Source organism: Mauremys reevesii, linkage group 1, assembly GCF_016161935.1.
Source record: "Mauremys reevesii isolate NIE-2019 linkage group 1, ASM1616193v1, whole genome shotgun sequence".
In the NCBI taxonomy this organism is placed as follows: domain Eukaryota; kingdom Metazoa; phylum Chordata; order Testudines; family Geoemydidae; genus Mauremys; species Mauremys reevesii.
Window position 1 is genome coordinate 35,422,278 of NC_052623.1, and position 144,179 is coordinate 35,566,456.

The window sequence follows — 144,179 nt, forward strand, 5'->3', positions numbered from 1 at the left end:
TATGGAGCGTGGGGAGCTGGCTGGTGCATGACCTCAGTCTTCTTGATGTTAATGGTGAGACCGAAGTTGTTGCATGCAGATGAAAACTTGTCCATACTGGCTTGCATTTCTGGCTCTGTACTAGCATTCAGAGCACAATCATCGGCAAAGAGAAAGTCTCGAAATACAGTTTCTTTCACCTTGGTGATGGCACGCAGTCGCCTCAGATTGAATAGTTTCCCGTCAGTTCTGTACTTCAAGGCCTACTCCTTCAATGCAGTGTTGAAAGGCATCAGTCAGAGTGGCAGAGAACATCATGCTGAACAAAGTGGGTGCTAAAACACACCCTTGCTTGATGCCGTTGGTGACTGGGAAGGCCTCCGATGTTTCACCGTCGTCCAGGACACGAGCCATCATACCTGATGAAATTGACGTACCATTCGTATGAATCTGTCTGGACAGCCGAATTTCAACATGATCCTCCACAGGCCCTGGCGACTGACAGAGTTGAACGCTTTCATGAGGTCCACAAAAGTTGTGTAGAATTCATGATTCTGTTCTTGACATTTCTCCTGTAGCTGACGCGCAGCGAAGATCATGTCAATAGTCCCACGTCCCTTGCGGAAGCCGCACTGTGATTCTGGCAGTAAGCCCTGTTCCAGGTGAGTGATCAATCGGTTCAACAGAACCCGTGAAAGAATTTTCCCTGCTGTAGAGAGCAGCGAGATTCCACGGTGATTGTCGCATACCTGGTGATTGCCCTTCCTCTTAGGCCTGGTCTACACTGGGGGGGGGGGTCGAACTAAGGTACACAACTTCAGCTACGCGAATAGCGTAGCTGAAGTCCAACTACCTTAGTTCGAACTACTTACCCGTCCTCACGGCGCGGGATCGACGTCCGCGGCTCCCCCGTCGACTCCGCCACCGCCGTTTGCGGTGGTGGAGTTCCGGAGTCGACGGGAGCGCGTTCGGAGTTCGATATATCGCGTCTAGATGAGACGCGATATATCGAACTTCGAGAAGTCGATTGCTACCCGCCGATCCTGGCGGGTAGTATGGACGTACCCTTATAGAGGTGCACAATGGATGCATCTCTAAATTCCTGTGGAATGGATCCCTGCTTCCAGAAAGACTGAAACAGTTCAGTGAGTTTCCGTAGCAGCATGGGTCCACCGATTTTGTACACCTCTGCTGGTATGGCATCTGACCCTGGGGCTTTGCCACCTGACAGCTGGTTGATGGCTTTCTTCACTTTGTCCTCTTCTGGTGAAGCATCCATGGAGTCATTGACTGCAACCTGGGGCATCTTGTCAATGGCCTCATCATTGATGACTGAGGGGCAGTTGAGAACTGCTTCAAAATGTTCAGCCCATCTCTGGAGAATCTGCGTCTTCTCTGTAAGGAGCACAGTGCCATCAGAGTTCAGGAGGGGAAAGCTCCCAGAAGACTGTGGACCATAGAGTGTGTTGAGGGCTTCATAGAACTGCTTATAGTCGTTCCTGTCCGCATATGCCTGTATTTTATCTGCTTTGGCACTCAGCCACAAGTCCCGCATTTTGTGCAGTCGGTTCTGTACTGTTCTGCGAGCGTTGATAAAGGCGGTCTTCTTTGCCGCTGAGGATGGGTCGTTCTGATATGCACGATGCAGGTGGTGCTTCTCAGCAAGTAGGGCCTGGATTTCTGCATCATTTTCGACAAACCAGTCTTGCTGCCTGCGTGTGGAGGGCCCCAATACCTTCGATGCAGCTGTATGGACAGTGTTGCGGAATCGCTCCCAGTCTTTCTCAGCGTCATCCTCAATACGAAGATCAGCAAGCTCATTTTCTAGGTCTTCCGCTAGATTTTCAGTGATGCGGCTATTCTTCAGCTTCGACGCGTTGATCCTTTTGAGAGCCTTACAGCCTTGTGGTCATCTCTTCAGCATGATACGGAGCTTCATTTTGGATACTCTGAGCCTGTGATCCGTCCAACAGTCAGCGCCGCACATAGCTTTTGTAACCCTGACATCTTGTCTGTCCCTTCTCCTGATGATGACATAGTCGATCAGATGCCAGTGCTTGGAACGGGGATGCATCCACGAAGTCCTGTTACGGGTAGGGAGGCAGAAGACCGTATTGGTGATCAGAAGGTCATGTGCTGCACAAGTTTTCAGCAGTAACAGGCTATTGCTGTTACACTTTCTCACTCCATTTTTCCCGATGACTCCTTCCCAGGCTGCGGCATCGCATCCGACTCTTGCATTAAAATCGCCAAGCAGGATCAGCTTGTCTGTGCGGTGCACTGATGATAGTAGAGCATCAAGTTCTTCGTAGAATTTATCCTTCACATCCTCAGGGTTGGTCATTGTGGGAGCGTATGCGCTGATCAAAGTAGCTTGTTTTCCTTTTTGAAGCGGAAGCTGCATTGTCATGAGTCGGTCATTCACACCCTTGGGGGAACTGGCAAGTTTCCGAACAAGATGATTCTTGATGGCGAAGCCAACTCCAGATTCGCGATACTCATCACTGCTGCGGCCACTCCAGAAGAATGTATAGCCTCCGCCTGACTCGGACAGCTGTCCTTCATTAGCAAGGCGAGTTTCACTAAGGGCTGCAATGTCAATGTTGTAGCGTGCGAGCTCTCTGGCGACAAGTGCTGTTCTTCTCTCCGGTCTGTCTGCCGTGATGTTGTCCAGTAGCGTGCGCACATTCCATGTGCCAATGGTGATCGGTGTCACTCTAAGGTATGCTGGCCAGGGTAAGGTGAAGCAGGCAATGTTTAGGGCACCTTTTCTAGCCCCCTCCTCATGCTATGGAGGTGAGCAGTGCAATCCTGAATAGGGCTGCTCAGTCGCTCAAGAAGACGCCGAGCGCCACTGCTGCTTTGGTCAGTGAGGAACGACCATTATACCTGAGCCGCCTGTGTGCAGGTCTGCGGCTACAGCTCCCAGTGTATCCACACCTGCTGCTTTGTCGCTCGCCCATCGCCACAGGACTTGATATGATATGATATGATGTCGAGACTTGCGCGTGAATTGGATTAAAGTGAGGGAGAGTTGCGTGACGTCAACCTCACTCTCTCTTCCCAGTTCCTATCTGTATCCAGTGGCAGGACAAGAGTCGAGATGGCTGGAGATAGGGCAGGGCGCAGTGGATGACCAGGATGCCTACGTGTCTTGTCGTGCTCTTGAGCGTTCCACAACGCTAGCTGTCACCGCCTTCCTGACCGTTGAACCAGGTTTCCTCAGTCAGCCGGATCCAGCCTTCGCATGCAATGGGTAGACAGGCCCTAACTCACCGAGGGTCTCAGACTCATCGGCTACCCTCACCTGGTTTAGCCCGCCAGTCGAGACGGTTTCCGGGGTGTGGCCGCTGTCGCATGCTGACAGCTACTTGGAGCCACAGGTGAGAGCTGAGTGTCAAGTGGGGACCAAAGTGGATGAGCTACTCCTAGGAGTACGACTGCTCCCCTATCAGAGGTACTACCCCCTCTTGACAACCCCATCCACCCCATAAAAGCGGTTGTGTTCTGATATGACTTGCATGAAGGATAGTTTTGTTAATTGTTGCTATTGTATCACTCTTCCCCCATCTTCCAGCCTTCTCTTATTTCTTTTCCCTGCCCTACTAATATACACACTCTGTCTCAGTTTCCATATTCCTTCATCAGACATCCATTGTTCCTCCACCCCAAAATGCCCCCCAAACAAACAAACAAACAAACACCCCCCCCAAAACCATCATTTGCATTTTAAATTTCACCCTGTCTCTTCATATCATTGTAAATTTTGCAGACAGCTGCCAATTTTATAAAAATCTAATCTATGAAGCTGGTTGAAATTTGGCATGCAAGATTTTGTTTCTTAATAAGACTTCAGTTTTGCCACACACACAAAAATGTAAACTAAGCAAAAAGCAGCAAGTTGTGGTATAAACTCTAGTGATTAGTGGTAAGAATGGATTTGAAATATCTTGCTTTTCTTATTGTTCGTCATCTTGTTCTCAGCAGACGCAAAAGCAACAAAAAAAGCATCTTTGTTAAATTGGTTCTAAGTGTGGAAACTAGTTACTAAGAACTTTAGGGAATACTCTTTAAGAAGACAGCAGAGAGAGAGAGAGAGAGAGACATACACAACACCAACAAATGCTAAAACCCCAAGAAATTCAAAATTAAGCTTACTCTTAAACATTTGATATTATGGAAAGGTAGTTTCTGCATGGCAGTATCAAAAGACTGCACAGTAATCTGTGAGAAAGCTTCATATTTAAGCCATGATATATTGTACTTTCTTTGCATTGTATATTGATTTTAATTTTCGCATCCCTAATACAAAAATTAATCCTCCTGGTGTCTATCCAACAGCGAGGTATCTAGGCATATACAGGGAGACCTGAACTTTTTTTTTTCCAGTGAATGGTAAATTTGCTGAAAAATGCATTGGCCCAGCGAGAGAGAGGGAATGATTTTACAGCCTAGTGGGAGGTGGGAAACCTGCATTCATTTCCCTGCTCCAATGACTATGTAATTATTTATACACACTAGAACATCTCCAGCAAAGGAGTCCTAACTCAGAGTATCCCATAGCCCAGTGGCTCAGGTAGCTTCTTGCAATGTGGGAGACCCATATTCAGCCCTCTTTGTTACAACAGGCAAAGGGAAGAATTGAACTCCTGTCTCGATCATCCCAGGTGAGTGCTTTACCCACTGGGCTAAAAGTTATGTAGGAGTGTCCTTCTCCTCAAGCTGTTTTGTGAAGCTGGCCTTTTAACAATGGCCAGAAACAAATGTTTCGTGTGGAACCAAACATTTAGTTCAACTCAAAACAAGCTTTTGGTATTTCCCAAAAGTTATTGAATTTTCAAATTTGGTTTGCCCCAAACCAATTTTTTTTCTTTTTTTTTAAACATATTTTTAACTGTCAGTGAACCAGAAAATCAATTATTTGTCCCGTTTCGTCTATAAGCCATATCAACGTGGCTAACAGAGAATACTTTGCTTTTCCCCATATCTGGTCATTGTCGATATCAAAGTAATCTACAGAGGTGATGTTTGGCAATTGAAGCTCCATCAGGCTTGAAATTTACTGTTTTCCCATTTTTGCACTGCACCTTTGAAATCTTGTTTCATGTCTGAACAGTGAATCTCCTCCTGCTCAGGAGCATGGCTTGACTGGAGGATTTATAAATCCCCAGAGAAGTTCGTCTGCTTTATCAAGCAATCCTACCTGTTTTCTTCAGAATCCAACTTACAGTGATACAATTCCTATGTTTCATCTTCCTGCCCCACCAATGGGTAAACTCATTTCCTACATAATGAAAAGATTTGTGACAGCTTAAATGTGACGCTGGGCTAATGAATTGAACTGGGCTCATTTCAAATCTCATTCCCGCAAGAAAGATGGTTGTGACCTAGGAATTGTTTTCATAGCTGCCAGCCATTTTCAAATGAGTATTTGGCTTAGTTCAAAAAAAGGCACAATCTTTGTAGTGCCTCATCGGTGTCTTAAGTACAAACATTAGGATTACTTTATATTCCTTTCTTTTAACACTTGGAAAATATTGCATTCTGCAGCATTCCAGCTGGCTGAAATTCAGAAGCTCACAGTGTTCACATTTGGAATCTGTACTGATGGATTTTTGGGGAATAACAGGTTGGAGATTTTTTTCCCATGTGTCTATGCAACTGATGACACACTTCACAAGATCATTCAGATTTGTCATTGCATATTGCCACTTCTTGAAAGTGTCAGTCCTAGTGTTATGCATGAATGTAAGCAAAGATGAGCAGTGTGAGCAGGTTTGATATTGTGAATACATGTACTGGGGAATTATATGCATGGAAAGAAATATTTACTAAGAGGAAAATTATGTTCACTTTTATCAAGGTGTGAGTTACTCTGCTGAATCATTGGCACAATCAAAGGCTGGATGCGGGATGATTAAACTATGAAAAATACAAAACAAAATTAGATTTAATTAATCTTTTCTATGTGCTAAAACATAGTGGTGTGTCTCTTCCCTGCATTACTATGTAGTGATGGCATAGCCTTAAAAAATTAAAGTCCCAGCATGTAATAGACAGATGAAGCAAAATGTGAAGGCGGCAGGAGTCCTGACAACTTCAGAGCTTTGTTTAATACTTGGTGTGTCCCTCCCTAAAGTCAATGCATTTTAAAAAAAAATGCAACAAAAGTTTGCAACTAAGTTCTGTAAAATTTTGCTAAATTTCCAGTTCTACCATGGGCATTTTGTACAACACAATCAGCAGGGAAAACATAGCCCAGCTCTATTTTATATCCGCCATGTGATGTTAGCAAAATCATCAACTCAACTACATGTGTATAATGCTGTAAAACCTCTTTCCCACATTATATAATTATTTATGTATAATTCTGACCTCACTTAGGCTATAATCCAGGAAAGCACTTAATGCATACTTCATTTTGAGGAGGCAAGTCGGTCCCTTTGAAGGTGAAATCCTGATTTCATTGAAGTCTATGGCAAAATTTCCATGGATTTCAATGGAGTGAGGAATGATTTTCAAACTTAAATCTAAGCACATGCTTAAGGGGTGGGTGGGGAGCATGTTTGCTTTGTTTCATTTTGTTGCTGGATTGGGGCCTTACCATTCATCTAACTGGCTGCTATATGTCTTGACTTCGACTACCTCAGACCAATGCAAATTAATGTAGATTGTGGCCCTGATTCTTGAAATACATTTTTGTTGTCATTCTAACTGCCTTGCTGTTGTTGGGCATCCCTTAGCTCTATATCACCATGACAACTGACTCCTGTAAAGCACATTCACCAAGCCTGATCCAGAGCTCATTAAAGCCAATGGGAATCTTTCAAAGTGATACACAGGAATTTAGGGGCATCCTTAGCAATATGACAGTGCTACTGAGTGCATTTCAGACATCTGAGAAGAATGATTAGATACAAATACAACAGAAGGATCACAATTTCTGAAAGACCTTTTCTAAAAGGTCACACACAGAACCCATAGTTGACTTTTAATGGAATAAAAGTTCATTATCTGTGAATAAGCATAGGATTACTGAACACAACATTAATTTAAAGATACTGTGCAAAGGAGGACAGTTAGTATTGGCCAAATTCTTCCCATTCTGTGCCCGAAGAGATCTCTAAACATGCTCAAAATGAGAATCTACCATTATTTATTCCCGGGAGAATTTTGTGCCACTGCAATGCAGAATTTGCATAGAATTAATGTTCTGCACACATTTTCATATTTCCCTGCAGAATTGGTGCAGCAGAGCTACTGGCCACCGCTAGGAGCCATTTGACCCATCAGAGCCTGGCTCTCCAGCTCGTAAATACAGGACACTATCAGGGGAAAGAGAAGGGAGTGGGGGAGCTGGAGGGTTCCAGGCAGGTATGGTTCCCCACATATCCTGAAGGAAGGAGGCGGTGTGCCCAGGATCCAGCATCAGGCTGTTTCTCTTTCTGGGTTCTGGGGGGTAGGAAATGAAGGTATCTGGGCTGGGAGGATGCCCTACAGCTGTGCTTTGGGAGGGAGGGGGTATGGGTGTATGATTATGGAGGGGCAGATTTTTCCATCACGATGTGGCCAGCTGTCATGTTTGACATACCCAGACTGAGGTGCCCAACAAAAGCATAACATAGAAAGAGGACCTGGGTTGTCATAGGAGTTTCTTTAACTCTCTACTCCTGGGGAAATCTTTTTTATTGTCTGTATTGTTACAAACATACTCGCTGACAGGTATTTTGAAATAAATTACCAGAATAATTGAAACTGGTGTGATTATATTGTGTTATTTTGACAAATACATATGCAAACATTTTCAGAATTTTAAAATATGGTGTGTGGAATTTTTAATTTTTTGATGCAGAATTCCTACAGGAGTAATTATTGTGTCATGCTATTGAAAAACAAATGTGGCTTGTGAGATCTGTACTCCAGATTTTATCAGCAGAGCCCAGTATTGTATGTGATTTAATCCAATGTAGGTGGATTTTCATTTAAAATACACCTCCCATGAAGTTTTCACCATTTCCTCAATGCAGCTCTTGTTCAAAATACAAGCTGAAAACCCATTTCTGTGGATGTTAGGTTTTTTGTCCTTAGTGTTGTAAAGCATTTTTATTGATCCTTTATTCAATCCTGCTATTGTAAAGGGCCATGCTACTTGGGAATTGTACTTTATAAATAAATAATAATATTGAAAAAGGCAGCTCTTCTGCAAAGGAGTTCCCAGAGGGGAGCAGACTGACATTTTAACCAATATGGCCTTTATGAAATATGTGAGAGCTATCCAAGAGAAAACCAACTTACTGTGTGTATCACAGGGTCTGTGATCCTCACAGAAACCAGGAAACTGAGGTCTAGTACATATCAGTATTACTTTTGTTCAGTCCTGCATTGTTTATAATGGTAGTTTCTATTCAGGTCCAACCAGTCATGGTCTAAATTTATTGTATCAGTGTGAAGTTATTGTCCTATATGCTCCCTTCTTTTAGGAATCGCAGCGGGGATTGACCATTCTAATTCTAAGGAAACGGAAGCTGGATGGCCACACAAAAGGGTAACATGTTATGCAGGATATTTTGCTTCCCACACAGAGCAACTACTGTCCCTGTTGCACAAATTTAGTGTGGCCACAGGCTTCATGGAAAAGGGAGGAGAGATGATCAGGGGCGGCTCTAGGAATTGCGCCGCCCCAAGCAGGGCGGCACGCCGCGGGGGGCACTCTGGCGGTCGCTGGTCCCACGGCTCCGGTGGACCTCCCGCAGGCATGCCTGCGGATGCTCCACTGAAGCCATGGGACCAGCGGACCCTCCGCAGGCATGTCTGCAGGAGGTCCACCGGAGCCACGGGACCAGCGGGCCCTCCGCAGGCATGCCTGCGGGAGGTCCACCGGAGCCGCCTGCCGCCCTCCCACGGCACGCTGCCCCAAGCACGCGCTTGGTGCGCTGGGGTCTGGAGCCGGCCCTGGGGATGATGGAGTGGGAATAGAAATCAGGAAGCAACCACTCTAAGCAACATGTTCTCCTCCCTCTGCAGAATAATATCACTACACAAGAATAGTATTAGTTAATGTGGCTTCCATTAGCAGTAACTTCTCAGCTATATGCTGTAACCCCATGAAAGGGATAATAGGCACCTTGTCCCCATTAGCAGTGGCACCTAGGATACATGTAGCTACACAGCACAGTGAAAAGCAGGCTGTATTCACACTGTGGTGTATAGCTACACATGGCAGTGAAAGGCTCTGTCAGGGAGGACGCAATGGAGAAAGTCTCTTGCAGCAGGGAGTTGCAGGAGCTTTCCCTGCTGCCTCTTCCCTGTAGGAGCTTTTCACTGTGGCATAGAGAGGCTCCGGCAGCTCCCCATTGCTGGAGCTTTGTCCTGCGATGGAGAAAGTCTCCCTCAGTGGGGAGGCAACAGGATGCTATGGGTATGTCTGCACTGCAGTTAGACACCTGTGATTGGGACCCTGCAAGGTGGGAGGGTCCCAGAACTCAGGCCACAGTCTCAGGCCTGTATTCCCAGTGCACCAGTGACCGCTCTGGACTGGCTGATTGGCCAGAGCACTAGCAACAAATGGTACAAAGGACTGGTAGTCAGTGGTGCCATTTCATATTGGGGGGGGGACTTTAACCGTGATTCCAGTGGCTACTTAGACACATGAAAATGCTAGGGTTTTTGTTTGTTTTTTGTTTGTTTGTTTTTTTCCCAGATAATAACTTAGAAATTAGCTGATGGGGCACTGTACCTAATTCCTATTTATAAAAAAATAATTAAATAAATATTAGACCCACTCAGCTCTAATACTAACATGTTCTGACATCTTGTGTCAAGTCACTTAAGGGACACTGCTTAGGTTTAAAATTGTAATGTTTATTCTTACTTTGTTACTAACTCTTGATTATAACAATTGAAGCAATTGTAGAAAAATCTAGATTGCTCTCTCTCACTTTTTTGCAGTTCACCAAGCTTGGAATAGGTCATTTAACTTTGGAAACATCCTACTAGGGCAAGGCCCCATGAGTTTTCATTGCATTTGCCTGGAGCTCTAGATGTGTTACCCAGAGGTGAAAGTAAACCGGTATGGTATGGTACGGTGTACCGGTAAGAAAGTGCCGACTGTACCGGCTGGGCCGCTGATGTGGAGGGAGGGCAAAAGGGGCAGCTTTAAATTGCTGCTGGAGCCCCGGGGTTCCTGGCCAACACCACTGCTACCACAGGGCTCCGGTGGGGATTTAAAGGGCCTGCAGCTCAGACCGCTGTTGCCGTAGCAGCGGCGGCAGTGGCTGGGAGCCCCAGGGCTCCTCCAGTAATTATGTCTTATTTATCTCTTTTCCCTCGTCACCAGGGTGCAGTTAACTAACTAACTCATGCTAACTAACATTCATTAAGATCTCTTCAAAACCTTGTTAATTATTTACTGGCTTCCACAGCTCCAACGGCAATTTAAAGGGCCTGGGGCTCCCGGCCACTGCTGCTGCCCCAGGTGGCATGGGCCGGGCAGTGCTGAAGGGCTGGCTGGGGGATTTTGGCCTCAGCCCCACCCCTTCTGCCTGAGGGCCCACCCCTTCTGTGTGAGGCTCCGCCCCTCCTTGGGGCCCAAAATCGCCACCCCTTGCCCAGGACCCCGGCCTCCCTGCCTATCGGTAAGTCATTTAAGTTACTTTCACCCCTGGTGTTACCTCATTACAAATAATAGACTAGAAACTGTCATAAAACTGACACTTTCAAATCAATTTCAGAGTATTGCTCATCCCAAATGTTCAAAAATCATGAATCAGGCTCACCAAAAATCATGAGATTGGCATTAAAATCATGAGATTATGTAAAAATAATAGATTTGGTGTTCTTTTTATTTGCCTTCTGCTTTTTGAGCCTTTAGGGGTTCGCTGGGGTCACATTTTGAAGCTTTCTCCATAGCCACAAGGGCTAGAAACTTCATTTTTCTTTAAGAATGAAGGCTGAAATCATCACATATCACTACAGTGATTGAGTTGCAGTTCCTATATGAGAATATTTAAAACCAAACACCAAGAACATTTCAGATTTTAAAGCTGAGGGAAAAAATGAGACTTCTTAGGTATATCAAGGCCACTGCAGGCCCAATAGGAAAATAAACGGGCATAGGAGCTCTGGGGAGGGCTTCCTCTTGAAAGAAAGTTTGAGGGTCAAATCTTCTCATACTTAATCAGGTAAAAAATTGTATTGCCATCAACACTTCTACTCATAGATAATAACGTGCTCAATAACTGTACACGTCATACTTAAATGTCTGAACCATCTTATCCAGGGCTGCATATTTTATACATGTTGGCTCAGGGACTACATTTTCTGGCATATTCTGAACAGTGCTGAGCTCACAGATGGTGCCCAGTGGAATAATACAAATCATGACAATAATCGTCAACTTTATGCACTCTGTGGATGCAATTTCTATTCTTGTGGAATTGGCCTGGATACAGCTGAAACGCAAATAATTTGAGGCATAAACACATCTGATACTTATATAACACTTCCTCATTCCTTCCTTTTCACAAACTCAGAACAAAAAATGACAAAGCGAAATGGTTTTCAGTTAAAATGCAAAATTGCACAATAGCCATTGCTCTATAACACAGCATGGGGCAGAACCTACCACCTCTTGGGAGTTAAGTGATCTTCTCTCCGCTGACTCTCATTTTCTCTTTCTTCATCCTTCCTGACCTATGTGCAGTTTTTCATGCTGTCTACTATGAGATCCTTCCCAACCACCTGGGACTGTTTGCTGGAGTCTCAGAGAACTGTCCACCTTGCTTTTGCTCCCATCTATCAGAGTCCTCTTTTTTTGCAGCATGCAGAAAGACTGGTCTGCTGGATAGGGAGCCAGCCCTGAAAGACCTGGGCTCCTCCCATGGACTTCCTCTATGGCGTCATGCCTGTGCCTTAAGGACAGAGTTTCAAAAGCTTTTAGGCACCCAAAGATGCAGCTAGGCATCTAGTGGGGTTTACAAATCACCTAACCTTCTAGGTGCTTTTGAAAATCCCACTAGGTGCCTAAATACCTTTGAAAATCTGGCCTTTAGTGTATGTGTGCCTCAGTGCCCCATCTGTACAATGGGGATAACAGCACGGCTCTACCTCCCTGAGGGGCTGTGAGGAGAAATAGGTTAGACATTGTGAGGGGCCACATAAGTACCACAGATAGAGTGGGAACTTCTCCATACCACTGCTATCCCTGCCCTAGGTTTTGGCCCCTTCTTATCACCTATTTCCCCAAATCTCCACCTTTTCTGAACGTAACCTTGGTTCAGAGGGCTTGGCTGTATTTCTTCTGAATCACTGTGTTTTCTCTATAACAACAACCCCCCACCCCACCCACACACAGAGGGATTCCTGTTTTATGGGCTCCAGTTCCAGATTCTTAATATAATTACTAGCTCTTTCTTACCTTAATCACCCTGCCTCTGTTTGTAAACAAAATACTGACTCCTTGCCCCAAGGGCACAAGCTGGGAGCCTCATCTCTCCTCTGCAGAATTTATATTTCACACTAATACTGTGCTTTTGATGCTCTGTACCTTTGGGGAACACCCTACACCCCCATGTTCAGCCTTATAATATGATTGTGTCATATCCAATGCAAAGTTTGTCATGTCGGGTGTCTTCAGAAGGCTCATGATGCATTGAGCATTGTTGTTATAGTAATATTATGTTATAGGTTATAATTTCATGTATATAATTATGAGGCTGAAAATGTGTCCTCATGGCATAAAACAAGCCCAGGCAAAACTCTCCAGGAATAGAGGGGCAGTTCACACCTCATCAGGGCATGTATGGGACAAACCCAGCCCAGCCTCACAGGAACAAAGGACACTGGCCTAGGCAGCAACAAAGGATCTGTTGGACTCTCCAGTGAGTCATCCCCCTTCCCTTGGTCAGTTTGGGACTACGATAAGGTAATGCCCACCTGACCCTGAACGGGGAGGGGCAAAGCCAAGAGGGAAAAAAAAGAACATGATAAAAGGGGGAGATGTTTGCCATGCTCTTCCTTTCTCTTCCAACTCCATCTACAGACACCACCACCAAGCAACTGAAGAGCTGATTAAAGGAGAGAGCCTGGCTGAAGGGCAACCAGCCAGCCTGTGGTGAGAAGCATCTAAGTTTGTAAGGGCACTGAAAGTGTTAAAATCAGCTTGGAATCTGTTTTGCTTTTATTTCATTAGACCAAATCTGACTTCTTGTGTTTTGGCTTATAATAATTTTAAATCTATCTTTTGTAGTTAATAAATTTGTTTGATTCTTCTGTCTGAAGCAGTGTGTTTGGTTTGAAGCATGTAGAGACTCCCCTTGAGATAACAAGCCTGATACATATCAATTTCTTTCTTAAATTGATGAGCTCATATAAGCTTGCAGCGTCCAGCGGGCATAACTGGACACTGCAAGATGGAGATTCCTAGGGTTGTGTCTGGGACTGGAGATATTGGCTAGTGTCATTTGGTTGCACAATCCAAGCAGCGGCTGGCCAAAAGTGCTGACACACGTAGCTGGGAGCAGCTTACATGCCAGAGGCTGTGCGTGAACAGCCCTGGAGTGGTGGTTCTCACAGCAGATCAGGGTAAGGCTGGCTCCCAGAGTCGAAGATTGGAGTGACCTAGCATATCATCGGTCCGATAATAACAGAGGAACGTTACAGCAGGCATCTGACCCTCCTAGAGTGGAAAGAGTTTCTCATATCTGGGCATGCACATGGGAGGGGAGATTGTGTTCCTGACAGGTGACCCTGCCCCTATTCTTCCCCTAGTTCTCTTGCCCCTCATCCCCATGTCTCCCTTCCCAGTGTCTCACCCCCCAATTCCCCTTAACCTCCACACCTCCTTCACCTAAGACCTCGGTATCTCTCTCATCTCCTATCACCCTTCCCCATTTATACCTGTCTCCATACCCCCCATGGCAGTCCCAAATCCCTCTCCCTCAATCGCCCACTCATCTGCCCCCTAATACCTCTCCCCTCCAAGGAAGCATTCATATGTCTATTTATCTCCCAGAGACTTTGATTTCATTCTCCGCAAAATAATGTTGCCACCCATGTCTCACAAATTGCATCAATTTCCAGCCAACTCAATTCAAAATTCCTTTTGTCTTAGGTGAGGGCTTGTGATTTTTTTTATTCTTAGTTATAGTAACTGAAGAGTGAGTTTACAGCCATCAGTATCAACAAGGTCTGTGGTCCATCTGGTGATTAGTACCTCTCAATTTAAGAGTACAAGGCAGAAAAAGGAAACCTTTTTTGGGGTGGGGGTTGTAACTCAGGAACCCCTGGAACAAATGACCCCAAATTTGGATCACTGATGCAATTCTGCATCCCCATGAGGCACATCAAATATCAAACTAATCTGAGAAACCATTCAGATTTTAGAGCACTTACAAGAGTTGGGCTTTAAAGCATATACAATGGTGGAGATGGAAACCCTCTAGCCATTTTTCTATATTGATACCTTCACACTGCAAAGATGAACATTACCTTAAATACCATTGTCAGGTTGGGTCCTCCAAAGATTTAGTGAGTGCCATACATTACCTTCAGTAAAACTCTAAAGGTTGAGACGATTTTGCCCCACATCATAACAATAGTTTAATCTCTAGCTCTGTGCTAAATTAATACACTTAGAAACTTTTTGGGAAAAAAAAGACTATTTTTTTTGGCTGGGGGGGAATGACACATCTCCAGAAGCTCTGTCATATGACCCCAAATTTGGGTCACACCCTGCACCCTTTTGAGGCACACTTCAAAAGAATCCTACCAAACTTGTTGATTTTAGACTTTAAAAGGTCATCTTTTAAACAAAAGTTGTAATGTAATAATTGGAGATATACCAATCTCCTAGAACTGGAAGGGACCTTGAAAGGTCATCAAGTCCAGCCCCCTGCCTTCACTAGCAGGACCAAGTACTGATTTTTACTGCAGATCCCTAAGTGGCCCCCTCAAAGATTGAACTCACAACCCTGGGTTTAGTAGGCCTATGCTCAAACCACTGAGCTATCCCTCCTCCTCCCATAAAGTTGTGATGCACTATTATAATCAAATACAGTTTGATTCTCCATTAATTACACTGAATAAGAAATCCAGAAGTATTTTGTCTTGTTGAATTAAGCTTATACTTTCTGAAAGAGTTGAGCTACCATACTAGTCAAGAGGTCAGACTAGATGATCATGCCACTGCCTTCTGTCCTTAAAATATGTACAGTCATTGCCTCACAGATATTAGAAAAAAATAAAATCAAAATTTTAGAGAGTAATTTTCCAACTGTAAACTCTGCCAAAATCTGTTGTTAAAAAAAATCAAAATAAAAATTCACATATTTTTAATCTATGCCAGCTCCCCAGTCAGGTAAAGCAGTTTTTAGTGAATACTTGAATAGCTAAGGACAGCCCAAAATTTACTTTTTTTCTTTTAAAAAGATGGTAAGCCACACAGCCTAGCTATCAATAGAAACATTTCAATTTTCATAAATAAATAGGTCAATGGTTCAATATAATATAGTATCGTGTCTCTTGTGGTAGCCTATACTAAAACATCTGGGTTGTGACTCTGTCCCAGAGAGTTTTCTGTGTGTGGGTAGTCCAAAATGTTCAATGCTGTGGGCCGGATGATAGTTTTGGGACACCATTGTGGGCCACATACCGTAATAGAATTCTAGATCTTTTTGTTTGTTTGTTTGTTTGTTTGTTTAGGATTTACCCATTAAAGTGTTAATAGGATTATGAAGTAATGTGATTAAATAAAATAAGAGAATAGCTCATCTCGTATTTAAACTTCAGCAACATATCCAGGCAGTCCCAGAAACCTTTCAAATGTACGCATGCCTTCCCCTTTATGACTGAGGAAGGAGACTCTGGCAGCAGTCTCACTGCCATCAGTGCACATGCTCAGACCCTTTGGTTTGTGCAGTGGTAAAGAGTCCCTCCCTGCTTCTTGGGGCAATGGGTGCCAGCTGCACTGACCACCATAAAGAAGGCAGGGACAGGGGGCCACAAGTCTCTGAGGCTACAGAACAGCTGCTGCCTCCCCTCCTGGCCAGGCCTGACACAGCAATGGAGGCAGTCCTGCCATCAGGGGCCTGTCACCCACACAGCAGGTAATGGGTTGGGGTGCCCGCATCCCCCTTGATCCCTCAAGGGGGCCATTTAGGGATCTTGGGCAAAAATCTGTCTGGGGATTGGTCCTGCTTTGAGCAGGGGGTGGGACTAGATGCCCTCCTGCAGCCCCTTCCAACCCTGAGATTCAATGTGTCTATGACCCACAAGGCTGCATAGTACCATCTCTTCACTCTCCAGGCATCTGTGGGCCAGTTAGTCTCATCCTGCAGGTCAGATCCATCCCTCAGGCTGTCAGTTGGAGGCTGAATAGACTCATCCCATAGGACCTATCTGGCCCTCAGGCTATCAGTTGTACCACCCTTAGAGATAAAATTCCCTGGAGAAGATTGAAACCTGGAAATAGAGCAATACCTTTGAATAAAAAAATGATGCCATGAGTGCAGGGAACTAGACAAGATAACCTCTCAAGGTCCCTTCAAGTCCTAAGATTCTATAATTGCTATAATAGTAAGCACTGAGGCCATCCAGGTGTAACTATGAATACAATAAAATAGGGTTACACAATCTAAGGTCCTTGTCTGCTCATTTTTCTCTCTCTCAAGGAGGAAATAATCCCAGCCAGAAATCCAAATTCTTTTTTCTGTCTATGAAAGTTATTTGAAAATGACTGCCAAAATTAAACAAACCATTAGTAGATGATCCTTTTCCTATTCATCCTGGTGAATGAGGCTAGATTCTAACAAGATGGGTCTAATGCAGCAAATAATTTATGGTCTGCATATTCTATAAACCCTCCATTTCCTCTGATGTTCTATCAAGAGATACACAGGCTATTTATTAGTTAATTTTTTATGACATAATGAAACCTTAAGATCTGGATTTTGTAAACTCCAATTAATTTAGCAGATGGGATGTCATTTTCTTGTTTGTTCCGTGTGGTTTATTTTTCATTTTGTGGCAGGATATTCAATTGTGCTGTATTAACTACACTATAGCTCCCCCAGCTATCAGTAGAGATAGTATTTGGCCTGAATTCATTTGGTCAAGATGATACCCAAGATGCTTTAATTTCCTATTTTGACACAAGTAACGGTGGCTAATACAAGCATTATCTTCTCCTGTAGATGATAAATATTATTTATTAATTGCTGATAGTGCGCTCTACACAATACGTAAGTACAAACATGGTCTCTGTCCCACAGGAGACAGAAGCCATAAGTGTAATTTTCTACTTTGTGCACCGTGTGCAAGGAACTGGGATAATATATAGTCCCTATGCTCTCTTGGAGGCCAATAAGATCCCAAAGGGGGCAGCTAAAGATGGGAAGATAGGCAACGGCTTAGGAGACCAAGTTGCAGCTTTTTAAGGGACTGTGCAATATGCATATTCTTCTTGTCCGTGGGGGATTAGGGAGAGGGATTTTGCCTCCAAACTGTGCTGGCAGGCAATTAAAGGGTTAATCTGGAAGGTTTTATTCCACCTAAAAGACATTCTGACCATCTATAGCTCTTCTGCGATGTCTGTATCAAAGTTCCTACCTAGGTGAAACTACAGGTGTCTGAGTGTGCTCCTTGCTCCTGTCTGCATCTCAACACAACACCAGGCTCCTGCTGTACTAGACGAATTCTGCACTACTCCCTACTGAGGGTTTTGGCAAAATGTCATGATTGCAGATGTTGACTTTCTGGTAAAAAAACAGGTACCTTGACCCATATACTATTTCAGTGTCCTTTACATATGGTTTTTGGACTGAACTGACTGATAACATTAATATGCCATCTTGGGTGAAAATCATGCCTCAGAAACATACAATGAAGCCCATGGGAATTGTGAGTACATGAGACAGGGCAGAAATCATTCTTCTGTTTGGTAAAAGTAAATTTAAAAGGGGCCTGCCTATTCAATCCACTCCTTGTAGGATTCTTTTCTTGTCTCATATCACATCCCTGTCTCCAATATGCTACCTTAATTAAGGCCATATCAGTGGGCCATTTTTAGGGTTAAGAACATAAGAACGGCAATACTGGGTCAGACCAAAGGTCTATCAAGGCCATTATCCTGTCCTCTGACAGTGGCCAATGCCAGGTGCCCCAGAGGGAATGAACAGACAGGTTACCATCAAGTGATCCATGCCCTATCACCCAATCCCAGCTTCTGGCAAACAGAGGCTAGGGACACCATTCCTGCCCATCCTGGCTAATAGCCATTGATGGACCAATCTTCCATGAATCTATTTAGCTCCCCTTTGAACCCTGTTATAGTATTGGCCTTCACAACACCCTCTGGCAAGGAGTTCCAGAGGTTGACAATGCGTTGCATGAAAAAATACTTTACTATTAATTTCATTTGGTGGCCCCTTGTTCTTGCATTATAGGAAGGAGTAAATAACACTTCCTTATTTACTTTATCTATACCACTCATGATTTTGTAGACCTCTATCATATCCCCCCTTAGTCGCCTCTTTTCCAAACTGAAAAGTCCAGGTTTTATTAATCTCTCCTCATACGGAAGCTGTTCCATAACCCTCATCATTTTTGTTGCTCTTTTCTGAACCTTTTCCAAATCCAATATATCTTTTTTGAGATGAGATGACCACATCTGTACCCAGTATTCAAGGTGTGAGCGTACAATGGATTTATATAAAGGCAATATGATATTTTCTGTCTTATTATCTATCCCCTTCTTGATGATTCCCAATATTCTGTTCGCTTTTTTGATTGCCACTGCACATTGAGTGGATGATTTCAGAGAACTATTCACAATGACTCCAGATCTCTTTCTTGAGTGGTAACAGCAAATTTAGACCCCATCATTGTATATGTATTCTAGTAGATTAGTGAGGCATGATTTCCCTTTACAAAAACCATGTTGATTATTTCCTAACAATTATGTTCATCTATGTGTCTGACAATTTTGCTCTTTATGATAGTTTCAACCAATTTGCCCGATACTGAAGTGAGGCTTACTGGCCTGTAGTTGCCAGGGTCACCTCTGGATCCCTTTTTTAAAAATTGGCTTCACATTAGCTATCCTCCAGTCATTTGGTACAGAAGCTGATTTAAATGTTAGGTTATAGATGACATTTAGTAGTCCTGCAATTTCACATATGAGTTCCTTCAGAACTCTTGGGTGAATACTATCAGGTCCAGGTGACTTATTACTGTTTACTTTATCAATTTGTTCCAAAATTTTCTCTAACGACACCTCAATTTGGGACAGTTCCTCAGATCTGTCACCCAAAAAAGAATGGCTCAGATTTGGGAATCTCCTTCACATCCTCAACAGTGAAGACCAATGCAAAGAATTCATTTAGTTTCTCCACAGTGGCCTTATCATTTTTGAGTGCTCCTTTAGCATCTAGATTGTCCAGTGGTCCCACTAGTTGTTTAGCAGGCTTTCTGCTTCTGATGTATTTAACATTTTGTTTGCAATTACTTTTGGAGTCTTTGGCTAGCTGTTCTTCAAATTCTTTTTTGGTCTTTCTAATTATATTTGTAAACTTCATTTGCCAGAGTTTATGCCCTTTTCTATTTCCCTCATTAGGATTTATCTTCCACTTTTTAAAGGATGCCTTTTTGCCACTCACTGCTTCTTTTACTTTGTTGTTTAACTCTTTTTTGGTTCTCTTACTATGTTTTTTAAATTGGGGTATACATTTCAGTTGAGCCTCTATTATGATGTCTTTAAAAAGTTTCCATGCAGCTTGCAGGGTTTTTACTTTTGGTGCTGTACTTTTAAACTTTGGTTTCACTAACCTCCTCATTTTTCTGTAGTTTCCCTTTCTGAAATTAAATGCTACAAATGGTTGATATCATCTTGTGTCCTGAGATTTACCCTGTTGGATTTAAATCTTTTTAAACTTGAAGGTTGTATTAAAGGAAAGAGGTGGCACAGAGCACCTATGTTGGGTCTTTTTAGTAAATATACACTGTATTTCTTTATTTTTTTTATCTGTCTATCTCCCTTGTGTCAATGTGTCCATGTGAATGGGCTGATAAAGAGAGAAATGCATACATACAAAAAACAAAACAAAACAAAACCACCTATTATAATCCACTTGTCCTTAGGATTTCCTTGTCATTATAACTTCTGAAATCTCATATCAGGGAATACTAGGCATCCAATATATATTTTTTTAATTTTCTGTAATATTGGCTGAACAAAGCTTAATAATTACGTATGCAGAGAAGAAACGAAATAGGAGCATGTGAACCAAACAAGCATTGATGATCACTGTATACAGGAGTCTAATTATTTGCAGGGTCTATAGGAAAGGGTCACTTCAGCCACAGGTACTTTGGAACTCGACCATTTTCTATTGCAAAAATAGCTTCAAATAATGAATAGCTTCCATAACTAAACAGAACAATCAGACAATCATTTCTCTGCTGTAGGTAAACTAATGGCTGGTTGGACAGCACTTTCAGTTCCTTTCCAGGAAAATAAAATGAACCGAAGCAAAGGGAAAGCTCAAACATCATAGAAATGGATATGGGGAGGGGCTGGAGAATTCTTCCAGAAACCTAATTAGGTGTATTTGTCAAACAATAATAAATGTGTCAATAATGTTATGTGTCAGTTGTCCTTGATGGTCCCATGCTTCCATATCGTTCTAAAGGGTTTTCTTATAATCCAAGCTCCTAGAGACTTTTTTTAGCAGCTCGTATGAGTGATGATGGAGATTCTTGTTGTCAGTTAGAACTAGATAAGAAATTGTTTTTTAATCATAGGTTAGTCATTCCAGAATGGGAAGCTGCATACAAATATTCTTTGAAAACTTCATTTGCTTGACCAGATTTCCAGTTCCCACCAATGTTCTTTTAAGGGTTGAATTAGCAGTACAGTATTGTGTGAGCATGATAATACACTTACCCTAGCCGCACCAAGGGCTAGGTTATCCTTTTAGTCACAGCCCTAATAAAGGGTTGTGCGTGAGTGGCATCATCTTAGAGACAATGGCCCAGAGCCTCAAAGGTATTTAAATGATATTGATTTAAATGGAAGTTAGGAGTCTAAATATCTTTCAGGATGTGAGTCATTGTGCTTCAAAGACACCTGTTTGAAACACAGTTCCTTCTTTGTTTTCCTTTCACTCCAAGGCCTGGTCTACACTACGCGTTTAAACCGAATTTAGCAGTGTTAAACCGAATTAACCCTGCACCCATCCACACAACGAAGCCCTTTATATCAATATAAAGCAATCTGAACTCGGATGCACTGGCCAGGTAGACAGGAAAAGCCTTTCATTTCCTGTGCTCTGATCAGCATGGGTGGCGATGCAGTCCCAAATCCAAAAAGCTCCAGCATGGACCGTGGGAGATACTGGATCTGATCGCTGTTAAAGCATTTGAAAAATCTCTGATACAGAGTCCACAGCAGGGACTCAGGTATCCCACAGTCCCTGCAGTCTCCGAAAAGCATTTGCATTCTTGGCTGAGCCTGAAGGGACAAATTTCATTGTCACCATATGTCTACTGCATGCTGGTAGACGGGTGGTGCGGCGCTGATGCAAATTGAAAATCCTCATCATAGCAACTGGGGCTGAGCTCCATCTAATGAAGATTCCCTCATTTTATCTCACAAAGTTTCTTATTCCTGCATTCTTTATTACTTCATCACACAAATGGGGACACTGCCACAGCCCAGGAACAGGTGGGGTTGTTGCACCATCATCATTTCGGGCTCTGACCCTCTGGTTCTCTAGTACACTTGCCCCATATTCTAGGCAGGACTGACTCTATTTTTAGACAAAACCCAGACAGCAAACCATCATCACCAATTGCAAATGACTGATAAATGTCATTACCAATTTCCAATTGCAGATGGTGCTATAGCTGGTCTTTAAACTTAAATGAATGCTGCTGTTCAGTCAGCAGCATTCAGTACACATGTTGACAGTGACAAACCAGGGAGGAAGGACTGTGACACTGTTTTGCATTGGGAAATGGGTGGGGACTAGGGATAGCTACGGATCCACAGTGCAACGCTCGAAATCAAATAATGTGTTTAGTGTGGCCACGTGCACTCGACATTATATAATCTGTTTTAAAAAACCAGTTTATGTAAAATCAGAATAATCCCGTAGTGTAGACATACCCCAAGAGTATGCTGGATTGGAGGAGGCGGGGAGTATAGTATTTTGCTGGCCTATATTAGCAGCAAATTAGGAATCACTATCCACCCACCACTCTAATTCAGCTGCTCTGATGGAGCAGTGGAGCGTGGGGTGCAGTCAAGGCTTCTCCTATTCCCTATCCCTTGCCATTTACCTATTGCCTGTGGGGAAGCAGTCAGTAGCACTTTGTGCCCACACTCAAGGGTTCTTACTCCTCTGCATGGGTATATATTCCAATGGGGTAGTCCAACAAGCTAGTCCCGATATGAGTTTTCAGGATACAAACGGGGCATGCTATTTAGAATCTTTCACTCTCAATGGATTGTTATTTTCACCATTGTCACCATAAAATAGTATTAAATCGTGGTAAATTTAAGACTTTTTTTTTTAGAAAGTCTTCCACAGTCTCTGATTTTGAGCAAATTTGCTATTCAGTGTACTACTGCTAATTATAGTGAATTCCTTTGGTATTCATTGTAATAGCACTAATTATAATGAAATTGTTTGGTATTCATTATAGCAGCGCCAATCATAAAGGATTCATTTGACATTTATGAGGACATCACATGTATTTCCTCAGCACACAATTGTAATTTAGCATCTGTAAAGCGTTACTTAATAGAAACATAAAGTCAAACACACTCATATTTTTAAAAAGAAAAAGTATGTTCTTACTATCACTGCAGGGATAAAGAATTTAACCAAATTGTTTGGGAGGAAATTAGTTGGTTAGACTGTCTAAGTAAGAAGCCAGGGATTATTTTGGCTTGTGCTTCTTTTACTATCACCAGATGGTAAACAGACAGATTTTCAATATTCGTTGTACTCAGTATTTGAGTTTTATATAGATATAGATATATAGATATAGATATAGATTAGATATAGTAGCAACATTTCTGACTTGCTACGATATACATATGTATATCCATTTATACATGTTTAGCAGTAATTTAGAGGTTTGTTGACTGCACACTGTTCATTGGCAAACATCTGCTATGTGTGTCCACAGTCAGACACCAGAGAGAAGTTTATTGGATTTTCCTAGTTAAAAAGCTAATTTCATAGGGAATTCTTTCTCTCTTTCTCTTTAACTAAAAATGTAAGATATGAAATAGGGGTCAATCATCAGTTGAGGTACCTCTGTGTAGTTCAGTTGCTTCTCTGTGTAGCTTCTCTTAGCTAAGGATCTGGCCAGGATAACAATTGATTAATTACTTGTTTTACATAATTGTCGAGCATCAGCAGAGAACATGGCAGCACATGATCATGGTTATGATCTCAAGGTTCTTTTAGATACTCACTGAAAACACCTCCCTTTCAGCCCATGATGTTAGGTTCCATCTAGGGTGACCAGATAGCAAGTGTGAAAAATCAGGACACATTTTTTTTTTCAGGCCGGGGGTTTTAGTTGTATAAATAAGACCAAGCCCCTAATATCGAGATGGTCCCGATAATATCGGGACAGCTTGTCACCCTAGTTCTAGTGTCCATTTGTTAAATCTTCAGACAAGCATCTTCGTGCTTTCTCCCATGCTGCCCCTCACACTTGGGAGAATTTTCCCACACATCTGCAAAACTAACTGATTATCCTCCTTCAAAACTCTCCTTAAAATTCTACTTTGCTCTGAGGCCTAAATAGAACTTGACAATGGCTAGACTGCTGGTGGGCTGAGCCCACATGCTAATCAGTATAGCCTTCTTGTTTCTTGTACTCCCCCATCTGTCAGCATCCATCTGTTGTCTCTTATCTTATACTTAGATTGTAAAATCGTTGAAGTAGGGATTGTCTATTTGTTCTGTATATGAACAGCACCTAACACAATGGGGTCTTGGTCCATGATTGGAGCTTTTCCCTGCTACAATCACACAAACAATGCATAATAAAAGCTGGCAATATTTGCAATATTCCATAGCTATTAAAAACTCCTCCCCAGCCCTAACCTCATACAGAGAACTATACTCTTTTCCCCACCAAAAGAAATAATAAATCAAGATCTCAATCCAATATTCTTTTTTCCTGCCCCCCAACCAACACTGCAGAAAAAAATAGTTTGCATTTTTCCCTTCCAAAAGTATCCATCCATTAGTTAAATTATTCTCTTGGAGATATCTCAAAGTTAACTGACTCATTGTATATAGAATGTGTATGTTTTTAATTGGGTGAGGGTACTTTAGGCTCCAGAGAGATTCTTGCTGTAAAAATAGAGTCTATCTGCTTATTCCTGTTAATTGTTTTACTTTAGGCAATATTTCCAAGGTTGTCTTGGCAAGGAAAACAGCTATAGGCCTGGGAACTATTGTAGCCTGGGGATTCAGGATCCTTATTGTAGGTGTGTCCCGAAACATGTATTTGGGAAGGGGAGTTTTGCTTGGTCCCGAGGGGCCACCTTGGGTAAGTTAATATAGAAGCAATGGTTGAGATCAGACCTGGTGTGTTGCATTCCTTACGTACCCTGAGTGGCTGTAACAAGAAGTGAGATTCTCCTTTTCAGGGCTCAAAGATTGGGTGTCTTAGCAAAGAGCTCATGTGAGCACCCTCCAGGTTGGTGCATAGCGAATAACTGCTAACTGTAAAGGTTGATTCTTAATGGAGCTTGCCATAGTGTCCTGAGTTCAAGTAAACAAGGTAATGAATCAGTATTGATTATCTTTATTATACAGGTAGTACAGGAGGTTCACATTTCTGGCTTGTTACCAAAAAGCTCTGTGGCATAAATTAACCTGAGTGACAAGAATTGGATGTGAATCCAACTTTCTCTGTAGGCTGAGGGTGGGCTCTGGTAAGTCTAATTGGATCTCATTAAAATAGATTCAAATTGCAAAGATGACTTCCAGAACTAGATTCTCTTCTGAACTTCTTCAAAGCCTGGTGATAAGAAGCTGAATCTGGTGTTCCTCTTTGAGCCTGTGATGGGTGGTACAGGTCATTTGGAGCTCCCAAAAGGGCTTTTACAACCTGATGCACCCTTGGCTCAATTTTCTTAAGAAGGGAAGAGTTTGAGGGGTGGCTATATTAGCTGAATTATTAGGGAAAAAAGGGATCTTCAAGGGAATTGAGCTCAAGGAAGTTGAGTGAACACCTGTGTAGAGCCTGATTGACTAAAGGCAGCTGTGCTGAATTGCTAATAGAGAGGCTTATGGGTGGGCCTTTGAAAGGCAGGGAAGACGGCCAAGAGAAAACTTGTTCTGTTTCACCAGGAAACTTGGGATGATCTGAGAACCAAGCCCTACACCTTTACTGGTAAGTTGCAGTGTTTTATCAGTTTGTGTGTACTCTCAACGGAGGCTGCAGGCGAGAGACGGTGTGCAGGGGCATTGGAGCTTTATATCCTTTGTTTTGGTCATATCTAAATGCAAAGAGGCCTTCCTGAAAAGGAGGATTTCTTCTTTTGTTTGACACAAAGGAGCCTCTAGTAGTGTCTGGTGAGGACCTGGAACTGGGGCCAAGCTAAAGGGCTTTTCTCTGAATATATTGTTTAAAGCAGTTTTGTATCCCTCAGCAATTGTTTAAAGGTGACTGGATACTGTTTGTGATGCATTAAATAGAGCTCATTCCTGCCAGTGTTCCAAATGCAACCACTTTAAATTCTTCCAAATGTGTCTGTCACCAGCATGAACTCAGACATGTGCTCCTCATGTTATGGGTGCTCAACTTGAGACACTGTGGCTGATACCTTACAGTTGCAACTGAAGTCGGTGGGAGCTCTGCTTTGAACATATAAAGTGCTGTATAATGCTAGTACTCTGAAAAATCAGCCCCTAGAATCTCTGATTGGGTACCCAAAACAAGAAGATACTTTTGACCTTAATCTCTGTGCCTACATTCTCCATCTGTAAGATGGGGATAATACCCACTCATCCTTCAGAGGCTGTGTGAAAATCAATTCATTAATGCTTGTGAAGCACTCAGATACTCATGTGATGACTGCCATAGAAAATCTCATGAGGAAACTAGTAATTCTGTTTTCAGAGCAGGGTTTGAATAACGTGGAGTAAATGAGGCATGGGGCCACACTTCAAATGAAGAGGATAAAAAGAAATATTTAACAGATGACTTCTTCCCTGAACACCATCCATCTTGCACACTGGATAAGGCAGTAGAAAATATTGTATGTGATCATATAATTAAAGACTATATCACAACACACATGCATCAGGGGCTAAATTAAGGTGTGACAGTCATCCTTAATTCTGGCACTTCCTAACTTTTGAGTGCTTGACTTTGCAACTTTCATGTTCTGGGTAATTTTGTTTATAGAGGGCTTAACACAATGGGGATTTCTCCTTGACTGGGGCTTCTAGGAATTAGGTGCTTCAGAACACTACTTACTATTTCTAACTGATCTGCCACTATTTTTTTATCTACAATCTAAACAGTGGACATAAACAGGCTATCTTAGGTTGGCAGAACTGGCTTAATACACTGGAAAACTTTTATTCTCTTATACCCCTTTTTTGTTGCTGTTAAAGCTCCTGATTTCACATCCTCCAGTGTTAGCACTTATTAGGTAAGAGAGTGGGAGAGAATAATTAAATACAGTCCTATACACAAGCAATACAGTTGGCTATATAAGGTTAAAGGGGCATAGGAAAAATTGGACATAATTAAAAATCAGGATATTTACTTAAGTGCCTTAGTAGAGAAGCAGATGTCCATTAAAAGATAAGGAGAGGGTTTTTTAAACCTCTCAAAGTATCTCCACTTTTGCACTGACTCCTTTTAATATTCTTGTTATCTTTGATTGTCATGGATTTTATCATGACTAGGTCATCAAGTCTGACCTCCTGCATAGTAGTGGCCTTAGAAAATCATCTAATAATTTTTATATCCATTCCATAACTTCTGTTTGAGTGATACATTTTTTTTAGAAACATATCCAGTCTTGATTTAAAGGCTTCAAATGATGGAAAATCCATCCTGTCCCTGTGTAAATTGTTCCAATAATTAATTGCCATCATTGCTGAATTTCTTATTTCTAGTATGAATTTGTCTAGCTTCAGCTCTCAGCCATTGGATCTTATTATGCCTTTTTCTGCTAGATTAAAAAGCCCTCGGTCAGAATCTCATTAGTCTATAAGTATCAATATGGGGATCAAGTCATCTCTCAGCCTTCTTTTGAATAAATGAAATACACTGATAGTCTTAAGACTCAGTAGAAGGCATGTCTTCCAGAATTCTAATCATTCCTGTAGCACTTTCCTTAAACCCTTTCCAATTTTTCAATGTCCCTTTTAAAATGTGGACACCAGAACTGGACACAGTATTCCAGAATGGTGTCACTAATGCTGTATGTACAGATAATGCCACCTCCTTTCTCTTACTAGGCATTTCCTTGCTTATACATTGAAAGATCATGTTTGCCCCCTTAGCTACAGCATTACACTGGGAGCTCATGTTCAGTTTGTCTATGATTACCCCTAACTCATGTGCAGGGTGTCATGCTGTCTAGCAGATTGTCAGCTGAGGCCAGAGCAATCGGGCAATTCACTTGTGCGTGAATGCCAAAGGAATGCTAAAAGGTCATAGTAAATTCAAGCCAATTCACTTGTTAGAATAGATCAAAAGGAGATGTTGATGGTATTGTTTTCACCCTATCAGTATTCTGTTGTATGCTATCACATTACATGTAGCTATCTTAGGGATACCCTGTACTTAATTAACCCTATAGCAAATATGCATGCATCGGATGAAGTGGATATTCACCCACGAAAGCTCATGCTCCAAAACATCTGTTAGTCTATAAGGTGCCACAGGACTTTTTGCTGCTTTTACAGATCCAGACTAACACGGCTACCCCTCTGATACCTATAGCAAATGTGTATTTACCTGATGCTTAAACTTCATGAACTAATGCAAGATTGTTTGGATTGCGGTAACTAAATGCATTATGTACGTATTTGTAATAGAAATGACCATCTAACGGGATTGGAGCCTTAGATCTGTAAATGAGGAAGCACACTAACCTCAAAGCACGGGTCACTGTTTTTGACAATGGGAAATCCCCAGACCCAGTCTCCCTTTAGTCAACAGAGGAAAATCCCATGCTATGATGGGCTTGCCAGATTGTCTTCCGGGGAAGACCATTACAAGAACGGATCCAGAGAGTGATCCTGTATCTCTGGACTGATGAATTCTGACAGGCTGGAATACTGAGCAATTGGACAGAGATCCCTAGAGCTATTCTAGGTAATCCTGTAAGATTTATGAAAAACTAGCAGATTATTACTTCTCTGCTATCCTATTGGATTTACAAATTTTGACTCACCTGTTAATGTATTTTACCTGCTTTAACCTCTCAGTAACTCATTTCTTTTCCTTAGCTAATAAACCTTTTGTTAGTTTAATAAAGAAATTGGCTGTCAGTGTTATATTCGGTATGAGATCCAGAGTATCCGTTGACCTGGGGTAATTGACCGACCCTTTGGGGGTGGGAGTAACCTAATGTGAGGCGATTTTTGGTTTTAATAACTGTTTATCATGAAGTCCAGTTTGTCTGGGTGGTAAAGAGGGGCTGGAGAGCTGAAGGGGACTGTCTGTGGCTCCATGGTAAGACTAATATAGTAATACATGAACGCCCAGTTGTTGTTGGCTTAGTGAAATCTCATTCTAGAATATACCCCAAACTAGTGGTATGTCTGCCCTGGTTCTGACAGTCTGACCTGTGATTGGCAATCTCAGTTGTAAACCATACCAGACAGTGTGACACAGGGTCAATGTATTCCAGAATAGAGTCCCACATCTTGAATGGATAACATACATTTTCTGTTGCTTCATAGATGCATTTAATACAGACAACTACAAGGTCATATAACTCATATGAGCCCCTTTTCCCAAGTGATCTGTATAACTGACCTGTCCTCATCATCATTATTTATCATTTCACCAATTTTTGTATTCCCTACAAATTTCACAAGCAATCATTTTATAGTTTTTCCAGATCATTGACAAAGATAGTCAATAGCACTGGACCAAAAACAGATCCCTGTGGGACACTACTAAAAACACTCCCATTAAGGTGATGCTTCCTAATTTGCAACTCGTTTTCAGGCCAATATGTTTTTAATCAATTTAATATGAATTATACACTTTCCTTTGCATAGCGCTAATTTTTATCAGAATGGCATGCGGGACCACATCAAATGCTTTATAAAAGCCTAGGTATGTTATGTAAACACAGTTACCCTTATCAGACTTCTGATCTCATCATAAAATGATATTCAGTTGGTTTGACAATACCTATTTTCCATAAAATCATGTTGATTGACATTAATTTTGCCACTGATTGCATCCTAGATCAGCCTCTCCAGGACGTTGCTTGGGATCAATGTCACGCTAACCAGCCCATAGTTACCTGGATCATTCAGTTTACCCTGTTTGAATTTGGTCTTTTCTCTGTAATAACCACCTTTCCTGCCACTCATCTAACACCAGTCTATACCCTGCTTCATTGTGTAATCTCACTTCTGTCAATGTATTTTTCCACCTTGTCCATTTCTGCCATCTGCATCCTCCTCCCCATAGCTCTACACCTCAACAGTTCTACGTTTCACTTCAAATCTCAGCTGAAAACTTTCCTTGTATGTCTACACTTCTAATTTTGCTCTTCCTCGGCTATTTTTTCCCCTCTGAGATGGTGTTCTTCAACTTGGCAAGGTTCTTTGGAATACACTTGTATTGTATATTGCTGCTAGAGTTCATAATATACAGTATGCTTATCTCCACTCCAGGGAACAGATTAGTTGCAGGGATTATTCATGAAGTCTGCCTTTGGGAAGCCAGGCAGAATGCAAGTCAATAGAATTCCTGTTATGATAGATTTTTTGGGCTTGTTAGGCCAAGTTGTAGCCTGTCCTTTTCCTCTAAGCTTCGATCTTCCACTTCCTGGACTTCAACTCCACCTTGTGAGTCTCTTCTAGAGGAGGAAAGAGGAAGACTGATATTTAACTGAGGGTTGTAGTACTCAAGATCACTCTTGTAGAGTAATTCCATAACACAAGGAACATAACTTTTTGCCTTTCCTAATCTGTTAAAACATGTTTTAAACTATGTGACTTCTTGCATTTTTTTGCTTCCTTTTACAGCTCCAGACTTACTACCCCTACTGATACTTACTGATACCTGAATTTTATAATGTGCTTAAACTTAATGAACTAATGCAAGATTGTTTAGATTGTTATATTTAATCGTATATGATTATGAAATGACCATCTATCTGACCGGATTGGAGCCTTAATTATCAGAAATGAGAAAGCACACTAACCTCAAAGCACGGGTCACTGTTTTTGACAATGGGAAATCCAAGACCCACCCTCCCTTTAGTTAAAAAAGTCCATGCTATCCCATGCTATGATGGGCTTGCCAGATTGTTTGTCTGGAAAGGAAGAGAGAGTGATCAGGATCATCTCCTGACTCTCTCTCTGATGAATTGCTGAATCTGAGAGCAATTGGATGAGACCCTAGAGCTAGAGATCTAATCTCTATTCTAATTTAAAAAAAAAGATTTATGAAAAACTAGCAGATTATATTATCTGCTAATTTATTGGATTTTGTTTTTGTATTTAATGTTTTTGTTTTTTAACCTCTTTAACTCTCTCATTTCTTTTTTTTTATAAACCTATTGTTTTTTTTTTAAAGAAAAAATTGGAAAGTGTTATATTATAGGTAGATCCAGAAGAGATCTATATGACCTCCTGGGGTGACACGATGACCCTGGGGGGGGTGACCTATAACTAATGTTTTTTTTTTTTTTTTTAATAACTTTATCAAGAAGAAGTGTTTGTGGGGGTGGTAGGGCTGGAGAGCTGAAGGGGGACTGTCTGTGGCTCATGGTAAAGACTAATATAGTAATACATGAACGCCCAGTTGTTGTTGGCTTAGTGAAATCTCATTCTAGAGATTTTGACATGTTGACCTCTTTCTCTGGTTAGGTTCTGCCAATCATGGAACCACAGCATGGGATATTTTAGATTTTCAAGGCCTGGATTGTCATGGTTACTTTTTTATTAGAATAAGCTTTCAAGGCCAAAATCTTACTGAAATCACAGGGATACAAGCAGTCTGCAGACACAATCTGGCTTTTCAACAGTCATATCTTGCTGTACTTATCTGTTGGGGGGAAAAAAAGCACACACAAAAAACCCAAGTTGGCTAACTGTAACTCTGTTTCTAGAAACCCAGAACTTTGTTCTGAGGGGTTTTTTTCGTTTTGTTTTTTTTTCATTTCAGGTATAGTTGGTCCCTTACTTGGTGTAGGATCATGAGAATCTTACTGGGAAATGAGTGTATATATTTTTAATATTAAAATAACTCCATCTTACTGCCTAGCTCCAGATTTCTCCAATCCCAAAGAGCTTTGTTAGCTGGCACAGCATTAAAAGTATAGCTTCAGGTCTCTCTCCTACTTAAAAAGACTTGCATACGGAATGATCTTCTACATGATTTAGTTTAGACTAAGCAAGTCAATTTTTTGGTAAACATCAATACTTGCATTTAAATGAACTGACATCACTAACACTTTTTACCCTCTAATAGATATGGTATGGAAAAAAAACACCTTCATGAATCGGTTGGAAATTTGTGATGTGAGGGTTTTGCTTGTGGCAAAAAGAAGATAATTCCCATGCATATTGAAATGCGATTGGTTTTAGTTAAACAACTTTTATTCATACACACAGCATGACTGGGAGTTGGGGGGGAAACTAGAGTGCTCATACTGTTCTCGCATACAGTTATTTAACCAGATTCTGATTTTGCTTACAATGGTGAAAATCCAAATTAATTCAATTGAATTTGACTTGGTGATTCAAAGACATTGGACCAATACTGGAAAACATAGCATTTCCTGTGTGTGTGTGTGTGTATATGTGTATATATGTGTATATGTGTGTGTGTGTGTGTATATATATATATATATATATATATATATATCCTCTGATTCCTCTTACCTGTAGACATTAAGAGGAGTGAATGCCATAGGCTGGAGATCAACCTGTAATTTCAATTTTCTTACATGCATTGATCTTATAGAAACAATACAGTATATATTGTAGGAGCAATTAATATTAGAGATGTCTGATATTAAAACAATTATTTGTAAATATTTCTCAGATGTGGCCAGTTCTCTGTGCAATTGTTCATCATTTGTGCATTTTGACCAGTCATCTAGTGGGTGTATTTCTGGTGGGGTCCCACAGGGATTGGTTCTTGGACCTACACTGTTTAACATTTTTATCAATGACCTGGAAGAAAGCAGACATCACTGATAAAGTTTGCAGATGACACCTCAGTTGGGGGAGTGGTAAATAATGAAAAGGATAAGTCACTGATTCAGAGCAATTTGGATTGCTTGGTAAATGGGGTGCAAGCAAACAATATGCATTTCAATACAGCTAAATGCAAATGTATATATTTAGGAACAAAGAATGTAGGTCATTCTTATGGGAGGGACTCGCTATCCTGTGAAGTAGTAACCTTAAAATGATAATCAGTTGAACATGAGCTTCCAATATGATACTGTGACCCAAAGAGCTAATGTGATCCTGGGATGCATAAACAGGGGAATCTCAAGCAGGAGTAGAGGGGTTATTTTACCTCTGTTTGGCATTAGAATGACCACTGCTGGAATACTGTATCCACTTCTGGTGCCCACAATTCAAAAAAGGATGTTGATAAACTGGAGAGAGTTCAGAGAAGAGCCATGAAAATGATTAAAGGATTAGAAAACTTGGCTTATAGTGAGATACTCAAGGAGCTCACTCTAATTAGCTTAACAAAGCAAAGGTTAAGAGGGTGAATTGATTATAGTGTCTAAATATCATCCACATGGGGAACAAACACTTAATAATTGGCATCAAGCAGAGAAAGGCATTATTCTATCCAATGGCTGGAAGCTGAAGCTAGACAAATGCAGACTAGAAATAAAATGTAAAGTTTTGACAGTGAGGCTAATAATTTACCAAGGTTTGTGGTGGATTCCCCATCAAAGCCAATCCTGATTAGAAATTTTCAATCTATTCAAAATGTTTTATGGAATTATGTGGGGAAGATATATGGCCTTTGTTATACAGGAGGTCAGACTAAATGCGCACAATGACCCCTTCTGGCCTTGGAATCTATTGTGATAGACCCAGGCCAGTTGGGTACAGCAGAATAGCAGAAGGCAGATATACTGGCCACTGGATTAACAGTTTTCTGTTCCCTGACTGACCAGAGCAGGGGCTGCTCCAGGCTAATGAGAACACCTGATTCTAATTAACCTGCAAAGAGTCAGATGAGACCATTAAGCTAATGTGACCACCTGACTCTAATTAAGGCCCTGCTGATACTATAAAAAAGGCTCACTCCAGTCAGGCAGAAGAGAGCCAGAAGAGAGGAAGTGTGGCTGAAGAGCTGGTTAATGAAGCACCCTCAAACCATTGGTAAGGGAGCCCTAAGGTAAGGGTGAAGAAGGGAGAAGCAGGAGAGCTGTGGGGAAGTGGTCCAGGGAAATGTAGCAACTCTGGCAGTGAAAGGTTGGCTGCCAACAGCTGCTACCATTAGGGTCCCTGGGCCGGGACCCGGAGTAGAGGGTGGGCCCGGGTTCCCCCCAACCCACCACTACAGGAACATCTCCTGGGAGGGGAAGTCAGGACAGGAGGCTAAACTGTTCTGAAATAAGCCCTAGGGACAATAGAGACTGTGGGAGTTCTCTCACCAACCTCCTTGCTGGCCTATGATGAAAAGGGCTCAGTAGATCGTAACCCTGGCCCTAGAGAGAGAGAGAGAAGGGCTACGTGGAGGGTCACAGTGAGCCACTGAGGCTAGCATAAACTGCCTAGAAGCATAGGAGCCACAGGGGCAAGGTCAGAGCTCTGCCACACTATATATTTGTGAAAATGAGCAAGCAAGTCTCTCAATTACATGTGTATGTTAGTCCTAGCTACTGGAATCATGAGATTGCATGACAATCTCCTTTTTTTTTAAAAAAAGTTTATTTCAAGCCCTAATGATTACAGAGGAAAAACTCAAATGTGAAGCCACTGCACCCTGAAGATCCAAACCAGAAGGGAAATAAGTGTTAGGTTCTTTTTATTTTTTTGAACTAGCCAGATTTTGAGGGGACAGTTCATGTTTTCTCAACATTTGCAGTTGGCAATACCGAGTCCACAAATCCCAAAAAGCTTAATCACAAATGATTGGTCCAAAAACCCATACTAAGGATCATGTGGTACCTTATAGACTAACAGAGGTATTGGAGCATGAGCTTTCGTGGGTGAATACCCACTTCGTTGGATGCATCCGACGAAATGGGTGTTCACACACACAAGCTCATGCTCCAATACCTCTGTTAGTCTATAAGGTGCCACAGGACTCTTTGCTGTTTTTACAGGTCCAGACTAACACGGCTACCCCTCTGATACTTGATACTAAGGATTATTCCCTATGTGTGAAATCCATACCTACATAAAGGGCTGGAACAAGACTTGGGCTGTATTTTAAGGCCCTAAGTGGTACGCAAGTCATGTTTCAGCCCTCTGTATTGTCCTTCAGTTACTGTAGTCACTTGGATAACACACTGATGTGTGCTAATATAAGCACCAGATTGCCTTAATCTTTTATCCAGTCAAGACTATTCATGTTCATCTAGATATCTGCATTTGACTCTCTCAATTTTCACTTTGTTGAACAGAAGATTCAGGCAGCGAACTTATGCTGCCTACCTTGAACAAGAGATGCCAACACTTCTAATGTAGGATATTACAGCTATTTCCTCCCATTCATTTTTGGGACAGGATACACAGCTTTCAGTTGCAAGAAGCCTGCACCACAAGACTAGTGAACTAGACTAATACAATTGGATGTAAATTTTAAATTCAGCATGCTGCAGATATTGTGAACACAATTAAATGCTTCCACCGATCATTAAAAAAATAACCACAATAGTTCCTCAATGTCTTGTCAACATCAGAGCAATGTTCTGAAAAATTATGTTTTTAATAGCATACCATTGGTGATAGAAGTATCAGATAAAAGGCTCTAATATGACAGATAAATGCTGGATGAGCTTTGTCTAAATTTTTTTTTTTTAATTCTAAATTGCATCGGAGTCTGATCCATAGTTTTTGGGGGGGGGTTAGGTTTTAGTTTTTGGTCTCTGCTTCTAATATGAAAATCTCTCTCTCTTCCCACCCCCCCCAAATTGTCTCTTGGACCTGTTCCAGCAGCCTGTCCTGTCTTACTTCTGCAGTTGCAGATAGTGATAAAGACCCCTTTGAAGAGTACTGTGTCTATTCTCTGGATATAATTCCTACCAACATCAATGGAAGTTTATCTCCTTGGTACAGGTTTGGATTAGAGATGAGACAGAGCCATAAAGTTTAGATTCAGATCCAAACTCTTCCAAAGTTCCAGGATGCTCAGCTGTCTTGTTCAGGGGCAGCTGCAAACAATGAAACCGGATTGGAGGCCGGAGGTGGGATATGTGGAGGAGGAATCTTGCATCCTTTCCAGTGGGGAAATATTAGTAGGAAAACTGAATTTGAAATTAGGCTTCTCTTACCCGGTTTCCCTGAACACAGGATGCATGTGGCAGATGTATGTTATCAATGTACATAATCTCAGCTTTCTTCTTCTAGTGTCTGGAATACAAAATCCTTGCTGAGGACTAATGGAGCTTTTCCTCTACCACAAGTGTTAAGGCCTCCTATTTTTAGAGCAGATGACTGGGGGTGCTTGTCCTTACCCTGATTGCATCTGGTTACCTGATAACCATGGTATTGATATAGGTACTAGATATAGCATTACACCAATAAGTCAACCTTCTTATAAAAAGGAATCCTCGGGCCAGTATAAACTTTTAATAAATCATATCACTCTTGGCTAATTCATTTCTCCTTCAATATGAAGTTTATCTAGCCTCTAGATTTATCAACAACTTAAAAACTAGGTGAATTTGGGCATGAAGAAATAACTCTAGCTGGATTTCAACTGTTTATCTGCCAAAGTATGCACACAGGTGAGTAATGTTTTGTAAAGGTCTTTGGTTTTTAGTCTCTCCTTTCAACAAAGGTCATTACAGACCAATAAATAACCTGTCTGGATAAAGATTCCCAATCCTGTACTGTAGCAAGGATAGGAAGCAGGAAACAATTTGGGAATTACAAGAAAACATTAGTGTATCTTACTGGAAATTTTAGTATACAGGATTAACTTTTAAAAGTTGCACATAATTTACTGCAAGATTATGTCAATGATAAATTGTATCTGTCAAAGCACACAAAATACATCATCTAATGAAATAAATGCTATTGCATGCAAGCTTCCTGCTTATGGCAATATATTCATTGCTTGGGGAAACTATTTGGTCTAATGTGTTGATTGCTATAGGACTTCAACATCTTGAACAGCTTTAAAAAGACAAGCTTATCTTAAATATGATTATTCTAACACAAACAATATGAATAGGCTCCGTAACGGCAAATGGTGCTTATTGCATTACATACTTGAGTGTAAAGTTTAAGAGCTGGATGAACATATCTAGGTACAGAAGAAGACCATATTCATGGATGATACTAGAAATAAATTCTTAGGGCAAACCTATTTTTTTCATTCAGGCACAATAATGGCAAATGCAGTACACCTGTTAGATTTTTGTGGATCTAGAATTCAAAGTAACATGCAGGGGACCTATAAATATGAGAAAACACAATTACTTTTCACAAATCTTTGGAATCTGTCCACAAGGAATAAGCAGAGCCACCGTAGTGCTCAATTAGTTTCTGCTGTGCCTTGAAGGCAAATGAGTAGTACCATGAGACTTAGTGGCCAAATGATTCAGAGTGTTGTCCTCTGTACATGGGCATAAATAACTAATCTATCAGTCACCCATGCTCCTCGTGTTATATTCTAATATGATACTTGATAGTACAGGTTAGCTATTGGAATTTGTCCACTTCCACCTATTCAATATATTTTTTTCCTCAACCAGGGGGAAGTGGAACATGGACATATAGTTAATGTCTTTGGCATCAAGTGTTAGGTTTGGGGGACTGGAAGAATTATTATATAATTTAGTTTGTCCTATTGACTGCTTTCTGTGAAACACTGATGGCATTTGAAAGGAAATGAAATCTCTTCTAAATTAAATATTGTTTGTTAATTTGATTCCAGAAGAAACAGCCACTGGTAGCAACTCACTCTTCTTTAGACTACTTTACAATTCAGTCCTTTCATCTGACATTCTATCACTAGCTGGCATTTTTTCTTGCCATCTTCACATCTAATAGATATTAGAAACAAACTCAAATATAAACATAATTTGAGATCAGTTTTAGCTTTCATTTTATGTATCCTCTCACCACGTTCTTTCACCCCACTACAGTGAAGAAAATAGCAAAGAAAATAACACAGCAAAGCTGACACTGACCTGCCTCACTGACTCACTCCTGATGTCATATGTTAACTCATATCTATGATGCTGTAAACTCTGTAAACTATCTGTAAAAGTGCATGGTACGACATAAATAGAACTTTCATGTGTCCTTATACCTAATGAGAACAATGTGTTTGCCTCTAAGCAATCATGTGTAACGTGTCTTCTTTTTCCTTAACTTATGCTCAGTCTCTTTTAATGGCCTACATGAAATGTGTACCAATAAGACATTAAGGAGATGAGTCTTTTCAAAGCAAACAGATGTATGCATGCAGGCCTCTCCTATATAAAGTGGAAAGGAAAAGGTCTGGTACTATAGTTTACCTGCAGGAGCTAATAAAGTTTAGTTGACAGCCATCCTGACTGCCTGCTAAACTCTTACAATTGGGAATACACAAAACGAAGACTCCACAAGACACTAGTAAATATGCAACTTCTAAGTTATATATTTACATTGCATTGGTATCTTGATGGAATTAGATGACTTTTCCATCTCTCATTTCTCTGAATCTGTTTGATATCAGCCTCACTGAAAGGTCTCTGCTCCTATCTCAATCCCCAGAGAAGGTAGCTCTTGGCATAAGCCTACAGTTTGAGGTGGAGGTATAAATTCCAGCCTGAGGAGAGGACCTATACTAGCTCTCATTGGGCACAAAAAATCCAGTAACTGTAGTGCATGAGGCCCTAGTTGCCCCGAGTATGTACATACATATCCAAGATGCGGCATATGTGGGGCAGCTAGCCACCCTTGCTATTGGCACCACTGTGACTCGACTATTTTCAGCCTGCTTGCCCAATCAGAGCTAGCATGGCATGTCTCCTCGGGCTGGAATTTAAACCTCCAGCTTGAAGTATAGATATACTCTGGAAAATATACCTTGGGTAAGGATGGATACTCTAAGGCAAAGCTGACTAATGCTTTTATCACTTAATGAATGTGACAGCTGCATATATAAAGGCTGAAATCTTCGCAGGCTTCTTTGGAAGAAGTATGATTTATCATCAGACTGGAAACAGTGACACTTGAAATGAAGAATAATCATAAACATTATAGGTCTCTAGTTCTTTGTTTTCACATTAGGCCAAGAATACTTAATTTTCTGGCACTGCTCTTTGTGCACACATGCTGACTCTATTCGTGCATCACTGGATTGGGAATTGCTTTAAAAAAAGAGAGCCATATGCTTGGATGTCTGACTGTGACATCTAGACCTTGGGTGCCCTGCTGCAAAGTGGAATCCACAGCCCTAGAACCCAAGCTCCTCTACAATGCAGGGGTTCAGTTAGGTACCCAAAGAATGGGAGTCCCAAAATCCAGCAAACTGAGCAGGGGGCAACCTAGGCTAGCTAGGAGGAAATGCTGAGAAGGGCGTGGCCTAAAGCCCATCTCTCAAGGGGAAGTAGACACCTGATGTGAAGTGCTTCCTTCCATGTCAGTATAATAATAAATCTATGGCTCAGCAGTTAGAGCACTCACCCATGATTTTGGAGAACTGGGTTCAAGCAGACTGGGGATTTGAACGAAGATCTCCCACAGCCTGGGTGAGTGGTCTAACCACAAGGCTATTGGATAAAAATAGGGTTTAATTTACTAGGAGTGTCCTGAGCATGCTTTCTGGAGGGGGAGCCCCTTGTCTGAGGATCTCACTGGAGTTTAGATGTGAGCTGTGCATTGGGACTAAGGCAGCTCTTAAAACTTAAGCACCAAAGGTGTGATTCATGAAGCAAGGGAGGCAACTAAGTTCCTGTGTGCAGCACCACTGTGATCCACAAAACTCCCACCTGACTTCCGCCTAACCCCGTAGGCACCTAACTTACTGCTGTAAAAGTTCCTTAGGCACTGCCTAAGATTTAAACCCTGGGTGTGCACACTGCTGCCTCTCCTGTAGGAACCGGGGCACCTATCTCCCACCTAAGCCCCAAAGCCATTCACAAACCAGGAGAAGATAAGCATTTATCACCTACGTTGCATGAAGGGCGTCACTTAGTAGGCATGCTAAGAGGCTAGCTACTGGACTGGCTCCCATTCAAAATCCAGCTGGAGGAGATTGATGAAATGGTCCAAGTGCTACATTCAGGAAGTCTACCTACCTGGTTCTACAGCTTCTGGTTTACTTCTGGGTGTTAGTAAAAATGGATAGTGCTCTGTTGATCCATATGTTTTGGGCTATCGATACCAGAGATATCACTTTTGTCTCAGTGTGCCATTAGGTCAGTTCAGCTTAGCATCTTAGCTGATGTGCCTTCGTTTTATCAGTTCTTAAATCTAGGTGATGGGAGCAGGGTGTTATTCCAACAAATTACCCTTGACTCTGGAATTTACTTTCCTGACCTTGTTGGGACAGAGCATCAGTTTGTTTGACCTTCAGGCTAGGGTATGAAGCCCATATGTTTGATCAGATTTGTCCTTTGATGGGATGATGCTGGAATATAATTACTGTATGCCTTCAACGTGTGTCAGTGGGGAGGGAAATTGGGGGAAGTTGACTTGGTTTTAGGATGGAGCTGAGTATTAATTTGTCAACTACACTTTTTATAATGTGGCTTTAAAACTTGGGTACATGCACGTAGAGACATGTCATGGGCACGTTTAAAATTTTTTTAAATGATGTATATAGGGAATTGCTTTTCCTACTACTGATATTCACCCATCTCTCATATGAGGATGTTTTTAAGCACATCCCTGTGCTATTGTTGCTCCATTTGGCCTGAGTGGTTAGTTAACATCCGGAGCCTTGTGAGTTGTTACCATTAAAAGGAGACAGGTTCCTTGCTCACAATTCCCATTTTTCCAGCCAGTACTCTGCCCCAACAGGTCCCTTGGCTTATTCACAGGGCCGTGCTGTCAGTTATTCTCTTGCAGTCTCCTGCTTTCAGACTGCTTTCGCTTGGCGTTTTTGCTGCTCCTTCTGTCTGGTCTCTGGTCTCTATTTTCATTCACACATGGATGGCTGCAACCAAATCAGTTCTGAGCTCCTGCATTTGTATTCATTGTAGTCTTCCATTGTTTCAGATGTCACTAAAAACAGGGGGGTAGCTGTGTTAGTCTGGATCTGTGAAAGCAGCAAAGAATCCTGTGGCACCTTATAGACTAACAGACATCCGAGGAAGTAGGTATTCACCCACGAAAGCTCATGCTCCAAAACATCTGTTAGTCTGTAAGGTGCCACAGGATTCTTTGCTGCTTTTACTAAAAACAGGGGCATTTAATTGTTCCTCATTTAACTTAAATAGAAGGTGGCTAGTACAGAGATGATTTTTTTTTCTGGCAGTTATGAAGAATCAAAAGTTTTGTTTTGGTCGATCTGAAACCCATTTCTTTTTTTTCTTAATTTTCAATTCTTAGTGACTCAAGTCAGAAAAAAATAATTTGAACAAAATGTTTTGTTCAACCTGAAATGAGAACATTTCATTTTTTGTCCTCTTGAACTATTTGTATAAAAGCAAAGGAAATGAAGGGCTAGATTCGCAAAAGTGCCATTCACAAAACTAAGGAAGAGAATGAAACTGCCCTCCTGCCTCTTATGGCCAACAATCCAGTGTTTAGGACAATCCCCTAGGATACTGGAGACCTGCATTGAAACCCCTACTCGAGAGGATGCATTTGAACACAGGTCTCTGGCATTAGAAGTGAATCATGGAATCATAGAATATTAGGGTTGGAGGAGACCTCAGGAGGTCATCTAGTCCAATCCCCTGCTCAAAGCAGGACCAACACCAACTAAATCATCCCAGCCAAGGCTTTGTCAAGTCAGGCCTTAAAAACCTCTAAGGATAGAGATTCCACCAACTCCTTAGGCAACCCATTCCACCACCTCCTTAGGCAACCCATTCCCGTGCTTAACCACCCTCCTAGTGAAATAGTGTTTCCTACTCTCCAACCTAGACATCCCCTACTGCAACTTGAGACCATTGCTTCTTGTTCTATAATCTACCACCACTGAGAACAGCCTAGCTCCATCCTCTTTGGAATCCCCTTTCAGGTAGTTGAAGGCTGCTATCAAATCCCCCCTCACTCTTTTCTTCTGCAGACTAAATAACCCCCGTTCCCTCAGCCTCTCCTCATAAGTCATGTGCCCCCACCCCCTAATCATTTTTGTTGCCCTCCGCTGGACTCCCTCCAATTTGTCCACATCCCTTCTGTAGTGTGGGGACCAAAACTGGATGCAATACTCCAGGTGTGGCATCACCAGTGCTGAATAGAGAAGAATAATCATTTCCCTTGATTTGCTGGCAATGCTCCTACTAATGTAGCCCATTGGCCTTCTTGGCAACAAGGGCACACTCCTGACTCATATCCAGCTTCTCATCCACTGTAATCCCCGGGTCCTTTTCTGCAGAACTGCGTGCCAGTCGGTCCCCAGCATGGGATTCTTCCTTCCTAAGTGCAGGACTCTGCACTCGTCCTTGTTGAACCTCATCAGGTTTCTTTTGGCCCACTCCTCCAATTTGTCTAGGTCACTCTGGACCCTATCCCTACTCTTCAGCATAGCTACCTCTCCCCCCATCTTAGTGTCATTTGCCAACTTGCCGAGGGTGCAATTAATCCCTTCATCCAGATCATTAATAAAGATGTTTAACAAAACCAGCCCCAGGACCGACCCCTGGGGCACTCCGCTTGATACTGGCTGCCAACTAGGCATCGAGCCATTAATCACTACCCGTTGAGCCTGACGATCTAGCCAGCTTTCTTTCCACCTTATTGTCCATTCATCCAATCCATACTTTAACTTGCTGGCAAGAATACTGCTGGAGACCGTATCAACAGCTTTGCTAATGTCAAGCTATATCACATCCACCATTTTCTCCATAACCCAACAGCCAGCTATCTCATCATAGAAGGCAATCAGATTTGTCAAGCATGACTTGCCCTTGGTGAATCCATGTTGACTGTTCCTGATCACCTTCCTTTCCTCCAAGTGCTTCAGAATGGATTCCTTGAGGACCTTCTCCATGATTTTGCCAGGGACTGAAGTGAAGCTGATCGGTCTGTAGTTCCTGGGTTCTTTCTTCCCTTTTTAAAATATGGGCACTATATTTGCCTTTTTCCAATCGTCCACACCCTAACCACCAGGCTACTGCCTATAGAGGGGCTGGCTTGTCTCAATCTCTCCTTTTTGAAGCTCTTCCACCTTTTATAAATTAATATACATTTGGCCAGAGAGTGAGAACTATTCTGTTGCATCGTAGTTAAAGGATTGACCTGGTGGGATCCAGATTCCAATCCCTGCTCCAATTACTATTGGAGTATTTTTATACAAAAATGGAACAGCTTCAGTAGAAAAGCTTGATTGTCCCAGGTTGGGTATCTCAATCACCGAGTGGGTAAGGCAGGTACCCTGTTGCTCAGATGAAAACCCTAACCCCTGGGCTATTGGGTATGACAGGGAGTGGGATAGAGGTAAGGAGGGGATGGTAGCAGCACCACCACCTCCTTGGTTTTGTGAATGGCACTTAAGTCCCTTTGTGAATCTAGCTCAAAAAATCAAAATGCTTAGCGTCAGAAATGCCATAATGGACCATTTCAATATTTCTGAATTTCTTTGATTGAAACAATTGGATCAAATGAATATGAATTCCTGAACTGTCCACAATCAGAATCTGCTTTTTTGAAGGGGATGGTGGCAGAAAAAAAAGTTGAATAGCTCAGGCATTCACCCCTCAGTGTAGCACTATTACAGTGTTTTGCGTCAAGTATTTTAAATGCTAAATTAATGATAGACAGGCATACAGGCTCTTATGTTCTGGACCGTCAAAAACTTTACATAGCTCAGGCATTCACCCCTCAGTGTAGCACTATTACAGTGTTTTGCATCAAGTATTTTAAATGCTAAATTAATGATAGACAGGCATACAGGCTCTTATGTTCTGGACCGTCAAAAACTTTACATCTGTTAGTGTCAAGTCCACCCTCTGTGGACTGGACTGTGTAACTTTACAATGTATCCCCGCACTAGGGAAAGTGTAGAACTGAACTGCTTTAGCTTGGGAGGAACTATGCTCTATAAGGCGCTCAGTGCACACACTTCACTGTCCTTTTGCTATAGCCACTGCATGATTCCCTTTGTGCAATGTCTGTCTGGAGGTGCATGCAGGCAGCTCGGGCTACAGGGGAGCACTGATCATCCAAGACACTTGCATGGCACTTGTGATGGTGAGGTTGATGGAAGGATTCTTACCCATATATGGGAAGACAGAAGACACAATCTAGCCCTCTGCCAGATTGATTCTGTGTTCACTTTGATTATTAGCTCTGGTCAGAGAGTCTTTATATTCAAAAGACCACTGCTGGATTACGACAAGAAAATGAGGTAAATGCTCTCAAAAGGAGAAATACTTAGAGTGGTTATTATTGGTCACGACGGCCTTGGGGCAGGGCATTTAACACCCCGGGTGGTTAGATGCATGAGGTTGTTTCCTTTGGTCCCAGTGTAGTAAATTAACTGGGTGACTGAGTAAAAGGTCACAGCTAAGGTCAGTTGCTTGTCTTGTAATAGGATCCAATAAAATATTTGTATTAATATTCATCCTACTTCCCTGTTATTGCTAAAACATCTCAACTACAGCAGGCCTAATAGCTTCAATATAATGCTGCAGATGCTGTTGATTCGTCTTTCAAGTACAGCTACTTGTTCAACTCATTTGCACAGAAGTGGCAAATTAGTAATGCTCCACTACAGTAGTTTACTATTGGTATTTAATGTACTAGTTCCCCTACAGTGGTTTAGTGAAACTATTTCAGATAATGCTTAGCAATATTGTTGCTTATGCAAATATCAATCACTTTGCCTCTGTTACACACTTCTGCATATAATTTCAATAGAAGTGATTTATACAAGTCCCATAATGGTCTGTTTAAAATCTACTGAAGTGACCTTATATTTCTCCTGTTTTTAATGATGAAACTCATTGTACTAGGGACAAAAACAGCAGTGCTAATGAATATTCACATGAGCTGATAAAATATCTGTATGATTATGTGACTGACTTTATTAACATCAAATTACTAGAGATTGTGATGCCCAGTGGCTGGAGACTGAGTAAGGATCATAAATGTGTCTGAGCTACAAAGGTTTTTCTATGGACTGGAACTTCTCCAGAGTTCAAGGCTGTTCAGAAAGAGGGTAGTTGCTTGACCCTACTCTGGTAAAGACTAGTTCAACTACTGTTAGGGGTATAAAGAGGCTCATCCTTGGCTTATGTTCAGAATTCATCTGTGATGCAGTAGTAGTTTGATCATGATCACAACCTGTCCACAAAAGCTATTTGAATTGTGAAGTTTCTTTTTATTGCTTTACCTGAAACCCTGTAAGCTCCTGCAGGCTGATCTTTGTGCTTTGTTCCAGTCTTGTTAGGATAGCGAGCATGATTAGCTTCATGCCATTTTTCTTATGTCTCAGATTACATTAAACTACCCCATGTGGACAGGAAAGTCAGTCCAGCTCAGCAAGAGCCATTTTTAATTAGGGAAGTAGTAGTTACTGGTTAGGTTATCAATGAGTCCACAGGAAACAGACATGAATAGGCACAATTTGGTACATTCTTTCACACTATCTGGCTGAATACTCATTGTGAATATGTCCCAATTGAGCCATAGCTCAGATATGTTCTTTAACACCATTTAAGCAATTTAATTTAATTTAATAAATAAGTGTGCTAAATTTGTGACTATTTGGAAGATACAGGCTGGCCAGCTCTGACTTTTAACCACGAAGATCAGCACATGAAGAGACAATCTATTGGCTGTAACTAACTCTCTTAATTTAGAAGTACAATTAAACTGCGAATTACAATAAAGAGCTGATATTGCTACATTATCCTGACTTGATATCTTGCCTTTATTGTGAAGGGAAAACAGTTGTATTAAACAGTGAGAAAGGGCTCAAGAAAAATCTATAAGATAAAGCACTTGAAAAATACTGTATTTCCAATAATTAAACTGGATGCTCACTATTCCAAGCCTGCTTTCCAGCCAACATTCTGCCCAAAAAGCAAACCAAAGAAAAGTTCCTCATAATTTCCCAACTCCACCTTGGACAAACCTAGCACATCAAATACTCACTCTTTTACACGTTGTGCCTATATTTCTGGGAAGTGGGGCAACTCATGCCTATGTGTAAAAGGCTGCAAATATTCTCAAAATAGAATTCCTTTTCTTATGTAGTTAATTCAATTAGAAAATTATTTTCCTCTTATAGTCCTCTTCAATGGTCTAAATGGCTGTCCAGGGAATCTTGCATGCTCCCTGGCACTACATTTTGTAAGTAGAAATTAACGATTCAAATTTACTTGATATCTTAATGTGTCAAAGTCAGCAATTCAAAGTGTGTCTACAGAATATATGGCATACATATGGGTGCAAGTCTGATACCCTCAGTGGCTTGAAAGCAGATTTAACTGGTATAATGGCTCTCACTTGATAGCCTATCTTTGCAATTATGTTCAGCTATGACATTCTTCCTGTCAGCTTATTCCTAAGATTTGAGGTATCCATGATCAGTAACATCTTCCTCAGCAGAAAGTTCTTCCTTCTGAAACTTCCTTTCTCTGATCTGTAGATAGGCCGTGGTGTGCTGCTCTTCAGAACACTAAGTTATTTCCCTGGAAATATCAATGTTTTCCCTGATGCAGCAAAGCACTGCAGTATGTATGTAGTCCCATTGAGGTTAATGAGATTGCTTCTGTGTTTAGACTTACGCATATGCTTAAGTGCTTTACTGAATTGTGGTAATATGAGCTCAGTTTGATATCAGTTGTTTTTAGAGCTGCCTAGGATTAGCTTATGTATAATGTTGTGCCTTTATCTTTTATAAATAGAATTGAGATTTTTACATGATACTTAAGACAAGCAATTGGTAATGCCCTGCCACTAGTTTACTGGTCTTTCAAACCGTGCTACCTCTTCTCTTCTTTGGAAGAGAATTAAGGACTGGAGTTCCAGGTTTGAAAAATATTCTTGCTACACTAGCAAACCAGAGCCATTCATGACTCACCTCACAAGACATTCTATTTGGAGTTTTCTATGTGGTTAGATTGCTGAGTGGTGACTTAAGAGGCAGAGTAGCTGGGGGAGGAAATTACTTAATAATTTTTCTAGTCAAGAAGACTTTTTGTTAGAAGTTTTGAAGGAAACTTCACATTGTGATTGGCACTTTCCCTGTTTGATTTGCATGCTCTGTATTTTAGAAAACCTTGCTTCCTCAGTTAAATCTCACTTTGTCTCCATTTTTAGAAAGCACTTAAACTTCTCTGTGAAGGTGTTTAATTTTTTTTAAAGTGGCCCTTTGACCCCCCCCATTACTTTTTCCTTTTATGTCTGTGCTTCTAACTCCTTCAAACTTATTTAACTGTGGGTTTTTTTGTTTTGTTTTTAAGAATGGTGACTGTTTAAGTATTAGTGTATTCAGGAATGTTCTGATGTTGTGCCTTGACCTCAGCTTTTTGATCAGGATGTGAGAAGAGATTTAGAAGCAAAAAATATATTAATGTGTTCTCACTTCTGGGTGTTGCTATATGCCTGTTTGGCCTTAACAAGCGTAATATCACCATCCAAAATAGTATAGAATTAAACTCAGTTTTTAAATCTTGTCTTTCATATTCATATTTTCTATAAAAAGAGTTATGGGGAGTGTAATGGCTGGATAAGAAAAGAGTTCACACACATGTTCTGGATACTATAATGGAACTTGACTTTACCACCAGGCAGAACATTTTGGCCAAGACTCCTGCATTAATCCAGGCTATTTTTGAAAAGTGCCACAAGATCTTTAACTTCAATAAAGGTCAATTAGAAGATGAGTTTAAAATATCACCTGGAGATCTGTCTTGTACTGTTCTGCATTGGACTTCTCAAACTGAAATAAAATAGGTTGGGTACATGCAGTGATTAAACTAGTTTCAGATTCCACACCGTGCTCTAGAGCAGTGTTTCTCAATGACTGAGATCTCCCCGACACAGATTAGGAAGACAGCAAGCTGGTCCCTGGTAACCAAAAAATTGAGAAATACTGTTCTAGAGTTTCCTCTCCAGCAGGGAAACCCACAGAGGAGGGAAAGAGAGAAATCTATGATCATGTGATGTTTTTTTCACAGAAATGGCCCATCAGGTGAGATGCACAGTGGCCATCAAGAGGGCTTCACAAATGCTCAGGTTCTGTAAATCTATAGGGAAGACAAGCTTGAGAAGTGCAAAGTGACAAGTGTAAGGCTGCTCTGTTGGCCTCCATTCTCTCTGGCATGACAAAATCCACAGTAACAGCATGGACTCCTCATGTGACTTCTAAAAGTTAAAATTTACACTTTGTTAATTTTCCAGAATTTAAATGTCATGGAAAAGCTGGATTTATACTTGGAAACAGTGGGAGAATAAAAAAACAAGAGTTTTCCCCATTGAAATGAAACTTTTTTCCAAGAAACTCTGACTTGTTGGGGTTAAAAATTCTCTGAAGAATGAGACATTTCAACCAAAATAAGAACTTTGGCTGCTTAACAAAAAAAAAAAATTCATTGAGAAAACAATTTGACTTAAACATTTCTAACTAGCCCTAACTGTGGACAATGCTGATGGCCTGTAAATAGGCACTCTCCTCTTGAGCAGCTCCTAGCAGCTGGGTCCTTTTCTTACCCCATGTCCCCTCCTGCAGGCTGTCAGCCAATGTTGGTAGGCCTTCAGTGGCTTGGCCCTCTGATCCAAAGGAACCCTTTCCAGGTCATTTGAAGAGTTCAATAAATCAACAGTCTATTTGCCATCACTAGGTTCTTCAGACATGGATCTGGGCCCTTTAAACTCAGCCCTTTGCTCAGGCTCCCAGCAAAGCCCTGTCCACTTCTTGGGGTTTATACCACTTTACCTGTGGCTGGTAGGGGAACCTAGGCACTTCCAGTGCTCCAGATTCCAACCCAGGGACCCTATAAACAAAAACCACATAGTGCTTAACTTCAATCCTTTGCTGCTATTTCCTTGAGCCTTTTCCTACTGGACCCTTTTGTCTCTAACCTTATCTTAGGGCCAGTGTCCTGAGGTCCTTCTCTCTGTGCACTCCCAGCTACATAAGTTGTCAGCCATTTGCCTGATTATCTGGCTCCTTTCCTTTGGCCGGAAAGAAGCATCCTTCTTCACTCCTCTGATCCCAGATATAACTCAACTATTAAGGCCCTGCAGCTTCTGTTATCTGAGCCTTAGCCCTTCTTGACCTTGGAGGGCCAGGTCTGTCTAGATTTCCAGATGGTTGCTCCAGAGAGGAGCTTTTTATTTTAAGTGAATTTGGTAATGTGGTATTACACTACCCTGGGTTTGGCTTTGGCAGCTACAGTTTCAAGCTTAATTGAGTGAAAGTCACCTTTGTTTTAGAATTAGAGTCTCTAGGAACACATAAAGACCATGGATAGTGACCATACAGACATTCACAAGTACAAGACCTAGTTTGTTTTACAAGTTTTAATAAAACTACAATTAAAGCTATGATTACCCAAGCATATAGAAATTCTATACAGACCTATGGACAAGTTACAAATATAGCTATATTCAGATATTTAACAATAGTGTTAGGGTCTGATGGGTCTCTCCTGGCTTGATCATAGTAGACGGATGGTTCCTGCGGGAGTCTCCCATAGGGAGCTCAATTTTCCTGATCTGGGCATCTCCTTTTTGTAATGTGATTCTGTCTATATCTACATTCTGTACATGTCCATAAAGGTGTCAACCCTCTTTTCTGTTATTGATCCGCGTCCCCTGGAAACTTAATGGACCCCAATTTTCTATAGGCTGTGTAAGCTACCTTTTTTCTCATTAGCATTGATGCACAACCTATATCCTGTGGTTAAGGCACATGTCGGAGACAGATGCACCTTTAGAGTATTTTTATGATCTAATATTAATCTTCTGGGTAACTTTTCACAATATTATCATTTGGTACCTCTTTTCCCATAATATTTGGGCGTCTGGTTATTTTCTGGTCAGTTGTCATTGTTTCTTGTCTCCAAGGCCTAAAATTGCTAAGCTAAACTCTTGCAGGCCTCAACCTACAGGTTCTTGCATTTCAGCTCTTCTTACTCATGTGATTAATCATAACCATACAATAAATGAACAATAAACTAAAATCATTGGCTACACTGGTCAGGCCTGGAGGACCTACCTTTGCTGCTTTTTTCCTCCCACCTCACCTTTTCCTGGTGTTGGGTGTAGCAGAGAAGCAGGGCCACCACCCATCTCATGTTGCTTTCCCACTCTCCTCTCACAACTTCCCTGTGGAGCTGGCTCTCCAGAGGGGCTTTTGCAGGAGATGGGACTGGGAAAAGATGATACCAAACTTTCCTTCTTCAAGTGCTCTGAAAGAAATGCCAGAAGAGCTCTTGCACGTCTTCACTCTGGAAGCAGAAGAGATCATCTGTAATTAGCTGCTATGAATCTAGATTTTGAATATGGAGCTTCTGCCCCCCAATGTTCTCATCTCATGTAGACTATAACTTTTTTTTAATTGTAAAGGGTTCACAGTAACAAACTGTATTGAATCATTTTTACCTTCAAAATTTAAATATACAAAAAACACAGGCAGAAGAACAAACAGAGTCTACCATGCATCAGAGTTATGGATTGTATAAATATACATTTATATCACTTGGAATTAGATAATATAGATACATAACATCAAATTTAAAATGATGAAAAGTACAATCAGTTTTATGTTCGTTTTCCTTTTGCAGCTTCCTTTTCCAATTTATCTATTCAATTTTCCATGTGTCAGCATTTTGAAATCTAGAAAATGATGGGGCTTCTGCTTATCAGAACTTTATATAACTGTACAAGTGAAAAATAAGAACGAAGATGATCCAAAATTAAGACCTAATCCAACAGGTACTGATGGCAGTGACAAAGCTATTGATGGCAGTGAGGCAAGATTTGATCTTGAATGTACAAATAGCTGACCAAGGGAAACTTCCTAAAAATAGAGACACAATTTACAACAGATGTGGCATCTTCCTGCCATATTCTTGGGAGACCTTATTGAATTAAACTTAAGTATCTTTGAGGCATTACATCCTTGGCCAGGAGGAGGTAACACACAGGTCGCTATCCAAGAAAGGTAATGGCTGGGAGTCAGAAACATAAAGTGGGTGCCATTAGTGGAACACAGAAGGGGAATACATGTGCAGTTGCCCTGAAACTGTAACATATATAGTGGCAGCGTGCGTGGGATCTTTGACAGTGTGAATTACGAAATGTACCAACAGCAGTGATAGCAAATACTGTCAAAGGGAAAAGTACAGAGGAAAATGTGTCCACCCTTTTCAGGAAAGGAATAGCAAAAAGAGATTCAGAGAGAGAGGATTTTACAGTTCAAGCATTGGCCTTTTTAAACAGTCTGGCTTGCCGGGGCTATTGCAGTATATAGCAGGGAACTGTGCAGTCTTAAAACTCCTCGTCAGCAGGGAGCGACGCAGGTCTCCACCCAGGAGTTGTGATGGCTGGGAGCCATAAACTTTTAAGTGGGTGATCTCGAGAGGGGGAATACAGATGCAGTTTCTCTGAAATTTGTGATGCAACCCACCCCGACTTACTAAAGGTTGGCTTTCTTCCATCCAACTACTGCTACACCAGATCTCACACTTCCGGAAGAGCCCCCTAGCTTGCAAGTAGGCCCAGGGAAAACCTCCTGAAATTTAAATTGACAGCCTACAGTTTTAACAGTATTTTTAATACACCACACCTGCCCTGAGCAGAGAATGGATTGTGATGCAATCACAATTGCTTCCCTTGCTGGGGATGGGAAAGAATATATTACTTCACCACTTCTTGTGGAGCAGCTTCCTCCCCTCTCCCCCATATGCCTGATTGCTTACTCTGGCAGGGAAGAGGAAGACACATCACGAGAGAACCCCCTCATGCGGGTGCAGCATTTGTAGACAGAAACACACTTCTGAGTCTACACTGGGAGGTTTGCTGGAAATTTGCTTTAGCTCGGGGGGATGGTTTTATCACACCTCTGATCAATACAGCAATGCTGACAAAACTTTGTAGTATAGACCAGCACTTTTTTTATTCACTACACTCTCAAACCTTGTAGTCTAGACTGGTAGGCCACACTGATTCTTATGGCTTCAGTGTTAGTGTGTGATGAGAAAGTCCATTCAGTCTCTGTGACTTACAGGGAGGGCACCTGGTGCCTACTGGAACAGTATGCTCTACAGCAGAATTTACATGTGCACTTTGACAATAGCAATAGCATTAAAAAAAAAGAGGTGTTGGGATCAGAGCTATGAATACAGAAAAGGCAGATAAGAAGAAAATAAAATGTAAATGTATGATGGGTCATGAGGTAAGGGTGTGCTGCCAGGAATGTAAAGGTTCTCATCTGTCTGTAGTACACACCTTTGGGATGGAGTCAACTTACTGAATCAGAAATGGTATGTCATCAAACCTGTGGACTGCTGAATTTTGGACCCCATCCATGAACAGACCTTAGGGGTGGAGTATAACAAGGTCAATTCTATAGGCAAGATTGTATTCTCAAGGCTTTGAAAAACCTGCCACAGTAGTTTAACTGTCTAACTCTGTTGGAGTGAGTATGGGAACTGTACATATCTGTCAGAATAGGTATTATGCAGTGTTGTTGAGTCATGTTGGTTCCAGGATATTAGAGAGACAAAATGAGTGAGGTAATATCTTTTATTGGACCAACTTCTGCTGATGAGAGAGACAAGCTGTGGAGCTACACAGAGCTCTGCTTCAGAATAGGTATTAGTTAACTACTATGTCACTGGGGCTGGCTGGAAAATAAGAATACAGTTTCCCAAAAAGTATCTATTTTAGCAGTTGGGTTTTGTTCCACACCAGAATGAAATCAAGACCTTTTCTTTTTTTTTTTTTTTTTTTTTTGAGAGAGAGTGAAGGTTTCCCCTTCCCAGAATAGTGCTGTGATTGAGGGTCACATCTGGGATGTGAGAGACATAGGTTCAAGTTATTGTTCTGCTTGATTTGGAGCAGAGATCTGAATCTGGGTCTCCTATATCCTAGGCAAATGCCCTAACTACTTGGCTGTTCTGTGGTGAGGGGTTCTGATTTTGACCAGAAATTCTATCCTGGACCTGAAACCTTTCTATCAAAACCAAAACACTTTCTGAAAAGTTTTGGTTTTGACAAATCAGCATTTTCCTGACCGGCTTTAGTAATCATGTAAATGAGAAGTTGTACTTCTAGCATAGCCACTTCCATACTTAAATTTATATAGTTCTATAGGTATTTGCTTTAGTGCTGACAGTGTGTTCAGATGCTATCTTTCTCCACTATAGCACTGCTATTTTAAATGCTGTGTTAAGTGCCTAAGCATGCTCAGTGTAAACCATGTTTCCAGAAGCTTGAGTGGTCTCTGGGCTGAGTGTTTGTGCAGTTAATAAAAATGCCGAGCTCTTTCTGCAACCAGTCAACTTCCTGAATGCTAAATTTTGTGGTCTAGGGGGAAATCATTTTACTTCTCTGAAGCTCTTCACCCCCGTCTTAAAGATGATAACAATATTTGCTCTGTAAGCTGCTTTGGAAAGAAATGCACTGTTATTTTACAAGTGATAGATATTAATAATTCTCTTCAGTGTATCTATAAAGAGTAGTTAGTAAGAAGTGAAATACTTGTTGGAGGCTAGATATTTTTTGTATGGTTTATCTATGTACAGTTGCATTCTCTCAGCTTTTTCTATTCTATGTAGGTGTAACACTGACAGACCCCAATCATCAGTGGGGGGGATTGAACCCGGGACCTCTGTAGCTTAGTGCATGAGCCTCTATAGCAGGGATTGGCAACCTTTGGCATGTAGCCCACCAGTGAAAGCCCCTGATGGGGTGGGCCAGTTTGTTTACCTGCCGTGTCTGCAGGTTTGGTTGATTGCAGCTCCCACTAGCCATGGTTCACTGTTCCAGGCCAATGGAGACTGTGGGAAGTGGTGGTCAGCAGATCCCTCGGCCCATGCCACTTCCTGGAGCCCCCATTGGCCTGGAGCGGTAAACCGCAGCCAGTGGAAGCTACGATCAGCCGAACATTTCCCTGGAGGGCCGTGGGCCAAAGGTTACCAATTCCTGCTCTACAGCATGAGCTAAAACCCAACTGGCTGTTAGCTAAGGCTGTAGAGTAGACTCATCTCTCTCTAAGTGGTCTTGGTGCCACTAGATGGGACACAACACCACACCCACAAGGCTTGTGGGTTACATAGATTTTTATACAGTCCTCCTCACTTAGTACCCTAGCACCTTCTACGAGTGCATTGAAATGTGACTACTATCTGTCATGTGTTTATTGATTGTTCCCTCATCCTTTCCTCAGTGGAACAAGTGTGTAGAACGGTGTGTCTTGGTTTAGTAAGGTTTTTGGTATGTGTGTGTGGTTTAAAATATATATGTACCCATGTATTTATGCGGAAGACAAGATCAAAATATATTTTATGCTTGGCATGGAAGGTGGTGAGGTTTGTGATGGTCTTTAGCTCCTGGGGGAGTTCATTCCAGTGTCTGACCAGCCCACTTAGAAAATTCTGTCTCCAGCACGGTTGAGCTTTACCATTATTGAACTCTGAGTGGCCTTTTAGACATCCTAGCCCCAAGGCATAGAGCACTTTGGAGACAAGAACAGAGACCTTGAACACCCCTTAATATTATATCAAAGCCAGTGTACAGAGCTGAGGACAGATTTGAAATGTTTGTGCTAGCCTGTGTTGCCAAGGGATGTTCTACATTAGTTTCCTAAGTGCTGAAGGTTTCATGCCCACGTACATAGCATTGTTGTAGTCCAACTGAGAGGTGACAAAGGTGTGAATAACTCAGGCCAGGAACTGTCCATCAAGTATGATGATAGTTCTTCTCAGTGCTTGGTTCTAAAGTAAGGTGGGATAGCTCCTTGGGGTGGGATTTGGTAGCCTTAGTGGAGTCTGATAGGAAGGTTCTGTTGGCCTACCATTCAGCCTCAGCATAGGCTTTGAGATTGTTTCATCCTGTCTGAATCAGCCTTTTTTTTTTTCCTGCTCCTCTCTCTTAATCTAGTGCAGGGTGTCAGAACACCTGAGAGGAAGAGGCCAGCGTACTGCATCAACACAAGGAATTTTACTGGCATAAAGGGAAAACAAAGATGACACCACCGACCAGCATAGTTACACCAATACAAAAACTACGTGTGGACTAGGACTCAAGTAATGACTGATTTTCCACTTCCTTGCTCCTTGTGTGATCACTTTATATCAGTACTTCACAAACTGTTAACTGCAGCTCCTTGGGGAAGCCATGAGTATTTGGGGGGTGGGGCAGGGTTGTAATTGAGATGCCTATTTTTGTTTTTTGGTGGGTTTTTTGTTTCTAGTTTACTATTAAACTAGGTTTCAGAATCACCTATTTTATCTATAAAAGCAACAAAGAAGCATATAGCACCTTATGCGTAACACAGCATGAGCTTTCGTGTCAGATGTCTCCTTCTTTAAGAAGTGGGTATTTCTGAAGAAAAGCTCATGCTGCAGAACGTCTGTTGTCTAATAATATACAGGAGGATCTTTTGTTTTTTACAGATCCAGACTAACACGGCTACCCCTCTGATACTATTTTATCTATTTATGCTGCTGCTGTCACTGGGGTACTTTCTTGTGCTCTCTGCTCCTGTGGTGGGGTGGGGTGGGGACTTCACCAAAAGAGATTCCCAGTTGGAAGAAAGCATTCAGCAATATGTCTCTTGGCTGAAAGCACCCTGCTGGAGTGGAGGGAAAGGAAAGGCTCCCAGTGACAACGGCAGCAGCGGCACTAGCAGATGGGAAAGGCACTGAGGGATAGACGGGGTGCATCTTGTCTTTTGAATAAAACAATTATTACTAAGCCTACATATAGCAAAGGTTCTGCTGAAGAAGATGATTTTAATAAAGTTAAAATGAAATGGAAGTAAATGGTACAATGATAATTTACTTTTTTGTGTCTCAATATTACTGCACAAAGTCCACAGCCGAAATATGTCATGTGTTTTCAAGCGTGAGTAAATGAAAGTATGAGGCAGGGAAACAACAGACATTAAGAAACCAAACTCCCAGAAATCATAATTGAGCTGTGACATTTCCCTCTCTCTCATTTTGGAAATAAGAATTAAAGCGGCAAAAAAAGTTATATCTCATGAGGCAACTGTTTCTCAAAAAGCCTTAGAAGCATTTTATTTTGTGGACATGCAAAGTGAAAACAAGCACATGCCTTTCTATTTCCAGCAGCAATGGACATGTGTAGAATTATGACAGAGGAGCAAACAACTATGATACCGAAAACTATTACTATGTCAACAATAGCATCTGTTAATGCACTGATGACGTTCCAGAAAACGTCCAGGACCAGTTGATAGAAGAATTTAAGAGTCAGTATTTAGCAATGCAGCTTGATGAATCCACAGACATATCCAATATGGCTCAGCTTCTATGTTATGTGAGATTTATATTTTTTTTTGAGAGAGTGAAGGTTTAAATTCACTGTTTAAAATTTTACACATTATTTGCAGTCTCAGTTAGTCTAGCTTCAGCTTCCAGCTCTTGGATCGTGTTATACCATTCTCTGCTAGATTGAAAAGCCCCATTATCAAATATTTGTTCCCCATGTACGTACACATAGACTGTGATCAGTTCTGCCCTTAGCCTTCTCTGTGATAAGCTAAATAGATGTAGCTCTTTGAGTCCATCACTATAAGGCAGGTTTTTTAACCCTTTAATCATTCTGGTGGCTCTTCTCTGAACCCTCTCCAATTTATCAACATGTTTCTTGAAATTGTGGACACCAGAACTGCACATAGTATTCAAGCAGCAGCTGCACCAGAGCCAAATACAGAGACAAAATACCCTCTCTTACCCTTACCTTAGATTCCCCAGTTTATACATCCCTGAATCTCACAATCCCTTTTGGCCACAGTATCACCCTGAGAGCTCATGTTCTGCTGATTGTCGACCACAACTGACACATGTTTCTCAGAGTCCTTGTCTGCCAGAATAGAATCCCCTACCTTATAAGTATGGCCTACATTCTTTTTTCCTAGATGTATACATTTACACTTATCCATATTAAAACACATATGGTTTGCTTGCACCCAGTTTACCATGTGATCCAAATCACTCTGCATCAGTGACCTATCCTCTTCATTATTACCACCACACCAATGTTGATATCATCTGCAAAATATATAAATGATTATTTTATGTTTCTTTTCAGGTCGATGATAAAAATGTTAAATAGCATAGGACCAAGAACCAACCCCTGTGGGACCCCACTAGACACACATCCACTTAATGGTGATTCCCCATTTACAATTACATTTTGAAAACATCAGTTGGCAACTTTTTAATCTATTTAATGTGCACCACATTAATTTTCTATCATTCTAAGCTTTAAAAATCAAAATGGTATGTGGTACAAAGTCAAATGCCTTAGAAGTATAATTTTATTACATCAACACTATTATCTTTATCAACCCAAATTTGTAAACTCACCAAAAAATATAGCTAGTTAGTTTGACAGTCTATTTTGCATAAACTTACATTGATTGACATTAATTTTATTTCCCTCCTTTAATTCTTTATTGGCGAAGTCCCTTATTAGCAGATCCATTATCATGCCCAGGATCAATGTGAGATTGACAGACTTATAATTACCCAGGTCATCCCATTTATCCTTCTAAATATTGGCTCAACAGTAGCTTTCTTCCAGTCTTATGGATCTTTCCCAGTGTTCCAAGACTTATTGAAAATCAACATTGACAGCCCAGTGACCTCCTCAGCCAGCTCTTTTAAATTCTTGGATGTAAGTTATCTGGACCTGCTGATTTTAAAAGTCTGACTTCAGCAGTTTCTGTTTAACATCCTTCAGAGATACTAGTGGAACTGAAAAAGCATTATCACCATATTAGGAGACAGATGATACAGTGTTTTCCCCAAATTCAGAATAGAATATTTATTGAACATTTCTGCCTTTTCTGCATTGTTATTGGCAATTCTACTGTTTCCATTGTTAGGATTATTTTTGTTCCTAATACACTTAAGAAAAAAACCCTCCCTTTTCCTTAACTCTGCTGGCCATAGACTTCTTCATATGTCCCTTTGCTTCCCTTATCAATTTTCTAAAATTCCTAGCTTCTGAGTTATATTCATTACTATCAATTTCCTCTCTCTTCCATTTGTTTATAAAAAAATCTTTCCTTACTTCACAGCTAACCCAGGTTGGCTTTTTAACCCATATAGCCACTTTTCTGAATTTTGGGATTGTTTCCAGTTAACAGTCACACTTTTATGACCGAATTCTTTCTCCCAGCTGATTTTGCTCATAATTGTTTTCAGCTTTGTGAAACTGGCCCTTTTAAAGCACTGTGTGTGTGTGTGTGTATTTCTGGTCTGGACTTTGGTCTGGTCTGTTTGAACATTATAAATGTGATCAAGTTGTGATCACTTGTACTTAAGTTACCATTAATTTTTAATTCTGTCATCAGTTGTTCTTTATCTGCAACGACAAGATCTAATAGAGAAATCATGGAGGATTTGTATGCATCACTTTTTGAGTTAGGAAATTGTCTATAATATTTAGAAATTCCTAGGATGTTTTTAGAATTGGCAGCATGAGACCTCCAGGACATGGCACCAAAACTGAACTCTCCCAGGAGCAGCTTTTTTCCCTACACATTGTAGATAGGAGCGTAACCAGCTGGTCATCCTGTTCCCTAGTGCGATTTGGTGGTCTGTAGAAGACTCCAACTAATACCCCAAATTGTGCTTTTATAAGTTAGGACATTAATGTATAAGCATTCGAGATCATTTTCTTCTGAGTTGTCAGTGACTCAGAAACAGGTAGTGCCATTTTTGACAGCGAGTGCTACTTCCCCACCCCTTTTGCTCACTTGATCCTTCCTAATTAGGTTATAACCATTGATTTTAACACTTCAATCATGTCAGTATCCCACCAGGTTTCAGTAATACAAACTAACACCACCAAATTTCTTCCTTGAGGGGGAAGAAAGACCATGAAAATTACATGCATGATGTGAATTTCTTGACTACTATATCTTACCTGGTAGACTATTTTGCAAATTAATTGCATTGAACTTAACATTGCAAGATGGAATACAAATATACTTGGTTCAAGAGAGAAAATCAGAGGCTTTGTGAAGAAGCTTTGTCTTTCAAGATGCCACGCAGAAAAGTTTGTTACCAAGATGTTTCCAATGTTTATCAGACATTTTAAAACAGGGATGCTCAAACTGGGGATCGGGACCCTTCAGGGGGTCGTGAGGTTATTACATGGGGGATCATGAGCTGTCAACCTCCACCCCAAACCCCACTTGCCTCCAGTATTTATAATGGTGTTAAATATATTTAAAAGTGTGTTTAGACTTGCTGTGTGAAAGGGGTCACCAGAAAAAAAGTTTAAGACCCACTGTTTTAAAAACAGTGTGAAAGAGATCAAAACACTATTAAAGACCAAATATTAACTCATTTGTTGGACTGTATTCCCAGTTTGATTAATATTTTCCTGGAGTTGAATGTGAATCTCTAGATACCAACTGGATTCAAAACCCATTCTTGGTAACTGTCGACTCCATTCCAAACTTAAATATCTCAAGAAAATCTCTAAATTGCTGAATGAGCACACACTGAAGATCATGGTTTTCAAATCTAACAAAACAGAAACTTCTGGATTCCTGTTAAAGGTACGTGCGAAGAGCTCTGTGATGAAGCAATGAAAATACGGTTTCCATTTGCATCCAGTTATCTCTCCAACTCTCGATTTCCGCAATGATTTATATGAAAAATAAACATAGAAATCATTTAAACTTGGAAAACTACTGAAGTCTGGCACTATAAGAGATTCAACCAAATATGGTGCAGTTGGAAACAGGCACATTTGTCTCACAAAAACCTTGTCCAAGCATGCTAAAAGAAATCCATATTTTCAAATTACAGTTGTAAAAAGATGGATTAGATTGAATTATATAATTAAACAAATTGTATGCAGTTGAATTAAGTTGCAAAAATGTCAACTCTAGTGTCACCCTTGAATTTAGTGTCCTGAAATCTTGAATCTAGTGTCTGGAGAGTTTTGTTGTTGTTGGGGTTTTTTTATGGTATTTGGTTGTGGGAGGTCACCAAGTTTTAAAATACAGGGAGCTGCAGGACTAAAGTTTGGGAACCAAAGATTTACACCAATGCAAAATCGGTGTTCAATGCTATCATTCTGATTTGGTAGTGGGTTTTAGTCTCACTTTGCACAAGCGTGAATAAACAAGGTGCAAGGCACTGGAGAATCAGAGGCTGCTTTTTCATAAGATTGATTACTTTTGTTTTTGTTGTTTTGTATAGGCATATATTTTCACTGTGAAAAGTAATCTCTGGCTGAAAGATGGAAGCCGAAATAAACGGGGGAAGTTGTAAGATTTCTTTCTACTCTGTTCTCTATCTCTAAGAAACATTAAATAAATCAGGATGTACTTCAGGATTTAAAACCCAGTGAGAGCCTAAAGCCTTTGGTAGCATTCATAATGTTGTCAGTTTAAATGCAAACCACTCTGACTCTGCAGGCAGTCCTTTTGAAGTTGCTGAATCTTGAGGAGAACCCAGAACTCTTCTAAAAGCTGTCTTTCCAATTAAACAATTTTTTATCTAACAAGTAAAGTTTAAAGGCTTATAAACTTGGCTCCGGTTAGGTTTTTTTGGCAGGGTTTTCTAACGTAGTTGTTTAAAATATAGGACTAAATTCTACACTGGTGTAAACAGCTGCCACTCTATTGAAGTAAATAGGACTGCAGCTCTACTGGCACCACTAGAGAATTTGTCTTCTACGTTTTTTCTAAACTGTACTTTTCTTTCTTGTTTACACGTGTATTCTAAAGGCAGCTCACACAAACAAGGTTTGTCTCAAGGGAGCTATTGCAGGATACAGTGTGTGTGTGTGTGTATAGTCTCAAATTTTACTTTTATCTGAGAATGCATCAGTTTTTGTTTACATTTTTACCCTAAGAACAAGTCACACTAACAATGTCTGTGTCAAGGAAACTCCTGCAGGCTACAGTATGTGTATTCTCAAGAAAACTATACACAGAAGCCTCCTGCTACAAGACAAACCCAAGCAAGAAACCATCAGAACTCCACTGGCCATCACATACAGTCCCCAGCTAAAACCTCTCCAACGCATCATCAGGGATCTACAACCCATCCTGGACAATGATCCAGCACTTTCACAGGCGTTGGGTGGCAGGCCAGTCCTCGCCCACAGACAACCTGCCAACCTGAAGCATTCTCACCAGTAACTGCACACTGCACCATAGTAACTCTAACTCAGGAACCAATCCATGCGACAAACCTCGATGCCAACTCTGCCTACATATCTACACCAGTGACATCATCACAGGACCTAACCAGATCTGCCACACCATCACCGGTTCATTCATCGGTACGTCCACCAATGTAATATACGCTATCATATGCCAGCAATGCCCCTCTGCTATGTACATCGGCCAAACCGGACAGTCCCTATGGAAAAGGGTAAATGGACACAAGTCAGATATTAGGAATGGCAATATACAAAAACCTGTAAGATAACACTTCAACCTCCCTGGACACACAATAGCAGATTTAAAGATAGCCATCCTACAACAAAAAAACTTCAGGACCAGACTTCTAAGAGAAACTGCTGAGCTCCAGTTGATCTGTAAATTTGACATCATCAGCTCAGGATTAAACAAAGACTGTGAATGGCTAGCCAACTACAAAAGCAATTTCTCCTCCCTTGGTTTTCACACCTCAACTGCTAGAAGAGGGCCTCATCCTCCCTGATTGATTGAACTAACCTCTAGCCTGCTTCTTGCTTGCATATATATACCTGCCCCTGGATATTTCCACTACATGCATCCAACGATGTGGATATTCACCCACGAAAGCTCATGCTCCAATTCGTCTGTTAGTCTATAAGGTGCCACAGGACTCTTTGCTGCTTTTACAGATCCAGACTAACACGGCTATCCCTCAGATACTTGTACCTGAGAATTCATAAGTTTCTTTAATTTTGTTTCGGGGGAACATTTTGGTACCTTTCAAACAAAACTCATTATAAATATTCCTTAACCATGACAATACTCTTGTCAATAAGGTGCTTTATATGTGATAAAATTGAGGCACAGAGAGGTTAAGGGCGCCTTTCCCAAGATCACAAGTAAATGGAAAGCTGGGACTATAACCCAGGAATTTTAAGTATCTGCATTGGCATGGAGCTCTTCTGTATCAGACATTTTAAATTGGTGTGTCCTTTGGGCTTTATAGAATGTGTGTTAAGAATTGATCACTTTGGTAGAAAGAACAAGGGAATCAAGGCAGAGACAAGCACTTTGGACCAAAAGCATCACAGTGGGTTACTAACTTTTACATATGGATCATTAATGAGAAGAAGTTACCCTACACTTGCCGTCAAGCAAAGATTATTGCCATTCTTAAGCTGGGCAAGGTCCCCTACAACGTGTTGAGTTATTGCCCAATATCCTTGCTGTCAGTATTTGGTCCTCCAATGAATCACTCCAGATTTGGGTGATGTCTTGCAGGTCAAGCAGACAGGGTTCAGGAAAAGACGCAGCATCTGTGATCATGTTGTGGCCTTGACCACCTTTATCAAAAATGGTTTTCCATAAAATCTAAAGATGGGAGCCGTCTTCTTGGATTTGACCACCGCCTATGATACAGTTTGGCATAAAGGTATTTTGTTTAAACTCTCACATTGCCCCGTGTTGGGGGACTGAAGTAATAGAACTCTTTCTCCAAAACAGGGGGGTTAGAGTACACATGGGCAACTGCTGTATCTCTTGAAAGTGTTAGATCAACGGACTTCTTCAAGGCTCAGTTCTTTCACTGATACTGTTCAATGTGTATATCAATGACCTACCAGCTACACTCTTGCACAAGTTTATCTATGTGGATGACATCTGCTGCAGCTACCAAGCTCAGTACTTCTCAGAAATTGACACGGTCTTGAATGATGATATGAAGCTCATGGCAGACTATTGTATTCAATGGCACCTGCAGCCGAGCTTTTCCAAGATGGTTTCATCTTCATAATGCAAGTGCAAGCCATGAGTTAAACACTTTACTCAATGACCAATGCCTGCAGCATGATCCAAAGCTGGTTAACCTCGGTGTGATATTGGATAGGTCACTAACATACTGCAGACACTTGAGGAAGATGGCAGCCAAAGTCAGCACTCTGAACAACCTGCTCAGACAATTGGCCAGTTCAACTTGGAGCACCTGGAAGCTTGGAACATCAGCCCTTGCCCTCTGCTATTCAACAGCGGAGTACTGTGCTCCTGTCTGATGTCACTCATCTCACACGAGGCTGGTTGATGTACAGCTTAAGAAATCTATGCATATTGTTACCAGGACTTTATGGGCAACTTTGTCGCCATGGTTACTGATACTCAGTAATGTAGCACCACCCCATATTTGCCGTGAGAGTGCCTCTGTCATGCTACTGGCCAAGATCTGTGAGAATAGCGACCTGCCTTTGTACATACACATCTTCAACCCCCCTTCTAGACACCCTTTATGGTCATTTAGGTCACCACAGGACATGACAGAGGAATCTTCTTGGTGCAACGAGTGGTCAGCGACAACAGTTGTTAATCACTCTCTCGTCACTGACCCAACCATCTGTCAACCAGGTTTTGATCTGCCAAGGCACCTGTGGTCATTTCTGAATCTGTTTCGAACAGGACAGGGCAACTGTGTGCCCAATCTCCTTAAATGGGGGATTTAGATGTGGTCAACTTCAGACTACGTCGCATATCATTGATGAGTGTACACTGACTTATTTTGATGGTGGACTACCGATTCTCCACCTGGCTGATGATGACGCTATTAAAAGGCTAGGCACATTGTGTATATGCTTAATAAAGAATAGATATTCAAAGATTCAAGTGAGTATTGAGTAAGAATGATGGTTACAAATAAAAAGTATAAAACTCTAAGAGACTGATCATAACTTTGACAGACTAACCTCCTGTATCTCAAATAGTTTCTCACTCTGAGACCTCTTGCAGTTTGCTGATTTTTTTTCATGATATCAGGATCCAGATTTTCTTGATTCCCCCCTATGCCCTTCAATAGATTTCCTCAGGAAATGCTTAACAAAAAGTTCTCCTCCTTCTCCTTATACATCCCAAAGTTTATTGTCTTTGTTTACAGAGTCAAGATGAGCCCTGGGGTTGAGGCTCCAGTGTGCTCTCCCCTGTTGGCTTCATCTCCCCTGGTCAACCTGTTTTTCCTGTTGACTTAATATGCAAAAGGGATTTCCTTTGTGTTTGGTTCTACAATGCTTAATTTACAATAAAGATGGGAACTGGTGAATAGACATGCTTCTGTCTGGCAGAAGACCTGTTTGTGCACTCTGCCTTCTTACAGATGTGAAAACATAATGTCAGTGTATATACACAATTCCTTATGTAGTGTCAGTACATACATTTCACCACAATATTAATGACCAGTATGTCACCAGCTTTCATCTGATACCTCACACAACACTCTGTATTGATAAATACTATGACACCAGTGTGTGAGGTGTAATGAGTTGTCCAGTATGGCAGGAGTTGCTGACAGAGCAGTAAGATCTATGCCAGTTGACACTGAGGGATTCTTAAGGTCACAACAAGGAAGTACAGTGACCTCATAGTAATGCAATAGCATAGTAATGATATTCTGTGGCCTGCATTATACAGGAGGTCAGACTAGATGATCTGTAATATGGGGTTAATAGCGCCTCCCAGAGATATTGTGAGAATAAATACATTGATGATTGTGAGATGCTCATGTACAATGGTAATGAGGCCATGTGAATACCTAAAATAAATCTATTAGTCCTTTTCTGGTTTTACATTGATATTTTAATAGTGCAACATTCTAAACACTTAGGAAGTTTGATCTGCATTAGTTCAATAAATTGTCATAGCTAATAGAAGTAGGAAAGAATAAATATACAACAGTAAGAAGTTAGTATATCTATGAATGGGATACTAAAATCACAGGCATTGTCAAGGTAGCAGAGCACCTTGATGCTACCTGGTTCCAGGATGCAAAGGGTTATTCTGAAATAAGTAATGACTGCTATGAAAAGTAACTAAGGAAGGATCTGAGGTGGTTCAATGTGGAACACATGCAATGTTCTTGTTTATGAACGAAGGCTGTGAATGCTGCTCATTCGTGAAGTACAAACTGTTTTCCTCTGTGGTAGGAAGCCAAATGGCACAGACATTGAAGGGAAGACTCATCAGCTGAACAAAAGCAGGCTGACACCTCACAGGGTGGAGAAATGCAAAATAGTAATATGGGGCGAAAGGAAAGGTTAGAAGCTGTTGGAAGAGCAGAAGGGAAAAGCTTATGGAGCCATTCAACACTAATAATCCCAATAGGTGTCCTATCCTGTCAAAATCAGATTAAAACTACGTGGTGGAAAAGGGAAATAACTAGATTAATTCAAAACCACCAGGGCAGGGACCTTGTCAGAATAGCAAACAAGGTAGAGAATCTTAACTTTACAGTCAGGATTCACAAACATTTTCATAAATACCCAGTCTTGTCTATGAATATTCCTATACAATTTGTCGATAATAGGATCCTGAAGTGATGCCTCTGTTTGTTTACCTAACTGTGAGGTGGGCATAAGTGATTTGCTCAAGGGAGAATATTAACAGTAACAGAAGTGGGACTGTAAAAGCAGCAAAGAGTCCTGTGGCACCTTATAGACTAAGGGTATTCACCCACGAAAGCTCATGCTCCAATACGTCTGTTAGTCTATAAGGTGCCACAGGACTCTTTGCTGCTTTTACAGACCCAGACTAACATGGCTACCCCTCTGATACTTGACAGAAGTGGGACTGGATTCCTACTACTCCAGTCTATCCACTCGGCCATACTGCACCATGTTTGCTAAACTTCAGCTGAAATGGAAGTCTTAGAGTGGAAAACCTTAAAATTTTTTTTAAAAAAAAGCAATTAAAAAATCCTTTGCTATGCTGGAGATTGAACACTGAAAGATAAATGTTGCATCCAGACAGCTTCTAGTACTTACACTGGCATACTCAGCTATAACTAAGTTTTCACTGTCCTGTCAAATGTGAAGATAAATGTTGTACCAGAACTGTGACATTATATAGTCTATGCAATCTGATCATGTAAAAAAAGAAAGTCAAGTTAGAAAAACAAAATAATCAGTCAAAAAATAATAATAATAAACAAAGCTGTATTTGAGTTAAACAAGAATCATGGATCAAACTCATTTTTCGTGTAAAATCCACTGGTGTTTAAATTAGGGACAAGTTCAGTCTATGGAATTAATTGGACCCCCAAATATTGTTCCAGTAGTTGGTCCTGTCAAAACTGTTCCCTGAATTCCCCTCCATTATGGTATATAATGGTAAGGTTATTTTCACATAGAGTTCTAATCTCTGCTCTGCTTGATTTACTCTTTGGCCTTGGATTTAGGCAGATTGTTTTTCTTCAGCTGTTCAAAAATAATAAATAAGAGTACCATGTTTACCTACCTAATGGGGATATTGTTAGGATTGATTAGTTATGGTTTGTAAACTGCTTTGATGATTAAAAGTATGATACAAAGCAAGAGCTGCTCTCTTTTCTAATGTATCTTACTCATAATGGTCCCAAAGCAGCAAAGTTCTTAGTCACATGCCTAACGTTATGCATATGAGAAGTCACACAGACTTCTGTGGGATTTGTCACATGTTTGAATACTTTGCTTGATTAGGGTCAATATTAGATCTGATTAAGTTTTTCTGGAAAATTTCAACATTTAGGCTAAAAATCTAGTTTTCATGGAAATTTTTCTACAAGCCCTAGGCCATGTGTTCTATTATATAATTTCTCACCTAGTCATTTATGACAAAGTGCTAAAAACTTCATAAGTAACATCTTTTGAAAGAAATTTATCTTTTTTAATGGAGCGTTTGCTGTAGACATGTTGTCATGTATTAGGTGGCGCTTTATTAGACTATGGTAGATTATCAAAGAGAACCTGGAATTGAAGACTATGGAAGCTTGAGAGTAACTATTGTGCTTTAGCTCTTAAGTAATTATCCAATAGGTAGAATGAATTGGATTGAAATAGAAAACTATAGAAATAAAAAATCAGATGACAATATGAGAGCAACAGCACTAGCTTTAATGAAACAGTGCATTTAATGCAGCTTTACTCTAAATATGAGGAAAATGCTTGCCAAATCCCTGTGTACATGGTATAATGTATTTATATCTACATATTACATAGAAGTGGGGCATGGCTTACTCTCTAGTCCTGTTTTAATTTAATTCCTGAGAGGAAATTATACTGAAGAACAAAAGGGGGGAAATATTAAGGAGCAGAGGCATAGGTGACTGGCAATACAGTAGTGTAAAAGATTAAACCTAGTAATGAAAGTGAATATGGAACAATATGAATAGAAACAAAACCAGGGTTCAGTACATCATCTTTGCTATAAATCTATTGTATTTTTATTTTTATCTCCCTTCTATATGTAAAAGAGAACACAGGGGGAATATTGCTGAGAAATAACCTACTTTGAGAGCAGCTGCAGATATTTTGTAACTTGTTGCATTATTAATCCCAACAAAGCTTTTTATATCTGTGGATTTTCCCCCCATATACTTCAAGGGCTTTTCAAATAAATAAGTGTACTCTTCTCCAAAGCCCCACTGAGTGAGTGGTGAGACATGGCTGTCCGAGCTTGGAGAAGGCAGCAAAAACATCTCTCTTCATAATCTTCCTCTGTCCCACACCCAGGTAGACTTTAGGGAAACATACTTCTGACATTAGTCCCTAAAAGGTCCCAAGCACTTAATTTTTTTTTAAGTAGAAAATCTAAATCTGGGCTGACAGAAATTGAGCACAGCAGTGCATAGGTACAGGTGTGATAGGGTCTATGAAGCCCCAGACTGGGCCTGAAGAGGTTAAAGGACAATACTTGGCCCAAGTAGCTCCACCCCATCCAGACCTGCAGAGCATGCTCCAACTGGAGAGGAAGCTTAAAAGGGAGCATCCCAGCTCAGTCATAGAGAGACTGGGGAAGAAGATACACCTACCCTGAGAGCTCCTGGACAAGGGTACTAAAGAAACCTCTTGGGGGGGAGTAGGACTGCATGTTGAGCGCAGTTGGGGCTGAAGATTTTGGTCTCATTTATTTTTCTTTTGTTACCTTGAATTGGGCTTGTACCGGTGGGGGAGAGAGAGATGGTAGGAGGTGATCCAGAGGGGGTGGGGGGTAACTCCAAGGGCACTCCAGGGTGCTGGACATTGCTGAATCACATACGGCTTTGGGTTGGAGCTAGGGTTGCCAACCCTGCTGGGAGTCTTCTGGAATCAAGCCCTATCTCCCGGAGATTTTGGGTGCTAACAGTCTGGCAGCACAGTGGGACTAAGGCAGACTTCCTGCCTGCCATTGCTTCGTGCTGCTCCCAGAAGCGGGTGGCACCCTACCTGTGGCCCCTGGGGGCGGGGAGAATAGGGGGTCCCTGTGCGCTGCCCCCGTCTTGAGCACTGACTCTGCCCCCACCCCCTGCGTAGGAGCCGCTGCCAGAGGGATGTGCTGGTTGCTTTTCGAGGAACTGTAAAGAAAGGCCTTCCCGCTGAGAGGTGATGTTGGGTGCACTCCCCACTGGGCCCCTGGCCCTCGGAGGGCTCTATTACAATGGGATTGTAAGGCAATTGCTTAAGGCTCCATAGTTTTTGGCCCAGCACAGATTAGAGCAGTGTAAGGGCTGGCTGCTCTAACTTACACATGTTGGCCTTGGTCTCCGTTGGACCAGCTCACAGCAGTGATAGCTCTGGAGCCCATTGCATTATGGGTATTCTTTCTCCTCACCCTCAAGATGCCTCTTTGCATGCCTCTTATGCCAGGTATTAACATAAGAACATAAGAACGGCTGTTCTGGGTCAGACCAAAACTCCATCTAGCCCAGTATCCTGTCTACCACCAGGGGCCAATACCAAGTGTTGGGAGGGATAGCTCAGTGGTTTGAGCATTGGCCTGCTAAACCCAAGGTTGTGAGTTCAATTCTTGAGGGGGCCACTTAGGGATCTGGGGCAAAAATTGGTCCTATTAGTGAAGGCAGGGGGCTGGACTCAATGACCTTTCAAGGTTCCTTCCAGTTCTAGGAGATTGGTATATCTTCAATTATTACCTGGAGGGAGTGAACCCAACAGGTAATGATCAAGTGATCTCTCTCCTGCCATCCATCTCCACCTCTGACAAACAAACAGAGTCTAGTATCAGAGGGGTAGCTGTGTTAGTCTGGTTCTGTTAAAGCAGCAAAGAATCCTGTGGCACCTTCTAGACTACCAGACATTTTGCAGCATGAGCTTTCGTGGGTGAATGCCCACTTCGTCGGATGCAAGAGTCTAGGGACACCATTCCTTACCCATCGTGGCTAATAGCCATTAATGGACTTAACCTCCATGAATTTATCTAGTTCTCTTTTAAACGCTGTTATAGTCCTAGCCTTCACAACCTCCTCAGGTAAGGAGTTCCACAAGTTGACTGTGCACTGTGTGAAGAAGAACTTTCTTTTATTTGTTTTAAACCTGCTGCCTATTAATTTCATTTGGTGACCCCTAGTTCTTGTATTATGGGAATAAGTAAATAACTTTTCCTTATCCACTTTCTCCACATCACTCATAATTTTATATACCTCTATCATATCCCCTCTTAGTCTCCTCTTTTCCAAGCTGCAAAGTCCTAGCCTCTTTAATCTCTCCTCATATGGGACCCTCTCCAAACCCCTAATCATTTTAGTTGCCCTTCATTTTCTAATGCCAGTATATCTTTTTTGAGATGAGGAGACCACATCTGTATGCAGTATTCAAGATGTGAATGTACCATGGATTTATATAAGGGCAATAATATATTCTCTGTCTTATTCTCTATCCTTTTTTAATGATTCCTAACATCCTGTTTGCTTCTTTGACCGCCTCTGCGCAGTTTAGTATCATCTGCAAACTTTGCCACCTCACTGTTTACCCCTTTCTCCAGATCATTTATGAATAAATTGAATAGGATTGGTCCTAGGACTGACCCTTGGGGAACACCATTGGTTACTCCTCTCCATTCTGAGAATTTACCATTAATTCCTACACTTTGTTTTCTGTCTTTTAACTAGTTCTCAGTCCATGAAAGGACCTTCCCTTTTATCCCATGACAACTTAAATTTATGTAAGAGCCTTTGGTGAGGGACCTTGTCAAAGGCTTTCTGGAAATCTAAGTACATCATGTCCACTGGATTCCCCCTTGTCCACATGTTTTTGACCCCTTCAAAGAATTCTAATAGATTAGTAAGACACGATTTCCCTTTAGAGAAACCATGTTGACTTTTGCCCAACAATTTATGTTCTTCTATGTGTCTGACAATTTTATTCTTTACTATTGTTTCGACTAATTTGCACGGTTCCAACATTAGACTTACCGGTCTGTAATTGCCGGGATCACCTCTAGAGCCCTTTTTAAATCTCCAGTCATGGGGTACAGAAGCTGATTTAAAGGACAGGTTACAAACCCTAGTTAATAGTTGCGCAACTTCACATTTGAGCTCTTTCAGAACTCTTGGGTGAATGCCATCGGGTCCCGGAGACTTGTTAATGTTAAGTTTATCAATTAATTCCAAAACCTCCTTTAGTGACACTTCAATCTGTGACAGTTCCTCAGATTTGTCACCTACAAAAACCGGCTCAGGTTTGGGAATCTCCCTAACATCCTCAGCTGTGAAGACTGAAGCAAAGAATCCGTTTAGTTTCTCTGCAATGACTTTATCATCTTTAAGCGCTTCTTTTCTATCTCTATCATCGAGAGGCCCCACTTGTTGTTTAGCAGGCTTCCTGCTTCTGATGTACTTAAAAACATTTTGTTATTACCTTTTGAGTTTTTGGCTATCCAGTCTTCAAACTCCTCTTTGGCTTTTCTTATTACATTTTTACACTTAATTTGGCAGTGTTTATGCTCCTTTCTATTTACCTCACTAGGATTTGACTTCCACTTTTTAAAGGAAGTCTTTTTATCTCTCACTGCTTCTTTTACATGGTTAAGCCACAGTGGCTCCTTTTTAGTTCTTTTACTGTATTTCTTAATTGGGGTATACATTTAAGTTGGGCATCTATTATGGTGTCTTTAAAAAGCACCCATGCAGCTTGCAGGGATTTCACTTTAGTCACTGTACCTTTTAATTTCTGTTTAACTAACCCCCTCATTTTTGCATAGTTCCCCTTTTTGAAATTAAATGCCACAGTGTTGGGTTGTTGAGATGTTCTTCCCAACACAGGGATGTTAAATGTTATATTATGGTCACTATTTCCAAGCAGTCCTCTTATTACCTCTTGGACCAGCTCCTGCGCTCCACTCAGGACTAAATCTAGAGTTGCCTCTCCTCCTGTGGGTTCCCGTACCAGCTGCTCCAAGAAGCAGTCATTTAAAGTATCGAGAAATTTTATCTCTGCATTTCGTCCTGAGGTGACATGTTCCCAGTCAATATGGGGATAATTGAAATCCCCCACTATTACTGAGTTCTTAAATTTGATAGCCTCTCTAATTTCCCTTAGCATTTCATCATCACTATCACTGTCCTCGTCAGGTGGTCGATAATAGATCCCTAATGTTATATTCTTATTAGAGCATGAAATTACTATCCATAGAGATTCTATTGAACATGTGGATTCACTTAAGATTTTTACTTCATTTGGTTCTACATTTTCTTTCACATATAGTGCCACTCCCTACCTCCGCACGACCTGTTCTGTCCTTCCGATATATTTTGTACCCTGGAATGACTGTGTCCCATTGATTGTCCTTAGTCCACCAGGTTTCTGTGATGCCTATTATATCAATATCCTCCTTTATCACGAGGCACTCTAGTTCACCCATCTTATTATTTAGACTTCTAGCATTTGTGTACAAGCACTTTAAAAACTTGTCACTGTTTAATTGTCTTCCCTTTTCTGATGTGTCAGATTCCTTTTTATATGCATGTTTCTCATCTGATCTGGCCCTTACATTATCCTCTTCCATCCTGTGTTCCTGAATATAAGCTAGAGAATCTCTATCAATAGACTCTTCTCTATGAGAAGTCTCTGTCCGATCCACATGCTCCTCTGCAGCAGTCGGCTTTCCCCCAGCTCCTAGTTTAAAAACTGCTCTACAAACTTTTTAAGGTTTAGTGCCAGCAGTCTGGTTCCACTTTGGTTTAGGTGGAGCCCATCTCTCTTGTATAGGCTCCCCCCATCCCAAAAGTTTCCCCAGTTCCTAATGAATCTAAACCCCTCCTCTCTACACCATCATCTCATCCACGCATTGAGACTCTGAAGCTCTGCCTGCCTACCTGGCCCTGCGTGTGGAACTGGAGCATTTCTGAGAATGCCACCATAGAGGTCCTGGATTTCAGTCTCTTCCCTAGCAGCCTAAATTTGGCCTATTGGACATCTCTCCTACCCTTTCCTATGTCATTGGTACCTACATGTACCACGACCACCGGCTCCTCCCCAGCACTACACATAAGTCTGTCTAGATGCCTCGAGAGATCTGCAACCTTAGCACCAGGCAGGCAGTCACTTTACGGTTCTCCAGGTCATCACAAACCCAGCTATCTATGTTTCTAATGATCAAATCTCCTAATGCTACCACCTGCCTTTTCCTAGTAACTGGAGTTCCCTCCCCCAGAGAGGTAACCTCAGTGCGAGAGGATACCCCAACACGATCTGGAAGGAGGGTCCCAACTATGGGAAGGTTTCCCTCTGCTCCCATTGACTGCTCTGCTTCCCTGGGCCTTTCATCCTCCTCAACAGCGCAGGGGCTGTCTGACCAGAGGTGGGACAATTCTACAGTGTCCCAGAAAGCCTCTTCAACATACCTCTCTGCCTCCCTTAGCTCCTCCAGTTCTTCCACCCTGGCCTCCAAAGCCCATACATGGTCTCTGAGGGCCAGGAGCTCCTTGCACCGCTTGCACACATACGCCACCCGCCGACAGGGTAGGTAATCATACATGCTGCACTCAGCACAATAAAGTGGATAGCCCCCACTCTGCTGCTGGGCTTCTGCCTGCATGGTCTCCTAGTTAATAAAGGGGTTGCTTAAAGCAAGAAGTTTTGACTGTAGTTTAGTTTATAGGTTTTAAAGCAAAAGTAACAGCACGGGGCCTTTACCCCCTTCCCACTCCCCTTCCTAACTCCCTTGTGAAATTCCCTGTTAGCAGCCCCTGTTTGCAAAGATCCCTGGTTGCTTGCACACTGCTTTATAAAGCCCTGGCCTGCTTGATAACCCCGCCCACTGACTAAGCCTTAGCCAATTAAAAGAAGCTTCTAGCTTTCAAACCTTCCTTTGAAGCTCACAGCTTCCAACTGCCAGCCACAGCACACAGTCCTTCAAACAACCAACCAAAGAAACAGATGGACAAACACAAGCTCAGCACACAGTGAGTAACCCACAAACACAAACAAACACACACTACAGACAGTCACTTACCCCAAGGGTGCTGTATTTGCTCCTCCTTCACCTGGAGAGCTCCCTTTTGAAACTCCCTGTTAGCAGCCCCTGTTCGAGTGTTGTGGAGATTAAATGTATGATCTGGCTATTCTGGTTCTGCCCTCTGGAGGCTCCCTCTGGAGACTCCTTCCACACCTAGGCAGTCCTTACATGTGGAGTTACAGGAAGGCTCCAGTCCCTTTGAGACATCTGAATGCACAAAGGGAACAGAGTGAGCTAGAGAATATGGCCCTCTGAGTTTGTGAAAGAGAAATCAGCCTCTTCCATACCCTCTCTCATGGCTATGGAGCAAACTGTGCCTTTGGACATTTTTCAATCCCTCACAAATTCACCTATTAAGTGACAGGCCTGGCTCCCTGCACCTTCCTTTGTGTGGGAGCCATGCAGTCCAACTAATCTCACACTGGATCTTCGGGCTGTATCCCCTCTCATTCCCAGCCACGTTAACGAGACGGTCCCAAATGTGTTTTGGCACCTCTAAGAATTTCCTTTCAGGATCCTGTTGCTGCATACATTTGTAGCGACACAGAAACAGCATCTTCAAAGCAAAGCATTAGTTTAAGTCTCCACGGCACAAAGAGCAAAGGCATGCACCTGGGTATTACCTACATTTTTGTAAATTCCTGTCAGCTCAGGTAACACCATCTCTGGCAGTTAGAAACAACCTGTCCTGCTTGCAACATCTGTCTGTTTGTGTCAGTCTGACAGCTTTTGACTGTCCCCATCAGCTGCCCCTACTAGCTCACCCAAGCCCTCTCTCTTTCCTAGGGTCTTTGAGGTTGTAGTTCCCCTTTGATCCCAGAATCTGGCCTTGAGGAAGAGTAAACTGTTCTAGCCTGGATGGAGTCAGACAGACAGTTTCTTCCTTGATGGCCCACCCTTTGTTTTCTCAATGAGCCTCATCTTTATTGTTTTGTTTCTTGTGGGTTCCCCCTTTACAGTCTCCTGTGGTTTAACTCCAGGCAGTCCAGCAGGTTAATATCAAACAGATAACTTGAGGGCATATTTGACCCTAAGCATCTCATAGTCACACCCTACACACTATCGTAATAATCATTGTAAAAAATATGCTTTGTGAGGTATCATTTGAAAGCTAGCAAAGAGTCCTGTGGCACCTTATAGACTAACAGACGTTTTGCAGCATGAGCTTTCGTGGGTGAATACCCACTTCATCGGATGCATGAAAGCTAATAACTCTCTCTGATCAACAGTATTCTTGTCTGAGGTATGCATGTGGTGTGTATTAAGAGTTATGGATATATGTTGGGATTATGACTAAAGTGTGTCTGTCAGGGATCATTGGTGAACAGGTCTTCCCTAGAAAAAGGAATGTGTATTTGCTTCTCTGACCATCCTGGTCATCAGGTAGAGGCAATGGAGGTCCATTATTATTATTATTTATTATTATATTATTATTTTATTTTACATATCAGGTAAACAAAACTAACAAGTAGGGGGAGGAGATGACTTGGCATCTATGCCCCAGCAGAAGAGAGAAGGTTGATCTGGGTTTTACTTTTCAAAGAATATTTTGCAAAATTTTACTGGTCTATAAAGATGCGGGGGGGGGGGGGGGCACAACCACAGGTGATGAGCCACTGAATCAAGTGATTGTATATAATATTAATGTATTATAGAAGTATACAGAATGATATTTTTTATGAAAGCCTGTGACACATTGGTGATTAATATCCTTGTAAAATGTATGTATTCTGGAAACAAATTGATATTAGGCTTTAAAGTCTGTGTCCAAACAAAGAGAGAAACAGGTCTCTCTCAGACAGGAGGGAACATCGCCTGTCTCCAATGAAATTAAGCAAGGTCTGACCAAAAAACAATGGAAGCTCTATTTACATGCAATCAGATGTGAAGTTCACATGAAGGGAAGAACAGCATGTGGCCATCCTGCTTCTTGAAACCAGGTAATTGAACTTTGGAAGATATAAGCAAGAACAGAAGCCATCTTTGGCATCCATCAACTGACAAACACAAGGGAGCAGAGCTCTTGCAAGCCAAGAAAGTTGGGTACTTCAGACCTTCCCCCACCTCTTAGTTGAAGTCTCTGGGAAGTGAATGTAAATGAGACTGAGAAACCTGCTTAGGCAAAGATCTTTCACCTAGTAAGACAAGGGGAGCCAGCATCTTGTACTTCTGTAAAAGGTGCTGACTGAGGGAAAGTCAGCTATGGCTGGGAAGAAACACTGGTGAGAGAAACCATCCTGAACAGAACTTGTATCTTGCTAGATTGTTTTAGACTTCTAGATGGTTTTTTTTCACTTTTATTTCTAACTTTATTCCTTTGATTTGGCATCACTTAACCTATGTCCAGTTAATAAATTTGTTTTATTTTTACTGTAAGCCAAATCAGTGCTCTGTTTGCAGGGAAGGGTGTATTTATCCCAGTTAAGTTAATAAGCTGGGATGTGCTTTTGTCTTTAGAGGAAAAAACGGACCTTATCATTTCTCTGAACTGTCCAGCAGATGACTGGACCATGCAGGGCACACTGTTTTGGGAAAATTCAGAACTGTGAATGTGTTGGGGTCCCTTTGCTAGTTATAACCATGGCTTCTGGAAGCTGCTGTGATGCTGTAGACAGGCTCCTGGGGTCAAAGTTGCTGAATCAGAGCTGTCCATCACACAGACACTTCAAGCATGCAGGTCCTATACCATAGGCTGCCTGTAAGCATCCCAGGCTGGGAGCTACAGCAATAAATCATTGTGGGAAACCCAGGGTTGCAAGTACTGACAAACATTGAATCTTAGAATATCAGGGTTGGAAGGGACCTCAGGAGGTCATCTAGTCCAATGCCCTGCTCAAAGCAGGACCAATCCCCAACTAAATCATCCCAGCCAGGGCTTTGTCAAGCCTGTACTTAAAAACCTCTAAGGAAGAAGATTCCACCACCTCCCTAAGTAACTCATCCTAGTGCTTCGCCACCCTCCTAGTGAACAAGTTTTTCCTAATATTCAACCTAACCCTCCCACACTGCAACTTGAGACCATTACTCCTTGTTCTGTCATCTGGTACCACTGAGAACAGTCTAGATCCATCCTATTTGGAACCCCCTTTCAGGTAGTGGAAAGTAGCTATCAAAACCCCTCTCATTCTTCTCTTCTGCAGACTAAATAAGCCCAGTTCCCTCAGCCTCTCCTCCTAAATCATGTGCTTCAGCCCCTAATAATTTGTGTTGCCCTCCGCTGGACTCTTTCCAATTTTTCCACATCCTTCTTGTAGTTTGAGGCCCAAAACTGGACACAGTACTCCAGATGAGGCCTCACCAATTCTGAATAGAGTGGAATGATCACGTCCCTCGATCTGCTGGCAATGATCCTACTTATACAGCCCAAAATGCCATTAGCCTTCTTGGCAACAAGGGCACACTGACTCATACCCAGCTTCTCATCCACTGTAACCCCTGGGTCCTTTTCTGCAGAACTGCTGTGTAGCCACTCTGTCCCTAGTCTGTAGCAGTGCCTGGGATTCTTCCATCCTAAGTGCAGGACTCTGCACTTGTCCTTGTTGAACCTTATCGGGGGGAGGGATAGCTCAGTGGTTTGAGCATTGGCCTGTTAAACCCAGGGTTGTGAGTTCAATCCTTGAGGAGGCCACTTAGAGATCTGGGTGAAAAATTGGTCCTGCTAGTGAAGGCAGGGGGCTGGACTTGATGACCTTTCAAGGTACCTTCCAGCTCTAGGAGATTGGTATATCTCCAACTATTAGCTAGATTTCTTTTGGCCCAATCCTCTAATTTCTCTAAGTCCCTCTGTATCTTATCCCTATCCCTCAGTGTATCTACCACTCCTCCCAGTTTAGTGTAATCTGCAAACTTGATGAGGGTGCAATCCAAGCCATCCTCCAGATCATTAATGAAGATATTGAACAAAACTGGCCCCAGGACCGACCCTTGGGGCACTCTGCTTGATACCGGCTGCCAACTAGACATGGAGCCATTGATCACTACCCGTTGAGCCCGACGATGTAGCCAGCAGTCTATCCACCATATCAAAAGCTTTGCTAAAGTCAAGGAATAACATATCCACTGCTTTCCCCTCATCCACAGAGCCAGTTATCTTGTCATAGAAGGCAATTATGTTATTCAGGCAGACTTGCCCTTGGTGAATCCATGCTGACTGTTCCAGATCACTTGCCTCTCCTCTAAGTGCTTTAGAATTGATTCCTTGAGGACCTGCTCCATGATTTTTCCAGAGACTGAGGTGAGGCTGACTGGCCTGTTGTTCCCCAGATCCTCCTTTTTTAAAAGATGGGCACTACATTATCCCTTTTTCTAGTTTTCCCCCGATCACCATGAGTTTTCAAAGATAATGGCCAATGGCTCTGCAATCACCCCTTACTTGTCTGGATTGCACCCCAAACTGTAACAGCATATCATATTTAGATACAAAAATATACCTAATGCCTTCATTCTCCACATCCTCACAGAAAGAGAAGTTGCTGCTTACAGTCAGAATGTAGTTGCCTGATATAAAAGCTCTATGAAGAGAGATTCATGGGGAGGAAGGGAGAATGGAGTGGGCATAGTAGGAACAGAACTTGGGGTAACATCTGATACGGTTATGCAAATGGATACTAATGAAGGTGGAGGGGGGAAAAGTTCTGCTAATGTGTACAAATGACTGCCATATAACTCAGCAGAGCCAGTAAGGGGCCATCTTGTTGCAGACTTCTCTTAAAATGGCAGAGAAATTAGTACAAAATACTATTTTCTTCTGTGTGGTGTGGGAAGGAAGTAAAATGCTTCCACTCGCAATGTATCCCTGAAGGTTGGAATTCAGAGTTGGAAAACGGTGGTCCATGGCACTGTTTCAGGAATGCCACAATGATGAGACCGTTTATCCTCAGACCCAGGTGTCATTGGTCCCAGAAATGAGAAGTAGAGCTTCTACAAATATAGGAAAATAGTATATGGCTACAAGGTAGGTTCCTTGTCTTCACACAGGACAAATGTTATTCCTTCTTAAGGCCTTATGGTCATTCTGTGAAACTCATAATTGTTTTTATTACCTGCCCTGGGTAGGACCATGACACTCTCAGTCAGGTTTGTTCCTGTTGTTTTATGAGGGAACCATGACCTCACATATCTTTTCTGATATGTTGACATGCAAAGACCGGGACTGTAGAATGATTATTAACTGCCTGAGGTAGCAGCCTACCAGCTTTCATGCAATCAGTGGAAGATGCTCTGAAGTCACAGGCTGAATGTAGGACCCCTAATAAGTAACTGGGACAAACATAGGTTAATTAGGGATAAACACTTGACAGACAATATACAAAAAGAGCTACAAATACTCTACTTCACTGTTCAGAGAATAAACCTTGGCTCTTCAATCTCTAGATAGAGAGAAAAAATTTTGATAGGTTGGAATGGACAATGCTGACTACACTGGGAATAGGCCAACAATTTATGAAATGGGTGAAAGCTCTTTTACTGCTATCCACAGACTGCAGTGCGAATGATTGACTAGGTCTAAAACATTTGCACTCTTGTACCTCTTGAAATATTAATCTGTAATCTAGAATGATCCTCAGAGAGAAGATGACAGCATTCTTGGATAGGACTGCCGTAAACCCACCTGGCAAGAATTAGATAGAGGGATTAATGTTAAACACAGAATGGAACACTTACATTGTGCTAATTGATAAGTCAGTAACCGCCTGGTCAGAATTGAAATGTATGTTAGTTGAAGCTGGCCAACATCTTTCAAGTGACAAATTTTTAATCAAGAAATGATCTTTTTGAAAGTTGTGGTTTGGTTTTTGTTTGTTTGTTTGTTTGTTTGTTTTTTCAAAAAGTTGTTGACCCTGTCAAATTTTTCATGAAAAATATCATCCTTTTGGATATTTTAAAAATGTTTTTAAAAATATCACAAAAATATCTAAATGGTGATTGGCAGCTCTTGTTTAATAACCCCTCACACCCCCTCCAGTTTTTCTACTTTGTTTTTTTTTAAAATTGCAAAAAATCTTAATCCAATGATTCTGCAATAAATATTTTGAAACAAAAATGTTTGAAGCTTTACAGGAAAGCAATTTGGGATTTTTTTTGTTTATTTTTGACCAGTTCTAACTCTTCTAAAATCAGCTACACCTAAACAATCACGTAGAAGTAAGGAGAGCAGCACTCCTGAAAAGGCAGCAAAGAATCCTGTGGCACCTTATAGACTAACAGATGTTTTGGAGCATGAGCTTTCGTGGGTGAATACCCACTTCGTCGGATGCATGTGAGGTGTTTTAAAACGTAATGAAAAACAAAAACAAACAAACAAAATACATGAGATCACCACCAGAAACAAGCAATCATTAATGATCTGGAGGATGGTGTGTATTGCACCCTCAGGAAGTTTGCAGATGACACTAAACTGGGAGGAGTGGTAGATACACTGGAGGGCAGGGATAGGATCCAGAGGGACCTAGACAAATTAGAGGATTAGGCCAAAAGAAATCTGATGAGGTTCAACAAGGACAAGTGCAGAGTCCTGCAATTAGGACGGAAGAATCCCATGCACTGCTGCAGACTAAGGACAGAGTGGCTATACAGCAGTTCTGCAGAAAAGGACCTAAGGGTTACAGTGGACAAGAAGCTGGGTATGAGTCAACAGTGTACCCTTGTTGCCAAGAAGGCTAATGGCATTTTGGGCTGTATAAGTAGGATCATTGCCAGCAGATCAAGGGACGTGATCATTCCCCTCTATTCGGTATTGGTGAGGCCTCATCTGGAGTACTGTGTCCAGTTTTGGGCCTCACACTACAAGAAGGATGTGGAAAAATTGGAAAGAGTCCAGAAGAGGACAACACAAATTATTAGGGGCTGGAGCACATGATTTAGGAGGAGAGGCTGAGGGAACTGGGCTTATTTAGTCTGCAGAAGAGAAGAATGAGAGGGGTTTTGATAGCTACTTTCCACTACCTGAAAGGGGGTTCCAAATAGGATGGATCTAGACTGTTCTCAGTGGTACCAGATGACAGAACAAGGAGTAATGGTCTCAAGTTGCAGTGTGGGAGGGTTAGGTTGAATATTAGGAAAAACTTGTTCACTAGGAGGGTGGCGAAGCACTAGGATGAGTTACCTAGGGAGGTGGTGGAATCTTCTTCCTTAGAGGTTTTTAAGTACAGGCTTGACAAAGCCCTGGCTGGGATGATTTAGTTGGGGATTGGTCCTGCTTTGAGCAGGGGGTTGGATTAGATGACCTCCTGAGGTCCCTTCCAACCCTGATATTTTATGATTCTAAAGTGGGAGATGATGAAAATCATAACCTCATCTCATTGCAACAATCATGTGGCTATTGAACTACTCAGCATAAATAATATGAAGATAAGAACCGAATATACATTGAAATACTACTTAGTTAAAGATGACTCAATCGGTTCTCCAATAACCTCTCGAAGAATTCCTGGGAACAGTTTGGCTCTGCTGGCTTATCCTCCGTAGCCATGTGACCTGCTTCTATCCTCAGTTATATTTATCATGACAGAAATATATAAAATGGCATATGAGTGTGTAATACTGGGATAATGGCACCCTTCAAGTACAATGCTACTGTATTGTAATATGTGCTATAAACTGGGAGAAGCAGGAAATTAGCCTTCCTCATTCTGCTACATATTACAATGACAGTGATGAACAGTATTTACTTTGAGAGGTAAAACTGATGTATAGACACTTAATCGGTGGATGGTCATTCACAGAACACTTTTTCTTTTTAACTTTCAGCCTTAATCATTTTGACCTTGCATTCCAATGTACTACTTTGCTCTAGAATATACGTGTACTGCATAACACAGGAAAAGATTATTGTGCATCTATATGGATATATAGGGACAGCCATAGTTTGGCCCTGTACTAGAGTAAGACGACACAGAGAGCCTCTCCTCTCCTGAATGCTAGTTACAGTCTGGCTGAGGAAGTTAGGTTGGAAGTTCCAAGTACTTTCTGCAATGCATATTTCTTCAGATAAATTGTCAGGGTAGGGAGTCCAAACCCCCAGTTCCTTAGTCCAAACCCCCAGTAGCAGCCTCACAACATTGCAGAGAGCAATGCTGTCTACATCTTAAAACAGTAGGAAGAACCATCATGCTTCCTCTGGTGCAAAAGAGATGTGATATCATGCACATGCCTTATGCTACTTTCCACGGGGCTCAGACAATCCTTTGCACTGATCCTGAGCTATAATGATAATCTTTAATTTGTCTTGGTAAAACATCAGAAAAAGAAAATGGCAACTTTGTAAAGCTGCTTCATTTACATGAGAAGAGTGAAAAATATTAGCAGGCATTTATTATTTTTTTCCACCAGGTGAATAGCACATTTTAATGACTGCATTAAAATGGCATTTTAATGTCTGAAAGGATAATAGAAACCAAAACTGTTTGGTTTTCTGATTTCTTATCTGAATTAGTTTCTTTGACCATTGGGTTATTATAGTGATTTGTTATTCTTGCATTTGTATTGTGTTCAGGTGCCAGCAATGCTGAGAAAATGCATCCTGTATACTTATAATGAGCAGGCTCAAATTGCCCTGTAATGTGACACTTGTTATTTTTCCCTTTTGCCAGTTGAAAGTGTGAAATTTTACACATCTAAGGGAGGCTGAAAGGAACTTTGGTATCACACTAACTAAACAGCACTAAGTTTTAACACCCATTACATCAATCATTATTATTGCAGCAGGGCAAACACATAGAATCCTTTTTATTTTTGATTATTTCAGTAGTACCTCAACCAAGAATGGGGTCCCATTGTGCTACCCTAAAGAGCTCAGAGTCTAGTGGAGAAAAGCATTTCAGGAACCAATGCCTTTAACTTCCAGCCAATCAAATTAAAATTAGAGGTAAGGAACACATTTAAGTGTCAAATGTCTAACTGCTAAATGGGGAATAACTGGCTAGGTGGTAGTACTGCTGAAAAGGATCTGAGTTTATTGTAGATCACAAATTGAGTATGAGTCGTCAATGTGATGCAGTTGCAAAAAAGGCTAATATCATTCTGGTGTGTCCTAACAGGATTGTTGTAATTGTCACTCTCTCCTCAGCACTGGTGAGGCCTCAGCTGTAGTACTGTGCCCAAAATCTCAATGTGCCACACTTCAGGAAAGGTGTGGATGAAGCGGAGAGAGTCCAGAGGAGAGTAACAAAAATGCAAAATGCTTTAGAAAACCTGTCCTATGAGGAAAGTTTAAAAAATCTGAGTATGTTTTTAGTTTTGAGGAAAGAAGACTGAGGGGGAACCCCATGACAGTCTTCAAATATATTAAGGGTTGTTATAAAAAGGACTGTGGTCAACTGTCTACTGAAGGCAGGACAAGAAGTAATGGGTTTAATTTGCAGCAATGGAGATTTAGGTTAGATATTAGGTAAAACTTTTGAACTGTACGGGTACTTAAGCTCTGGAATAGGCTTCCCAGGGAGGCTGAGGAATGCCCATCATTGGAGATTTTTAAGAACAGGTTGGACAAACACCTGTCAGGTATGTTCTATGTTTATTTGGTCCTGCCTTAGCACAGGGGGACTGGACTTAGGGACTTCTCAAGGTCCCTTCCAGCCCTACATTTCTATGACACTACTGAAGGAAGTGGTGGACTCTCTATCTCTTGATCTCAAGACAGGCTGCCTTTCTGGAAGATACGCTTTAGTCAAACACAAGTTATTGAGCTCAGTGCAAGGGTCACTGGGTGAGATTCTGTGGTCTGGTATTTCATACAAGACATCAGAATAAATGATTCAGAGATTTTTAAAGCCAGCTGACAACATTGTGATCTAGTCTCATCTTTTGCATAACACAGCCCATAGGATTTCTGTTACTTTGGGTTTGAGCTAATGCATATCTTTTTAGAGAAAATCCAATTTTGATTTTAAAATTGCCAGTGTGGAGAATTCACCATGTTAATTGTTTCAGTGGTTAATTATCCTCAGTGTTAAAAAAATTGTGCTTTATTTCAAATCTGAATGTATCCACCTTCAGCTTCTAGCCTCTGGATCTTGCTATATCTTTGTCTAGTGTAGTCAAGAATCCTCTATTATCAAATTTCTATTCCCTGGGTAGGAACTTATATACTGTGATCAAGTCACGCCTTCATCTTCTGTTTGATCAGCTAAATAGATAGACCCAAGGAACTCAATCACTATAAGGGATGTTTTCCAATCCTTTAATCATTCTTGTGTCTCTTCTGTGAGCTCTTTCTAATTCACCATTATCTTTCTTAAACTGGACTCAGTATTTCAGCTATGCTTGCACCAGTACCAAATGTAGAGAGAGGAAATATAGAATATAAGGAACCTCATGAGGTCATCTAGTCTAACCCCCTGCTCAAAGCAGGCCCAATCCCCAGACAGATTTTTGCCCCAGATCCCTAAATAGCCCCCTTAAGGATTAAACTCACAACCCTGGTTTTAGCAAGCCAATACTCAAACCTCTGAGCTATCCCTCCCCCAATATAACCTTTCTCCTCCTCTCTACTCCCCCAGTTTATACATCTGTGGCTCACATTAGCCCTTTTGGCCAGTGTTGCACTGGGAGCTCATGTTCAGTTGATTAAAATGACCCAAAGTCATTTTAAGAGTCACTGCTTTCCAGGATTTAGTCCCCCATCCTGTAAATATGGCCGAATTTTTTTGTTCTTAAATGTATGACTCCAAATCTGACTATATTAAAATGCCTGTTTACTTGTCCTGTGTCCACCAAACAAACCAGATCTCTTTGTACCAGTGACCGATCTTCTTGATTATTGACCACTCCCAAATCTTTGGGTTATCTTCAAACTTTCAGTGGTTGTTTTTGTTTTTTTTCCAGGTCACTGATGGAAATGTTCATGAGCACAGAGCCAAGAACCAATTCCTCTGGGAACCCACTAGAAACACACCCGCTCTATGATGATTCCCCTTTTAGGTTTTCAGACTGGTCAGCTATTTAATGTGTGCCATCTTGATTACATATCATTCTACTTTCTTAATCAAAATGGCATATGAGACCAAGTCAAACTCCTTCCAGAAGTCAAAGGTAATAATGATGAAATATACTTAATCAACCAAAGTTGTAATCTCATCAAAAATATATCGAGTTAATTTGACAGGATCTATTCTCCATAAAACCATCTCAGTTGGCAATAATTATTTTAGTCTCTGTTAATTCTTTATTAATCAATTCCCATATCCATCATTTCAATATTTTGCCCAAGATTGATATCAGGCTGACAGGCCTATATTACCTGACTCATCTGGTTTACCATTTTGAAGTATTGGCACAAGGTTAGCTTTCTTTCAGTGCTCTAGAACTACCACATTGTTCTAGGACCTATTGAAAATCAACATTCATGTTTCAGAGAGCTCTTTTAAAGCTCTCTTATGCAAGCTGTCCATACCTGCTGAATGTAAAATGTCTGACTTTAGTAGCTGCTGTTTAGCTTCCTGCTTAATGCTGGAATGGAGAGTGTTTTATTATATATGAATACATCATCTGACTTTTCCCCAAATACAGAACAGAAAGATTTATTGAACATTTCTGCATTTTATTATTGACAACTTTACCATTTCCAGCCACTAATGGACCAATACCATAGATAGGATTCCTTTTGTTCCTAGTATGCTTAAAATATTGTCTTTAGTTCTGCTGGCCATTGATTTCTCCTGTCCTTTTGCTGCCTTTATCAATTTTCATAATTCCCAGCTTCTAATTTATATTCAGTGCTGTCAATATCAGCTACAGTCGTTGTCACTGGCCCAGTGCATATTTCATCATTTATACACAGTGGAATAGTTTCAACCAGAGAAATTGAGAGTGATCCACAGCAGTCTATAGTCCAGTGGTTAGGACACTTGCCAGAGGTGTGGGGAAACCTAAGGTCAAATCCCTGCACCCCATCATGCAGAGAAGGAACTGAACCTGGATTTCACTCATCTTGGGAGAGCACTCTGAACAATGAGCTAAAGGTGATAAGGGAAGCCGTCCCCTAGCTGTGCTGTGTGGGTTTAGACAGGCTCTGAGAACACCTACCAGGTCAGGCTCCACAGGCAAGATAGCTGTGGAAAGCCGATTGTGAGGATCCCGTTGCGGTTAGGAGCTCTGTTGCTTTCACTGAGGTGGCTGTGTGCATGATCATAGGCAGAAACTTGGTGCCCTATGGAATTTTGATAGTTGAAATTCAGGAATCTGTGGATTTTAGGGACCTCCAGGGTTAGGCAGCAGCTGAGCAGGAGTTTAGAGGATCTCAGTCATGCCTGAATATGGCACTTAACTAGAGTAAGTCATTTAGGCATGTAACACAGTGAGCCTGTAGCAGAGGGAATTGAACATGGGTTCCTGAGTCCCACAAGGCTATCCTTCCTCTTGGAGTCCTGAGTCCAGTCGCTGGCAAATACAGAGGAAATGTTTTTGCAAATATGATGCTTTGAAATGTACTCATTTGAGATTTCAGATTTTAATCTGTGGTATGTATTTTAAAAGTGCTTCAATTCACTTTTAAGAAAGAACATATCATGTTTGCATATATAAATGTGATCTATGTATTTGTATGGCTTTCATCCTTGCAGTAGGTGAACACATGATCTCTACAACATTCTGGGGATGCACCGAGGACTAAGCCTTAATTGCACCATAGGTGGTAACTTAAATATAGTTCTTAGCATCCTTCTGATTCTTCCATTTATTTAATTAGGAAGTGTTAACGGGTTTGCAAATCTTTGCCAGATAAAGAACCAAAACAAAACAATTATAACTGGTACAAATTGGCAGCTCATCATTTGAAAGTGACAGAGGAGGAGCGAGACCTGGGTTGCAGGTCGATCACAGGATGACAATGATGAGCCACCAATGTGATGAGGCTGCAAAAAGGGCAAATGCCACCCTAAAATGTACTGTGGGGTATTTCCAGTAAAGAGAGAAGTCTTAATGTCCTTGTTCAAGGCACTGATAAGACCTCATTTGGAATACAGTGTATAATTCTCGTCAAGATAGATGACTGGAACACATGCAGAGAAGAGTTACTAGGATGATCAGGAGAATGGAGGACCTATCTTGTGAAAGGAGACGGGAAGAACTTGGCTTGTTTAGCCTAGCAAAAAGAATGGTGAGAGAGGATATGACTGCTCTCTATAAATACATCAGGATAAACACCTGGGAATGTGAAGAACTATTTAGGCTGAAGGACAACGTTGGCACAGGAACAAATGGGTATAAACAGGGTTGCTTGTGATGATAGCAGGCAGGGTTCACTTTTGGTTTATGTTTTATGTTTCTAAAAGCTCATGGTGCAGGGCGTCAGTCGACAGTCTACAGGATTCCCTCCACTTCCAATGTATTCTGGGTTTTCTTGGTCTCCTTCCTCTGAAGCATCAGGGATGGCCATGGCTGAAGTGGGAAACTGAACAGGGTGGGTCAGTGCTCTGATGTGGCGCTGAGCATTTTCTCTCTCTCTCAGGTGCTTGGCTGGCTGGCTCTAGCTCACATGCTCAGGGTTTAACTGATGGGCATATTTGGGGTTGGGAAGGAATTTTCCTCCAGGTCAAATTGGCAGTGACCTGCGTGGGGTGCGAATCACTTGCCAGGATTATCTGGATATACCTCACTTCCTCATTTACTTGCCATTGCAGGTGCCTCAGGCATTGGTGCATCTTAGTCCCTCCTATTATCTGCCTCTGGCGCACAATAGTCTAGTATCCTGTGAGTTGCAAGACTATGATCTAATTTGGTTTGTTGGGTTTTAGTGTGCGGGTGCTGGGTGGGGTTGTTGACCTGTGATATACAGGAGCCAGACTAGATGATCTTGTGCTGACTTCTGGCCTTAAGCTCTAGGATTCTATTATAACAATGGGCTTTTGTTTAAAGAGACATACAGGAATATAGTAATCAGATCTCTCCATTTAACTAGGGGTTTCATTATGACATTACAACATCTATGATGTCATCCTGCACAACTTCACCCGGATTGGCAGGAGCACTTACCTGTACCAGGAGATTTAATGGATTCTGGAGGACTCCTTCCCAGTGCCATGAGCACATGAAGCACTTCAGGTTCCTGTACTAAAGAGTGAAGGATTCCAACAATTGTTCCTGGAGGAGACATAGCACATGCCCCTGAAGCATCCTGTTTGTTCACTTACTCCTGTTCCAAACCATTTCAGTTCTGTGTTCAATGTATGCATGTCAATAAAAGTTACTATTCACTTCATTTGTACGTGCACCTTGTTTTCCAAGTATGATCAATGAGATACTTCCAACAGGTTTGGGATGGGATAGCACAGCTCACAGCAAATGGCTGTGGTTTCTTAAACTTCTGATGCCATGGCAATGCAAACAATTTCATTCTTTCAAAAACCCTTTTCTGCACACCCGGCCATGACATTGACAATGTTTAAAAAAAAAAATCTTGACAATGAAGTAAGCTGTGAAATAACTCCCAAAGCACCAGAATGAAAAACAAAAGACAAGTTAACTGAAATGTCTTTATGGCTCTGTTAACAATTAAGTGATAATACAGCAAGGGAAACAAAACTAACTTCACACTGAAGCTATGTAGCGAGGCAAGGTGGGTGAGGTAATATATTTTATTGGACCAACTACACTGCATACATTGAAAATATGTCACACTGACATGTGTGTTTATAAGCCCTTCTCTCCCATCTCCTTCAAAGAGTTACCACTGGAAACCATGGGACTAATGCCATGGGAGTAATCACACACAGCACCTGATAAGTTCTGTGACCAATGGCGTCAGAAAACGTTGTGAAGAAGTAATGTGGGACATCCATCCTGAAGAACTTTTTTTTTAAATTACTTTAACAATGCTTAAGTATTCCCCATAAAGCAGATTGAAACAGAGCAGTTAAAAAAAATAACAAAAACATTGTTCAATGATGCTCTTAAAATGCATTAAAACTCTCCTCAGCACAAAACCATGGCCAAAGGTGTTAACCTTGAGGGTGTAACCCTATCTATAGATTATATATTGATTATAATGATTACTTAAGAATCCCCAGTTGTCACTTTGAGGGTTGACAAGTTCTTTCTGATGATCAGGCCCAGTATTATTCAAATTATTATATAGTTGGGAACCCCGATGTGCACAGGTGCAACACTCACACTATAGGAACCCCTCTATATTTACAAGTAGGTTATTGATACATTTAGCACAGTCACAAACACCCCAAATTCAGTAAGGTAGACACAGAAATCATAGAATGTATCTCTGCACATCCGTATACTCACTCCATCCCTTGAAGAACAACTTGAAATGTTAGCCATCATCTGCCTCATCACCATCACCTTCCCCCTCATCGCCAGTGGCCATCATTCTGGCACCTCCCAAGGACTACATCTCCTTCTTCCATTGCCCCAGCTTGGGATGCAACTTTTATAATATGATACACTGACACCACTATGTTTGATGCATATTCAGTAGGGGTATTTTTTCCCTTTTCCTTGTTTGGCCCTTCTCTAATTTTCAGCTGTCGGTTAGTACATTGACACGGGTTGCAACGGAATGTAACCTACTGGAGGGTCTTGCAACAGAAGTATGTGGCAATGCTCTATTCAGCTTTTTCAGCAGCACCATGGCATCACAATAGGTCCATTGCCATGGTCACAGGTCACCTACTGGCTTCCCACTGTTCCATGGTGTATGACCACAAGCATCACAAATGTCCCTGGCCTGCTGGGAAGCAGGAGATATGTGCACATAGGTGGGATCTGGATGTACAGGCTTTGGAAAACAGATCTATCCTATGCCCACTCGCTGTTGAAGTAGTCCCCTTTAGCTTCATATATATTGTTCAAGGCAGAGCACACTGCGATAATCTGAACCTTGTTGGCCACATTGGCACCAGATAGATCCAGAGACATCGCCAATGGGCTTTCAGCTGCCCAAAGGTGCACTCAGCCTCCAGATGAATTCCCCCTTTCTTGGGTTGGCAATGTCATTATATGGCTTCATGGGCAATGGTGGGAAGGGTCACCCGAAATAAATGTTGGCACAGAAACACTGTACATAACTCAGTCATTTCAGAGGAATAAAACTTTCTCTCCCCCCTCCCCCAGCACACTGGTGTCATGGACCTTTCCCATGTGACCAGTGTTCATGAACCAATCCCTCTGTTTCACTAAACCTTGGCGAACCATTTTCCATTCAAAAATCCACTGGCCCCTTTGGGTGGACAAAGTATAGGGCTATGTGTTCTGTTGATAATCCCTGCACAGTTCAGAAACCCCATTCTCTGAAATCCCACAATAATTTCAGGGATTTGGGTTATGGCAACCATTCTTGGGTAGATCACAGTATCGGTAGCCTGGAAAACCTGTACAACCACTGCCCCGATAGATGACTTTCCAACCTCAAGGTGGTTTGCAACTGACCAGTTGCTGTCGGGTATTGCCAGCCTCCAAGGGCGATAGCCACCTGCTTGTTCAGTGTGAGGGTTCTGAAATCAAGCGGTCTGGAGCTGAAGGGTTGGTGGAAGCTCCTCACACAACTCAATGAACATCTGCTTCCTCATTCAGAAGTTCTGAAGCCACTGGTTGTCATCCCAGATTTCTAAGATGATGTGGGTCTGGCTTTCCGGGACCAGAACTGGTGGACCACCCATTAACATACCATTGCAATCCCGGCATTCAGCACACCTGTTCCAGAGGATTCCAGTGGATTTTCATTTTTCATAAGAAAGAAAGAAAGACCAAAGGTCCATCGATCAGGCATCTGGCCACAGTGCCCAGTGCCTGGCCGCCAGCAGGGAGGAGTGAACCTGATCTCTGTGATCATCCATCTCCATCCCATCTGATCTCTCCCCATCTCCATCTCCATCCTCTGACGAACAGAGGCCCTTACCCCCATAGCCTTCCATCCTTTATTATGGACCATCCTTATCCAATTATCAGTCCCCTTTTTTTATTATTTATCCTCTCCAACCTCCTCCCCTAAGGAGTTCAGGGAGTTCCCAAAGTTGAAGAAGCAAGTTGACCTTGAATTTCTTTTTTTTTTTATTTTATTGCTTTTACCTATTTGCCTATTATGGTTCTAGTTAGTGACCTTTAATTAAATATGTAAATAACTAAATAACTTTCTCTTTTAACATCTCTCTTTTTCCTTATATTCTATATCTCATCCCCTCCCTAGTCTTTTCCTCTCCTCTTTGTCCTTTCCCTCTTCTCTCTTTCCTCCCTCTCCCTCTCTTTACCCTCTTTCCTTTTTTTTTCTCTTTTTAGTTTCTCTTTTTCTTTGCTAGAATATTTTTTTTCTTTTTTGAGTGAGGATCTTTACACTGTACACAGGACATGGGGATATACAAGGATATGTATATATGGGCAATATATATATATCTCTTATTCTATATCCCTTTTATTATATTCCTAATCCCCTTTTTGCTTTTTTTTGCTGCTCTGCACACTGCTGACTGATCACATCTTCAGAGAATCCCAAGAACTCTCACGATAACTTTCTGACTTTCTGTAGCCAAGTAGCTGCCTCATCATGTTTGTATGTATAGGGTTATATTTTTTTTTTTTTTTTTTTTATTATTTATTTTTCCATTTTTTCATTCATTTTTTTTTTTTTCATCACTTTTTTTTGTTTTGTTTTTTTCTTTTCTTCACAATCTGCTTTGGTCTTAACTATCTTATCTAGTTTAGTGTCATCTGCAAACTTGCAACACCACAACTTACCCACCCTTTCCCCTTCATTCCAGATGAAATTGAATGAATGAATTAATTAGTGACTGGACCTGACCCTTGGACACACCTACCCCTACCTTCTACCATCCATTCATATTTTCCTTTCCCCTTCCCCCCCCCTTTTTCCCCCCCACTCAATCCATGAAAGGACCCTCCTTTTATCCATGACAGCTTTGACAGCAATTTACTGGTGAGAGCCTTTGGGGAGGCTTGGCTTTCTGGAAATCTACACTATGTCTGTCTATCCTATGTGTCCATGTTGTTTGTGTTTGTCTCTCAAAGAACTAATAGATAATAGAGATTACGATTTTTTATTTCCCTTTATTTGACTATTTGCTCAAGAGTTATGTTTTTTTATGTGTCTGACACAAATTTTTTTTTTATTTATTATTGTCATCAAATAATTTGCCCGGTACGACTTACTACGGTCTGTAATGCCAAGATCAGGATCACCCCTAGAGCCCTTTAAATATTTATTTACATTTTAGCTAACTTCCAGTCATTGGGTACCGAAGCCGATTTAAAGGACAGGTTACAAACCTTGGTTAATAGTTCCGCAACTTCACATTTGAGTTCTTTCAGAACTCTTGGGTGAATGCCTTCTGGCTCAGCAGTTTTCACTGTCTCAATTTTTTTCTGGACCAATTCCATCGGGTATCTGAACATTTTGTCCAGTGAGCAGTAGCAGAACCACATCATAATACACTTGCTCCATGTCTCCAGAACAGTTTGGCAAAAGTTAGAGATGACTGGGAGCGCCTGTTGCCAAATGTGTGAAAGCAGTGTACAGTACCAGCAACAATCAGCAAGGCGGTTCCCAGAGTGTTTTCTGTGATGCACAGGTCTCTGGGATACCAACCCTGAAATGGTAGTGCTACCATCGTGTACCAAAAAGGAGTAGTGTGGATGTAGGTATATGCCTGTGCATGACCAGAGTGGCATATGGCTGTGGGATACATGTCCTAGCAATATAAGGACAAGTACTCAGGGAAGCACACAATTGTAGACATAGCCTAAGTATCTATTTATCCTCTGCATTTTAATTTTTCCATAATCACAACCTCCCATATTTTTGAATCATTCCTGTTCTGTTGGACTATTTTTGTTTTTCCAATAAGAGGTTATCAATAGCCAGGCAGCTATTAGTAGCTGAGAAATTAATTCTGTACTTGTGTGAACATTTCCCCAGAGGAAAGCCCCCAGAGGATTACCAAATGATAAAATCTCCCTCTTCACCACAATTCTGCCACATTTATCTCCACCCACCCATCCACCCACCTAACCACCCACCCATCCATCCTGACTTATGTGAGGCACCACTGAAACAGTATCTTAAATAAATGTTCTTTTCTTGTGTTATAGACGGAGGTTGCTAATCCTCTTCCAGATCAAACCCCATTCCTCTAGGGTAATTTGCCTATCGATGTCCTTCACCCAGTGTGTTTTAGGTGGACACTTTTTTGTTAGGAAAGTTGTCTGGAAATATTGATATAAATTAGGGTATGGATGGTTTGTTTTGTTTCCCAGTTGACTAAATGCCATTAATTCTATTAAAGTTAGCTTTCAGTATAAAACAGACATTGTGTTTCTCAACTTTATAGAAAAACTTAACTTGAAAGTACATGGAAGAGTAGGCCATGTTAAAGTTAATTTTAAACTCTAAAGAAGTTAGAAAAGTTTCTTTACAGAATAACTGGCCAACCCATGGCTCTCCCAATCTTTAAAGATCTCTGGTTCGTGATTTGGGTTAAGATCTGGATTATTTGCAGTGGGTGTCATTGGCAAGGGGAAAATAATGTATATAGTCTCTAGTTTTATCCCAAACCCATAGACAGTAGCCTTTTACTGAAGAATGTGTGTAAATTTCTTGAAGGTGTGATTTTTTTTTAATTAATCCATGGTAGCCTAGCAATGTTTACACTACCACAATTTTCTTGTTCAAAAAAGACTCAGTATTTGCCTGGGTTACAGCAACCCCAATCTACTACTGTTTTGAGCTGTCTTTCTTGATAGTTCTATAGAAAATTTGGAACAGCTAGTCTCTTCGTCTTTTCTTATTCCATATCAATTCTAACAACATTTTCTGTGTGCTGCTAGGGTTTCATTTGGGATGATTACAGGAAGATTTTGAAACAAGAAAGATATTCTTGGCAAAATGTTCCTTTTGACTGTGGCTATTCTTCCCAACCAAGAAATTGCATGTTTCCCCCAACACTCCAGATCTTTTTTTCATTTGCTGATGTAGCAGTTCGACATTTAAATCATAGCACTCTTCTAGGTTGTTTGAATCCCTGGGTATCTTATAGAATTTGTTGCTCCCTTGTACCCAAGTGTTTTCTGGTGGAGTGACTTTTCAGAATCTGGCAAATTTATAGCTAACATTTCAGATTTGGTATCCAGACCCTTTTCCAAAGTCCCGGATTTCTTTAGAAACTATATTTAGGGAAATATTTCGTTTAGATAAAAAAATAATATTGCATCATCTGCATATAAAGCTATTTTCTGATGTGTTCCTGCAAACTTTCTTCTTGTGAGAGATTCATTGTTCCTTATCCTCTGTGCAAAAAGGCACCATGAGCAGTGCAAAAAGTAAAGGAAACAATGCACACTCCTGCCTAGTTCCTCTGCCTAATTCAAATTGGGGAGATTTAATTCGGTTAACACTCAGAGCTGCTTTTCAGCTGGTGTAAAGAGCATTTACACATTTAAGGAACTGGGAGGCCAAATTCCATGTGGGACAGGATTTAAAATAGGTTGGAACTTTTTATTTCACCTAAGGCTTTCTCTGAATTTAGTGATCCGACATTGTGTATGATTCCAAATATTGTCTGACAATCATCAGTCCTTAATTAATCCAGTTGATTTAGAATTATATAAACTGAGTTGAAGGACTGCAGTTGGCTAGCTAGTATTTTTGCTAAAATGGTTGTCATGATTCAGCAGTGATACAGGTCTATTGGGGCTGCATAAGGTAAGCTACTTTCCAACTTTAGGGAGAACAACCCCAGTAGCTTTCATAGATTAAAGAGTAGCTCCCCTAACATCATAGCATCAAAGGTATCTCTCAAGAGACCTACTAATATCTCTTTAAATACCTTGTAAAATTCAATTGCAAAGACATCAGGTCCTGGAGTTTTAGCACTTTTCATACATCCTATTGCCTGTAGCTCTTCTTCTGTTATTTCTTTTAAAAGTTTCTTTATCCTCTTTGCTTATTTTTTGGCCAGCCTGCTACGTCCATATATTTTTGAATAACTTCAGTCCTTGGAGTATTGGAGGTATCTTATAATACGCAGCAAAAGCAGCATGTATTTCACTAGGTGGGCAACTATCTTTTGCTGATTGTTTTTATTTGGCGCAATAACATTTTGCTCTTGAATCCCTTTTAAGTTTTCAGACCAATAACCTATCACTTTAATTTATTTTTGATAAAGCATTTGCTTTATATACCTTAAGGGGGTGTCTGTCATCAACATATTTCATTTCCCCCTAATATTAGTTAACAGTTTAGAGACTTATTTTGAACCTGAGTTTTTATGAATGTCTTGTAACTTTTATCTCTCCTGTTCTAGCTCGTTTTTTTCCTGAGCTTTTCCTTTTTTTCAGTTGAGAGTCTATGCTTATCAACTGCCCCCTAAATACTGCTCCCAAAGAAGATTGTCAATATCGTTTATTTGAAAGTATCGAACAAGATCCTCTTCAGTTGTTGCAACTGATCTTTCTCTTAGAGAAGCAAGAAGTTCATTGTCCAAAAAAGTGACCTTTGGGACCCATCCCAGCTATTAAATATTGCTTCCAATATTGTGTGATCTGACCATGTAATGGTGCCAATGTCTGCAGGTCTTGTCAGCTTCATTAAGACTTTAGAGATTAACATTAAATCTATTCAATATATAACTGATGAGAGTGTGAATGAAATGTGCAATCTCTTTTCCCTGGGTGCAGTTCTCTCCAGCAATCTGAGAGACTGAATTATTGGCACAGAGAAGTCAATGCTGCACCTGCTTCCCTATCTCCCTTGTCTTTTTTTATCAGATCTGTCCCAGGATCAGCATGCAATTGACATCTCCTCCAAGTATAATTTTCCCTTCCCCAAAGTGTTTTAAAGAAATCCTTAAATGTGTTTTGCTTTGCGTTTTTTTTCCTTTTGTTTGGGAGCATACACTGAGCCCACTCTTATTAAGCCTTGACATTTATTGCCACATTGTTATTACCTGATTTCAGGCAGGAAATTAGAAGAAGGTTTCTAACCACCCCAATAGGCGTTGTGGGTAAAAACAACTTAATTAGTTTTAAGAGAGAGATGGATACACTTATGACTGCAACTATATGATGGGGTTATTTGTGGTGGAAAGACGCAGGCTCAACAGCCATAGGGCTCACTGCCGGATTGTTTTATGTTCCTAAAAGCTGATGATTCAGAGCTTCATCCAGCCACCTGCCAGGGGTCAGGAATGGATTCCCCCACACCCTCAATGTATTTTTTTTAAATCTTCTTCCTCTGAAGCATCAGAGATGGTAACAGCTGGTGATGGAATGTGGACAGGGAGGGCCACAGCTCTAAGGTGGCACCAAGCATTTTCTCTTACAGGTGCTTGGCTGACTGGTTCATAATCACATGCTCAAGGTGTAAATGATCACCACATGTGGGATCGGTAAGGAATATTCCCCCAGGTCAGATTGGCAGTGTCCTTGGGGTTGTTTTTTTTTACCATCCTCTGTACCGTGTGTGGGCAGGTCACTTGCCAGGATTATCTGCGTATATCTCACTTAATCATTTCCTTGTCTTTGCGGGGGCCTCGGTCTTTGGTGCACCTGGGTCCCTCTTATTCTCTGTGGCCCATAATACACTAGTCTCCTGTGGGCTGTAATACTTTGGTCTAATTTCCTTTGTTAGTTTTACTGTGTGTGTGATGGCTGGTGTTGGTGCCCTGTGATATGCAGGACAGACTAAATGACCTGGTGGTCCCTGTTCTGGGCTTAAACTCTGTGATTCTATTTCCCCTGGCAATAGAAGCTCAATCATTTATGGCTCATTGGCACCAGGTGCAAAGTCATTTTTACAAGGATCAGTCTCCCAACATTTGTGCTGGAAAGGAAGCTTTAACACTCATGTATAAATGTCCCTGCTGTGTTGAAGACATACTTAGAGTATATGCTAAGAGTACAGCTTAGAAATTCAGCAGCCACACGCATGACTGCTGGCTTCCATCCCTATGGTCCCCACCAATGCATATACTATAGTCAGCATTTGCAGACATACCAGAGCTGTCCAGCAGCTGAGATGACACAGTCTGTATACCTATTACCATTGGACACAGCATAAGCGGGAGCTGGTGTTCATTGCACAGGACATGAGACTGAAGTCTTACAAACTCTTCCACTCATTGTAAAATCACAGTCTGAGAAAATGAGCACCAAAGCCAATGCAGTCGTATTGTTCCTGCTACCCTGCTGGTGCTGCTTCTCTGAACCATTTACTAAATGCCAACACCACTCTCCCTGCAGGCACAAAGCTGATCCACGCTGGCCATAATTGGCTTAGAAGATCTGACAGGCTCCCAGCATAACGTGATATAGCTATTTTTGTTACCTGTATTAACTTTATATTTTGGTGGTGCCCCTAAATCCCTCAGATTTTGGACCCCATTTTTTTAGGTTCCGTACAAACACATAAGATACCAGAAGAGCTTAGTCTAATTTAGGACAAGTGTGACACATAGGACTGAAGCAGGGGTGGAGGGCAAGAATACGAGTGTAAGATTATGTGATTACATTTGTGTGCACAGCTTGATGATCCTGAATCGCCAAATAATTGAATTTGATAATTAAAGAGTTGCTATTGCTGACTGCCTCAACAATGAACAGTCACTGAATTCCTCAAGGTAACAATTGGTTATGTTGGTGACTTACTTTAGCCACTGCAGTACAAATGGATCACAGCTGAACAGCTTCAGTTGGAGAGAGACCCACATCAGAATAACCCACAGCTCAGCGATTAGAACACTGTAGGATGAGGAGGGAGATAGGTGGCCAGATGCCTAAAGTGAGGCACCCAGAGGCAGACACTTAGGTGCTTAGGGAAATTTTACCCTGAAAACTTATGTTCCAAGTGAGTTTAGGTGTCTGCAATTTAGGAGGCATTTGAGAAGGAGTTTTGTGGATCACAGTGGTGCCTAAAATGGGAACTTAGGCACCTAAGTCTGGGGTTTTGGTGCCTAAGCACCTTTGTGGATCAGAAAGTAAGGTGAAAAGTATCCAACAATTTTGGGTGACAAATCTAAGTTTACTAGGACCTGATTTGTTTAGGGTACTTAGCATTATACAGCACCTTATATATTCAAAGTATAGCTCCCATTTAGTTCGTTCACAGTTGTGAGTGCTCAGCACTTCTGCAAATCAAACCCCAGGGTCTGAAGTCAGGCATGCAGAAAATAAGGAACACACAATTAGCGACTACCTGTGGAAAGTTTGCTTTAAGTGACTTGTGTGGCATCACAGAGAAACGCCCTGTGGAAGGGCAGGGACAGAATCCAGTTCTCCAGGGCAGCATTCAGATGTTTTAATGAGATAATCTCTTATCTTCCCATAATATCTTACCTCATTCACTACACATCTTCCAACTTTGGCATCAAATGAGGCAGAAGTTCTACAGACAACAGCCTGTGCAATGAATAAAGTGGGGTTCTGTAAAAAAATGTATATAATCATGTATTCAAAGTCTGTATTGTAATTAGGTTTGGCAGAATTTGATTTAAAACATAAGAATGGCCATATTGGGTCTGACCAATGGTCCATCTAGCCCAGTATCTTGTCTTCCAACAGTGGCTGGTGCTAGATGCTTCACAGGGAGTAAACAGAAAAGGGCAATTTATCAAGTGTTCCTTCCCCTGTCATTCAGTTCCAGTGTCTGGCAGTCAGAGACTTAGGTACATCCAGAGCATGGGGTTGAACTCCTGACCATCTTGACTAATAGCTATTGATGGTCCTATCCTTCATGAACTGACTTAATTCTTTTTTTTAAAACCAGTTATACTTGTACTGGCAATGAGTTTGACAGGTTCACTATACGTTGTGTGAAGAAATACTTCCTTTTAAAAAAAAAAAACCTGATGCCTATTAATTTCAGTGGGTGACCCTTGGTTTTTGTGTTATGTGAAGGGGTAAATAACACTTTTCAACCAAACCAGTCATGATTTTATAGACCTCTATCATATCTCTTCATTGCCTCTTTTCTAAACTGAACAGTTCAGTACTTTTAATCTCTCCTCCTATTAAAGCTGTTCCATACCTGTAATTATTTTTGTTGCCTTTCTCTGTTCTTTTTACAATTCTAGTACCGGTATTTTTATTTAGCTGGAGCAACCAGAACAGCACACAGTATTGAAAGTGTGGGCATACCACAGATGTATATAGTGGCATTATGATATTTTCTGTCTTATTATCTATCCATTTCCTAATGGTTGCTTAATGTGGATAAATGTAAAGTAATGCACATTGGAAAAAATAACCCCAACTATACATACAACATGATGGGGGCTAATTTAGCTACAACGAGTCAGGAAAAAGATCTTGGAGTCATCGTGGATAGTTCTCTGAAGATATCCACGCAGTGTGCAGAGGCGGTCAAAAAAGCAAACAGGATGTTAGGAATCATTAAAAAGTGGATAGAGAATAAGACTGAGAATATATTATTGCCCTTATATAAATCCATGGTATGCCCACATCTCAAATACTGTGTACAGATGTGGTCTCCTCACCTCAAAAAAGGTATTCTAGCACTAGAAAAGGTTCAGAAAAGGGCAACTAAAATGATTAGGGGTTTAGAGAGGGTCCCATATGAGGAAAGGTTAAAGAGGCTAGGAATCTTCAGCTTGGAAAAGAGAAGACTAAGGGGGATATGATAGAGGTATATAAAATCATGAGTGATGTTGAGAAAGTGGATAAGGAAAAGTTATTTACTTATTCCCATAATACAAGAACTAGGGGTCACCAAATGAAATTAATAGGCAGCAGGTTTAAAACAAATAAAAGGAAGTTCTTCTTCACGCAGCGCACAGTCAACTTGTGGAACTCCTTACCTGAGGAGGTTGTGAAGGCTAGGACTATAACAATGTTTAAAAGGGGACTGGATAAATTCATGGTGGCTAAGTCCATAAATGGCTATTAGCTAGGATGGGTAAGAATGGTGTCTCTAGCCTCTGTTCGTCAGAAGATGGAGATGGATGGCAGGAGAGAGATCACTTGATCATTGCCTGTTAGGTTCACTCCCTCAGGGGCACCTGGCATTGGCCACTGTCTGTAGACAGATACTGGGCTAGATGGACCTTTGGTCTGACCCGGTACGGCCGTTCTTATGTTCTTATGTTAGCTTATTTGACTGCTATGTCACATTGAGGAGATATTTTCAGAGACCTAGCCACAATGACTCCAACATCTTTCTTGAATGGTAACAGCTAATAAAGAACCCATCATTTTATATGCATAATTGGGATTACATTATCCAATGTGCCTTTCCTTGGGTTTATCAATATTGAATTTCAACTACCATTTTGTTGCCCAGTCACTCAGTTTTGTGAGATCCTTTTAGAACTCTTCATAGTCTGGTTTGGAGTTAACTATCTTGAGTAATTTTGTATCATCTGCAAACTTTTTCACCTCACTATTTACCCTTTTTCCAGATAATTTATGAATATGTCCCAGTACAGATACTTGGGGGACCCCATAATTTACCTCTCTCCATTGTGAAAACTGACAATCTATTTCTACCCTTTGTTTCCTAACTTTTAATCAGTTATTGATCCATGAGAGGACCTTTCCCATGACTGCCTACTTTGCTGCAAAGCCTTTGGTGAGAGACCTTGTCCAAGACTTTCTGAAAGTAGAAGAACACTTGTATCCCCTGGATCACCCATGTCCACATGTTTGTTGACCCCCTCAAAGAATTTTAATAGGTGAGATTTCCCTTTACAAAAGCCATGTTGACTCTTACACAACATATTGTGTTAATCTATTTGTCTGATAATATGTGTTCTTTACTATAGTTTCTATCAATGTTCCTGGTATTGAAGTTAGGCTTACTGGCCTCCAGTTGCCAGGTTTGCTTCTGGAGCCATTTTTTAATAATTGGCTTTACATTGGCTATCCACAAGTAATCTGATACAGAGGCTGATTTAATTGATAGTTTACATAAATATTTGAGTTCCTTCAGAACTCTTGGGTGAACACAATCTCATCCTGTATTTTCTGTATTTTTCTAATGTTGATGGATGGTGATCACAAAACTCAAAAAACTGGGTGACTGGGCAACAAAACTTCAGATGAAATTTAATGATGATAAATGCAAAGTAATGCACATTGGAAAGCATAATCCCATCTATACATATACAATGATGGGGTCTAAATTAGCTGTTACCACTCAAGAAAGAGATCTTGGAGTCACTGTGGCTAGTTCTCTGAAAACATCCACTCAATGTGCAGCGGCAGTCAAAAAAGCGAACAGAATGCTGGGAATAATTAAGAAAGGGATAGATAGTAGGTCAGAAAATATCATGTTGCCTCTATATAAATCCATGGTATGCCCACATCTTGAATACTGTGTGCAGATGTGGTCGACCCATCTCAAAAAAGATATGTTGGAATTGGAAAAGGTTCAGAAAAGGGCAACAAAAATGATTAGGGATATTGAACGGCTTCCGTATGAGGAGAGATTAATAAGACTGAGACTTTTCAGCTTGGAAAAGAGACAGCTAAAGGGAGATATGATTGAGGTCTATAAAATCATGACTGGTATAGAAAAAGTAGATAAGGAAGTGTTGTTTACTGCTTCTCATAACACAAGAACTAGGGGTCACCAAATGAAATTAATAGGCAGCAGGATAAAACAAATAAAAGGAAGTATTTCTTCACACAACACACTGTCAATCTGTGGAACTCCTTGCCAGAGGATGTTGTGAAGGCCAAGACCATAACAGGGTTCAAAAAAGCTGGGATTTGGTGACAGGTGATGGATCACTTGATGATTACCCATTCTGTTCATTCCCTCTGGGGCACCTGGCACTAGCCACTGTCGGAACACAGGATACTGGGCTAAATGGACCCTTGGTCTTACCTAGTAGGGCCATTCATATGGTCTTATGTTCCCACACTGCAACTTGAGACCATTGCTCCCTGTTCTGTCATCTGCCAACACTGAGAACAGACAAGCTCCATCCTCCTTGGAACCCCCCTTCAGGTAGTTGAAGGCTGCTATCATATCCCTCCTCACACTTCTCTTCTCTGGATTAGATAAGCCCAGTTCCCTCGGCTTCTCCTCATAAGTCATGTGCCACTCCACCCTAATAATTTTTGTTGCCCTCCACTGGACTGTCTCCAATTTGTCCACATCCTTTCTACAGTGGGGGACCCAAAACTGGACACAGTACTCCAGATGTGGCCTCACCAGTTCTGAATAGAGGGGAATAATCACTTCCCTTGATCTGCTGGCAATGCTCATACTAATACAGCCCAATATGTCATTAGCCTTCTTGGCAACAAGGGCACACTATTGATTCATATCAAGCTTCTCGTCCACTGTAATCTCCAGGTCCTTTTCTGCAGAAGTGCTGCTTAGCCAGTTGGTCCCCAGCCTGTAGCAGCAAATAGGATTCTTCTGTCTTAAGTGCAGGACTCTGCACTTGTCCTTACTGAAACTCATCAGATTTCTTTTGGCCCAATCTTCTAATTTGTCTAGGTCAATTTGGACCCTATCCCTATCTTCCAGTGTATCTTCCTCTCCCCCCCAGCTTAATGTCACCCGCAAACTTGCTGAGTGTGCAAGCTATCCCATCATCCAGATAATTAATGAAGATGTGATGGTCCACCCCAGGGAACATACAGTTGCAACACTGGCAGTCTCCCGTTTCTCCATGTCATGGGGTGACAGTGGATCAGTCACCATCCTGGTCACCTGTCTTTGGCTTGTGAGAACATTCTCTGTCAGTTCACCCAAAATTTCTTGCTAGTCATGTACTGCAACACATACACAGTTGTCCCTCAAAAAGGGAGCAGGAACAGAACTACATTGTCGGTCACTTGCTCCTAATCTTCCACCAAGTTGGACAGGAGAGATGGGTAAGCAGGCTCTGCCATCAACGAATGTTCGAAGGTGTCTATGCTACCACCAACACACAGCTAGGTGGATCCTAGAGTGTCTCCTGTGATGCACAGAATCCTGGGATACTACCCCTCAAATGCTAGCACTAACCTCATGTACCACAAAAAGGAAGTGTGGATGCAGGTAGTCCCAGGTATAGAGCATATACCTGTATTCAGCACAGCATATTTGGATACTCAATGCAGGCATGGGGCACATGCAAGAGCACAGACACTGCCCAGTGCCTGAGTATGTGTGCCAGTATAGACATAGCTTAAGGCGGGGGAAAATTAGGCCTAGTGTAATCTTGTTTCAATTAACAAAATAGCAGTGTGGAGATATTTGAGCCATCCTGCAACATGTTCCTCATGCTTACATTAAAGATCCTCAGCTTTGTCCCCACTCTTATTTCTCTCTCTTTTCACACTTTCTTTTCAATCCTATTAGATTGTTCTTTCTCTCCATCTTCAGAGGCGAATAAACAAGTTAATTGAATTCTATCGAGACTTATCCAGTTGTAGTAACCAAAGTTTCTCATTGAGTTTCATGCTCATCTTCACATTTACTCTCATTGCTGCCAAGCGCAGTGCAGCCCAACACTTCTGTGGCAGTCTCATCAGCACAGAAATTAAAATTGATAGCACCTGCAAAATCAAGATCTTCATTCTTGTGTGTGTGTTCTTTAAGATCTGTGAAGTACTCTCAGTGTTCCTTTAGCTTTTAGATATGTCTTCTGAATCAGTCAGCTATTTGAACAAATAAACTGGCGACAGGTTAAAATGCTATCAGAAGGCTTTTGAACATTCTCATCTTATGAATGTTTGGAATGGTGTGACCGGGGTCCCAGTGGGGCCAGCTGAGGTCACTCAATTAGGGTGAACTGCAAAGAATGGGGCAGATGAACTCCAAAGCTGGTGTATAATTCAATACTTAGATTTACCAAGCCAGCATAAAACAGGTTCTTAATTACCTCACTGGTTATTCAGGAGTCAATAACACAGTTCCCTTAAAGTACCCAGCCTCAGGCATCCAGGAACCCAAGTCAAATATGATGAAGATTCTTGTAAATCTTATTTGATCTTATAAAAGAAAAGGTTCTACCAATCCCAAAGAATCAGACACATTAGCCCCCAGGTTAATGAATATTCCAGATCTTACCTAAATACGTGCATGCAGCCAATTTTTATTAACTAAACTAAAATGTGTTTAAAGAAAGAAGAGAGAGTATGGTTAAAAGATCAATATGCATACAGACACAAGTTTAGTTCTTGAGGTTCAGATACATAGCAGAGATGGTGAGCTTTGTAGTTGCAAAGAGTTCATTCAGAAATAGTTCATAGGTTATAGTCCAATGTCCAATATCATATTCAGGGAGGACCAGCTAGCACTGGGATCTAATCTGGCATCTTAAACTTCCCCTGATGAAGCATCAAGCAGATCTGAGATGACAGAATCAGGACCCAACGGTCTTTTATACAGTTTTCTAGCATCCAGTTGACCATACAGTTCTAAGTAAACAATAGGCTTTTGATGTAACTTTTTGATTTCTAAACTCCACCAGTAATTAGTTACACAACTTAACATAGGGCAACTTATTCATGAAGCAGTCTATCACAAACTTCAAAGAGACATATAGACAATGACGTTACTTCACCCAAGATTCATCTAAATAGTAATATTCCCTTTTGAGCTATGAATTAGTAGATATGGTGACAGATAGGAATTGTCTGTTTACATGGCTAGCTTCTAAGATACACAGAATTAGTAGCACTTCTAACTTCTAACAATATAGGTTTGCGTTTCAAAGTTCTAGCCTATCTACCATGAATGGCCCTAATTACCATTCACATACCTTTCTAACTTGACTTTAAAAGTGGGCTTTGGGTCATTCAGCCTGTAAGCTGTTTAACCCTTTCTGGCCATGTATGATACTTTTTATAAGATCCTTTATATAACAGTGGTAGGAATAATGGTTTGCATGGTTATATTTTAATTAGACAACATCACAAATAGTTTTTTTATTTCATTTATTTTTGACAAACATGTACAGGGGAGCTACTCTGATTACACTGGTCTACAATTTTTGAGAAGTCGTCTGCTTCAGAGATAAAATGTGCTATTTATTATGTATTTTGATGTGCTGAATTCAAATATGATAATTAAAACAACTGATTGGCTACTGTTTCTAAGATATTTAAGTTTTTACATTTTATGTCTATGTATATTGTGTAGATAGTAGAGTTTTAATCATAAATTGTAAGCCTAGGTCTTTTCATGTGTTTATGGTTGCTTTACATGAGAATATTTCACCTGTCCTGTTTATGTAACACTTTAAAAATCAGCAAAAGGGTTATATAAATAAAATTTATTATGAAACAAAAGGCAAAAAACTATTATGTACATAGTTTAGTCCTATTCAGTGTCTACTCGGCGCTTCTTGGCTTGTCTCTTGTATTCATTAAATGGAGCATCTCTTGTCACTGTCCAGCAATAGTCTGCAAGCATTGATGGGCTCCATTTGCCCTGATAGCGTTTCTCCATTGTTGCAATGTCCTGGTGAAATCGCTCGCCATGCTCACTGCTCCGCAGTTCGGTGGAAAAAAATCTAGATGAGAGTGCAAAAAATGTATCTTTAGTGACATGTTGCAACCAAGGCTTTTGTATGCCTTGAGGAGGTTTTCCACCAACAACCTGTAGTTGTCTGCCTTGTTGTTTCCGAGAAAATGTATTGCCACTAACTGGAAGGCTTTCCATGCCGTCTTTTCCTTGCCACGCAGTGCATGGTCAAATTCATCATCTTGAAGAAGTTCACAAATCTGAGGACCAACAAAGACACCTTCCTTTATCTTAGCTTCACTTAACCTTGGAAATTTTCCATGGAGGTACTTGAAAGCTGCTTGTGTTTTGTCAATGGCCTTGACAAAGTTCTTCATCAGACTCAGCTTGATGTGTAAGGGTGGTAACAAAATCTTCCTTGATTCAACAAGTGGTGGATGCTGAACACTTTTCCTCCCAGGCTCCAATGACTGTCGGAGTGGCCAATATTTCTTGATGTAGTGGGAATCTCTTGCACGACTATCCCATTTGCAGAGAAAACAGCAGTACTTTGTGTATCCAGTCTGCAGACCAAGCAAGAGAGCAACAACCTTCAAATCGCCACAAAGCTGCCACTGATGTTGGTCATAGTTTATGCACCTCAAAAGTTGTTTCATGTTGTCCTAGGTTTCCTTCATATGGACTGCATGACCAACTGGAATTGATGGCAAAACATTGCCATTATGCAGTAAAACAGCTTGAAGGCTCGTCTTCGATGAATCAATGAACAGTCTCCACTCATCTGGATCGTGAACGATGTTGAGGGCTGCCATCACACCATCGATGTTGTTGCAGGCTACAAGATCACCTTCCATGAAGAAGAATGGGACAAGATCCTTTTGACGGTCACGGAACATGGAAACTCTAACATCACCTGCCAGGAGATTCCACTGCTGTAGTCTGGAGCCCAACAGCTCTGCCTTACTCTTGGGTAGTTCCAAATCCCTGACAAGGTCATTCAGTTCACCTTGTGTTATGAGGTGTGGTTCAGAGGAGGAGGATGGGAGAAAATGTGGGTCCTGTGACATTGATGGTTCAGGACCAGAAGTTTCATCCTCTTCCTCATCTGACTCAAGTGAGAATGATTATGGTGCATCAGGAACCAGCAGTCCTCCTCCGTGGGGTACTGGGCGTATAGCTGATGGAATGTTTGGATAATGTACAGTCCACTTTTTCTTCTTTGACACACCTTTCCCAACTGGAGGCACCATGCAGAAGTAACAATTGCTGGTATGATCTGTTGGCTCTCTCCAAATCATTGGCACTGCAAAAGGCATAGATTTCCTTTTCCTGTTCAACCACTGGCAAAGATTTGTTGCACAAGTGTTGCAGCATCTGTGTGGGGCCCACCTCTTGTCCTGATCTCCAATAAAGGTGATAGGCTTTCTTAACCATAGTGGTTATACTGCGCTTTTGTGATGCAAAAGTCACTTCACCACAAACATAGCAGAAGTTATCTGCACTGTTCACACAAGTACGAGGCATCTCTGCTCACTTTGGCTAAACAGAAATGTGTCCCTTTGCAAAATCAAACACTGACAAATAAGAGAGCACGACACTGTATGATTTCTAGAGCTGATATAGGGCAATTTGTTCAGCAGAGTGATGTAAGCTTCGTTATGATTGCATCATCCATGACTTCTAGGAATAACATGATGCAATTCATAACATGTATGACGCAATACCAGCTTCAGATTGCATCATTCATTGTTTTGCCTAAAAAGCAAGTACTGTCCAAACCCAGTCATAGATTTATTCATAGATCCAGTCAAAGATGTATTTTAGTCATTTCTGGTTTAAATTGAGATCCCTTCCCTTTATAACTCACTTATCCTCTGCCATTCCCAAGTCAAGGGTCGTATATACTGACCCAATAGCATAGCTTGAAAACTAGAGCCAATCAACAATTTTAAGCATCATTTTCGTTCTCAGTGACCCAGAATTAGTAAAGTTTGACTACATTTATTTCAGAAGCATTTTGGCTGTAGAGCAGTGTTACATGTCTTTTGAACTGGTTTAATGTAAAAAAAATCACAGAAGTGGGTTGAGAGTTCATTGTACTTGATCGTTCACTGCGAGGTTAGTGTTGGAAGCATCTCAAAGCCTTCTGATCCCCTCACCCTATCAAGAAGTTGCTGGCCAGTATCGAATGTTCTCCATCTACCTTTTCATTCCCCCCATATCTCTCATTTATGCCAGCAGAGAATTTGGCTATTTGTATGTAAGGGGGCACAACTCCATGGAAGTGAAAGTAGCTCTTGCAACTATTGTGAGCATCGACAGAGTTTTGAGGCTTATGTGGGTGAAAATGTAGTCTGAGACAGGAATTGGACCCTGAGTAATCCCATGATGGGGGTTTTTTGTTTTGTTTTTGCCTCAAGGATGGTAAGGCACCTTGGAATGTGGCTGCTTAGAATATAGGTAGACAGGATAAATCCCATGCTTTCAGGCCTACCTGTCCCAATGGCCTATCCTAGTCACTATTCTGGGAAATGGGAGAACTACATGACCCGTACAAAAATTGGCTGGTGATTTATTTATTTTTTTTACTGGTACAGCCATATACTGTATTCAAATGAAATCATTACAAGAAACACACTCCAGAGGAACAGGCTTGCCTTTGGAAAAGAAACCAGCAATCTCACTTTGTGGTGCAATCAAAGAAAATTTCTTTAAATACTATTTCAGTGGTACCCCACACCGGTTAGTTTAAAATACGGAGATTCAGTGGGGGTAAATGTTGGAGAAATTGTGGTGAAAGAGGAGATTATGTGCATAAACGGTAGATACATCCAGTCATTGGAGAGTATTGATATGATTTGTAACCATATATTACAAATTGTTGGCTATTGATTACCAAATCATCATCTGATAATCCTCCTTGAACTTCCTAGCAGAAAAGGTCACACTCAAAGAAGTTTCAGAGTAGCAGCCGTGTTAGTCCCTATCCACAAAAAGAACAGGAGTACTTGTGGCACCTTAGAGACTAACAAATTTATTTGATCATAAGCTTTCATGGGCTACCGCCCACTTCATTGGATGCATTGACTGGAACATACAGCAAGAAGATATTTATACATACAAAGAACATGAAAAGGTGGAAGTAGCCATACCAACTATAAGAGGCCAATCAATTGACATGAGCTATCATCAGCAGGAGAAAAAAAACTTGTGAAGTGATAATCGAGATGACCCATAGAAGGTGCGAGGATACTTAACATGGGGAAATAGATTCAATTAGTGTAATGACCCAACCATTCCCAGTCTCTTTCAAACCTAAGTTAATTGTATCTAATTTGCATATTAATTCAAGTTCAGCAGTCTCTCTTTGGAGTCTGTTTTTGAAGTTTTTTTGTTGTAAAATTGCCACCTTCAAGTCTGTCACTGAGTGGTTAGAGAGGTTGAAGTGTTCTACCACTGGTTTTTGAATGTTATGATTCCTGATGTCAGATTTGTATCCATTTATTCTTTTGCGTAGAGACTGTCCGGTTTGGCCAAGGTATATGGCAGAGGGGCATTGCTGGCACATGATGGCATATATCACATTGGTAGATGTACAGGTGAACAAGCCCCTGATGGCGTGGCTGATGTGATTAGGTCCTATGATGGTGTCACTTGAATAGATATGTGGACAGAGTTGGCATCGGGCTTTGTTGTAAGGATAGGTTCCTGGGTTAGTGTTTATGCTGTATGGTGTGTGGTTGTTGGTGAGTATTTGCTTCAGGTTAGGGGGCTGTCTGTAAGCAAGGACTAGTCTGTCTCCCAAGATCTGTGAAAGTGAGGGATCATCTTTCAGGATAGGTTGTAGATCTTTGATGATGCGCTGGAGAGGTTTTAGTTGGGGGCTGAAGGTGACAGCTAGTGGCGTTCTGTTATTTTCTTTGTTGGGCCTGTCCTGTAATAGGTGACTTCTGGGTACTCTTCTGGCTCTGTCAATCTGTTTTTCCACTTCAGCAGATGGGTATTGTAGTTTTAAGAATGCTTGATAGAGATCTTGTAGGTGTTTGTCTCTGTCTGAGGGATTGGAGCAAATGCGGTTGTATCTTAGAGCTTGGCTGTAGACAATGGATTGTGTGGTGTGTCCTGGATGGAAGCTGGAGGCATGTAGGTAAGTATAGTAGTCAGTAGCTTTCCGATATAGGGTGGTGTTTATGTGACCATTGCTTATTAGCACAATAGTATCTAGGAAATGGACCGCTTGTGTGGATTGGTCTAGGCTGAGGTTGATGGTGGGGTGGAAATTGTTAAAATCATGGTGGAATTCTTTGAGGGCTTCTTTTCCATGGGTCCAGATGATGAAGATGTCATCAATGTAGCACAAATAGAGTAGGGGTGTTAGGGGATGAGAGATAAGGAAGCATTGTTCTAAGTCAGCCATAAAAATGTGGGCATACTGTGGGGCCATGCAGGTACCCATAGCAGTGCCGCTGACTTGAAGGTATATATTGTCCCCAAATGTGAAATAGTTGTGGGTGAGGACAAAGTCGCAAAGTTCAGCCACCGCTTTTGCCATGATATTATCGGGGATACTATTCCTGATGGCCTGTAGTCCATCTTTGTGTGGAATGTTGGTGTAGAGGGCTTCTACATCCATAGTGGCCAGGATGGTGTTTTCTGGAAGATCACCGATGGATGGTAGTTTCCTCAGGAAGACAGTGGTGTCTCGAAGATAGCTGGGAGTGCTGGTTTGCTCCAATCCCTCTGACAGAGACAAACACCTACAAGATCTCTATCAAGCATTCTTAAAACTACAATACCCACTTGCTGAAGTGAAAAAAACAGATTGACAGAGCCAGAAGAGTACCCAAAAGTCACCTACTATAGGACAGGCCCAACAAAGAAAATAACAGAACGCCACTAGCCGTCACCTTCAAAGAAGTGAATACTTAATCTCTCATCTGTTGGTAGCTGCTAACATACTAATAGCTTCTCATTGGGAAAAGACAAATAATTCTAAATTAGAGGAGTTTGTTATGGAAAAGTTAACACAGTAATTCCATACCATAAAAATAGAGAGAGGGCAAATAGATACATCACTACTGAATAAATGGTAACCAAATATCTAAGTATGGTCATCGGGGAGGAAGGCACACCTGTCCATTTGTTCTGAATATTAACATTCAATAGATGCATTGGGCTTGATAAATATGAAGAAAGTCTGAATAAAATCACCAAAAAAAACCCGCCGTGTCCTCGGTGGTGTAAAAAAGCTCACTATGTATTATGGCAACACTCTGGTAAATAGAGCGATTTGATAATTCTATTATTGCACAATGTTTTTCTAAACAAAAAGAGAAGCTCCGTGATTTAGTGATGAAGGTTTTATTTCTGATGATTACATGTAAGTGATTTGTAAACCTGTTAAAAACTTTCTAAGTAAATAGGGGAAAAAAATGTTCAAAAATGGGAACTTGAAGGAGGGCGAGAATTGCAAGAAGAGGTGACCAGATGGACATAGGCAGAAGGAGAAATTAGCTAGGTTTTGATTCTGAGTGAGGAGAGGGGCAAATGACTTCTGTTAAAATGGGACCTCAGACAAGTTTGAAACTATTTGGTTTAACTTGTTAGAAACCTCTGAATTCCTAGTGGATGGAAACTGAAATGTCTCTCTCCTTTCCCCTCCCTGCCCCCTTCCTCCCTTTACTTGCCTCCCCTTCCCAACTCTCTACTTTTTTTTGTTCTTTTGCCTTTTTTTTGTGTGGTTTCCCCTTATTTCTAGGGAAATAAACAATAAAATATATATTAAAAAGTCACATCTCTTCCTTTAGTTTAAGGGGGCAGCACTTGCAACTGCATAGCCTGAAGTATTTCTTTTGACCAGTGAGCAAGTAAGCCAACCAAATGGCCTAGGGTTTTTAACTAGGATCTGAGAATAAATCATTTAAATCATTTTGGAGCTGTGCACGCATCTTCTTATGACGCCTGTGTGTAATTACAACAACAAGGCCTGGAGTGCTTTTTTTTTTTTTTCCTTAAGTGGATCTATGATTTCATTTCCAGTGAATGGGCTGATGCTAACCTCTAGGTCATCTGTCCTGTCTTTGTAAGATGATCTTAGCTGGGGTCTTAAAATAAGGATAAATGTAAAAGAGTTTCCAAGATGTATACAGTTCATCTGTGCACCAAAACGTGTGTAGTGGTCACAGAAATACATTTGTCTTTAACTAGAACAAACTGCTACGATTATTTCGGTCGATATATTATGACAGCTGTGAACTCTAACGCTCTAACCCAGACAGATAGGTAACAGAATGGAGGAAAATAGCACCCTTATGTTTCATTTTTAAACATACAACAACAACATGTAATTGGGGCATTACAAATAATTAGTTGCAATGATTGCAAGCCGCCACAAGGTGGCAAGAGACAGAGTGGGATCACAGATAAGGCTTGATTTAAAAGCGAGTTAGTAAAATTATACAGCAGTCCTACTGGATTTTTCTTAGAAAGGAGAAGACACTGGCTTAGTCAACAATTGTTGTGTGATGGTTATTGATTTGAATGGACGGTTTTGTCTTAAAGCCAACCCCTGTCAAAAACAAATGCATGGGCTGCTTAACGAAAGAGCTTGGCCCAGGCAATGGCAGGCAGAAATATGCTAGCGGGCAGACTTAGCTAAAGGAACGATGAATAGAGATGGCAAGAACCTTGCAAGAAAATAACTTTTAGTTTTACAAATACATGAATCGTGCAAGGAATGAAACAAGTGCCTGCATTGAAATCTTCATTGTATGCATTACTCTTATTTTCTTTAGCACAAGAAACATTACTGCAGCCTGGGGATTAGAACAGAAGACCCCAAAGGCAAGAGTTGTATAGCTGGGAGAGGGGCAATTTGGATCCTTCTGTAAAATGGGGAATTAAAAAGTTGATAATGAGACGCCATCATGTTTCTTATAGATAGAGGGCATGTTAGTTAAAACATATTCAACTACCTAGCCTCATTTTGCTGTAGCTTTAACTGAACTGCAGGAATATATCCCGAAAGCAGTAACGGAAGGTCTACATCTGTTGTAAATCCTCATATCAGAAAAGTCTTTATTTACCACATTTTTAGTGTCACTTGCCAGATGTTTTGGAATGAATATTAAGATGCTTGACATGAAAGTCGTATTATTTATATTGCCTTTGAAAGTCTTCCATAGTAAGGATGTGTCTTGTTAAAATGTGTACTATGCAGGCAATTCCCTGAATACCCAATGTAAAGTCAGGTTCATGTCATCTGTATTTTATTAAAGTTGTTCAATAAATGCTCTCCCATAACTTTGATAGATACACAAACCTAACCTATAGCAATATTTATATTCCAGAGCATGTGGATGCTGCATTTACAAATATGATTTTGCTTTTTCACTACAAGTTTCAGCTTGTCATTGCATAGCACTCGACCATGTCACTACAATGGCAAGTAAGAGACTACCTAAAAAAATATTTCTTAGCCAAGGGACCCAGAGGAAACACAATAAACATAGTTTGCAAGCCAATGCCAGCATATAATGTCACATTGTCTTACACACACACACTGCTCGCAGCAGAGCTAAATGGAGGATATTTCATACTATTGAAACTCTCATCCAGCATGCCATGGGTGTACAGAAGAAGCCAAACAGGTTACCAGAAATAACCTTTATTGGATCTATGAATAAGAGGGCACATCTTGCATTGGCTTAATCATCTATCTGCAGTCCCATAGCAGACATACCGATCAAATGATCACTTAGCTGATGGACTACAAATAAATCCTTTTGATGAGTGACACAAAATAACTTACCAGAATTTGCTTTTAACTAAGTTCCCAGCAAGCTAGATTTTTTTTCCTAATCAACAGTTTTACTTTAAATTATTTGATCTGTTAAAAAAAAATATGGAGAATGACAAATTCGTATCTTCTCAGTCATCTTGGTGTCAGCACATTTTCAGTAATTGTCTCTAGGGAGTCACTGTTTTTCTCTACTTTCCTCTAATGTAGAAAGACCTCAAGATGTCAACGAATTTTATCTATTGGATATACAAGAAGGTCTTGTCACCTTTTTAACTGATTATATGTCAAATGAATTTCACTCACTCCCTAGTAAGGCCACTTTGTACGGTTCAAATATTTGCTAATTTAGGCTGTCTTTCATATTTAGTTCAGTGTTCACTGATTCTAATTGACAATCCATTAAATGGTCTTTGAATTGTTTATTTTTTCTGATCTCATGCTGGCTGACATTTGAGGCTCTAGCTATAAGGAGAGGAAAACTGTTTTGTCTAGTTCACAAGAAATTTATATATTTTGAAATTTGGTTTCAGTATGATTTGGAAGAACCCCAATTTTTTTTAAAATGTCAAGCAAACCAGAATTTTCCTAAAGTTTTTATTTTAGAAATCTAGACACATGGTGTTTCCAACACAAAATGTGCTCAATGTGGCAGTTGCAGAGTGAAGTTGACATGAATCTTGTCAATTTCACGGCTGCTAGCAAGTGGTGCGCAACTGTGAAACTGACAAGACATGTGTCAACTTCATTCAGAAGCTGCCAGGGCTTTCAGGATCTGTAGCTCTGGGAGCAGCCCTGCTATGTGGAATGCCTGTGGCTGGGGACCCCAGGCCTTCCAGATTCCTAGGACAGCTGGCTCACCAGCCGCAGGAGTCAGGTAGCCCAGGCATCTGGAACCCCTGGGGCCTGGAGTTGTCAGCACAGCAGAACTTCTGTAGACACTGAAAGTCTATCTCAGAGTACCAGGTGCCTAGTTTCATAGTAGAGAGTCTGGAAGTCATGAGAACCCACACTCAAGCCAGGGTTCTTAAGACTTGCAGGTTCCCTGCTGCAGAGACAGGAGTGGAGACCTGGTTAGAGCCTGAGCTTCCAGGCTCTGGACTCTGCAACAGGGACCCTGGAAGCCTTGGGGTTCTGTAGCAGGGTGGACCCCTGCTCCTGGTTTTAAGGGGTTTAAAAGCGGCTTGGCAGGGCTTGAGAGCCGCTGCTCTCAAAGCTGGGCTGATTGGGGTGTGGCCCAGCTGCGGCTACTTCCCCAATCAGGCCACAGCCGACCCCTATAAAAGGCTGTGAGCCAGGAGCCCAGTCAGTCTCTCTCTGTTTCTAGAGGGAGATGGGCCTGGCTGCAGGGAACTGAGACAAGGTACCTAGGGTGAAGCAGGGCTGGGGAAAGGCTGGGGAAGCTCTAGCCTAGAAAGCCCCAGGCTGCAGCCTAGCATAGGGCAAAAGGTACTGGGGGTTGCAGGGGGTAACCTAGGGGTAGGCCAAGGCAGCAGGTCCAAACCCCCTTTGCCGATGATGAGTGCTGGCTACTGCAGTCTGCCCCAGAGAACGGGGGCTAGATAGAGACTGGGCAGTAGCCACTACTGAGGCGAAGTGGGGATAGTAGGGTGGGGGTTCCCCTGGGAAGGGGAAACCCGGTTAAAGGGGCACCGGGGTCCTGGGAGGGACATGGTGGGCCAGGAGAAGACGGGGATCACTGGCCTGCAGAGGGCGCTCCGAACGCTGGAAAGAGCTAATTCCCCAGAGTCATCAGCAGGAGGCGCCGCAGGGGTGAGTCAGCCCATTACAGGTTCCCAGAACTGGAGCTCTTCACATGGCTTGGAACCCTGCCTCTGGTTCATCAAAAGTTTGTCAAAATCAATAGGTTTCCACAACATATTTTTCAACCTGCCCTACTTATAACATGGCAGTCCTATTGGCTAGAGGATTGTTGCTTCTGCTGTAGAGACAATTTCCTGGGAATTCAGGCAAGCTTCTAAAGGGCTGCTTCATAGAGTGGGTCCTCCCTCCCAGACATGTGAGCAGCCTACTCCAAAAACAAATACAAATCCATTCTGTCTTCAAAATGTGCCCCAACCCTCTCACTCTTCTTTCAGGGATACAATCAAATTTAAACGAATGTTTGTCCTTTCCTATATTACAAATAGGAGACCATCATTTGTGCCTTACTTCAGTCTGGCCTCTCTCCTAGTATACTGCCACTAACTGATGTTGGCCTCCAACAGAAGATGTTAGGTTGTGGCCAACAAGGAATGCCAGTCAACACCAGATCAATTATTGTGGAACATTAAAGAGGACAAAAGACTTTGTTGCTCTTCTCTCTCCCCCCTTCTCCCCTCCCCCCGAAGATGAGTCATGCAAGTGAATTCCTCCCTCCAGGAGAGTTTGCAACTCAGAACACATGGCGGAAGGGAATAAAAACCCCTAACAAGAAAGAACTGGATCTCTGTGCTGCTTGGACTCTGGGGGAGGGGGCAAGGCTTTCTAGGCATAAGCAAGAGAACAGCAGTGTTTAGCCTGAGTTAGCCCTAAAAGACACACAGAGCTTGCTTATTATAGAAACTTCGATTATTTGGGACACTTAAGATTGCAACTCATTTGTGTATGTGTGTTTACCTACTTTAGCCTTGTAAATAACTCATTTCCTTTGCCTATTAATAAATTTGTAGATAGTTTATTATAGGATTACAAGGATTGGCTTTGATGTGAGATCTAAGGTGCAGTTGACCTGGGCTAAATACCTCATACAATATAAATGTAGTAAGTTGGATACGGTTTATTTACTACTGTAAACTTCATTTATTAATTGATTAATGAAGTGTCTCTACTGTCTTAAAGTGGTTGTAAGATTTTAATTAGGGCTGTCAAGCGATTAAAGCAATTAATTATGCCATTAAACAACAATAGAATACCATTTATTTTAAATATTTTTGAATGTTTACTACATTTTCAAATATATTGATTTCAATTACAACACAAAATACCAAGTGTCCAATGCTCACTTTATATTTATTTTTATTACAAATATTTGCACTGTAAAAAACAAAAAAATTCTTTCAATTCACCTCATACAAGTACTGTAGAGCAATCTCTTTATCATGAAAGTTGAACTTACAAATGTGTATTTATGTAAAAAAAACTGCATTCAAAAATAAAACGATGTAAAACTGCAGAGCCTATAAGTCCACTCAGTCCTACGTCTTGGTCAGCCAATCACTCAGAGAAACAAGGTTGGTTACAATTTGCAGGAGGTAATGCTGCCTGCTTCTTGTTTATAATGTCACCTGAAAGTAAGAATTGCATGGCACTGTTGTAGCTGGTGTTGCAAGATATTTACATGCCAGATGCGCTAAAGATTCATATGTCCCTTCATGCTTCAACCACCATTCCAGAGGACATGCTTCCATGCTGATGATGGGTTCTGCTCGATAAAGATCCAAGGCAGTATAGACTGACGCATTCATTTTCGTTATCTGAGTCAGATGCCACCAGCAAAAGGTTGATTTTCTTTTTTGGTGGTTCGGGTGCTATAGTTTTTACATCAGAGTGTTGCTCTTTTAAGACTTCTGAAAGCATGTTCCACACCTCATCCCTCTCAGATTTTCGAAGGCACTTCAGATTCCTAAACCTTGGGTCGAGTGCTGTAGATGTTTGCGTTTTGTCAAATCCGCTGTGAAGGTGTTCTTAAAACGAACATGTGCTGGGTCATTATCTGAGACCACTATAACATGAAATATATGCAGAATGCGGGTAAAACAGAGCAGGAGACATACAATTCTCCTCCCAAGGAGTACTGCCACAAATTTAATTGGCGCATTTTTTTAACAAGCATCATCAGCGTGGACGCATGTCCTCTGGAATGGCGGCCAAAGCATGGAAGGGACATACGGATGTTTAGCATATCTGGCATGTAAATACCTTGCAATGCTGGCTACAAAAGTGCCATGCAAATGCCTGTTCTCACTTTCAGGTGACACTGTAAATAAGAAGCAAGTAGCAGTATCTCCTACAAATTGTAACCAACCTTGTTTGTCTTAGTGATTGGCAGAATAAGAAGTAGGACTGTGTAGACTTGTAGGCTGTTTTACACTGTTTTGTTTTTGAGTGTAGCTATGTAACCAAAAAAAAATCTGCATTTGTAAGTTACACTTTCATGATAAAGAGATTGTACTTCAGTACTTGTATGAGGTGAACTGAAAAATACTAGTTTTAGCATTTTTAAAGTGCATATATTTGTAATAAAAATAATTATATAAAGTGAACACTGTGCACTTTGTGTTCTGTGTTGTAATTGAAATCAATATATTTGAAAATGTAGAAAAAAATCACAAATATTTAATAAATTTCAATTGGTATTCTGTTGTTATAAGTGCAATTAATCATGATTAATTTTTTTGATCACAAATAATTTTTTTGAGTTAATCGCATGAGCTAACTGCAATTAATTGATAGTCCTAATTTTAATTAATCTCTGTCTATGTCATATTTTTCTAAGTTGTTAAATAAAGGTGTATTATCTCAAATCTGAGTCTATTGTTTATCTAGAGTTTATAATTGGTACTTTGGAGTTAGCCCCAGTGCATAGATTAGTTCACCTTTATTATTGGAGGCTCCCACGGCACACCAGTGAGAGTATACAGGGCGCAGCCAGATGGAGGCACCACCAAGATTAATTTCCTTATAAGTGAAAGGACTGCAGCAGAGGGGTGGAGAGAGGATTCCCATCTACTCAACATCACCACTGGGATATTCAGGATCTCCTTTACTGTCGACAATATCAGGTATCCAGGAACACAGGTGAGTGGTGCCTGCTCCTGAGTAAACCAGGCAGGAAAGGTGCTGATGGTGGGGGGTTATGTTAATAATGTATAACAATAACAATGGCCCAAATTTGGCCACTTCAGTTAGAGAAGCATGCAGCTGATATTGAGAATGCCCAGAGAAGGATCCAGTTGGATGAGAGACTCCATCATAGATAATCCATAAAAGACTCCAATTTCTTTAGCCTTGAAAAGAGACACGTGAAACCTAACTTGATTTGAAGAAATTTAGGAAGGTGTAAAAGTGAAAGCTGATCAATCCCTCCCTTTCACCCAATCCCTAACTACAAGAATGAGGTGATGGTGACTAAAAATTGAGGTCAGCAATGTTATTAAAAATAAGAGGGCATAATGCTTTTCTTGTCATGTAGGCAGTGTGTGGAATTCAGTGCTACATGGGTTAGTGAGGTATGTATAGTGTATAGCAGGGGTCAGCAACCTCTGGCACGCAGCTCGCCAGGGTAAGCACCCTGGCGGGCCGAGCCAGTTTGTTTACCTGCCGCATCTGCAGGTTCAGGCAATCGTGGCTCCCCCTGGCCGTGGTTCGCCACTCCAGGCCAATGGGGGCGGCAGCAAGCCCTATCCAGCACATCCCTCAGCCCACACCACTTCCCGCAATCCCCATTGGCCTGAAGCGGTGAACTGCAGCCAGTGGGCGCCACAATTGGCCAAACCTGCAGACTCGGCAGGTAAAGAAACTGGCTCGGCCCGCCACGGTGCTTACGCTGGCGAGCCGCATGCCAGAGGTTGCCGACCCCTGGTGTATAGAGTAGGGATATCATACAGGAAGATCTGGATGACCTTGTAAACTGGAGTAATAGTAATAGGATGAAATTTAATAGTGAAAAGTGAAAGGTCATGCATTTAGGGATTCATAACAAGAATTTTGGTTATAAATTGGGGACATATCAGTTGGAAGTAACAGAGGAGGAGAAGGACCTTGGAGTATTGGTTGATCACAGGATGACTATGAGCCGCCAATGTGTATAGCCGTTAAAAAAGCTAATGCGGTTTTAGGATGCATCAGGCGAGGTATTTCCAGCAAAGATAAGGAGGTGTTAATACCATTATACAAGGCACTGGTGAGACCTCATCTGGAATACTGTGTGCAGTTCTGGTCTCCCATGTTTAAGAAGGATGAATTCAAACTGGAACAGGTACAGAGAAAGGCTACTAGGATGATCCGAGGAATGGAAAGCCTGTCTTATGAAAGGAGACTGAAAGAGCTTGTCTTGTTTAGCCTAACCAAAAGAAGGCTGAGGGGAGATATGATTGCTCTTTATAAATATATCAGAGGGATAAATATCAGGGAGGGAGAGGAATTATTTAAGCTTAGTACCAATGTGGACACAAGAACAAATGGATATAAACTGGACACTAGGAAGTTTAGACTTCAAATTAGATGAAGGTTTTTAACCATTAGAGGAGTGAAGTTCTGGAACACCCTTCCAAGGGGAGTAGTGGGGGCAAAAGACATATCTGGATTCAAGACTAAGCTTGATAAGTTTACGGTGGGGATGGTATGATGGGATAGCCTAATTTTGGCAATTAATTGATCTTTGATTATTAGCAGGTAAATAGGCCCAATGGTCTGTGATGGAATGTTAGATGGGGTGGGATCTGAGTTACTACAGAGAATTCTTTCCTGAGTGCTGGCTGGTGAGTCTTGCCCACATGCTCAGGGTTTAGCTGATCGCCATATTTGGGGTTGGGAAGGAATTTTCCTCCAGGGCAGATTGGCAGAGGCCCTGGAGGTTTTTCATCTTCCTCTGCAGCATGGGGCATGGGTCCCTTGCTGGAAGATTCTCTGCACCTTGAGGTCTTTAAACCACGATTTGAATACTTTAATAACTCAGATATAAGTTAGGGGGTTGTTACAGGAGTGGGTGGGTGAGATTCTGTGGCCTGCATTGTGCAGGAGGTCAGACTAGATTACCATAATGGTCCCTTCTGACCTTAAGTCTATGAGTCCATGAGGAAAAGGGCAGGATAATTTGAGGTTGAGAAGTAAGGTATATGCAAGCAGTGACCTCCCAAATTAATACTTTATGGATTGCATACATTAATCATCTGCAGGGGCCAAAATATTCGCTCTCCCCACTTACAGCACTGCACTAGAGACTTGGAGTATCAAGCAAGCAAGTGATCTCATCTTCTGCAGAAGCATAATGTTTTGGCCCACTAAAGAGGAAGGACACCAAAGATCACAAGTCAGACAAGGAAAGAGAATAAATCAGAGTTTTATTAATATTGGTGCCTTTTATCTTTCATAGGCTTTCATTGGCTGCATTTGTAATAATTCAGTGAATCAGTTCAGTTGTTCAAACTTTGTCTAGTTTTTTTTTAAACTTTTAATAAATTGTGTGAGGCAACTACGACTCTGATTAGCATTTGCATTGGCAGACTTAGCAGAAAGGCCAGAGACTAAGGGCTCAGTCCTGAAAGACAATTACTCTGTCCTTGATGTGGCAAAGCACTTACGCATGAGCTTAACTTTAAACACTTGGTCCCAGTGTAATCAATGGAACTACTCATATTGATTAAATGTTGTGCTGGATCAGGGACAGAATGTTCAATACTCTGCAGAACTGAATCCCGAACAAGCTTGAAGATCGAACTCTCAATGCTTTCACTCCTAGAAGTAGTCCTTCTAGATTATGAAGGACATATATAAGAATAGGAAAGCTTGTATGCAGTGCCCTTTCTGCTTCTGCAGGAATAATCAAAAATAGAATTTAGTGCTAAAATATCCCTCTACACTTTCTTTTAGTTTATGTATTCATTCATTAACTGAACTATTTGCCTTTCCTACCACAGAGTATAAATAACATAGGCCAAAGCCAACACATCAGATCCCCAGATATGAAATTATCCCTGTAATTTTTATCCTAAATTTCAAAATTGGAAAGGGTTGGTCAAACAGAGCCAGATAGTGTGAGAAAAGCCACTCCCTCAATTTCTTGGCACAAACTATCAAAATCTTCACAAGAATAGCTGATCTTGAGATTCCAGCATCCAATATGATAGACATCTTACAAAATCATTCCAGCTGCAGGAGTTTGTCATTTTGGAGCACAGGAACTGTTTGCATAATTTTGCCACCAGTAATCTAAACCAGGGCCTAATTGAATCCTCAATGACAAACCTATGCCTAAACCTAGTTCAGATCTAAATTCTATCTCTCCATCCTATATGTTCTTCAATAGCTATTAGTGAGAGAGGTAGGGGTAGATATAAGAGGAGTTAATAGTGAGAGTCTATTAGGACTATTTGATCTCACCTAAAAACAATAAAACTTAACTGCAGTTAGAATCTGTAAGACTTCTCACTGGGGATAAACTAGTCTCTACAGAGCAAATTGCAACATATGAAATATAAATTTCTTTATATCTGAAATGCAAATAAGTTACATAATTTTAGCTCTATCGTGGCATGGAAAAGGGATGCTTTGAATTCATATTTCAGAAGCTGTAAATAGAGTTTTGTCTTTTGGTCTTTGTCCCATCTATGTGGGTTTGGCTTTTCAAGTCCTTCTCCATTCCAGTCTGTCTTGAAGCAGTTCCTTGGAAAACACAGCTAATCAAATCCTCTTGTAGGACATCCATCCGTCTAGTTTGGGTCTTCCAACCTTCCTCTTACACTCCACCTCTAAGTTTAACATCCTGTTTTCTATATAGTCCATTCACATGCTCAAACCATCTAAGCCTGGATTCCATCAGCTTTTCTATAATTAATACCACCTTCATACTTCCTCTTATTTGTTTACTGTGAACCAGCATTCGGAGTTATACAAAAATGCAGGCCTAATTACCATTGTGTACATCTTACTTTTCAATGTGGTAGGCATTCTCCCAAATAGAGCTTTGGCAAACCTTTATTCTGGCATTGGTTCATAATGGTTCCTGCTCACGTTTGTTTGTTGGTTGGTTTTGTGTTTGTTTTGCCTTTAATTTTTGAAGAAACCCAAACCCTGAACTGAAACTCAACCAAAATAAACATGTTTGCCTTGGTTTGGGGTCAAAAACCATCAAATTTCTCCATGGTTCCCATTCAGAATAATCACTTGGCGTAGGTTTGCTCAGGTCCATGAAGCTGGCTTGTAATTCAGGTTACTAGGCACTTAAAAAGTATGATGGTGAGTGGTATATATACCTAGCTAGATGGAGAGGCTTGTAATAAAACCTCATAGTTGGCAAACCTTTAGTTGTAGTGACCGTACAAAGTGATATGCATCACTCATAACATGTAACCCTTTTTATTAAAATGAAAGCTTTGATACAAGATTACCATGGCAACTTGTTAGTGCTTCTTCAGTCATGACAGACTCCATTGTAGTGAGTCCAAGATACAGCATGGCTGGGTCTGTACTATACAAGCCTGCACAGACTATCTGTCCCTGTTAGTGCAACCAGCAATTTCACCAGCCAAAAACCTGAAATGGGGAGGGAGATTGCCTGGTCATATTGCTGTCCTTCTGTTGAAATACCTTTCAACTAATTTCTGTCCTACAGCCTCGGGACCTGATTCTTACTGCCTTGCCTCTTGTGTAGTTGCTTTCACCTGTGCAAAGGGGGCATAAAACACGTCCATTCAGATCTAGTAGCAGCTTGCACTCACTGTGTTTAGTTTGCACAGGGGTAAATGACTATTGAAGGCACTGGAAAATTAGTGCCTGCATATTCTGTACTGAATAATATAGGGACATAGCCGCAGCTAGTGTAAATCACTGTAGGTCCATTAAGCTTGTCATATTAAATTAATATGACTCAAAAAACCCTAGGCTTTTTTAACCTTTCCTCCAATGTTTAATAGATGTGCTGTTTTAGGAGTGTCTCTCTGCTTTTAGAAAGGAGTGCAATGTCTGCAATGCTCTAACAAGACAAACATAGCAGACGTCCTCCACAAGGGGGAGGGGGAGAAATAAACTTGCACAAATATCTGCATCTGCTTATGTACCCACTGTTTGCACAATGATGACATTATACTAAAATAAATACAGGAAGGGAGGGTCTCTGTGGGGAATAACACAACAATGGCCATTGCCACATATGGTCTTCTTTTAGCTTCTTGTATTACTTAACATTGTCTTAGTGTACAACACTACATTTGCCACAATATCGAGGTGGATTTCCTTTAGCAGTTGGTTATTTTACTAAGTTATTAAAGATAGCAATAAATGTTGCAGAAAATCGGTTGCTGTCATTTTACAAAGAACTAACCACATGGAAATCATCATTTCACGTTGCTATCTTTTACACAGAAAAAATCCCAAAATGGCATTAGAAGTCTTGTTTCTTAATTGTGGCTTTAATTTTGCTTTTTTTATGCAAATATTATATGCCATAGCAGGAGGCAGACAAAAGCAGTTATCAGAGGAGTGTCTAGCACAAAAAAAATAGATCAATTACTAGAATAAAGATATAAGGGAAGGCAAGAGAGCCTGATAAAGAGAATCCAGGATTACAAACTTTTCCTGTTGACCTCTCTGTGAAAGGAGAACTAAAATGATTGCACTTGAAATGAGTCATTAAGTGACCAAAGGGTGCTCCCTGGAGTAAAATGAGAGAAACTCTCAAACTATATTAATTATAAGATGTTAATCAGATTCACATTTTTCCCCATCACAAGTGAAGAAAATATTCCTGGGCTTTGTGGCTAATTGTCAAAGTTCCATTCATGGATTCAGCCACAGGACCATGAAAAGAATTTAGTCATTTAACGAGTATGGTCTACTTGTCAGTAGACAGGTGTCCTTTGCAAAAGTCACATATTAGCTGGCATCATTTGGTGATTTCTTGACTTCCCTGCTGAGAGTGATGACATGTTGACTAGGGATAGAGGTCAAACCAGCCTCTCTTCTCTAGAGGTGTCAGGTCAAGGTTGGAGAATATTGACAGGGTAGGATGGGAGAGCTATGCTACTGTTATACATGCTGCCTACCATAGGATCTGTGGTAGGGTTATCCAGATTTGCCTTACAAGCATAGCTGCGAATTGCAAAATAAAACTTTTTCCCGTTTCTCCAAGAATTTCTGAACTGTGTCAAAAGGAAAACATCATTTCTGAGCACAAAAACAGCTTTTTGCAGTGCAATAGTGATGGGCTTTTTTTGTTTGTTTGTTTGTTTGTTTGTTTTTCAGGGGTGGGGAGGAAGAGGACTTTTCAAAGCTGAAAAGTCACTGCAATAGGGAGAAGGAAGTTCTAGTGATTAGTCCCCTCACCTAGGACTCTGGAAATCTGGCTTTAGTTCCCTGCTCCACCGCAGACTTCCTTTGCAACTATGGGCAAATCACTTAGTCCCTATGTACCTCAGTTCACCATGTGTAAAATGTGATTAATAGTACTTCCAATCTGTGAGAAGTGAGGAGTATAAATACATTATGAGGTGCTCAGATACTAGTGTAAAGGGACGGGGAGGACCATATAAGTACCTAATTGCTTTTAGCTCTTAATTTGCTCCTCTGGCTTCTTACTCTGGAGCAGCTACAAGCTGAAGAACACACCTGGTAAGGATTTTAGAGCCCATCGCATTAGAGCCAAAGAGAATACAATCCTATCACATCAGCGAAGAACAGTCTTTCTGAACAGCCACAATGAATGACACCCTTCTTCTCATCAGGAATCTGGGCAGCTCCAGAGGGACTAAATGGTTAGATGGTACAAATCTTGTTGTGAGTACTATTCAGAAGAGCGGGGTCAGAAAATGGATTTTCCATCTCAAAGAGTTTGAAAAACCGTGTACCTCACATGAAAATGAAAAGCCAAAACTTTAAATTTTCATGAAATGAAATGCTGAAAAAAATTGTTTTGGGACAACTGAAACTTTTCTATTTTGACCCTTTTTAGTTAGATAAAAAAGAAAATTTCAAACCACAAAGTCTCTAGGAAACAAAAAAAAATTGAAATTTTGCATTTCAGAAGTGTCAAAACCATTTTTTTTAAATGAAATTGTCAAAATGATCAACATTTTTAGGAAACTGTGTTTCATCGAAACAGCATTTTCAAATGGAAGACTGTTTTGAGGAAAATATTTCAACAGCTCTACTATTCACTTTCATCAGCCCTTTGCGTATAATGCCTACAAACTTTGAGGTTCATACTTCATTTGACCCACTCCCCTTCTGAATATACATTTTCCTATTACCCCAAATTGAAGGTAAATCTTCAAATACTGTGATGTTGTTTTTCACCAGTTTTGTTCATAATGAATATTTCTTTTTGCACTTCTCTGTAAATCCATAGCACATTCATATGTCAAGTCAGCTGTTGGTTTGATTCCTTCAACTCATTTATCTTTTTGTTTCATTTCCCAAAATCCACACATTACTGTATATGCCTTGGGCTTTTGAGTGGAATCAATAGTATTACCATGTAATTTATATTTGATAATCACTGCTTTTGTGAATTGGTGGAATCTTCAAAGCTAGATATGTACTTAAAATTACTGTGATAAAGAACCATTTCCAACAAGTCGTCACACAATGCTTTAGTGGTAATTGCTGACGCAGCACTGGTGGTGACCTTAAATTGGAAATTGGTACAAGCACTATTGAATGGAACATATTTCACACTTAACTGCAGCTAGGTGGGCACATATACTAGTTCATACCTAATTTAGATACCTAAAGCACCCTTCCAAATCATGCAATTTGCACATGCACTTGGTGATGATGGTGCTTATCAAGCAGTTTGTCAATATAAATACCTGATTTGCATAATGCATTAACCTCAAGTTTGACAGAATTTGGATGCTGCCCAGACCTTAGCTCTCACGGACATTCATGAAATCAAAAGGTTGTTTAAAATAATAATCTGGGTTTTCCCCACTCCCTCCTCTCGCTCTCTCCTCTCTCTCTCTTTGTTTTCTCCTTCCCGCCTCCCATTTTGTCAGTGAACAAGATAGCCAGTGGAGGCAGTAGGAGCAATAGAGGGAGCATTGAAATTTTTGATTTCTCATCGAAATCAGACTATCTTGAAGAATTTCAATGGAAATCTTCAGTTTAGGGAAAAAATGCCATTTTTCATTTAAGAGTTTCAAAGTGAAAAAAACAAACAAACAAAAAAAACCCCACTGACCAGCTCCAAAAGATACTTTGTCTTTAGTAGAGTCTTTACAGACCAAAATCTGCAATTTAGATGCTTATATAGCAGATCTAGAGACTTGCTTTTTATATGCAGAAAAGCAGGCAGGATCCAATGTAGAGATGATAACTGACATCACAGTTTCAGGAAGAACATTCTAATCATATGATATTTGTGGCTATGCTTTTTGTGGTCTTTTCGCTAACGTCTATTTTACCACAAATAATTTGGGCAGTTGATGGGACACAAACAAATTTAAAGAGACAGTAACTTTCTTCTAATCTAGTGCACTGTCATTTGTGCAAATTCAGCTAGGAAAAGCCATTGTTACCACCTCTTTTGTCTACAGCACGTCAAACCCACTTCCAAGAGTAGTTTCAATTAATTGTTTCCAGTTGCAAGTAGTGACTGTGAAGGGGGGGGGGGGGGAAGCCCTTCAACATTCACTGCTAGTGCTACTAGCAACCACCTACTAAGTGAGAACAGATATGTTTCGTCGACCCCTTATAATTTTGTTTTGGATGTACTTCTCAGTCTCACGATGAATACACCAAACAGATATAGACTTTTACAAGGGTATCTGATATTTCAAGACTTTATATGATAGTGTGTAAAAGTTGTCAGATTTGAAAGTCTTCATGGTATAAAGTAGAAGACAATTTTGTTCCATACCCCACACACAAGGAGCAATCATACTGTTAAAGTCTGGCAAAGTTTTTTTTTTATTATTTTAAAATTAAGGACGACAAAATTAGAATGAACAACTGTGTATCCTTTTTTAGGAAGCATGGTGTGTGTGTCTCATTCTTTAGAAGCAGTTGTCTTGAAATGAAATGGTTCTCCAAAATGCAACAGGCAGCCTGCTTTAAAAATGTAAAGGTGCAGGGCACAGAAATCAGGAGTTACACAACTTATGACATCAGTACAAATGAATGTAGGGTTCATGCATTGGACTTAAACAATGTCAGTGACTTGAGGCCCAAGTTTAGTTTTTAAATATTGTGTAATTCCAAAGGTTATGAAAAGCACATCCTGCTTCACAGGTATACTGAATTATGACCTATAGCTTCCCCTTCTCATTGTAATATCTGAATTAGTCTGAGCAACGAATGGTTTGTAGGGTTATATCAAAACATACTAGTGTTGCTGTTGGTTAGCATGTGACTACCATCCCACCGATCTTCTAAATACCATGCTCTATTTTGTGGTTATTCATTGTATCCTGTAACACATACCACCACTGTATCTTGTGCCTATAAACAGCTGTCAGACGAGCCATTCAAACATTTCCAAACTACTTTGTATTCTGGCTGCTCTGCCACCGAGCACAGTTGAGCCAGAACAAATATTTTCCATAGTGACAAAGAACCTGACGATTTCATTGCACAACGTGTAAAGACAGACTTGGAGTCCCAGGTTCTTCTTATCCTTTGTTGTGAGCAGACATTCAACATACAGCTTTACAGTGTCCTGTGGACATTACAAACTATTCAAGACCCTACCTGGTCTGGTAATTCTGTTTTGAATGCTATATTAAATTTAAATTCACTTGGCACTCAGAATCTATGGATTTGATTTTTTTCTCTACAGAAAGCTCAGTTTTGGCAAGCTCCTAAACGTATAGGCAAAAGTGGTTTCCTCTAAAACAAATCTATTGGCTAATGGGTTACGGCAACCAGGTAGTAAATACACAGCTTTTGTTACTGAATGTTCCACCAAAAATGGCATTTGTCTTGTAGATTAGTTAACTACAAACATTTACATATATATTGGACAAATTATTTTACAGGAGAACGTTATCTGTAGTGTCTGTCTCATGTATACACCTGCCATTTTTTCCCACTACCTCTTACCCTTTTCAGAACGCCAATAAAGTCCAGAAAGAGTCTATTTCAATATTCTGGACCAGGTTCTAATGTGGGTGAAACCAGACAGCCACTATGCTCTTGAATGAAGTCACACCAAAAAGTGATATGAAAAAACACCATATCACCTATGGGCAAACCCTTTCCACAAACTGTCACTCCATATCTGACCTCTTAGTCTTCATCCTCAAAGGAAACCTGCACAAAACCTTCAAAAGATGAGCCTGGGAACTTAAATTTATATCTCTGCGATATACCCCCTCAAAAACATTATGGACTTAGAGACACTGGATTTATGGGTCATTAAATCTCATTACTAACCCTCCTTTTTCCTACAACTGCCCACTTCACCTTTGAATGGTCTCTTGCAACATGTTAACTCTTTAGATAAAAGTGGAACAGATGTGACACTGAGTACTGTTCCCAGACCTGAAGAAGAGCTCTGTGTGAGCTCGAAAGCTTCTCTCACCACCAGAAGTTGGTAAAAGATATTACGTCACCTACTTTCTCTTTGTATATGCATGCAATTTAAAATTTCAATCCTGCGAAGTGCCCTTAACTTGCAATGGGCACTGGCATTTGAGCCCCTTTTGAGCCCCATTTGAGCCCCTTTTAAGACAAGCCCAACATGAGCATAATATTTGGCCCATAGTACACAATATTTAGGAAGAAGCTTCTTTAAGAACAGGTCTATTAAAGTTATGTCTCTAAGTGTGTCAGCATAGGCATGTAATGGGAATCACATTACTGGGAATAATTTGCATAGACTAAAAAATAAATCCCAAGAACCAAGCAAATGAATTAACTGTAATTTCCTTTAAGCTAGTGAAAGGCTGAAGAGCACACTTTGCTCTGTATTCAAGCAGGTAATTCACAGTATGTAAATGAATTACACATGTGCACTATGAGTAGAATATATGCCTTTGTCTGCAAAAGTACTTGTCAGCAGTTTAGGAGCCAATCAAGAAAGGAGAAGAGTGACACTCGTACAACAAGCCTGAGATACAATTCTGCAAGTGAATCAACTATAACCATCAGTTTAAATTTTCAAACTTGGCTGCTTAGAGTTCAAAAGCACTTAAATCCATATTTAGATGCAATGCAAAATGAGAGGATCTTTGGGAGTGCTCAGCACCCACGGCTCTCAAGGACTTCAAGGAGAGTTATGGATGCTCAGAACTTCTGAAAATCATACCACTTAGCTTTAGGTGCCAAAATATGATTTAGATGTATAAATTTAGGGTGAAGAGCCTGGACTTTCAGAGGAGCTTAAAGGGAGTATGCACCCAAATCTCACTGAACTGAAGCAAGATCTTGTCACCTAATTGCCTTAAGCTCCTTTGGAAAATCCCAGTCAGTGTGTTCCTATGTCTCTATTTAGGGATCTAGGATGGAATTTTCAGCAGAGCCTCAGTAAGTGGGGTAGACCTGAGTGGGGAAAGGTAATTCTGTTTTGCAAAGGATCTTGAAGCTTTTTGTTGGTTTTTAAGATTTGGAACAAAACCAAAGACATTAAAATTCTCCATGGAAGGAAATGGAGCCCTGACTACAGGGTATTCTCTATGATGGGCTGCCACAGAACCACAAACCCTGGAAGCTCTGGAGTCCCCAACTCTGAGCCAGTCCATGTGTCAGGCTGTGCTGGAGCCACAGACCATGGGAACCCAAGCTGCCAAGGACCTGGCAGGAAACTCTGCCTTTGTTCTACTGGAACTTCGTCAGACTCAAACTATCACCACAAAACGTTTTGATTTAGACAAACTGTCTTGGAGCACAAGTCGCACTAAGGGTATGTCTACACTGACATGAAAAAAATGGCGACACTACATCCCAGACCCTGGATCAGCTGACTTGAGGTTGTGAGCTATGGTGCAGAAGGTTAAATATAACAATGAGACCCTGGGGCTTGGGCTGGAGCCTGGGCTCTGAGATCCTTCCCCCTGACCCTCCCCCTTGTGTGCTGCAGGTCTTTTATTGCAATGTAGACATACCTTGAAAGTCATCTTGAAAAATCTCATCCTTAAGTAGCCTGAGTTTCAATAGTGCTGAGTACACAGCAGTTCCTGTTGAAGCTAATGTGGGAAAACTAGTGCAACTGACATCAGTCAGGCCCAATACTAGATTCATTTTAGACATAAATATAAATAAAATATATAGTGATTCCCCGTCTTTTCCCCTTAGCCATTACCAAGTCCAACTGCTTAAATCTGAGGCTTGCCAAAGGTATTTGTCTTGACAAGTTTCAAAGTCAAGTACACTTTAATCTTCAAAACGAAGGGTGGGGGTGATGCTGCAGGAAATATCCAGACAGATATGTTTACCAAGGACTCAAATGAATAGAGCCCATGGGCTTTGGAGTTTGTCCAAGGGTTTCCTTCCCTCTGCTTTATTGCAACTAATCTAACAAAGTGGTTTCTGGTCTTCTTCAAAACTGGATTTTACACAACACTTTGTTAAAAGTAACAAGGGCAATATAATGGCAAATGGTTGACATCATTCACTAGAGAAGAGAGAAATACATCAGAATTTATACTAAGATTTGGTTTGCTATCCTTATTAATAAAAGCATGAAATGGAGCCTAAAGAAAATAGGACAGATTAATTTCTTCTTCTGCTACTACTTATGAGCTAAAGCACATGTTGATTGCTTACCCAGAACAACAGGTGTTCTTTGGATGGGAGACCAGGGAATTGATTTTTAGTTACTAGAACACTAATTAATCTCTGGGGGCTCAAACATGTAGGTTTTAAATCTCCTTTCCTCAGCTGCAAGGGAATGTGTATGAAGGGAGACTCATCATCATACTTATGCACATTTATTTGTTCTTCATTTAAGGCTCTGTTCTGGGCCTTTTTGCTATTATCACATAGTTTTTATCATTTTACGTATAGGACCCAATTCAGCAAAACTCTTAAGCACATGCCTAAATCCTCTTGATTGAAACGGGACGTAAACATATGCTTAACTTCAAGTTAGTTTTAAACACATGCATAAGTAAGGGGGACCTTATGTATTTTAAGACAGGACATCTAAATACAGTACAGAGGTCTGTTCTGTACTCTGTGCTAATCTCCACATAGATTATTTGGGAACACTTCCCACGTGCTAAGAAGCTTCCCCCCCCCCCCTTTAAATCTAGCCTTAAAATCCATTTCTTACTTACCACCTTCATACACAGGTCGTCTTGCTGACTAAGCTCCTGAGCCATCTTGCACGTAACTAATTGTCTCTTCTTGATATTTAGCAGCTGTCCAAAAAGTAAACAAAGTGTTATGATTAATAAGGAATAGGATAGAAAATATTATAATGCTATTAAACAAATAGCTATGTCATCAGCTGGAACAGTGTGTTCAGGTCTAGTCACCCTATCAAAGAGATCATGGGGGTGGGGAGGAAGTAGGGAAGTAGATTAAAAAGTCTGGGACTGTTTACTTTAGAGAGGACATGAATAAAATAACATGATACAGGCATATAAAATAGTGGATAAGGTAGAAAAGATGGATCCGATTTTCCAATTTACCTTTTCTGACCCTCAAAAATACATCAACATTCAATGAAAGTGAAGGCAGCAAATTTAGAACTAATAACAGGAATTCACCCCCTCCCCTCCAAAAAACAATTAATAATCAAGCTGTGGAACTCACTCACTCAAGATGCCATTGATGCCAAGAGCTTTGTAGGATTGAAAAATAATTGATACATACTCTCAAACTTCAGGGCATAAGCCCAATACTAATTGACAAAAGGCACAAATTGGGGTCCAAACTGGAGTGAAACCAAATTTAAAAACATCTAGATTCATCACAAAATTGAACTATCTTTCACTGCAAAGCTCTAGGCAGTATGCAATCCTAAGGAATTGCAGATCCTCTTGGAGTCAATGGAAATGTATGGTATCCTAGCCCAGCCCAACCCAGTTCTGCATAGTCACATAATGTTTCTGCTTATGATACTCAAATTACAACTGCTTTCATATGCCTTGTGCCATTTTACACAGTTGGCAGACAGAACAAGGAAGGAGGAGGAACTTGCAGATCAAAATATGGCTAATCAGTACTCATTCGTCTCAGTCCTTGCCAAACAGAACTACAGTGCTGTTATAAAAGAGCAGCTATTACCTAACACATTGTTATTTTGTTACTCCACTTGCATGTTTGTCCCATGTATCAGTTGTGTTTTGTGGTTTTAGATTGTAACTTCTCTGGCATAGAGGTCGTGCTGTATACACAATGGAACCACAACCTGGCTGGGATCTCTAGGTGCTTCCAAAATAATATCTATCTATTGCTATGGCACCTGTGTCTTGAAAGGATCTCTTTCTGGGAGATACAGACCTTTGTGTGGAACAAGACTTTATACTCCATCACAAGTGTGGTGTGCTGTCCATTAAAGATGGAATAGAGAACTCTACTGCTGAGAGTAGTGTGGGATTTTGCATCTAATTTCCACAGGAAACAGAGATGGAGAAGCAAAACAGCAACAAGAAAAATGGATAGAAAAAGAAGGCATGTACTTGATATTCATGGACAGCTTATTTCCACCCATTCCATTGCAGAAATTGATCAAGAACAGTTCATCTGTGAGCAGATATGACCTCCTGTAATACTGCCAAAGTCAAATAGACTGCTAGTGAATTGCTGTGCAAATAATCATCATGTGAGTTAAAAGTGCCTGAGATCCGTTTGAACAGGGGTGGCTCTAGAAATTCCACCGCCCCAAGCAGGGCGGCGCACCGCGCCGCTCGCACAGCCCTTTCCTGGTCCCACGGCCGGGGCAGAAGTGCCTGCGGACCGTCTCGTGGTCCCGCGGCTCTGGTGGAGCATCCACAGGCATGCCTGCGGGAGCTCCATCCGAGCCGCGGGACCAGCGCACCCGCCGCAGTCATGCCTGTGGGAGCTCAAGCGGAGCCGCGGGAAAAGGAGACCCTCTGCAGTCATGCCTGCAGCAGGTCCGCTCCTCCCGGGGCTCCAGTGGACCTCCCGCAGCCATGACTACGGAAGGTCCGCCGGAGCCAAATGCCGCCCTGCCAGGACAATGCCGCCCCACGCGCCTGCTTGGCGCGCTGGGGTCTGGAGCCGGCCCTGCATTTGAAGCACCCAATTTCTCTAGGATTTCAAACAAAATTACATAAGAATGGCTGTACTGAAACAGACAAATGGACCATCTATCCCAGTATCATCTCTTATGACAATGGCCGATGCAAGATGCTTCAAGAGGGAATGAACAGTATAGGACAATTATTAAGTGATCCACTCCCCATTGTCCAGTCTCAGTTCCTGGAAGTCAGATGTTTAAGGACACCCAGAGCATGGGGTTGTATCCCTGACCATCTTGGCTAATAGCCATTGATGGACCTATCCTCCAGGAACTTATCTAATTCTTTTTTTGAACCCAGTTATACTTTTGGCCTTCACAACATCCCCTGGCAACAAGTTCTATAGGTTAACTGCATTGTGTGAAGGAGAACTTCCTTTTGTTTGTTTTAAACCTGCTGCCTAATAATTTCACTGAGTGACCTCTACTTCTTGTGCTACGTGAAAGGATAAATAACACTTCTTTATTCACTTTCTCCATAACACTCATGATTTTATACATCTCTATGATAAACCCCCTTAATTATCTCTTTTCTAAGCTGAACAGTCCAAGTCTTTTTAATCTCTCCTCCTATGGAAGATGTTCCATACCCCTAATCATTTTTGTTGCTCTTCACTGTATTTTCAAATTATATATTTTTAATTGGTCACCTAGAAAGAATGCCACGTGTGTGGCAATCTCCCTCACATCCCCTGCAGTGAAGATCGATGCATAAAATTAATTTAGCATTGGTTAGAAGAATAAAGTGAGAATATGTGTTCTGTAACTTGCACACTTCAATTACTTCTGCCTTTCTCTTTCACTTTTTTTTAAAAATTATTATTTTGGATATACACATGTAACTTGAATCATGAAAAGTTTCCAGACATGCAACAAACTTTAGGAGAAAAAATAGACGTGAATTAATTTGAATAGGAATGCTGTATGACATCACTTAAATTCAAAAGTAGTGCAAATATATCTATGCCCACCAAAGTGAAAGCACTGAATAGGTTCCATAAATTGGTTATTTTAGGTATTTCCAAGATTGTGATCATCTCTTCTATTCACTTTCTTATACCATGGTCAATGTGTACTGTCTGAGTACCTACTATTGAAGCATGAGACTGATGAATAAGAATTTAAAAGAAAACTTAAAAAAAGAGGGGATGGATGGTCTTCTGTGATGGCATTAGAATGGGATGCAAAGACTTCCTGTCTTTGAGCTAGTCACTTCTTCCCTGTGTGTTTCAGTTTTCCATCTCTGAAATGAGGATAATAATATATTCTTTCCACCTTCTTTCTCTTTTGTCTATAAGCCTATCAGGACAGAGACTGTGTCACACTAAATGTTTGTACAGCTGGCATGAGTGCTTTGTTCCAGGTGGGCCTTGAGTGGGCCTGACTGTTATAAAAAGGCAGTCAGCAGCGAACCAGCTGAGCGGCGAACAGCGGAAGCTAACAGAGGGAGTTTGCCTGGGGACAGCCCACTTGTGGGCTTCTGTGAGTTGCTGCAACAGCTGAGGAGCTCTTAGAAGGAAGAAATCATGGAAGGTGAGCGTTCAGCTGTTGTAACCTCTACCGGTTGTGCCATGTTTATCTTTCTTCCACAGGACAGAAGCGACTCTGTCTGTACAAAGTGCAAGCTGGTCTCCATATTGGAAGAGAAGGTTCGAGGTCTGCAGAAACAAGTATCAACCCTGCATTGCATAAGAGGACATTTCCTGGACAGACATCAGGATATGCTTCTACGGGCACAGCGTTCTGAAGAATCACAGCAGGCTGCGCAGAGGGGACAGAGGGACAGTGAAGAAATTTGGCAGAATGTGACCTCCAGAAGAAGAAAGAGGAGCATCCATGTACCAGCAATGGAGATACAGGTGAGCAACCATTTTCATGTTCTCTCTACAAGCACTAATGTGGAGAGTGGACTAGATGATACATCTGAGGGAAGGGAGCAGAAGGAGACTCCACTGATTGGAAGGCATGAGATGCACTATCCTCGGGATAGGGGTTCCACAACCACTGCTCCCAAGAGAAGGAGGCGGGTGATGGTGGTTGAGGACTCCCTCCTCAGGGGGACTGAGTCATCTATCTGCCGCCCTGACTGAGAAAACTGAGAGGTCTGCTGCTTGCCAGGAGCTAGGATTCACGATGTGACAGAGAGACTGCCAAGACTCATCAAGCCCTCGGATCGCTACCCCTTCCTGCTTCTGCACGTGGGCACCAATTATACTGCCAAGAATGACCTTGAGTGGATCACTTCAGACTACATGGCTCTGGGAAGAAGGATAAAGGAGTTTGGAGGCACAAATGGTGTTGTCGTCCATTCTCCCTATGCAGGGAAAAGGCCTGGGTTGAGACCGTCACATTGTGAAAGTCAACGAATGGCTACGCAGGTGGTGTCGGAGAGAAGGATTTGGATTCTTCGACCATGGGATGGTGTTCCAAGAAGGAGGAGTGCTAGGCAGAGACGGGCTCCACCTAACAAAGAGAGGGAAGAGCATCTTCACAAGCAGGCTGGCTAACCTAGTGAGGAAGGCTTTAAACTAGGTTCACCGGGGGAAGGAGAACAAAGCTCTGAGGTAAGTGGGGAAATGGGATACTGTGAGGAAGCACGAGCAGGAGAGTGCAAGAGGAGAGGATTCCTGTCTCAGTCTGAGAAAGTGGGACAATCAGCGAGTTATCTTAAGTGCCTATACACAAATGCAAGAACCCTGGGAAACAAGCAGGGTGAACTGGAAGTCCTGGCACAGTCAAGGAACTATGATGTGATTGGAATAACAGAGACTTGGTGGGATAACTCACATGACTGGAGTACTGTCATGGATGGATATAAACTGTTCAGGAAGGACAGGCAGGGCAGAAAAGGTGGGGGAGTTGCATTGTATGTAAGAGAGCAGTATGACTGCTCAGAGCTCCGGTATGAAACTGCAGAAAAACCTGAGAGTCTCTGGATTAAGTTTAGAAATGTGAGCAACAAGAGTGATGTCGTGGTGGGAGTCTACTATAGATCACCAGACCAGGGGGATGAGGTGGGCGAGGCTTTCTTATGGCAACTAACAGAAGTTACTAGATCACAGGCCCTGGTTCTCATGCGAGATTTTAATCACCCCGATATCTGCTGGGAGAGCAATACAGCAGTGCACAGACAATCTAGGAAGTTTTTAGAAAGTGTAGGGAACATTTCCTGGTGCAAGTGCTGGAGGAACCAATTCGGGGCAGATCTCTTCTAGACCTGCTGCTCACAAACCATGAAGAATTAGTAGGGGAAGCAAAAGTAGATGGGAACCTGGGAGGCAGTGACCATGAGATGGTCGAGTTCAGGATCCTGACACAAGGAAGAAAGGAGAGCAGCAGAATACAGACTCTGGACTTCAGAAAAGCAGACTTTGACTCCCTCAGGGAACTGATGGGCAGAATCCCCTGGGAGAATAACATGATGGGGAAAGCAGTCCAGGAGAGCTGGCTGTATTTTAAAGAATCCTTATTGAGGTTGCAGGAACAAACCATCCCGATGTGTAGAAAGAATAGTAAATATGGCAGGCGACTAGCTTGGCTTAACAGTGAAATCTTTGCTGATCTTAAAGGCAAAAAAGAAGCTTACAAGAAGTGGAAGATTGGACAAATGACCACGGAGGAGTATAAAAATATTGCTCAGGCATGCAGGAGTGAAATCAGGAAGGCCAAATCACATTTGGAGTTGCAGCTAGCAAGATATGTTAAGAGTAACAAGAAGGGTTTCTTCAGGTATGTTAGCAACAAGAAGAAAGTCAAGGAAAGTGTGGGCCCCTTGCTGAATGAGGGAGGGAACCTAGTGACAGAGAATGTGGAAAAAGCTTATGTACTCAATGCTTTTTTTGCCTCTGTCTTCACAAACAAGGTCAGCTCCCAGACTGCTGCACTGGGCAGAACAGCATGGGGAGCAGGTGACCAGCCCTCTGTGGAGAAAGAAGTGGTTTGGGACTATTTAGAAAAATTGGACTAGCACAAGTCCCTGGGCCAGATGCACTGCATCCGAGGGTGCTAAAGGAGTTGGCAGATGTGATTGCAAAGCCATTGGCCATTATCTCTGAAAACTCTTGGCAATCGGGGGAGGTCCCAGATGACTGGCAAAAGGCTAATGTAATGCCCATCTTTAAAAAAGGGAAGGAGGAGGATCCAGGGAACTACAGGCCAGTCAGCCCCACCTCAGTCACTGGAAAAATCATGGAGCAGGTCCTCAAGAAATTAATTCTGAAGCACTTAGAGGAGAGGAAAGTGATCAGAAACAGTCAGCATGGATTCACCAAGGGCAAGTCATGCCTGACAAACCTAATTGCCTTCTATGAGGAGATAACTGGGTCTGTGGATGAGGGGAAAACAGTGAATGTGTTATTCCTTGACTTTAGCAAAGCTTTTGATACGGTCTCCCACAGTATTCTTGCCAGCAAGTTAAAGAAGTATGGGCTGGATGAATGGACTATAAGGTGGATAGAAAGCTGGCTAGATCGTTGGGCTCAACAGGTAGTGATCAATGGCTCCATGTGTAGTTGGCAGCCGGTTTCAAGCAGAGTGCCCCAAGGGTCAGTCCTGGGGCCAGTTTTGTTCAATATCTTCATTAATGATCTGGAGGAAGGCGTGGACTGCACTCTCAGCAAGTGTGCAGATGACACTAAACTGGGAGGAGTGGTAGATACACTGTCGGTTAGGGATAGGATACAGAGGAACCTAGACAAATTAGAGGATTGGGCCAAAAGAAACCTGATGAGGTTCAACAAGGATAAGTGTAGAGTCCTGCACTTTGGACGGAAGAATCCCATGCACTGTTACAAACTAGGGACCGAATGACTGGGAAGCAGTTCTGCAGAATAGGACCTAGGGGTTACAGTGGACGAGAAGCTGGATATGAGTCAACAGTGTGCCCTTGTTGCCAAGAAGGCTAACGGCATTTTGGGCTTTATAAGTAGGGGCATGGCCAGCAGATCGAGGGACGTGATCATTCCCCTTTATTCGACATTGGTGAGGCCTCATCTGGAGTACTGTGTCCAGTTTTGGGCACCACACTACAAGAAGGATGTGGAAAAATTGGAAAGAATCCAGCAGAGGGCAACACAAATTATTAGGGGCTGGAGCACATGATTTAGGAGGAGAGGCTGAGGGAACTGGGCTTATTTAATCTGCAGAAGAGAAGAATGAGAGGGGTTTTGATAGCTACTTTCAACTACCTGAAAGGGGGTTCCAAAGAGGATGGATCTAGACTGTTCTCAGTGGTACCAGATGACAGAACAAGGAGTAATGGTCTCAAGTTGCAGTGCGGGAGGTTTAGGTTGTATATTAGAAAAAACTTTTTCACTAGGAGGGTGGTGAATCACTGGAATGGGTTACCTAGGGAGGTGGTGGAATCTCCTTCCTTAGAGGTTTTTAAGGTCAGGGTTGACAAAGCCCTGGCTGGGATGATTTAGTTGGGAATTGGTCCTGCTTTGAGCAGGGGGTTGGACTAGATGATCTCCTGAGGTCCCTTCCAACCCTGATATTCTATGAGTCTATGATTTTATGATGTAACCCATTCTTGACCCATTCTAGGCACTACTATAATACAAGTAAATAATAATGTGCATAACAAAATATATAAATGCACATTTGAAGTAGAAATTACAGGGAGATATAAAATTGTATTTAAATGAGCAACTGAAGAGAGAATATCAACCAACGCAGTAGTAATTATCCTGATATTTTGAGGGTCTTTGGTGTAGAAAAAGAGACTGAGAAATGGCCTATAGATACAGGATATATCTCTGACCTTACCGCATAAGGCAGGAATTATTGCATGATTCACATGAACTCATCTTACTTGTCATCAATGTGATAAGCTTCATTATTTGTCCGTGACATATACCTTTCAAGTCTGTTGATCTTACACATAGCACTGAAGCAGAGAGAGCTTGAGAAGAAGCTTCTAGCTGAATGAAATCGAGAGATGTTTGCTTTCTCTCTCTAATGATGAGTTGTTGATTTGCTGGGGTTACAGCATTCTGGATTGACAGGCTGCTGCAACTGAATATGTGAAACATGCCAGCATATTGGCAGTGGCACTAGAACTTCAGTCTGGAGGGTTGTTAAATAATTTAAATGTGACAAAGTTTTATCTTCGGTTGATGCTTGAGCCAGGATGCAGGTGCAGTAGTAGCATCCCAAAAGAGATAAGACAAACTTTTTGTTCCCTTTATAGCCTAAAAAGATCTAAAAGACAGAATTAGGCTGTAGCTTTTTTAGAGGGAGAAATCAGAGCAGTATGGTGCTGTTTGTTTGATGTGTTGTTGGTAGGCCTCTAGTTTGAGGGCAGTTTCATAAGTGGTTTAATGTTAACGATGTTTCTAAATTTGCCAAGGTGCCCCAAATCTTGAGATTGGCATTGGTCATCAAAAGAAATAAATGTACATAAAAACTCTTTCAAAAGTAGACCATCAGTACTGGATCTTTTTCTCACTTGTTGGCTCAGAATAGTGAAATATCCAAGTGTACCTGAGACTTCATGTGGATTTTCTATTTTTCTTTTAATTATTCAGTATTTGTCATTGGAAGTTATGAATTATTGAGCTTATTAATTTGGCTGCATTGCTTCAGGCTGCTTTCTTCTTGGATTGATAGAGGTGCTTCTCTTGCCAGTCTGAGAAAGCTCAAGTTATGTATCAGGACACCAGACTGGCAGCTCAGAGAGCTTGAGACTTTCCACAATACAATCAGTTCTGGTTAAGGGCTTGACCTTACAGTTCTTACTTTGTTATTCAAAATTTAAGTCAGTATGAGTTTAACTAAGACTGCAGAATGATACCCTGATCCTGAAATCATTTATATACACATCTGTTAATTTAATGCCAGAAGAATTCATGAGACTACTCACATGTGTAAGCATTGGCAGGATCAGAACCTAGAGACCATGCAGCACTGAAAGTCAACTAAGTTTCAGGTCTGTTTGGAAAAAATGCAAAATCCCTAAAGTGCAACATTCTGCCAAGGCCCCCTTGAGGATTCTAGCAGCTATGACAGCCTTCCTGCCTTATCTTGATACCTTGAACTAGATATTGTGCATCTTCTGGCATGAAATGAACTTTGTGGTGCCCTGGAGAAATTTTCCCATTACTAATTTAAATGTTTAACACATTTACCACTTTTCTCTGAATTTCGCAGCACACTTCAGTGAAAGTGCTGCATGCAATGCTTGAAATAGTCTTCACAATAGCTGTAGCAGCGACATGTTTGCCTCAAAAATTGGAAGCTTTGCCCTACCTCCCGTTTCTTGCCCTAGTTTGTTACTATTTTCTCAGCTGAAAAACTTTCCCAGAAATGTTGTATTTTATTATTTATCTCACAAGGGAACTACCTACACTTAACTGGGAAACTATCCCACATCCTAATAGATGTCTTATCGACTGAAAGTTATATGGCCTCATTAGCACAGTAGCTGAACTTTCCATACGTCCTCTGTGACATAGGGAAATACTAGATGCCCATTTTACAGTGGGGGAACTGGGGCACTGAAGCCCAGATCCTGAAAGGTATTTAGGCTCCTAACATCCTCTGAAATCCCTGGAAGTTAGGAGCCTAAATACTTTTGTAGAGCTGGGCCTCAGTGACTTACCTAAGAGCACACAAGAAATCTGTAGCTGAGCAGGAACTTGAACCTATGTCTACCAAGTCTCAGGCTAGTGCTACTAACTTCTGGGTCATCCAGCCTCTCATTGTCAGGAAGCTTTCCTGAAATTCATCCTAATTTTTCCTTTTTCTTAATCTCATCTCATTTCTCCTAATTAAGTCCCCAGGTAATACATTAAGGCCTATTACAGCAATCTGCTCTATTCATGTGGACTCCATATAACCCCATGAACCCTCATTGACCTCACTGGACTTTGATCAGGCATAGGTGTTGGCCTATACAAATTATCTCACAGGTTAACTGCGTAATAATTCCCCTCCATCTTCGGCATTTATACTCTTCAAATATTTGTAGACAATAGCTATATCCTTCACTCACTGTCACTTGGCCAAGCTATGTGTGTTTAGCTGTTTTAATATTGGCTTATGCTAGGCATTCCAGCTCCACAATGATGACTTTTCTTGCTTTCTTTGAACTCTTTCTGATTCCACCCCTACCTCCCACATTCTCTATGTTACTGTTATGCCAGAACTATTGCAATATCTCAAGCATGATAACACCAGAACTATTCTACATGACACATGATACATAGCATGCACACCTCAAAATTACATTTTTTTTTGGCAATCATATTGCATTGTAAACACATGCCTATTTTTCTGTCCACTACCACTTCCCATGTTTCTCTCCTCATTGCTGCTTCCTGAATTTGTCCATCCCATTGAGTATATGTCCTTTGATTTCTTGCTTGGAGTTTTTCCAATTTGAATCCCCTCCCCACACACACACACACACATTTCTAAACTAATACTGCTTTTTCATCCATTCTTGTACTTGAAAGAATTTTCCATTTATTCTTACCTGTGAATCTCATCAGTGTTTACTTATGACTAATTCTCCTATGTATTTCTTCTCCCAGTCTATGTGGCAACATGCTTGACTATCTCAACTATGGCACTACCATATCAGGAAGTTATCCAGAAATATGCCTCAGTTACTTAAGCTCCAGCCAGCCCTGTACCTGTGATGTGCAGAGTTGTTGAAGCCATGTTGGTCTCAGGCTATTAGAGAGACAGGATAGGTGATCAGGTATCAGAGGGGTAGCCGTGTTAGTCTGGTTCTGTAGAAGCAGCAAAGAATCCTGTGGCACCTTATAGACTAACAGACGTTTTGCAGCATGAGCTTTCGTGGGTGAATACCCACTTCTTCGGATGCAAGTAGTGGAAATTTCCAGGGACAGGTATATATAAGCAAGCAAGAAGCAAGCTAGAGATAACGAGGTTAGATCAATCAGGGAGGATGAGGCCCTGTTCTAGCAGTTGAGGTGTGAAAACCAAGGGAGGAGAAACTGGTTCTGTAATTGGCAAGCCATTCACAGTCTTTATTTAATCCTGAGCTGATGGAGTCAAATTTGCAGATGAACTGGAGCTCAGCAGTTTCTCTTTGAAGTCTGGTCCTAAAGTTTTTTTGCTGCAGGATGGCCACCTTAAGATCTGCTATTGTGTGGCCAGGGAGGTTGAAGTGTTCTCCTACAGGTTTTTGTATATTGCCATTCCTAATGTCTGATTTGTGTCCATTTATCCTTTTCCTTAGAGACTGTCCAGTTTGGCCGATGTACATAGCAGAGGGGCATTGCTGGCATATGATGGCATATATAGTCTTGCATCTGAAGAAGTGGGTATTCACCCACGAAAGCTCATGCTGCAAAACGTCTGTTAGTCTATAAGGTGCCACAGGATTCTTTGTTGCTTTTACAGATCCAGACTAACACGGCTACCCCTCTTATAGATGGCATATATTACATTGGTGGATGTGCAGGTGAATGAACCAGTGATGGTGTGGCTGATCTGGTTAGGTCCTGTGATGGTGTTGCTGGTGTAGATATGTGGGCAGAGTTGGCATCAAGGTTTGTTGCATGGATTGGTTCCTGAGCTAGAGTTACTATGGTGCGGTGTGCAGTTGCTGGTGAGAATATGCTTCAGGTTGGCAGGTTGTCTGTGGGTGATGTAATCTCTTTTATTGGACCAACTTCTGTTGTTGAACAAGACAAGCTTTCAAGCTTACACAGAGCTCTGTGTCTCATCTTGCACCAGCAGAAGTGGATCCAATAGAATATATTACTCACCCACCGTGTCACACTGCTTTGTGTTCAGTTAGGTGAGAGCACAGAGAAACAGTTACCTCAGTCCTCCTGTGCCATCAGTACTTCCTCTTCCCTCTCTCCTAACACAAAAGAACAAAAGATTATGGTGTGGAGAAAGAGAAGAAGATAGAATCGGGGGAGCAATAGCAAGAAGAGGGAGTTCTGTGCTGCCCCCTCCCTAACCTCAGCGACCTGAATTCTAGAGACAGTTCCTCTCCATGTTCCTGAAGATTTGTTATTAGCTATCCAGTGAGCAACCCATTTTCTTGCTGGTCTTGAGACCCACTGATCTCTCTTCCCCCACTGATTGACTGCAGACCCTTCAGAGCAGCACTTTCCCCTGCTCTGCCAGTCCATGTGGCTCAAGTGCTACAGTTTCCTCCACAGAAGGGACAACATGCCAGGTGAGCCCCAATTTGTGGAACTCCTCTCCAATTAGCCCTTCATGGTCTGGGGCAGGTTGGGCTCCATTTCCACCTCAAACATTGCACTCCCCCCTCTTTCTACAGTTTCCTCTGCCAGTGTATTTTCCCTTCCCTACCACTGCCTGTTGGCTCTCAGCATAAATGTACTCCTGATCAGGGCCAGTCTGCTTTAGAACCATAGAATCTCAGGGTTGGAAGGGACCTCAGGAGGTCATCTAGTCCAACCCCCTGCTCAAAGCAGGACCAATCCCCAGACAGATTTTTACCCCAGTTCCCTAAATGCCCCCCTCAAGGATTGAGCTCACATCCCTGGGTTTAAGCAAGCCAGTGCTCAAACCACTGAGCTATCCCTCCCCTCCCAGCTGTTGCAGAGCTTGGTCCTGGCTCTTTCCTACCCTGAATCTCTCTTCTGGGTCATTCTGCCTATCACAGGCTGATTCTAGCTTAGGGATTCTTTACCAGCCCAGCTGTAGAAATGTCTGTGTCCTCTGCTCCAGGCTTGGGTCCCCCATCCACCAGGATGCACAGTCACTCTCTTTCCACACCACCGGTACCAGAGCCAGCCTCATGCATCGTGTGCTCCTTAGAGAAGAAGGGAGACAGTTGTGACTTGCAACTGCAGGAGGAGTAAGACCCAGTCTAGCTGTCTGATATACACCTAAGCACTAACTAGGAATCTCTCACAGAAGAGGACCTGCCTTGTGCCTCTGAAAGCTAGAGGTCTTCATATGCAGAACTCTGGCTACCCGAGGGCTTGGAGCCCTGATATCGCACTTGAATACATAAGGGTTTATACTTTTTCTTGTAATTTTTATAGTGCTTTTCCCCCTTTATACAAGAAAATCCTGATTCAAATAAAGTCAAAGGACAGTCTGCTGCTTTATCAGAAGTGTGTGGAATAGAGACCAGGGGATAGCTCAATAGCAAATGAAAAGACAAAAACATAAAATTAATACCTGAAATTAAAATAAAAATCAGGGTGTTTCCTTGAGGCATTCTGCTCTAAATATTTTGAAAAATAATAAGCCCCTCAACCTTAGCATTTATACTGAAACTGTATCTGGAAGTTAAGACATTGGTACATAAAACTGTGCACTGCTTAGCAATTAAGTACAAATCTCCTTCCATCCCATATCAAGACTGGCAGAAGATATCAACAGTCTCAGGGATGTGTGTCTAAAATCTTTCAAGACTCTTCAGAAATCCTGTGCCAACTTCACCAGTGTTGTCTAATGAAGTATGTATTGGTACATATTACTTTAGTATATTGTCTACCTTTTGGGTAGTTAGAGTGACCAGACAGCAAGTGTGAATCATAGAATATCAGGGTTGGAAGGGACCTCAGGAGGTCATCTAGTCCAACCCCCTGCTCAAAGCAGGCCCAATCCCCAACTAAATCAAATTGGGACAGGGGTGGGGGGTAATAGGCACCTCTGTAAGACAAAGACCCAAATATCAGGATTGTCCCTGTACAGTCAGGACATCTGGTCACTAGTTGAAGAGTTGATAATCACTCTTAGTAGAATGGCCCAGGCTTTTTTTTTTCTTTCAGTTAGATCAGCAAAACTTTTTTTGCTACTGTTCCCCAGACATAGCTGACTTCCAGTCACTGTGAATGGACCACTAGGCACTGGGCAAGCCTGAGGTAGCTGGGGAAGGGTTAATGAGTTTATTTGCCCCAAATTTGACTGACTCATTCTATATCTGAAGCATATGATGCTTTCAGGTCCTGTCTCACTCACTTTCACCAACCTCCTGGTTCAGAAGGGGAGACTATGTGTTTGATTTGGGGTCTGTGCATAGTTCCAAATTTTCAAAAAGTTTTGCAAGAGATGATTGTCCAGATAAACTGGAAGTTGGG

The 144,179-nt window shown here is 41.3% G+C and overlaps 1 long non-coding RNA gene across 5 annotated transcripts; it reads left to right on the forward strand.

Annotated features, from left to right (window-relative positions):
- Positions 1–25,323: 25,323 nt before the first annotated feature.
- On the forward strand, positions 25,324–87,287 carry LOC120370680. Of its 5 annotated transcripts, XR_005583885.1 has the most exons (6): positions 25,324–25,401; positions 54,594–54,739; positions 81,842–81,961; positions 83,920–84,126; positions 86,367–86,494; positions 86,993–87,287. It is a non-coding gene; the product is annotated as an uncharacterized LOC120370680 (long non-coding RNA). The 5 variants fall into 5 exon arrangements; XR_005583884.1 differs by lacking the exon at positions 86,367–86,494; XR_005583881.1 differs by lacking the exons at positions 83,920–84,126; positions 86,367–86,494.
- The last annotated feature ends 56,892 nt before the right edge of the window (positions 87,288–144,179 follow it).